Genomic DNA, 105774 nt, shown 5'->3' with positions numbered 1-105774 from the left:
TGTCCTACACTACTTATGATTTTAACACTTATCCTGTAAATATTTTCATACTTAACTTATTCACTTGTAATATAAATACACTTTATAAAAACATTTTCCTTCCTTAACACTTAATATACTTATATAATTCCGATCGAATATCAAAACCAACCACTTATTCTTAGATTAAAGCAATATAATACTTCACGTGGGTCTTTTGTTGAGCTTCCACCAGCTCAACCAAATTCGAATTATACTTGTGGGAATAGAGGGTTAAGCATTCTAAATAAACGAACCGACGATGAGAATGTCTATGTGTATTGCAGTAAAAGTAGGTTTTTAGTAGTACTCATAGAAGAGCGGTCTCCATACCTAAATTTGGACAAACGCCCCATTCGCACTCACAGTAACAACTACCTCCAAGGGAAAAATGTGATTATCCTTCCCTTAAAAAAATTTGAATAAGTATTTTCCCCAAAAAGTTTGTACTATGTTTGAGCCCTTTGTAATTTGATTTAAATCAGATAAATTTTGACATTAATGTTTTTTTCCCAAACCCCCTACCACCAGAATTTAGGGTTATGCTTACCCCTTACTAAAATGTCAACTTAATTTCTCTCTACCTATTGAATCTTGACCATTTATAATTAACAACATTTGTTTAGGTTGAATATACAAGTATTAACTATAACCTTCACAGTGAACAAATAAGAAAATCCATTGTACATTTTATTTTAAGGTATTAATATATGATTTTTTAAGATACCCTTTAATATTTTGTGAATTAACGTCATTACGCGACATAGTCAATTTAGATTCCATTTTGCAAAACAACATCTAGTTTTCAAAAAAATATATTTATTTCTTTCTCAGAACAATGTTTGTTCTTATAATTTCTTGATGCTTATTATGAAATAAACTAATATAAGATAGCTTCCTACTTTGATTTCATATTTTATGTGCAAAGCAAATCTACAATATTCTTTTTTGTCAGACTGTAATATTTGGATTGTTTGAATATGACCAATTGACATATATATAATTAAAAACCTATTCATGTAATAATCTATAATACAAAGTAGAATGATGTATGTCCGTCCGTCTGAAGCTTAAGATCTCAGTAACCACTAAACAGATTGGATTCTACTCTTCAGGGTATATACCTATTGGTCCTGTGGTGGTTTTAAGCTATTTTCTTGGGGGTTGGGACAGTCCCTACCCCCCCAAAAATTTTAATGTTTTTTTATGTTTTTATATATTTTTATAAATTTTTATATTTTTTTATACTTTTTTATATTTTCTTTATATTTGAATTATTTTTCTTCTTTTTATATTTCTTTTCTTCTTTTAAACTTTGTTTTATCAAATTCAAAAAGAGTGTGAAAACTTCGTTCTCCTGTAGGGGCGAAGCCCCAAATAGGCTAATGGCAAAGAAAGTTTAAAAAACAGTAAAAAAAAGAAAAAATCCAAAGGTTTTAAATAGTATAAATCAATATAAATAAATATAAAAAGTTATAAAATGTTATAAAGAGTTATAAAATGATATCAAGAGTTATAAAATGTTATAAAATACAGAAAATATCTTTAAAAAATGTAAAAAAAAATTTTAAATTCTCCCCTGAACCTTTAGAAAAAAAGCCCCTAGAGGCTAGGGGCGAAGCCGCTAGTGAATAATAAACAATAATTTGCCGCCAAAATTTTTATTTAAATAGGTAACATCACAACCCTTTAACAAAAATAATTGCTTGTCCAGTTTCTGATTAAACGTGGGAGGAATCCGCGTTAAGCATCATTATTAAGTAAATGGACGGAGATTTTGTACAGTTTTATTAATAAACAAGAGTTAAATATTGTTTATATTTTAGGTTGATAATTGAATCAACGTCAGTCAGCAACTAACATTCACAATGAACGGAGAGAAATCTGCAGAGGAATTTTGATTGTGGAATAAACTCATGAAAGGTGCTTTAATTTATTTTCATATTTTATGTGTGGAGCAAATCTATAATATTGTTGGCTGTTGTATTGGTCTATAGGTACACAATCAGATTACATTTGTTCTGTTTTAGCCTCTATAATCCCTATACTAAAGTAACAGGATGTCTGTGTGTTTGTACCAAAGGATCTCGCTAACCGCTGAACCGATCGGGTTCTCCTTAACAGGGTAGCTTCTAATAGGTCCCGGGAAGGTTTATAACTACCCTCCCAAGAGAAATCGCCCATAGAAAAAAATTACCCCTCCCGAAAAAGAGACTTGAACAAAACATAAACCAATTATTTCTCTAATAAGATATTTTAAATAAAAAAACATTCAAAGTGCCAATAGAGGCCTCTAGGGGCGTAGCCGCTAGTACATAAATATAATAACATAACATAACATATTTACATTTAAAAACCTACTTATGTAATAATGAATAATAAACAATAATTTGCCGCCAGAATTTTTGTTTAAATAATATCATCACCCTTTAACAAAAGTATTTAATTGTCCAGTTTCTAAATAAAAGTGGGAGGAGACCAAGTTTAGCATCATTTTTAAGCAAATGGGCGGAGATTTTGTGCAGTTTTATTTTAATAAACAAGAGTTAAATATTGTTTATATTTTAGGTTGATAATTGAATCATTGTCAGTCAGTAACTAACTTACACAGTGAACAGAGAGAAATCCACTATACAGATCTATTTTATATTATAAGGTATTTTTATATTATTTATGCCTTATGGCATTTCTCCAGACTCATTCTCTAATGCTATTCAATGCTGATGTTTAAAAGCGAAGCTTTTCTAAAAAAAAGGTCGGTCCGTCCGTACCTCTGTCCGGAATAATAAGCTCTTTTCATTATTTTAATCATGTTAGAATTGTTCTTTCAATATCAAACTTGGTATGATGATTCCTGTAGTAGTTAGGTACGATTCAGAAAGCGTAGCAGCTATATAATCATTTTTAAAAAATTATGTTTCATCATAATCCTATTCATTGGATTTTTTGGAATACTGATTCCTGTTACAACTAAGTACAATGTTAGAAGAAAGCATCTCTATAATCAAGTTCTTATCTTGTAATTAAGCAGCTTTGCAACAAATTTAGACATATACATTTATATTCTGATTATACAGTTCTGACACTTGTTTTAATGTTTGTTTGTCCTACCATTTTAGAGTTATGCGGTTATGGATGTTGTCATTCTTGTTTTGTATATAATTTGCACCTACTCTATATCACATGATGCGTTGGTCTGTCTGTACTGTTCTGTTTCAAATTTTTATAAGAAATATGCCCCCAAAGTTTCACAATAAAGTTTTCTTAATCGTTTGCTTAACAACTTTGGGGACACTAGTGAAGTTTGATTGGTTGATTCATTAAGTTGAGTGTTCAATCGTTTCAACCAAAAATTTTAATTTACAGAAGGGGTAATTTTGTGCATCATCATAGGGAATGTACATCAATTTATTGGCCACTGTCCCTTTAGAAACCTGGATTTTTCTGCTAGTCTGGTTTATTTGAGCTTGGCTTTTATAGATGTTGTCATCAATGTTTTTCTTCTATGATAACAATTTATTTACAGTTCTATATGAATTCATTTTTTTATATTTACTCCCCTGTCTCAAATATTAAATTCTAACTCCGCCCATTTATCATTGATCTAAGACAATTATTGTAGGAGGAGTTGCTAAATATTATAAACAATGATTATAAAAACTAAATCTGGGGAAAAGGTGGGCGGGGGTGGTTGGGTTATAAAACCATATTAACCTCTGTACACAAATATAAATGCTGTCATTCCATGTTTATTATCTTTGCTTTTATTAATGTTGTCATCCTTGTTTATTACTTTCTTTCTACAAATTTTAATAGCGAAGCTTTTTCACATTTGTCTGTATATACGTATATAACACTAGCTCTTAGCGTAAATTTAGGCATATCAAATGATTCCTTTAACAATAAGTAAAGGATCTGTAAAATTGTTGCTAGAAAGGTTGTTTGTTCTTCTAATTATTTAGCTTTATTGACAACAACTTGGATATGGAATTCAAAATTCTTTATTGTTTTTGGGCCGTCGGCGTCTGTTTTTTCTTGCTTTGCTTCTATGGAAGTTGTTATCCTTGTTTCAGTTTTTACCTGAATGTTGTGTTTATTTGAAAACAATATTTTGTGTTTTTATTAATAAAACTAATATTTTAGGGGATTGAGAGAGGATATACCAGCATGAATACCTGTCATATTTGTAATAAGAATTTTAAACATAAATCTCACTTGGTGGTTCATAAGAGGGTTCATACAGGAGAGAAACCATACTCATGTGATCAATGTGGAAAGACATTTTCTCAAACTAGCCATTTGACTCAGCACAAAAGGGCCCATTCGGGTGAGAAGCCATACTCATGTGATCAATGTAAAAAGACATTTTCTCATAAAAGTGATTTGACTAAACATAAAAGAATCCATACGGGGGAAAAATTATTCACATGTGATCAATGTGAAAAGACATTTTCTCGTAATGAAAGTTTGACTGTCCATAAAAGAGTTCATACAGGTGAGAAGCCTTACTCATGTAAACTTTGTGACAAACATTATATCTCTAGTTCAGAGTTATCAAGACATGAAAAATCCCCTGGACATTTAGAAAAGATAAAAACCTGTAATAATACAGTTCCAACTTCTATATCTATTAGTTTAATTAAATGTGAAGAAGTTTATATCAAGGAAGAAATTAAAGAAGAAGAAATATTTGAAGAGGAACCTCTCTCTATCCAGATGAGAGCTGACAATGTTGATCCTCTCTCTATTTGAATGTAAATGAATGAGAGTGTTGTAAATAATTTAATCGGAGAATTATAAATACCTATTATTTTACTTTCTGATATAAAAATCCAATACAACATAATTTATTATCTAATTTTTAAAATATCCGTAACATTTCTACTTTATAATATTACTAAATGCATCGCCCCTTGCCTATAAGGATTTTAAGAATTTTTTCTTCTTAGTTTAATACCAAACTTCTTAAATTAGTGAACAGTTTGTCCAGCCGTTTATAAGATAGTATTGACCATGAATACATACATACAGAAATACATCCTATAAGTGTATATAATAAGCTATTTGTATTTAAACTTAGAATTAATTTATTGATAATGACAAATATTTTGTTTTAATTTTGAAAAAAATAAATAATGTAAAATTAATGAAACCTTATTTTTATGTTTTTTTGGTATGAAAACGTATTGTTGATTTGTTTATTTATCTTGCAGTGTAAATGAAATAATTGTTTAATGTAAATATATTATTTTCAGATTAATTAATAACAAAATAAAAATGCACAGAGTATAGATATCAATAAGAAAGAAGTTTTTTGCTAATTTTGTTTACAAACACACAGGTTATTCACTTTATTATTACTAAAGGTTTTACCCCGCGAGGAAATAAAGAGGGTCATATCTACTAGGTAGAGTGACAACTTCCTTAATGGTGTTATTTTCTAGTTTGTGGCCAATGATAAACTTTACTGATTTGTGTAGCTGTTTGCGAGATCTTTTAGTATATTTATATTTATTAGGAAAGAGCTGTAAATCTTCGCCAATAATAAAAAGTGATATGCTTGTCAAGGAGCTCCAAGCCTTTTTTTTTTTGGGGGGGGGGGGTATTTTTTTATTATTTGGTTAAATGACGCATCAAAAAGTTTTACCCCTCGAGTTTAGTTTGGGGAGGGAGAATAAATCTAATTCCAAATTTTATAGAGTGCTTCTTGGGGTTGGCTGGGCGGAGTTTTACTCCTTAACAAACTTACCTATAATATCCATTAAATTTAGATTTACAATATTTCATGACACTTTTAATAATTAAAATCTTTTCTTGAACCTATTCAAGTTTCTCATTTATCTAAACAATAATTTGCCGCTAGAATCTTTTTTTAAAATAACTCCACACCCTGTATAAAAAAAAAGATTTGTTTGTCCAATTTATTTTTTGGTTTAAATAGGAGGAGTTCGCGCTGAGCATCATATTTAAGTAAATGGGAGGAGATTTTGTTTGGCTTTAATCATAAACTATTGTTTATATTTTAGGTTGATAATCGAATCGAAGTCAGTCAGTAACTAACATTCAAAGTGAACAGAGAGAAATCTGCAGAGGAATTTTGATTGTGAAATAAACTCATGGAAGGTACTTTAATTTCTTGGTTTGTATTGGTTTTCACATTAAGTTTACATTCACCTGGTTTAGATGCTACATTATAATATTAATAGGATCTTGGACAAAGTAGCTTCGGACAAAGTAGCTTCGGACAAAGTAGCTTCAGACAAAGTAGCTTCAGGACAAAGTAGCCTAATAAGTAAAGTAGCCACCACTGTTATAAACCAGGCCTCCAAGAAAACTATACCTGGAGGCCGCATCAAAGATATTGTTCCTGAGATTCCAACATCAACTACTAACAAAATGAAAGAAAGAGATGAACTTAGATCCACTAATCCTGATTCTCCAGATATTCAAAATTTAAATAGAGAGATCCTCCAAGAAATTAATCAACATCAAAAATCAAAATGGAGAGAGAAAATCAGTGAGATCACAAGTGGCTGTTCTTCCAAGCTATTCAAGCTGATTAAAAACCTTAATGGCAAGAATTCCAGTAGCAATAACCAAGCCATTAAATTTAAAGGTCGCTACTTAACATCCTCACTTGAAATAGCTAATGGTTTCAACAAACAATATTCTTCAGTTGTTCGACACCAGAGTTCTAAAACATCCAGGAAAATAACAAAGAATATTAAAAAGAATAGCCTCGAAAATCCCATTTCTTTCACTGCCAAACAGACTGCAGAAGCTATTAAAGCTTGTAAAGCCTCCAAAGCTGCTGGACCAGATAATATCTCGAACCTGCACCTAAAACACCTTGGACCTAAAGGATTAGAATATCTAACAAAGATATTTAATCTCTCAATGGCAACAAGCATCATACCTGATATCTGGAAAACTTCGGTCATTATCCCTCTTTTAAAACCCAACAAAGATCCTCAAGAATCCAACTCCTACAGACCTGTATCCTTACTTTGTCCTGCAATAAAAATCCTGGAACGCCTCATTCTACCCACCCTCACTGAAACCTTGGACATTCCTGTTTTCCAACATGGATTCCGCAAGAACCACTCTACAGTCTCTGCCTTAAACGACTTCAATGACCAAGTTGCTAACGGTTTCAATAAACACAGACCTCCAGATAGAACAGTTTTGCTACAGATTGATCTTAGCAAAGCTTTTGATATGGTATCCCACGATAAGCTTCTTCAAGACCTGGGACAATCTGCACTTCCTGAATTTCTAAAAAGATGGTTCTGCTGCTATTTAAAAGGGCGACAATCTAAAGTTAACTTCAGGAATGTAACATCAAAATGCAGAAATGTAAGAGCTGGAGTACCCCAAGGCGCTGTAACATCACCTATTTTATTTAATTTCTATCTCCGGAACCTGCCTAAACCTCCAAATGATGTTCAAATAATACAGTATGCTGATGATATCTCTATCTATGCTACTGGCTTGGACATAGATGCTCTTACCAAATCAATCAACAACTATGTTCCCAGAGTCACTGAATTTCTCAATGAGCGAGAGCTAGTAGTATCACCTGAAAAATCCACAGTGACACTTTTCACTCCTGATACCAAAGAGTTCAAAATCCATCCACAAGTTATGATTGATGACATACTTGTCCCTCTAGAACATCACCCCAAACTCTTAGGTGTCACACATGATACTATGTACACTTTTTCCACCCATATACAAAACTCCACTAACTCTGCCAACACAAAAATAAACATCATGAAGTCACTCTGTGGCTCCGACTGGGGCCAGGACAAGGAAACCATGACAATGACCTACAAGGCCATTGCCAGAAGTGTGTTGGAGTATGCTTGTCCTATATGGAGTCCTGTTATATCAGAAAACAGCTGGAAAAAGCTACAAAGATCTCAGAATCAAGCTCTAAAACTCATCACTGGCAATCTTAAAATGGCGTCAGAACAACACATTCATCAAGAAACTAAGATTCTACCAGTTAAAGAACACTGCCTGATGAAATGTAAACAATATCTACTGACCTGCCATCAACCCGACCATCCAGGTGTTAAAAACATTCATAGACCACTGCCAGCAAGAAATCACCTGAAACCGACAATACAGAAATACAGAAAATGCATTAAAAAATACCTTCCCATTAATGCAGAAAACAGGAAGACTAAAATCAAGGCCATACACACATCTGAAGTAAAAACTGCTCTTGAAAATCTTCCTCCTAACAGAGTCCTTGGAATTAAACCACCGGACATTAATAAAGAAGAACAAACTCTTTCTAGACATGTCAGATCTCAACTCTCTCAATTGAGATCTGGCTTCAGCCGCAGACTAAACAGTTATTTACACAAAATTGACGAAAATATTGATGACAAATGCCCTAGCTGTAAAAACTCACCACATGACACAAGACACCTGTTTAACTGCCCAGACAACCCGACTAATTTAGATGTTTTATCACTTTGGACAAAGCCAAGATTGGCAGCAGATTTTCTTAAACTTGACGAGGGTTCTACCTGGCCTGATTAAATTTGCAATGAAATATATGAAGCTAATACATGTGCGTTAGCAGATACATGTGACCGTCCTCTGGAGGCTAACCAACCAACCAATAAAGGTCATGGTCGCAGCGCTCGGCCCCCTGGCCTGCCTAGCCGCGAGCGCTCAGCCCCCTCTAATTTTAAATTTTAAAACATTATCAAAAATTGTAAAAACAATATTAAAAATTGTAAAAATCTATCAACCACTTTTTGCAAAATCCACAAAATTCTAAACCACCTAGGTGTTATCAGTTGATGATATTTTTCTTAAATAAATGTTCTGAGGCTAACATAGGTTTGGTTAGGTTAGGTTATAGGCTAGGGGGCCGAGCGCCCGCGGCTAGACAGGCCAGAGGGCCGAGCGCTGCGGCCATGACCGTTATTACTTTTAGAGACTATTTTTCTTAGGAAGCTACTTTTCTTAAGTAAATGTCCTGAAGTTACTTTGTCATGGGGTAGGTATAATATGTATTTTGAAAAATTGCGACCAAACCGCCACTCCTGCCGAAAACAGCTAAATTTTGAATGATAGCTAAACTTGATTAGAAAATTTTGTTTTTAATAATTAAAATTTGTGTAATTTAGCGAAAAAAGGCCAAAAAATGGCGGGATTTACCGGTTTTTGGCGACAGCGGCGGTTTTACCTCCGTTCTATATTGTACCATATTAGAGCAACTGTAATGAAAAAGTTTTGAGTTCTACTCCTGTCTTAAACAAAAAACTTATCCCCTTTGTCCTGTTAATTAACAATTTGATATTTATACATTATGAAAATTTACATAATGTAATAATCAATTATAAATAATAATTTGCCATCAGAATCTTTTTTATCTAAATAACATCACAACCCTTTAACAAAAGTATTTTCTAGTCCAGTTTCTGATTAAAAGTGGGAGGAGTCCGCGCATAGAGCATCATGTTTAAGTAAATGGGCGGGGTTTTATTTTATATAAGACAAGAGTTAAATATTGTTTACTTTTTAGGTTGATAATTGTATTATTGTCAGTCAGCAACTAACATTCACAGTGAACAGAGAGAAATTCATTATACAGATCTACTTTATATTATAAGGTATTTTTATATTTTTTTGTGCTTTATGTCTTTACTCCAGACTCATTCTCTTATGCTATTCAATGCTGCTGTTTAAGGTCGGTCCGTCCTCGCCTTTTATCAAAGATAGATTGCAGATTTTTCTCAGAGGTCCCCAAAGTTTTATAAGAACGTTTTCTTATTCGTTTGCTTAACAACTTTGGGGACAACAGCGAATTCTGATTGGTTGATTCATTAAGCTGAGTGTTTAATCTTTTCAACCACTAATTTTAATCTACAAAAGGGGTAATTATGTGCATCATCATAGAGAATGTACATCAATTTATTGGCCATTAGATACATGGATATTTCTGCTAGCCTGTTTTTTTGAGCTTGCCTTTTATAGATGTTGTCATGAATGTTTTCCTTGTATAAACAATTTATTTCCAGTTAATTCTATGGGAATGTATTATTTATATTTACCGCCCTATATCATATACGTCCTGGGATGGGGGTAAAGGGATGCTTACCCCAAACTTTGAAACCCCTCATTTTACTCCCCTGCCTCATAAATTAAATTCTTACTCTTACAATTTTTATTGCTTGTTTGGCCGTCTATTTTTTCTCATTTTGCTTCTATGGAAGTTGTTGTCCTTGTTTCAGTTTTTACCTGAATGTTGTGTATATTTAAAAATCTTGGAAAAATGAAATTTTGTGTTTTAATTAGTAAAAATAATACTTCAGGAGATTGAGAGACGATATACCAGCATGAATAACTGTGACATTTGTAATAAGAATTTTAAACATAAATCTAAATTGGTTGTTCATATGAGGGTTCATACGGGAGAGAAACCGTACTCATGTGGTCAATGTGGAAAGTCTTTCTCTGAGAATGGTGTTTTGAATAAACACAAACGAACCCACACTGGCGAGAAACCTTATTCATGTGATCAATGTGAGAAGGCATTTGCACGGAAAGATAAATTGACTCTTCATAAGAGGATCCATACTGGAGAGAAACCCTACTCATGTGATCAATGTGAAAAGTCATTCTCTAATATTAGTACATTGACTGTTCATAAAAGGATCCATACAGGTGAGAAGCCATACTCATGTGATCAATGTGAAAAGTCATTCTCTAATATTAGTACATTGACTGTTCATAAAAGGATCCATACAGGTGAAAAGCCATACTCATGTGATCAATGTGAAAAGTTTTTCTCTAAGAATAGTAATTTGAATGACCATAAAAGAATCCATACAGGAGAGAAGCCTTTCTCATGTGATCAATGTGAAAAAACATTTACAACTAGTAGTAATCTGACTTATCACAAAATAGTTCATACTGGTGAGAAGCCATACTCATGTAAACTTTGTGACAAACATTATGCCTCTAGTTCAGCGCTAGCACATCATAATAAATCCCCTGGACATTTAGTAATGATGAAAAGCTGTAATAATACAGTTCCACCTTCTGTATCTATTAGTTTCATTGAATGTGGAGAAGTTTATATCAAGGAAGAAATTAAAGAAGAAGAAATATTTGAAGAGGATCCTCTCTCTATCCAGATGAGAGCTGACAATATTGAAGAAAATATGAAACAAGAAATAGAAGATCATCTTTCTTGTGAACAGAATTATGATGAAGATAGAATTGATGATATTGATATTGCTCATCATAAAATATAAATATAAAGATTTAATTGTCATAGGATACAAATGTTTATTTAAAGAGACAGGATTAATGCCAATTACTCAGTTTAAATAAAAATCTAAATATCATTTTAATTGTTAAAAAGCAATTTTATTTGTAAAAAATTTTTACTTTTTAACAATGATTTATTTTACTTTAATTTTCTGTGAATAATATTGATGTTGTTAAGCATAATGACAATCATTAATTTATTGGTTTCTGTGTGAATAGATTATTTATAAAATGTAAATATATTTTTTTCAGATAAATATTTATAATATATAAAAATGCACCGAGTATAGATAGCAATGTTACAAAGAAAACAAGTTTCCTATTAATATGGTTTCTAAAAGCACAGGTTATCAATTATTCATACTATAGGCTCCACCTTATAGGTTTTAAATGGCTGGTTCTAGTAATATGATAAATGTATATTAGTATCCATGTACATAATCTGACAATCTTTTATAATATTCTTTCTTTTATTATAAATATCATATAACAAGGCTGAAAACATCCATAAAAATAAAGTTCTAAAATCAGATAATTGTACAAATTAACATTAACACTTGTAAGAACTTAATAAGCAGAATGTTTTGTATTGTTTGTATTTATTGCAAAATTGATAAAGTATGCTGTTGCCGCAAAAGACCTAATCCTACAAAAGGCCTAACTTAAATATAGAATAAATTCAAGTATAACAGCATTTCATAAATTGGGGACCTAACCCTGCGGGGCTACTTAACATTACCTAACCCAACTTAAGAATGTAGGTAGGATAGATTAGGTATTTATTTATTCTATATTTTTTTTCATAAAGATAAACAATAATTTCCCGCCAGAATAAGTTTCTGATTGGGTATAAGTAGGAGGTGTCCGCGTTGGGCATCATATTTAAGTAAATGGGCGGAGATTTTGTGAGGTTTTAATGTTAAACAAGAGTACAAAGTATTTTTTTGTGCAAAGCCTTTTTCCAATTTTGACTGTCTGTCTGTATCAATTCATATTTATTCTGTTTTAGCCGCTACATTACATTGATTTTATATGTTGATTTTACATTGATTTTATATTTTAAAAATCTATATCATCAAAAATGAAAGATGAATAATAATTTGTCGCCATAATCTTTATTCATTATAACATAACATTACAACCTTTTAACAAAATAATTGCTTGACCAATTTATAAATAAAAGTGGTAAGGGTCCGCCTTGAGTATCATATTTATATAAATGGGCGGAGATTTTGTGCAGTTTTATTTTAATAAAACAAGAGCTAACTATTGTTTATGTCTTAGGCTTATAATAGAATCAACGTCAGTCAGCAACTAACATTCACAGTGAACAGAGAGAAATCTATTACACAGATCTACTTTAAATTATAAGGTATTTCAATTGTTTTGTGCTTTAAGTTTCTACAGAAGAAGTTAGACTAGAAACATTTTATTTTAGTAAATATTTTGCTGACCATTTCCGAATTTTGCACCTACTCTAGATATTACTTGATGAATGGCCTGTCAAATTTTTTAAAGAAAAATGCATTTACTTAGCATTCATCAAAGATAGAAAGCTGAATTTTTTTATTTTGCTGACAGTCTTTGCTTTTCTAGATGTTGTAATCAATGCTTTTTTCTAAAGCCACATAAGCCTCTATGCAGTCACTCTTTGTTTGTCAGTGTAAGATTGTCAATCTGATTTGTCAGGCTTCGCTTTGCGCCCCTTCATATGTCAATTTTTTTTTATGTTTGGCCCAAATGACTTGTCAATTGTATCCATAAGTACGTCTAATAGCACGTCCTCCGCTACTTTTTTTAATCAGCATGAAAACTGCACATATTTGTAACACTACTTATGTTTATAAACTTATTTTATAAAGTCAATTTTACAAAAAAAATATTAATAATTACTTAAAATTAGGCCTAGAAGAAAAAAACTTATAACATTTGTTATTTTTTGTGTTTTAATACATCTTTTTTGAAAAGTATATTTTTCCATTTTACAGATTGGGCGACAATTCGCACCTTCGTTGATCGGCCCCTATTATCCCACCCACCCCCCTATATCTCGGCTCCTGTTACAGACAAAAAAATTTGAAGCTAAGATTACCAAATTTCTAGTCATATTTGTCAGATTGCTCTTTATATATATATATAGAGAGAGAATTTTAGGTATGAACGGCCTATCTTATTCACGGAAGTTTCTTATTGCTCATAGATTCACTAAAAAAAATAAGTGTAAAAGAATCTACGATATTCATGATATATGTCTATAGTCTTATCTATAATACAAAGTAGAATGATGTCTGTCTGTCTGTCCGTCCCTTAAGATCTCGGCAACCATTGAACCAATCGGATTCTACTCTTCAGGGAATATACCTACTAGTCCTGTGTTGGTTTTAGGCTATTTGGGGGGTGGGACACCCCTAACCCCACCAAAAAAAAATCCCCCTCCATTTTTTTCCTGATGATTTCCTTGGTCCTTTTTTTGCTGAAGATTTCCTTGGTCCTTTTACAAATTTCAGCAAAAAAAAAATTTTATCACCTCTCAGGGCAAAACCCCTAGAGGCTAGGGGCGAAGCCGCTTGTATATATATAGAGATAGATAATTTCAGGCATAAAATAGAAAATCGGTCTAGAAGCGGTCAAACGGCCATGACCTATCTTATTCACGGAAGTTCCTTATTGCTCAAGGATTCACCAAAAAAAATTAGGTCTCTAGCTGTAATAGAAGCCACAATATTCATGGTATATGTCTATAGTAAAAGTTGGACAAAAGACCGGTCATAAAATCGTTCAGGGATCGGTCAAACGGTCATTATACCACTTTTCTCAGGTGTTCATTGATATCTAAGTATCCACCAAAAAAAAACAGATATCCTTATAATTACTAAATTTTAAAAGTCACGAAGTCACAGTTCTCTATCTTACCTACAAAAAAATGTCATTGAAAAAACTAGAGTGGGGGGGGGGGTGTATTTTGCTCCGATCTGTAAGGGTTAACACATTATCTTTAGAGTTCAAAGTAAAAATTAATAAAACTTGAATGTTTTTTCATAAATAATAAGTCGAAAATTTCATGAAACATGCCTTTTAGGTGATAAAAAGGGAAAAGTAGGTTGCGGGTAAAATCCATAAAAGTGTGTGTTTTAAAGCTTAAAAATAGTAGTAGAACGATAATATTCACTAAATATGTGTATTTCATATTGAAAAGAACTTTAGACAACAATTTTTTTTTGAAGTTAACATAAATTTTTATTGTTCTACTACTGTTTTTAACTTAAAACCTTTACGGATTTTACCTGCAACCTACTTTTCCCTTTAAAAACATAATTTTTGCTTCTATGGAAGTTGTTTAAGCTTTTTTCCCAGGACTTTGTGTAAATAGTTCATCTAGAAATTATACATGATAAAATTTTTTTTGTTGCAATACTAATTCATAATGATTGCAGAAGTTTGATGGAGGATATACCAACATGAATACCTGTGATATTTGTAACAAGAATTTTACAAAGAAATCTAACTTGGTTGATCATATGAGGGTCCATACGGGAGAAAAGCCATTCTCATGTGGTCAATGTGAAAAGACATTTTCTCAAATTGCTAATTTGACTAAGCACAAAAGAATTCATACTGGTAAAAAACCATTCTCATGTGATCAATGTGAAAAGTCATTTACGACTAGCAGTCACTTGAACAGACATAAAAGAATTCATACTAGTGAGAAGCCATACTCATGTGATCAATGTGAAAAGACCTTTGCAACTAGTGGTAACTTGACTGAACATAAAAGGATTCATACGGGAGATAAACCATACTCATGTGATCAATGTGGAAAGTCTTTCTCTGATAATAGTAATTTGACTAAACACAAAAGGATCCATACTGGTGAGAAGCCATACTCTTGTGATCAATGTGAAAAGACATTCAGACAAAGTAGTGAATTAACTGTTCACAAAAGGATCCATACTGGTGATAAGCCATACTCATGTGATCAATGTGAAAAGACATTTTCTCAAAGTGCTAATTTGACTCAGCACAAAGGGATTCATACAGGTGAGAAGCCATTCTCATGTGATCAATGTGAAAAGACATTTAAATCTGGTTGGGAATTGGCTGTCCATGAAAGGATCCATAGAGGTGAGAAGCCATACTCATGTAAACTTTGTAACAAACATTATATCTCTGGTTTAGAGTTATCAAGACATGAAAAATCCCCTGGACATTTAGAAATGGTGAAAACCTGTAATAATACAGGTCAACCTTCTGTATCTATAAGTTTAATTAAATGTGAAGAAGTTGATGTTAAAGAAGAAATTAAAGAAGAAGAAATATTTGATGAAGATCCTCTCTCTATCCAGACGAGAGCTGACGATATTGAAGAAAATATTAAACAAGAAGATCCTCTTTCTTGTGAACAAAATTATGATGAAGATATAATTGATACTATTGATATTGTTCATCATAAAATAGAAATATAAAAATTAATTTGTCATAGATTACCTACCGATATTTATTTAGAGAGAAAAGAATAATGCTAAATTCAAATAAAAATCTAAATCTTATTTTTTCACATTAAAAATCTGCATTTCAATTTATTTGTTGCAATTTTTCATTCATTTATAAATAGCTATTGTGTTTATTTCAATTAATATGCGAAATTGTGAATATTAAATTTTTCTATGGTGTTTCTAAATTATAAATATATTTACTTTACACTTGGTTTTACAGGATCTCCACATTTATCCTATCTTCATTTTATTTGAATTAGAACTTTAAGTTTATAAATGATTCTTTACATGAATGATTTTTTTGTGTTCCAGTATACCTATGGACTTATTAATTTGTTTATTCATCTTGTTGTATAAATAAAATAATTGTCTAATGTAAATATATTATTTTCAGATTAATCTATAACAAACACAAAAATGCACAGCGTATAGATATCAATAAGAAACAAGTTTTCTACTATTTTTGTTTACAAAAACACATTTTATTCATTTTATTACTAAATATTTCTATAATTAGGGTCGGTCAGCCTGTACCTCCGTCCGTCCGTCTGTATATATGTCCGTAATGTCTGAATTGTTCTTTTTAACTTTGCTGGATGATTTCTATAAAGGTTAGGTAAGATTCAGGAATCGTAGAAACTCTATAATCGTTACAAGAAAGTCCCTGCATACCATGAAAAATTTCAGATTTTTTATTTTTTTCTGTAAAAATGTTTGTATGTTATTTTGATGTATATCCTGGAACAATGATTTCTAGGACAACAAATCACATTATTGTAAGCAAGGCATCTTTATAATCAAATCCAAAAAAAATTAGTTTGTCCTTTCTTTTGAATTTAGAGCTTTGATTTTATGGATGTTATCATCCTTATTTTATTGCTAAAGGTTGTATCCAAATATAGATGGTCTCTTGGGTGGAGTAACAACTCCTTTTACCTTCAATCCTAATAGCTAAACAGCGATTTTTTGGTTAATTCTAAACTTCCCCAATTATTGTAGCTGTTTACGAGATCTTTGTCTATATTATTATTTAGCCAAGTAAGGGTCTGTAAACCCTTGCAGATTTAAATGCTTGTCAAGGACATCCAAGCTTTTTTTAAGAGGGGTAATTTAAAATTGGTTGGGGTAAATAGCGCATAAATAAGTTTTATACCTGGGGTAAACTATGGGGGGGGGGGGGGGATGATTACCTTCTAATTGTTTTGACGGGTCACAACCCGAATTTTAAAAGGGAAATTGTTCCTACTATAATATAATTCCAAACATTATAGAGTGCTTTTTTTAGATGATAATTTTTCATAATTTTTATTAATCCAAATCTTTTCTTAAACCTATTTAAATTTCTCATTTATCTTAACAATAATTTGCCGCCAGAATTTTCTTTAAATTAACTCCACGCCCTTTATAAAAAAAAAACATTGGCTTGTCCAGATTCTGATTGAAAAGGGGAGGAGACCGCGTTAAGCATCTTGATTAAGTAAATGGGCGGAGATTTGGTTAAGCTTTATTTTAAAAAACAAGGAGTTATATAGTATTTGTATTTTAGGTCAGTCAGCAACTAATATTCACAGTGAACAGAGTGAATTACAATATACAGTACTTTTTATTATAAGGTATTTATATTTTTTTTGCGCTCCACGTCATTCCTTCAGATATGTTATTTGATCAATTAACTATTTTAAAATTACCTTGACTCCCCTCTGGAACGTTTTAGAGGGTGTATAGGGTATCCCCCACCTAAAATTTTGCCATTACCCCCAACCCTCTTTTAGCCCCCTTCTGCACGCCTCTAAATTAGTAATTTATATGCTCATTACTCCTGATAGAAGTTAATCATTAATATCTTTTCTTCCATGGCTCGAGGAGTTTTAAGAAAAAAAAATTTCACAGTTGTGAACAATTTAACCCTTGGATGGGTATACCTATGTATTTCTAAAGTCTTTGATTTTTAGTATGCAAAGTTTTCTAACGTCTTTTTGTCCATCTGTCTGTGTGAAATTTTCCCTAAATATTACTGTATAACTATTTACCATTATTTTTGTTTGATGTCTGGTACATTTGTATTTTACAACCTTTTAACAATAACTTATATTTCCATCTTAGTTTTACAAAATTATTTACATTATTTGGTAGAACTTATCTAACAAATGTACAAATCTATAATATGATAATAATTCCCGCCAGAATTTATTTTTATAATCCCCCTTCACAGAAACATTTCCTAACTCAGCTTCTAATTATAAGTAGGAGGAGTCTAGGTTGAGCTTTATAATTAAGTAAATAGGCGGAGATTTAGTTTTGCTTTATTTCTATAAAACGAGAGCTAACTATTGATTATTTCTTAGGTTTATAATAGAATCAACGTCAGTCATCAACTAAAATTTACAGAGAAAAGAACAGAGAGAAATCTATTACACAGATCTACTTTAAATTATAAGGTATTTATATTTTTTTTGCTTTAAGTTATTTCTACAGAAGGAGTTAGATGTGTTATCTGATCTATATGAAATTCAACACTGTTTAAACTATGTATAAACCAGTAGCGTGCACAGAGTTTAGACACCCCTCTTACGATTTTTAAGACCTTTATTAAGCCAAAATCGAGGGGTGGTGTGAGCCTTAACTAAGAGCCCCCACCCCCTCTAGTTTTTTCAACGTCATTTTTTTTGTAGGTAAGATAGAGAGTTGTGACTTCATGACTTTTTAAGTTTAGTAATTATACGTCAGCAAGAGTTGATTTTATAAGAATATCTGGTCTGTGTCGGTCGTGGTGTCCGGTCAAAGTCGGTTAGGTAGCACCAAAATTAGAAAAAATTCTAAATAAATCTTAATTTCTACATTATGACTTTTGTGTATAAGGTTATGATCGTTTGACCGCTCCCTGACTTATTTTATGACCGATTTTTTGTCCGTCTTATACTCTAGACAATGACATATAATATGAATATTGTGGCTTCTATTACAGTTAGAGACCTTTAAACTTTTTTTGGTAAATCCTTGGGCAATAATGAACTTCCGTGAATAGTAAGGTCATGACCGTTCGACCACTCCTTGACCGATTTTCTATTTTGTACCTGTAGTATTGCCGTTTTTAAGTTGCTAGTTGCCGAATTTTAAAACAGCTCTATACCAGCCAAATTTTGAATGTAGTCTTTTATTGTGATCATAAATAGATCATTAATAGATAAAAATATTGATTGGCGTCGCCAACCGCCGTATCCGCCGAAAATAGCAGTTTCCGTTATTTGCCATTTTTCAGAGATGGTCAGAAAAAGTATTTTTTTTTGGTTTTTAAAAAATAAAAGTTCCACCTAAAATTTTGTTATACTAGCTTTAAAATTGGCTGCTCTACAGCTGTTTTAATATTTAGCGACTGGCCGCTAAAAAGCGGCTAAGGAGCGGTCTCTAAAAATGCATATGAACCACCAGAAAAAAAATTACGTCTCTATATGTATTTTAAGGTGGGAATTGGGGTCCGATCTGTAAGGATTAAGGGTTTTAATACAGACTTCAAGAGGGGTCTTTTTCCTTTATAATCATAATACTAAGAATTTTTAAAAATCTTTCTTTGACAGATAAAGTGATGCATGAAACAAATTTTTTCTTACCTTCTTTAATTTAGGATAATTTACCAATCTGCACTGTATAGGGTATTCACCACCCTTTATTTTGCAATACTTCCATTCCCCAAAAAACCTCCTTCTGCACTCCTCTTAATCAGAAATATACATATATGATCAATGTGAAAAGACATCAAAAGTTAAGTGTAACTGAAGATTGCTTAATGCATGAAACATAATGTTTTACAAATAAACTTTTGTTTTTATTCTATGTGGACTACATATATGCTCATAGAAATTAATCAGTCTGTTTAAAAGAAAGGTAGTGGGGTAAATGTGAACATACAAGTTGATATTTAAGATAGACTGCTGATTTTTTGTTTGTAAAGATTCTATGGAAGTTTTATGTTTACCTTTTTAAAAAAATTTAATCTGGAAATATTTTGTGTTGTAATAATAATCCATAAAAAATAATTTCAGGAGAGAGGATACACCAACATGAATACCTGTGATATTTGTGACAAGAATTTTAAACAGAAATCTCACTTTATTGTTCATAGGAGGGTACATACTGGTGAGAGACCATACTCATGTGATCAATGTGAAAAAAACATTTTCTCAAAATAGTCATTTGACTGTACACAAAAGGATCCATACAGGTGAGAAGCCATATTCATGTGATCAATGTAAAAAGACATTTAAATCTGGTTTTGATTTGACTGTCCATGAAAGGGTTCATACAGGTGAGAAACCATATTCTTGTGATTTATGTGAAAAAGCTTTTACGGATAGAAGTCATTTGACTAGACACAAAAGGATCCATACAGGTGAGAAGCCATTTTCATGTGATCAATGTAAAAAGACATTTAAATCTGCAGCGTGGCCACATTTTTTAGTATACTGAAAATATTCAGTATTCTTCAGTATTTGGAAATTGGGGGTTCAGTATTTTCAGTAAATACTGAATATTCAGTATTTGAAAATTTTATTCAGTATTTTTCAGTTTTTGGAAATTTTCATGATTCAGTATTTTCATTATTTCTTAAATTCCAAAAAAATTTGCATAAATAAGATTTTTTTTCAAGTAGTTGATGTCATATTTTTTCCGCGCTTAGCGCCTCACTTTACTTTCCTTTAAATTACCCTATAACTTTTTACATTAATTTTGTTTTTTTTATGGTTCACCGCCATTTTCAGCCGCCGCAAAAAAATAAAAAAATTATTGCATTTCTCGCCGAATTAGGCAATTTGGAATCATTTGAGACCATGTTATTTTTTTTCAAAAATTTTCCCCCTTATAACCAACCCTGCGGGGGACTTTTTCATTTTCAAATTCTCGTTTATCAAGATATATCTTAAATTCAGTACTTCTCCTGTGCTTTTAAAGATATTGAAACAAAATCTTTTGAGGTAGATCAGTAAAAAATATTTGAATAAAAAATGGCAGCGGTACCGCCACTTCCGCAGTCTACCGCCGTTTTCCGCCGCCGCAGGATATCTTAAATTCAGTACTTCTCCTGTGCTTTTAAATATATTGAAAGGTCAGTAAAAAATCAGGAATAAGGTATAACCAACAAGCAAAATAAATCTAAAAAAAAATTTGGGGGGCAAATGGAGAGGTCGTCAATTTTACAATGTGTTGCCCCCCAACGACAGCTGAAAAACACGTATAGGTTTCGTGATTTTCTTCTGAATTAATTTCGTTATTGGTATGAGCTGGTAAAAAATACTTGAATAAAAAATGGCGGCGGTACCGCCGCTCCCGCCTTCTACCGCCGTTTTCGCCGCCGCAAAATAAAATTTTTTTATTGCATTTCTCGCCGAATTAGACAATTTGGAATCATTTGAGACCATGTAATTTTTTTATAAAAAATTTCCCCTTACAAGCCATCCTGCGGTGGCGGAAAACGGCGGTAGTCACCCGCAGGGTTGTTTATAAGGGGAAATTTAAAAAAAAAAAAAACATGGTCTCAAATGATTCCAAATTGCCTAATTGGGCGAGAAATGCAATAAAAAATTTTTTGGCGGCGGCGGCGGAAAATGGCGTTGGACGGCGAGAGCGGCGGTATCGCCGCCATTTTTTATTCAAATATTTGTTACTGCAAGAAAATCTAAGAGGCAAAATTAAAAGATCTTTGAAATATCCCCCTAATTATAAAGCTATGATATATGAAATTTTGAAATGAGGAATCATATAAAAAAATACTTATTCAGTATTTGTATTTTTTTGTTCAGTATTTTAGTATTTTTTCTTATTTTAGGATTCAGTATTTTCATTATTTCCTTTTCTTTTCTTCAGTATCAGTATTTTTTTGGTTGTGGCCACACTGAATCTGGTTGGGATTTGACTGTCCATGAAAGGGTTCATGAAAGGGTGAGAAACCATATTCTTGTGATTTATGTGAAAAAGCTTTTAAGGATAGAAGTAATTTGACTAGACACAAAAGGATCCATACAGGTGAGAAGCCATTTTCATGTGATCAATGTAAAAAGACATTTAAATCTGGTTGGGATTTGACTGTCCATGAAAGGGTTCATACAGGTGAGAAACCATATTCTTGTGATTTATGTGAAAAAGCTTTTAAGGATAGAAGTCATTTGACTGTACACAAAAGGATCCATACAGGTGAGAAGCCATACTCATGTAAACATTGTGACAAACATTTCACCTCTAGTTCAGAATTATCAAAACATAAAAAATCTGTTAAACATTTAGAAATGATGAATAGCTGTAATGATACAGTTCCACCTTCTGTATCTATTAGTTTAATTAAATGTGAAGAAGTTTATATCAAGGAAGAAATTAAAGAAGAAGAAATATTTGAAGAAGATCCTCTCTCTATCCAGATGAGAGCTGACAATATTGATGAAAATATTAAAGAAGAAATAGACGATCCTCTTTCTTGTCAACAGAATTATGATGAAGATAGAATTTATAATATTGATATTGTTCATCATAAAATAGAAATATAAGCATTAAATTGTCATAGGATACAAATGTTTATTTAGAGAGACAGGATTAATGGTAATTGCTCAGTTCAAAAAAAATTAATTTTCATTTTAACTATTAAAATGTTGTTTAATCCTATCTTTATTTTGCTTACAACTTACTTTTTAATAATGATTCATTTTACTTTAATTTTCTGTGAATAATTTGATGTTTTTAAGCATAATGACAATCATTAATTTATTGGTTTCTGTGTGAATAGAATATTTATCAAATGTAAATATATTATTTTCAGATAAAAATTTATGATACATAAAAATGCACCAAGTATAGATAGCAATGTTATAAAGAAAACAAGTTTCCTATTAATATTGTTTCTAAATGCACAGGTTATTAATTATTCATACTGAAGGCTCCACCTTATAGGATTTAAATGGCTGGTTCTAGTAATATGATAAATGGATATTAGTATCCATGTGTAGCAGATCGGACGTAATAGATAGCTTTTTAAAAACTATTAAAGCCCGCCTCGAGCGGTGTGGCGGCACTTCACGTTGGAATGGTAACGTTGTGGCTGAAGCGATCCAAGAGCGAAGCAACTCGTTCCCTTCGTTTGTACGTCTCCGCTAAGTTAAATAACGAATACTACACGCAAGTACCCACAGGGGATTTTATATGTTTCTGGATAATTAATTGCAGCTATGATTAGCTGCCCACAAATTGGAGTTGATACTCTACTAACAACTGTTTGTGCGGAACTGATGTATTTTCAATAGACAAGTATAGTTTACACAAAATTAATGAATACATATTATATCAATATACATATAGGAAAATTACAGAGAGTATTGAAGTATTGAGGGGGCGTTTCTGATCATACAGGGATGGCAAGGGATACACGTAGGTCTGCGTAGGATATATCGGCAGGCCGGAGTGTATGTTGAGTTTCCCGTTTAGTCACGTTCAGTTGTGCATGGAAAACCTCCGTGATGCATTGAGGATGCCAAATCCCTGGATAACTGGAGCTCTCTTCTACAAAAGTACATAAGTTAAATATCGCCTAAAACCTACACGCGTAGATGATAGAAAGGTCAAATATACATATAAATGCGGAGCATTATATGTATATCGATTTCTTGGAAAAATATGGCCTCATATGAGATATCACAAGATTATCAAGATTTTAACAGAATATAATAAGTACAAATGTTTCATAATTAAAACTCGAGATCCGTCATTTGTGGGCTTAAAAATTCAAATAAAAGAAAAATCAATAGGGAAAAATTAACGCTTTAAAATGGTACTAATTTCATAAAAATCTGTCCACTCGTTTAGGATCACGAAAATGCCATTCTGCTTATTTTACAAGTATCTCAAGTAAGACCCACTACATTTTCTCCCCTTTTTATCTGGCGAACAGACGTGCCAGATAACATAACGCTCAAATTGGCAAAGACAATAGACTGGTCGGCCAATATTACCTATTACGATGTCATGGTATTAAGGTTGATAGCCTAGATGTTTTAGTCGCAGTGTTGTATGATGGCAAGGATGCAGGGTCTAACATGATGGGCTGTATCTCTGTCATCTGGATCTTCGGGGTTGACGTCGTTGGTAATAGCGACGTTGTCTCTGCGGTTGTCGTAGGTTCTCGCCTCTCAGGTCTGGTGTCGGCCTTCTTCTTTCTCATAAGCTTCTGGTAGGAATGCTTGTTATAAAGGTAAAGGTGAGCAATTAAGGCGATGGCGGCTCCAGGTCCTACACGTAGAAATGTGAGGATAATGCATATCAGATCAGTAATAAATTTTAGCCCTAGGATGACCAGGCATGCGAATGCCATTAGGTCGCCATATTCATGGAGCCAGCTCTTGACGCTGCTCCACAAATCAAGTTTGCGTTCCATGTCCGGCACTAGGTTCTCAAGGGTATACAGGGGTAGGTTGTTGGTGGAAAGCTGGTTACAATTTCCATCTCCGATGCAGAGTCCGTAGGTGATCTCCTTCAGGCTTGCCTCGGTGTAGGAAGGGAAGGTGAGGGTGTGTAACCATTCAGCTCTCTCTCTTTCCGTGTAGATTCCTCCATGGCTGAAATCCGTCCAGTTAACTAGAGGGGTGTCGATGGTCATTTCCATGGGGGCCTGAGTCTTGATGATGGCGGGAGTCAGCTGAATCCAGCCTTCTTTAGACTTGACAGTTAGGGGGAAAGTTGCTGAACACGTTACCCTTGTAGAATGCAACTTATAATGTTTAGTTGCAGCATCTGCATAACCATCAGGATCCAAAGGTATATCTTGATAGCAATTGATGTCGTCCTTGATCTTCTGAGTCCTCTTGGTGCATTGGAAGGTCATCAACAGGTCTCCCTTCAAGAGTCCGTAAGTCTGCTCATGCAGCAGCACTGGTTGGTCTGACTTTCCATGATAATGGGTTTCGCATATGGTCTTCCGTAGTGTTACATCTAGTTGGCTGAAGGTCTGGCGCATACTGTAGGCTAAATAATTTAAATGTACTGCAGCTTGAAGATTTACATCTATTTGTCCGGGGTCGATGGTGGCGAGTCTGCTGAGTTCGCTGGTCTTGCCCAGGTAGATGCCGTCGTGGTCCGTAGTGATGACATTAAAGGGGCAATGCATTAATTTCATTGCGCCTGTAGTGTTGAGTAAAACTTGCTGCTGGTGGTCCACTAGGTAGGTGTCCATGGTGGTGAGGGGGTTGATGGTGTTGACCATTTGTAGAGTGCAGGAACTGTCGTTGATATTCCAGACGAATGTCGCGGCGCCAGTGATGCACTCCCCTTTATGATATGGACATGGTAGAGATAGATGATCCGTTTCACTCTCTACCTTGTTGTTGCTAACCAGAAAAGTTTCTTCTTTAAGGAGAATCTGGTACTCAGCTAACTTCAGGGTGTTGTAGTGGATGGTGTCGCCCATGCGGATGGTCTGCCCAATGCAGGTGATCTTGTCGTCTTCCATCTTCAGGGATCCGGCCAGGGTTGCCGAAACGTAGGTTGGGCGGTTAAGTTTCACTTTGATAGGGTCACCGTAGCCAGAAATTTGATATTCCTGCAACAGTGACATGCGGCGGCAATTTTCTGCAGTAATTTCTTCGTGCCTCATAGTTTGGGGTACCTGTTGTAACTTGAGGTGGCCCCAAACTCCGCACTTGAAATGGTACAGGGATACCCTCACTTCGCAGGAGTATCCGTGTACCTTCGTCAGTGTTGGCCTCTGTAGGATTGTGTAGCGCTCCTTCACTGGAACTTCTTGTGTAGGTTCCTCTGCTCTGCATATTGTTTCCTTGTTGAATTTCTTGATGGTGGAAGGGTTGGTGCAAGCTACTATATCTATTGAATATGCCTTACTGGTTGGTGCTACCGAAGCCGTTAGCACCGCGATCAGTGGTAGGAAGATTATCGACATGATAAAATTCCACCTCGCGAGTCTCTAGGATCACCGCTTGACACACTCGTTGATTCTTGTTGAACTCCACTGCTTCGGTACTCAAGTTCCAGAAGACTGCTTGTATCTCGCCGGTGTAGTCGCTGTCCACTAATCCTGCCAGTAAAATTACTCCCTCCCGTTCTATGCTCGAACGGCCAAAGAGTTTCAGAAAATATCCGGGGGGTACACGGGTGTGTAGCTTGAGAGGGACGCAAGTCTGTTGCCCAGGGGGAAGGATTGTGTGGGCGGGGCAGTATATGTCATGGCCCGCACTCTCTTTCGTACCCTTGTACGGCAGCTTTGCTCCGCGTTTGACGGGGATTCTGATTGTCCGCGCAAGTGTAGCCACTGCAGGCGGGTCCATATCCTCGTCCGAGCTGTCTAGCACCTCTTTGCTCTCTTCCACTTGCTGTTGCCAAAGTGTCCCACTCCTCTGCTTCTTTCCTCCGGATTTAACCCTCTCCCCTTTTTCGGGTGAGTCCGTGGACGGCTCTTCATTGTCGCTCAGAGCGCGCTTCTCTACCCGGGGTGCGGAAGGGTATGTGTACGTAGCTCGCTCGCGCTCTCTATCTCGGCGCGGTGTCTGCGGGGGCGAGCTTCTTCTCGGGCTTCTCTCTCTATCGGGGGTTCGCTTGGCATCTCTCCGTTGAGTGCCCGAACCGGACGGTTCGCAAGATTGATCTCTCTCCCTCCCTTTCTTCTCACTCTGCTCTCTGCGCGGTGTGCGCTGCATCGTTGGTGATCTGGGCGGTGGTGTATCCGGTAGGGGAAGGTTGAGGGGGTCAATGTTGGGCGGTGGTGGTGGTGCTCCTCCCGGTCTATTGGGGGGTCCTCCCTCATCATCGCTGTCATCCCCATTTGAGAAATCAACTCTTGGATTAGGCGGCTTCGCCTGCCTTTCTGGATTCAGGGGAATTTGCTCCCCTGCCTCATCTCCGTCTTCTTCAAATGGTTCTGGGGGAGAAGTTGGGTCTCCATCTGTCATTGCTGGGGGGTAATATGGTTTTAACCGACCAACATGTACAACCAAGTCCTCCTTTTCTCCCGCTGGTATTGTCTGAATCTTGTATAAAACGTCGGCACACTTCTCGGTAATTAAGTATGGTCCACTCCAATGTTTGGTCATCTTCTTCTTTGCTTTACCATGGTTGGGTGCCAGATAGAAAACTTTGTCGCCTACTCGAAATTCGCGACTGTCGTGATACTGCAAAGCATTTCTTCGAATGGTGCTTGCTTGACTCTTCGCCATGGCTTCATACATGGTCGTATATCTGTCCAATAGATTTCTCACGGCTGTGGGAATATCCTTGTCATCGTCAGGGTTGGGCAACCGCAAAATCAAATCCGCGGGTAGAGTAGCCTCTCTACCCTGGAAGGCAAGAAAGGGGGTCACGCCGGTGCTGCTGTGGATCCTCGTGTTGTACGCCAGGACAACTCCAGGTAAGTATTCTGGCCATAGAGTCTCCCGTCCTTGGATCACAGTTCTCAGCGTCTCTTCCATGGTCCGGTGCCACCTCTCTATAAGGTTGCTCTGGGGGTTCGCCACGGGGCCTAGCTCGTGCTTAACACCGAGCTTCTGCAAGAGTTTCTTCATGATGGTGTTGCAGAACTCCTTTCCCTGATCACTGTGGAATGCCTGTGGGCATCCAAAGGTACAAATGAACTTGTCCATAATCGTCGTGGCGACCTCGTCGGCGGTCTTCTGTCTCAAGGGGTACGCCTGAACGAAGCGTGACCATCCGTCCTGTAATGTCAGGATAAAATTGTATCCTTCTGTAGTTGTGTCGAACTTGCCCACCACATCCATATAAACTGTCTGGAGCGGGTACCCGTTTTGGATGGGTACGTGCGCTCCTATCTTGATGTTGGCCTTGATGTTCTTCTGGACGCAGTCATGACAGACGGCGATCCTCAGGCGGATGTCCGCTTGATGTCCCACATAATAAAAATTCCTCAAAAACTTCGATATGGTGGAGTGCATGCCAAAATGCGCTCCTGTGGTAGTTCTGTGGCAGTGAGTGAACACCTCTTCTCTCAGGGACAAGGGGACCATGATTCTGCGTCGCTTCCCTGTGAAAGTGTTGATCTCCTGCTCAATGACTCCATCTTCTGCAATGCGCAGAGTGTCGAAGATCTCAGCCAGCCGGTGCACGTCCCTACTCTCTCCACGTAGGGTTGCCTTGTCTGGTGCACGCCGGTCAACGCCTATCCATCTACGAACCTTTTCCAAAATAGGGTCGTCTAACTGATGCCGGTACACTCTGTCTCTGTACCGTTCTCGGCGGTCAGGAAGCTCGTCAGCAGGATCATCCACAGCTCCGACGTACTCTTCCTGTTCAGCCTCTTCCTCGGCTGTGGGGTCTGGCATGTCAGCATCGGTACGCCGGCTTAACGCGTCGGCGTTAGTATTGAGTCTCCCCGGCCGATGAACCACACGGAATTCGTAACCAGCCAGCTCCTCAGTCCACCTGGCCATCATGCCAGTGTTCTTCTTCAGTGACTTCAACTGCTTGAGGGCGCTGTTATCCGTATTAATTTGGAACGGCTTGAAGCTCAGGATTGTCCGAAACTTTCTGATGCCATAAATAACTGCGGAGGCTTCTCCTTTCCATGAGGGATATCTCTGCTCCGCGCCAGTCGTCTTACGTCCCATGGCGGCGATCAACCTTTCGGCGCCATTCTGAACCTGACTCAGGATCGCACTGATTGCTCTTCCGGAGTAGTCGGTGGTCAGTTGAAATGGGGTATCCGCTTCAAAATCGGGCACAGCGCGGATGGGGGCATTCTGGAACTTGTCCTTCAACTGCTGGAACTGCTCATCCATCCCTGGGGTCCACTCTAGCTTCGTGGCTTTCTTCTGTGCATTCATCTCACACGTCAAGTCGGCGTACTCCGGTATGAAGGTCCGGTAGTACCCGTAAAAACCAAGGACACTATTCAACTCGGCGACAGTTGAGGGCGGCGGCCAGTTCTTGATACGCTCCACATACTCTGGCACCATACCGATACCCTCGTGACTTAGCATGTGGCCAAGATACTGGATCTTCTTCTGGAACAGCTTGCTCTTCTTAGCTTTCAGCTTGATTCCAGCCTTGCGGTGGGCCTCAAAAACCTGTCGCATCTGTGGTACATGATCCGCAACTCTCAGGTTGTATGATATTACGTCACCGAGGTAGCATTGAGCTACCTCGCTCCCCAGCGGGTTCATTGCGGTGCTGATGAATCTGCTGTATACCGCTGGTGCTGTGCTGATGCCGAAGGGCATGCGGCGGAATTGCCACAAACCCGTTGGCGTGGCAAAAGCCGTCAGCTCCCTGGATGCTGGATCGATGGAGATGTTGAAGTAGGCGGCTGTGGCATCTAACGTTGAATAAACACGATGTCCTCCTGCGCGGTCCAATAGCGTCTGTATCCTCGGCAGCGGGTAACTATCTTGCTCTAAGCAACTGTTTAACCTGCGGAAGTCCACTGCCCATCTGATCTTTCCATCCTTCTTGCGCACGGGAACAAGGGGGCTCGCCCATGGCGATGAACTCGGCTCGATCACTCCTTGGTTGAGCCAGTCGGCCATCTGTGCCTCCAGATCCTTCAACATCTTAGGGTTCAACTCCCTGTATCTCTGCCTGATGGGCTCCGTCCCTGGCTTGAGCTTCAACTTCATGGTTACCAGGTCTGTGTGCCCAGGGGCCTCTCGACTGAATATGTCTCTGTATTCGTAAATGAGCTCCTTGACTTGCTTCTTGACATCGGGGTGCTCGTTCAGTAGCTCGTTGTCCTCCATCTCCAGGTCCTCCCAAACTTCCTTGAACGTGGGGTTCTCCATCTGCTCCTTCGTCATGGGCTTGGCGGCGTCGCTCGTCTCGTTCTCGGACATGGACTGAATAACTTCATGGGGCTCTCTCAACACCAAGCTTTCGGTGTTGATCACCATACTGCTGTCCTCACAAATCTCGGCGGTGAACACACACCCGGCCGATGCAATGCACGGCGCCTCCTGCAAGTTGACGACAGGGATGCGGACTATCCCATTTTGCTGGGCTCTGTATACTCCTTCCAACACACGCACTGGACTATCATCTAAAACGGTCTCTTCTACCATGACAATCGCTTGCGGTCGGAGTTCTCGGCTAGGAAGAAAATTCACGACAGACACTGACTCTGGCGCGAGAATCCTAGTCGCTTGGACGGACAAACGGACAGGACGCGGCCGCTTACCTACTGCGACGGTTTTCAAACGAACGGCCGGCCCTTGGGAATTACGAAGCGGTCCCTTGACATTACGTGTCCAAACGTTTTTGCGCTCAAAATCTGCTTTTGCTTTGTGCTTAAAAGAAAGTTGCGCAACATATGATTCGACGGAATCCGGTTTAAGTGCTAAAAACTCACGTGAATGGTGCACATTACCATTCGCAAAATTATCTTCTGCTTTACATAAATCTTTAAAAGTGGGCGTACAAACATTTACAGCATTACTATAGCTACTTATTTCTGCATTCAGCTCCTCGAAGGCTCGTAATGAAACACTTATCTGAGGGTCGGGGGGCGAGTGCTCCCCCGGCGGTTTTCCAGACCGCTCTTCGTCTTCTGAGGTACTTGGAACCTCGTAGTCGATGGACTGCACAAGCGGGACTCTCGTCTGCTTCACGACCAACGCCGCCTGCACCGGTGATGAGTAATCTAGAACTCCACAAATCTCCTCGACCCACTTGCACCCAAGATTGATGGGGGTGCGAAGCTCAGGTATAACCAAGGCCTCTCGAATGTAGCTAGGACAGTCGTCTCCCAAGATAACGCTGATGTTGTAAACGCGGCCGATGACGTCCATATCGCCGCCATTCGCCGCTGTTCCCACTGATAACTCGCAAGGAACGATCGGCAACTGTAGTTTCCGGGCTAACTCCTCATTTACGGCGACTCCTTCGTGCAACTTGTTACCGGTATCGATGAGACCATAGGTCCGCACAGTCGGTCCATTCGCACGCAGGCTGATCTTAACCATGGCCCGGGCGCCTCTCCGTCCTTGCATCTGATTGAGGGTGGTAGGGTCTACAGCTGCTGAGGGACTCCGACCTACCGACGGGAGCCCTCTCTCACATTTTTTGAAGTCTTGCTTCTGTGGCCAACTGCTTCCAGACAGTTGACATCTCCGTAGAACTGCGCCTGGTCATCGTCTCCTACGCCACTGTCCGCGTCTCCAGGTTCGTTGGTACGCATCTCTCGCACGGCGTGCCGGCCACGATCTTGATATTGTCGGCCGCGTCCGCCGCTGTTGGCGTTCTTCTCCTGGTTCCTCTTGCGCACGTTCGCCAGCTTGTCCTCAGGTATAGTACACGTCTTCTGCCAATGGCCAGGCGTGCCACACCTCCGACAGTTGCCTTTCGGTTTGTCTTTGGTGGCACCGCCCGTACCCTTACTCGCTTGCTGTTTCTTCTTAGGGCAATTACGCGAATAATGGCCTGTCTGGTTACAATTGTAGCACTTGACGCTACTAGTTCCATCTCCGACAGCGTTGACCTCCATATCCTCGGTGCCGTCGTTGCGATAGATGACACGGTTGGACGTGGCGAGGCCATCCATGGAGGTATCTTCAGCATCTCCATGGTGAATAAGTTGGCGCTGTGTGGCAATCTCGTTCATAATAACGTTCCGTAGGACACCCATGCTGGTAATACTAGGTAGCTGACAGAAAACTCTTTTCCGTACCTCTCGATGGCGTAAACCAAGGGTTACCTCTTTCCGGAATTGGCCTGGATCACGGTTGTCTGGGGAGTAGGCCTTCAACCACATCTGCTCTTTCTTGGCAAGATACGTCTGCGGAATCTCGTTCTTGCCCTGCGACAACTGCTTATACGCGTCCTTGTTGATGTCTGAATCTGATGGTGCTAGGAATATGGCATCCAGCCTATCCATTACCTGCTCAAGGGTGAGCGCATCTTGGTTGTCAGCGACTTCTCGGGCCATCTGGAACGCTTCTCCGTCGAGACTCATGATGTATTGGCCTTTCCTGCCCTCTTGATCCGATGGGTGATGACGGGCAATTCTAAACGCGTTGGCCATCTTGGTCTTGTGGCCATCCCAATCTTCTCCGGCACGGTTGCAAAACCGGGGAAAATTCTGCTTGTTAAGCTTCCGGCGCTGGTTCTCCAACCAGGTATTGCCTAGCGCAATGAGCTGAGCGTTCTCATTCGGCGCTCCTTCTGCCTGTGCCTCTTGAATAGCACGCTGCAAATTCAACTGCTCTAGATCAGCGGCCTGTTGAGCTTGCGCCATCCTCGAAACTTAACGAAATTTCTTCAAAATTTAAGGAAAATTTTACCAAGTTGATGTCCCAGACGTCAGAATGGTCCCACACTGGTCTCCAAACACAGGGGTTTTCGTCCTTTCTGATCTCAATTCTCATAAAAACTCGTCTGGATGTACACAATCGTCCGATATTACCGTAGTTCCTCTGGGTAATTTCCTCGTAAATCTCCTGTTGAGCACTGCGGTTTATCCAAGCACAGCTGTCACCAGTTTGACTGTAGCAGATCGGACGTAATAGATAGCTTTTTAAAAACTATTAAAGCCCGCCTCGAGCGGTGTGGCGGCACTTCACGTTGGAATGGTAACGTTGTGGCTGAAGCGATCCAAGAGCGAAGCAACTCGTTCCCTTCGTTTGTACGTCTCCGCTAAGTTAAATAACGAATACTACACGCAAGTACCCACAGGGGATTTTATATGTTTCTGGATAATTAATTGCAGCTATGATTAGCTGCCCACAAATTGGAGTTGATACTCTACTAACAACTGTTTGTGCGGAACTGATGTATTTTCAATAGACAAGTATAGTTTACACAAAATTAATGAATACATATTATATCAATATACATATAGGAAAATTACAGAGAGTATTGAAGTATTGAGGGGGCGTTTCTGATCATACAGGGATGGCAAGGGATACACGTAGGTCTGCGTAGGATATATCGGCAGGCCGGAGTGTATGTTGAGTTTCCCGTTTAGTCACGTTCAGTTGTGCATGGAAAACCTCCGTGATGCATTGAGGATGCCAAATCCCTGGATAACTGGAGCTCTCTTCTACAAAAGTACATAAGTTAAATATCGCCTAAAACCTACACGCGTAGATGATAGAAAGGTCAAATATACATATAAATGCGGAGCATTATATGTATATCGATTTCTTGGAAAAATATGGCCTCATATGAGATATCACAAGATTATCAAGATTTTAACAGAATATAATAAGTACAAATGTTTCATAATTAAAACTCGAGATCCGTCATTTGTGGGCTTAAAAATTCAAATAAAAGAAAAATCAATAGGGAAAAATTAACGCTTTAAAATGGTACTAATTTCATAAAAATCTGTCCACTCGTTTAGGATCACGAAAATGCCATTCTGCTTATTTTACAAGTATCTCAAGTAAGACCCACTACACCATGGTATCCATGTACATAATGTGACAATCTTTTATAATATTCTTTTTATTGTAAATATCGTATAACAGGGCTGAACACATCCATAAAACAAAGTTCTAAAATCAGATAAATGGACAAATGAACATAACTCTTGTTAGAACTTAATAAGCAGAATATTAGTAGTATAAGTGTAAATAAAATTGTATATGTTGCAAAGTTGCTAAAATGTGGTGTGGCTACAAAAGACCTAAAGACAACATCTATATATCGGGGGACCTAACCCTGTGGGGCTACTTAACATTACCTAACCTAACTTAAGTAAGTTGGGTTAGTGCTTAAGAGCACGAGTTGAGTATCTTGATTAAGTAAATGAGCGGAGATTTATTGTTTATGATTAGGTTTATAATTGAATGAATGTAAGTCAGCAACTAACATTTCCAGAAAACAGAGTGAAATCCACAGAGGAATTTTGATTCTGGGAATAAGCTCATGAAAGGTACTTTAATTCCCCCCCCCCCCTTCTTTAATAAAAGGAGGGGGGGGGGGGAGTTATGACACTTTCACTTACTCCGTCATTATTAGAGTTGATATTAATGTTAGACTATAGGTTATTTGGGATAAAACTTTACTTTTTGGTTATATTGTCAAACATTAATACCAAACCTAATAATCACGGAGAAAGTGAAAGTGGTATAAACCCTTACTATATATATTATGTTTCTACTTTTGAGGTTATTTAAGATTATTTGGTTTGAATATTTTTTCTATGCAAATTAAAATTATTTTTGGAACTTTGGATTTTTTTCAGATAACGGATAACAATGAAATAAAAGTATAATTCTTGCAGCCCTCATTTGAATAAATAGCTAAGATAAATTTTTAATTTTCCCCTTACAACTAACCCCAGCGAGGCAAGCTAAATCTTAATTTTATTAGTGAGCTACTCACTTCATTTTAAGATATTTGAACAAAATATTTCTTTTTGCTTACTCAGTTTTTCTCTTTTTTGCAGTGCAACTATCTTTATAAGCTACAGCGTCTGTCTCACAGTTGCCAAAGAGTTCCAACAGGATTTAGTTACAAGGAGAAAAATTATTAAGAAAAAATCAAATTTTCAAATCATTAAAAATTCTTTAGTTATATTAACAAGAAATGATGAGAAAGAAATTGCACGATGTTTGTGTGAAAGATTCTTATTACAAAGTTAAATACTTACTCAACAAATTTTTTAATCTTGAAATAAAATGTCAACATCCTCTGGTTTCTACTCTAACCAACTAAAATTACCAAAGCCATAACGTCCATTCTTATCTCAAATACTTAATGAATTGTTACTTTATGAGAATAGGTACTTAATCTTTTTTTTCACAATATATTGAGCAAAGCCAAACCAATTTAAAAATATTTTATTTTTATTTTTCAAATCAAAACTTGTTTTTTGTTACATTGCAATGTACATATATATATATATTTTTTTATGAAATTTATGCACCTACTATTTTTTTTGTAAAATTGAATAGTTTAAGTTGAAGTTGAAATTGATGAAAAAACTTTATGAATCCATTCCACTCATAAATTGTGACAAATAATTTTTATTTTAGGTGCGAGTACAATAAACAATCCATCATGTTGCCGTGTGATATTTGCCACAAGGAATTCTCCTTCCAATGGGAATTAACAAGACATATGAGAATCCATTCAGGAGATAGCCTATTCAGATGTGATTCATGTGAAAAAGCTTTCTCACAACAAGGTGCTTTAACTATGCATAGTAGGATCCATTCAGGAGAGAAGCAATACTCTTGTGATACATGTGAGAAAAAATTCCGTACAAATGGTGAGTTAAATTTCCATAAGAGGATACATACAAGAGAGAAACCATACTCTTGTGATACATGTGAAAAAGCTTTCAGACAACAAAGTGAATTAACTGTCCATAATAGGATTCATACAGGAGAGAAGCCATACTCTTGTGATACGAGTGATAAGACTTTCTCACGACAATACAATTTAACTGTGCATAAGATGACCCACACTGGTGAGAAGCCATTCTCATGTGAATTATGTCAGAAATATTTTTCGAATAGAACAAATCTGAAAATACATTATAAATCAACTAAACATCTGAAAAAGTTAGAATCTACTAAGAACACAGTTCCACCTTCTGCTTCTACCAGTTTTGTTGATTGTGGTGAAGCTAATATTAAATTAGAGATAAAAGAAGAAGAAACTCTTGATGAGGATCCTCTCTCTATCACCATGGAGGCTGAGAATGATGAAGAAACTATTAAACAGGAAATGGAAGAAAAAGAAATTGAGGATAAAGATTGTATTGATATCGTAGAACATAAAATTGAAATATGATGAACAGTTGGCTTTCTTATATAAAATACCAAATTTTGTAAATATTGTATTATTTTTAATGTAAATATTAAAGGGATGGTGGGTTGGGGGTTTGCCTTTTTCGCCTACTCCTTCATTATTAATTTATTAGACTTGATATTAATGTCAGGCCATAGGTTGTTTGAGATAAAACTTTATTTTTAGGTTATATTGTCAAACGTAGCCTGATAATCATGGTGTAAGTTAAAGTGGCAAAACTCTCCCCCCTCCCCCTCTTAACGTTAACACTCACTTTATCTTTATAAAATCTGTAAATATTATTTATCTACTTTTGCTGGTTATTTAAGATTATTTGGATTAAAATATTTTTTTCTATTTTGTAAATCAAAACTTTTCATTTTTTGTACCTTTTAATTTTTTCAGATAATGGATAACAATGAAATGAAAGTAGAATTCTTCCAGCCTTCATTTGAATAAATAGCTAAGATAAATCAGGTAAATGTGATTACTTTCATTAACCCTTAACAGTCGGGCCCCTTGCCGCTTTTTTATCGGTAAGGGGGGGAGGTTGGTTGTACCCTCCTTCAAATTTGCTATTAACCCCTCCATGACCTATGACAAGCTACCCTGTAGAGGAGAATTACATCGGTTCAGCAATTAGCGAGATCCATTGGAACAGACAGACATCCTGTTACTTTATTAGAATGATGTTTTTATAAATTCATGTAACGGTATTTGTTTTAATTTCATATAATATTTTAGCAAATCTACAATACTGTTATCTGTCAGTTTATACACATCAAATAACCTCTGAATAGTGTTCCATTCAAAACAGCCTATCCTATTTTATAAAGTAGTAAGATTTTTCAGTCTGTAGCGAAGTATCTTGCTAACCGCTGAACCGATACGGTTCTCCCTTCAAATGTCCCTAGATACTAGGTACGCAGCCGCTATTTTCATTTAAAATTAAGAATAATTTCCCTATTTTAAAGTTAATTTAGTATGTTTTTCTTCCTAATTTCCCGCAGGGATATAAAGGGATAAGACAATTGCAGATAATTTGATGTACATCCCTAATGTTAATACACAGAATTACCCCTTCTGTAGATATAAAGTTTTGGTTGAAACGTTTGGACACTCAACCTAATATACCTTCCAATCAGAATGTATTTATAGTCCCCAAAGTTGTTGGTCAAACGAATAAGAAAACTTAATTATAAAACCTTGGGGACTAGTGTAATAATCATCTCAATGTCTCCTCCTTCCCTGAATTTCCTGCCATTACCTTTATTTAAAATAACACCATATCATATTTGCTTATTCAGTTTCTGATAAAAAATGGGAGGAGTTCGCCTTGAGTATCATATTTAAGTAAATGGGCGGAGACTTAGTTTAGCTTTTATAAACAAGACTTAACCATTGTTTATGATTTAGGTTGACAGTATCATTGTCAGTCAGCAACTAACATCCACAGAGAGAAATCCATTATACAGATCTACTTTCTATCATAAGGTATCTTATATTATTTATGCTTTATGTCATTACTCCAGACTCATTCTCTTATGATATTCAATGCTGCTGTTTAAAAGCGAAGCTTTTCTATAATTAAGGGGTATCCGTCTGTATCTCTGTCTGGAATGGTAAGTTAATTAAGTCATATTTGAATTGTCCTATTGATTTCAAACTTGGTATGTTTATTCCTTTAGTAGCTAGGTTTACCTTTTTGACAACAAATTTTTATATAATATAATTATCCTATTCATTTGATTTTTGGAATACTGATTCCTGTTTCAACTAAGTACAGTGTTTTAAGGAATCATCTCTATAATCAAGTTCTAAAATTGTAAGTATGTCCTTTAAGCAGTATGCTGTAATTTAGCAGTTTTGCAACAAATTTACTTATATTTTTCCTTAGACATAAACATTTATGTTTTAGTTATTCAGTTCGTTTGTCCTACTGTTCCAGAGCTTCCCTTTTATGAATGTTGTCATTCATATTTTGTAAATAATTTGCCGACCATTTCCGAATATCAAAACTACTCTATATGTCACTTGATGTGTTGGTCTGTCTGTACTGCTCTCAAATTTTATAAGAATTATGCAGGGATAAGACAATGGCCAATAAATTGATGTACATCCCCAATAATGAATCATAAAATTACACCTCTTTTCGATTAAAATTAGTGGTTGAAACTTTTAAACACTCTTCTTAATAAACCAATCAAAATTCAGTAAAAGTCCCAAAAGTTGTTAAGCCAACGAATAATAAAACGTTATTTTGAAACCCTTTGAAATTATTTTAAAAATATTACTCCGCCCATTTTACCTAAAAAATTGCTGGTATGTCGTGTTACGAGTCACCACATTCCCCCCCCCCTTTTCTTTCATGATGAATTTAAAAATTGTGGCTTTATAAACAAGTTTTTTCCTTAAAATTAACTTTCGCCGTAAAATCTCTATTCCTTTATATTTTCAATAGTTTTACACATTGTGTTTATTTGAAAATATCATTTTAACAATATTTTGTATTTTAATTAATAAAAATGATTTCAGGATATTGAGAGAGGATATACCAGCATGAATACCTGTGATATTTGTAACAAGAATTTTACACAGAAATCTCACTTGGTTGTTCATAGGAGGGTTCATACGGGAGAGAAGCCATTCTCATGTGATTTATGTGAAAAGACCTTTACAACTAATAGTAACTTGATTGTCCATAAAAGATTCCATAATGGTGAGACACCATACTTATGTGATCAATGTGAAAAGACATTCAAACAAAGTGGTAAATTGACTCAGCACAAAAGAATACATACAGGTGAAAAACCATTCTCATGTGATCAATGTGAAAAGACATTTACAATTAGTAGTGACTTGACTCGACATAAAAGAATCCATACAGGTGAGAAACCATACTCATGTGATCAATGTGGAAAGACATTTTCTCAAACTAGCCATTTGACTCAGCACAAAAGGACACATTCGGGTGAGAAGTCATACTCTTGTGATCAATGTAAAAAGACTTTCTCTGATAAAAGTACATTGACTGTCCATAAAAGACTTCATACCTGTAAGAAGCCATACTCATGTAAACTTTGTGATAAACATTATATCTCTAGTTCAGAGTTAGCAAGGCATAAAAAATCCCCTGGACATTTAGAAATGATGAAAACTTGTAATGATACAGTTCCACCTTCTGTATCTATTAGTTTCATTAGATGTGAAGAAGTTGATGTCAAGGAACAAATTAAAGAAGAAGAAATATTTGATGAAGATCCTCTCTCTATTAAACAAGAAATAGAAGATCCTCTTTCTTGTCAACAGAATTATGATGAAGATAGGATTGATGATATTGATATTGTTCATCATAAAATAGAATTGTAAAAAATAAAAATCATATTTGTTAAAATATAAAAAGCGTATTTTTAAAGAGACAGGATTAATGATTAATTCATATAAAAATCTAAATTTTCTTTTTCACCTTAAAAATCTAAATTTTATCTTTATGTGTTGTAATATTGTATTCAGTTTTCAACATCAATAGCTATTTTGTTTATATTAATTGATATGTGAATATTAAATCTTTTTATGGTGTGTCTAAATTATAAATATACTTACTTTACACTTGGTTTTACAGGATCTCCACATTAAATCTGTCTCCATTTTATTTCACTTACAACTTGCTGTTTAAATGTTTTTTTACATAAGTAATTTTATTGTTTTCCAGTATAAAGAAAATCAATAATTTGTTTATTTATCTTGTAGTGTATATAAAATAATTGTCTACTGTAAATATTTTATTTTCAGATTAATTTATAACAAAATAAAAATGCACAGAGTATAGATATCATTAAGAAACAAGTTTTCTACTAATTTTGTTTACAAGCACACAGGTTATTGACTTTTTATTACTAAAAGTTTTACCCCGAGAGGAAATAAAGAGGGTCATATCTCTTAGGTAGAGTGACAACTCCCTTAATGGTGTTATTTTCTTATTTGTGGCCAATTCTAAACTATCCTAATTATTGTTTGCAAGATCTTTGAGTATATTTATATATCTACATGTATAAGGAAAGGTCTGTAAATCTTCGCAGATAATAAAAAGGAGCTCAAAGCCTTTTTTTGGGGGGTGGAGGGTGGTATTTTATCATTATCATTAATGACGCATCTAAAAGTTTTACCCCTCGGGTAAGCTGTACCTTATTTGTAAAAACCATGGGCTTTTAACCATAGTGAGAAGAGCACATTTTTTTAGGGGTAATAAAGGGTTTAGTTATTAACTGAGGAGGGATAAAATCTAATTCCAAATATAATAGTGTGCTTCTTGGGGTTGGGTGGGCGGAGTTTTACTCCTTAACAAACTTACCTATAATATCCATTCAATTTAGATGACAATTTTTCATGACACTTTTATTAATTCAAATCTTTTCTTGAACCTATTCAAGTTTCTCATTTATCTAAACAATAATTTGCCGCCAGAATCTTCTTTTAAAATAACTCCACGCCCTTTATAAAAAAAAACATTTGCTTGTCCAGTTTCTAATTGGAGTAGTAGTAGTAGTAGCCCGTTCCAACTATCCATTGTCATCTGATGGTAGATGGTAGGTCCAAGAATCTGGCTGCTTCAACAGGGTCAGTCCATAGTGATTTTACTGTCAAGCTTGTTGGTTTTGCTGGACATGAGAACAAATGTTGTGTAGTATGTGGGGAACCCCCACAATCTGGGCATTTGTCTTTTATATTGGGATCTATTCTGGATAGGTAGCTGTTGAGTTTACAACTGTAACTTGACCTGAGTTGAGCAAGGGTGGATCTTGCTCGTTTTGGGAGTGTTTTTTTCAGATTCATTGACTTCTGGTGGTTTAGCATTCAGGACCTGATTTACTTTTCTGTTTTTGATGGTTTTCTTAACAGATGAAGTATGTATCTTTTTCAGGTCTGCTTTATACTTTACAGAGTCAATTTTTCTCCCTTTGGTCATGTTCTTGATCTCCTTGCCAAATTTGGTCTTTAGTGTTCTTTTCATAAGCCTGGGAGGTGGAGAAGATGACAAGTTTACTGGTGAAGGATGGTTTCTAACTTGTGTAGCTAAAAGATATTGTTTTGCAAGCATCTCACAATGATCGCGTACAGGCATGATTTTGGACTCTTCATGCAGGTGGTCTTCCTTGGTCATAAGATGGCAGCCAAGAGCTGTTCTCAGAGCTGTGTTCTGGGCAACCTGCAGTTAATCCCAAGCACTATTTGATATTGCTGGAGTCCAGATTGGACAGCCATAATTGATCAGTGACTGTCCAATTGCCTTGTACGTTGAAAGAATTGTTTCTTTTTCTTTCCCCCAGTCTGTACCTGTGAGAGCTTTCAGAACATTGTTCTTGGTATTCAGTTTATTACGTAAGTAAGATGTATGTTGACGAAAATTATGAAGGTTATCAAAGGTGATACCAAGAAATTTTGGCTTCTTAACAGTGGGAACTAGTTCACCGCCAATTTGAATGGGTAGTTCTTCGTTTACCTCATTTGTTGCTGTTGTAAATACAGTTGCTGTAGATTTTGATGGTGATATAAGGAGATTTCTGCTTCTGAACCACTCGTCAAGGATGTTCAGGTAAACATTAATATCACTGCAAATTGGGTCAATCTTTGTTCCTGAGCCTAAAATGTTCGAGTCATCTGCATATGTCACTAATTTGATGTTTGATGGTGGTAGAGGCATCTTGGACATATAGAGATTAAATAGTACAGGAGACAAAACTCCTCCTTGTGGTACACCTTGATTCATCTGGCGAAATTTAGATCTTGAGCCTCGGAATTCCACATATGTTTGTCTTCCATTTAGGTATGCGTTAAGAAACCTTTTGATGTGTTCATTTAGCTGCAGTTCATAGATGTCTTTCAACAGCTGGCCATGGTCAACAGTGTCGAATGCTGTAGACAAGTCTATGGCAACAGACACTGTTCTGTTGACAGGTTTCTTTACGTTTAAACCAGTAGTAATGTGCTCTGAGATAGTATGTAATGCTGTTATAGTAGATCTACCTTTTCTAAATCCATGCTGATGGTCTGCAAGAGGGATTGCCTCATTTATGTAAGGTAGGAGCAAGGCTTCAAGGGTCTTGGCTGGTGGGCAAAGTAGTGAAACTGGCCGGAGGCTGGTTCCTTCCTCTGGTGGTTTCCCAGGTTTCAGTAAAGGTATTATTCTTCCTGTTTTCCATATTGATGGTATCATTGAGTTATTAACACTGAAATTGTAGATGTTTGTAAGAAATTCAATACCTTTAGGGCCAAGATTTTTAAGCATTACTGGTGATATTCCGTCAGGTCCTAAAGCTTTAGAATTTTTAGATTTTCTAATAGCTTCTCGAGTTTCGGCAGGTGTAAATATTATATCTGGATCTGATGTTTTCTTTTTCAGATTTTTGCCTATCCTACGTGTTTCTTGTACAGGTTTAGATGGATTTCCAGGTGTGTATTGTTGATTAAGTTTATTTGCAATAACTTTTGGATCATTGTATGTTTTTCCATTGAAACTGATGCCTTGGTTTGTGGGTTGTTTCTGGGGGCAATTAAGGTTTTTGATTGTCTTCCACAGTTTCTTTGATCCTCTATCACATTTCTCTAATGTCTTGGTTAAGCTCTTGAATTCTATTAGAGTTGTGATTTGAGTTATTGTTTATATCTTCTTCTCTTAATCTATCTCTTTCATCAATAAGAGCAGCTGTTTCGGTAGGTATAGCATTATAGTTCTTGGGTATCCTTTTTCAGTCATGTCAGTGAACTTCTCCCAGTTAGCTTTTTCAAAGTTTATGAAAGTTCTATTTTCAGCTTTCTGTTTTCTAACATCAGCTGCCAGAGATACAACAATTGGAAGGTGGTCAGATCCAAGTTTTTTCTCAACTTTCCAGTCAGATGATGGTAATAAGCCGGATGAAACAATGCTTATATCTGGAGATGTTTTAGTGAGATTCATAACTCTGGTGGGGGAATCCTCATTAAGGATGCCAAAATTGTTGTTATTTATGGCATCATTAATCAGCCTACCTCTGGCGTCTTCATTGGCTTCAGAGAACCAAGTAGGGTGGTGTGCATTGAAGTCACCAAGAATCATTGATGTATCATTAAGATCATCAAAGAGGTGATCTATTGCAGGGCTGTAGTTTTCTTCACAGCTACCTACAGGTGGAATATAAACATTCCGTATTTTAAGATTATTCCCTTTACAGGGAATAGTGATGGTTAGACTCTCAATGTGTTTATCATCAGTCAGAGCTTGAGGTGTCTTTTCAAGCTGGAATATGATGCTGTTGTGCACAAGGAAGGCAAGTCCTCCTCCCTGTTTTACAATTCTGTCTTTTCGGATAAACGTATAATTTGGAGTACTTTTAGGTTTAGATTTTGATGTTAATTTTGTTTCCTGTATGGCTGCTACAAGGATTTTATCAACTTCTATAAGGTTCAGTAGTTCTTCAGTTTTACTATTGACACCATTGATGTTATATTGTAGAACTTTAAACTCGTTGTCTGTAAAACCATGTTGTTGTTGTGGTAATGATGGATCAGGGCCAGGTAGAGATGGTGGACAACAGGGGCCTATCCATTTTTTGATCTTTAGCCTTTCTTTAGATGATTTAAGACCAGAACATTTGACATGAAGCCAGTTCAAGCAGGATGTACATTGGACAGATGTCGTTGCCAATTTCTTATTGCAGAGTTTGCATAACCAGATCTGAGGACCTGGGTTCTGCTCTATGCCTGCTCTAATTAGTAGGAGCCGGAGCAACTGAGCTAGCAGGGGTTGCTCCTTTGTCAAATTACTTAAAAACTCGAGTTAGCTGAGAGATGGATCTCATTGTCAACACTGATGAAAAACCGGTTGATGCAGTTGGAACAGATGTTGGATGTTGGTTGGGAAATTTGTCGTATTGGATCTTGGCGTCTGCTGTTGCGGCTGGTGTTGTTGCTGCTGGCAGGCGGTGGATGAGCGGCGTAGACGCCTCCAATGTACCATCCGTTTCTAATTGGAAAGGGGAGGAGTCCGCCTTGAGTATCTTAATTAAGTAAATGGGTGGAGATTTTGTGAGGTTTTATTATTAAACAAGAGTTAACTATTGTTTTTATTTTAGATTAATAATTGAATTAATGTCAGTCAGCAATTAACATTCACAGTGAACAGAGAGAAATTCGCTGAGGAATTTTGATTGTTGAATAAACTCATGAAAGGTACTTTAATTTCTTAGGTATTGTATGTGCCCATTTGTTTACATTTGTCCTGTTGTAGATGCTACATTATATTAAAATACATATATAAGGACAAAGTGGGTCTTTTTATCTCTTATTTTCCGTAAAGGAGGGTGTTTTAAGATTTTAGAAAGGAATAAAGGAGTAAAATTTGGCATGGCAGTTGCTTTAATGGGGTATAATATGTATTTTTTTCAAAATTGCGGCCGAACCGCCGCTCCTGCCGAAAACAGCCGAATTTTGAATGATTTGAGACAAATTTTATTTTCCTTTAAAAATCTCCATATATTTTTACCTGGCAGTGCTCGGTTCCTTGCCTGCCTAGCCGTAGCGCTCGGCCCCCTTGCCTGCCTAGTTGGAGCGCTCGGCTCCCTAGCCTATAACCTAACCTAACCTAAAATAGTTGTTCTCTGTCGAGGGGGGGGGGGGGAGACACTCAAATTTTCAAAATTTAAAAATATTTTAAAGTTTGTTTTTAACCCTTTTAGAACGCCAAAATATTTATTTAAAGCTTAGAAATAGTAGTAGAACGAAAATATTCACTAAATATGTGTATTTCTTATTGAAAAGAACTAGGGTCAAGCGGGGCATAGACCGGTATGGGGCATTACCGGTAAATTTTTACCCACCTTCAGAAAATGACATTTTTCTCCATGTTTTAATCAACTGACAGAAAAAATATAAAAGCCTGCATCACCCTATAGACAACAAATTTTTTTAGAAAGTTAACATAAAATTTTATCGTTCTACTGCTGTTTTTAACTTGAAACACACAACCTTTACGGATTTTACCCGCAACCTACTTTTTCCTTTTCTCACAATAGGATTCTTCTGTGGTAATGTTCGTTTGTCCTATCGTTTCAGAGCTTCACTTTTATGGATGTTGTCATTCTTATTATGTAAATATAAATATCACTTGATGTGTTGGTCTGTCTGTACTGCCATGATTCAAATTTGTATAAGAAATATGCCTTCCCTCAGCTTTTACCAAAGATAGATTGCAGATTTTTCTCAGAGGTCCCCAAAGTTTTACAAAAACATTTTCTTATTCGTTTGCTTAACAACTTTGGTGACACTAGGGAATTTTGATTGGTTGATTCATTAAGTTCTGTGTTCAATCGTTTCAACAACTAATTTTAATCTACAGAAGGGGAAATTATAGGCATCATCATAGGGAATGTACATTAATTTATTTGCCATTGTCTTATCCCTTTAGATCCCTGGATTTTTCTGCTAGTCTGGTTTATTTGAGCTTGGCTTTTATAGATGTTGCAATGTTTTTCTTGTATAAACAAATTATTTCCAGTTAATTCTATGGGAATTTATTATTTATATATACCACCCTTACTCATATACGTCCTGGGATGGGGGTAAAGGGGTGCTAACCTCAAACTTTAAAACCACTCATTTTACTCCCCTGCCTCATATATTAAATTCTAACTCCGCCCATTTATCATTAATTTAGAACAGTAGGAGGAGTTGCTAAATATTATAAAAAATAAATATAAAAACTAAATATGGAGAGAAGGGGGGGGGGGGGGTGGTTGGGTTATATAACCCAAAGATGGGGGGGTAATAAAACCGTATCAACCTCTTTTTGTCAGCTTTGCCTTTATAAATGTTAACATCCTTGTTTATTCCTTTCCTTCTACTTTCTTACATATGTCTGTATGTCTATAACAATAGCTCTTATCGTAAATTTAGGCATATCAGAATTATATATGACTTTTACAATTCTTATCGTTCGTTTGGACGTCTGTTTTTTCTTGCTTTGCTTCTATGGAATTATCATTTTTGTTGTAGTTTTTAATTGCTAATTTTTATTGTGTTTTAATATCTTAATTTATTTAGGAGATTGTGAGAGGATATACCAGCATGAATACTTGTGATATTTGCAACAAGAATTTTACACAGAAATTTCACTTGGTTGTTCATAGGAGGGTACATACTGGTGAGACACCATACTCATGTGATCAATGTGAGAAGACCTTTTCTCAGAATATTAGTTTGATGACACATAGAAAAACTCATACAGGAGAGAAACCATACTCATGTCATCAATGTGAAAAGACATTTTCTCAAAATAGTGATTTGACGGTCCATAAAAGGATCCATACGGGAGAGAAGCCATACTCATGTCAACTTTGTAACAAACATTATATCTCTAGTTCAGCGTTATCAAAACATAAAAAATCCCCTGTACATTTAGAAATGATGAAAAGCTATAATAATACAGGTCCACCTTCTGTATCTATTAGTTTCATTAAATGTGAAGAAGTTGATGTTAAAGAAGAAATATTTGATGAAGATCCTCTCTCTATCCAGATGAGAGCTGACAATATTGAAGAAAATATTAAACAAGAAATAGAAGATCCTCTTTCTTATGAACAGAATTATGATAAAGATAGGATTGATACTATTGATATTGTTCATCATAAGATATAAATATAAACATTAAATTGTCATAGGAAACAAGAGACAAGATTAATGCTCAATTTAGATAAAAATCTAAATCTTATTTTTCACATTAAAAATCTACATTTTATCTTAATTTGTTGCAATGTTTTATTCATTTTTCAACATCTAAAGCTATTTTGTTTATTTCAATTGATATGTGAATATTTAATTTTTCTTCGTTGTTTCTAAATTCTAAATATACTTACTTTTCACTTGGTTTTACAGGATCTCCACATTCAATCTGTCTCCATTTTATTTCATTAGCAACTTGTTGTTTAAATGACTTTTTTAACATTAATGGTATTATTTTTAATATAAAGACGCATCATTTATTTGTTTATTTATCTTGTAGTGTAAATAAAATAATGGTCTAATGTAGATATATTATTTTCAGATTAATTTATAACAAATAAAAATGCACGGAGTATAGATATCAATAATAAAGAAGTTTTCTCCTATTTTTGTTTTCAAACACACAGGTTATTTATTCACTTTATTACTAAATATTTCTATAATTAGGGTCGGCCAGTCTGTACCTCAGTCCTTCCGTCCGTAATTGTAAACTCTTTAATTTAGACATGTTAGAATTGTCCTTTTAATTTTGCATGGTGATTCTTTTAACAGCTAGGTAAGATTTAGGAAGCATAGTAACTATATAATTGTTACTAGAAAGTCCCTGGATCCAATGAGAACTTGCTGATTTTTAACTTTTGAAAACAAATTTTTGTATTATGTTTTAATGTATTCTTTTTGGACTAATGATTCCTAGGAAAACAAATTACATTATTGTAAGCATGGCATCTTTATAATCAAATCCAAAAAAATAAAGTATGTCCTCTACCCAGCTAGAAACGTCGTAAGGAAACTCGCATCCGATATGTAGTATATTATCGCCAAAATCTTATTTAAGATTTTATAGCAAAAATCGAAAAAAATCGCTAGGGATTAATTCGATTTTGTAGTAAAAATCGCGGCAACCACGATTTCCCTAAGAAATCGTAAACAATAGCATTTTATGTGTGTCAACACACACTTACAAACAGACACACAACCAACATATAATCAATATCATTCTGTGAGAAATATAGTTTATAAATTGGCCGCTAGAAGTTCACATTATTTTTTTAAAAAATATCGCATTTTTTCTGTTGTCAAACAAAATAAATATAAAACTGATAACTAAAATTGTCATAATGTGTTTATCTTTAATATTACAAATAAAAGTATTTTTAAAAAGTTTTTTTTCTAAATGGCGACATTTTTAAATGTATGTCTTAATATTCCTTAAATCATTGCCATTCAGTATGATAAACATAAAATACTCTATCAAAGTTCACTGAAATCTTTTGAGAGTACACATTAAGTAGAAGGGCACAGAGAATGGTTACTCTTTTCACCATGTCTCTCTCTGTCTCTCACTTTCTCTTTCTCTCTCTGCATGCACAGTATGAAATGGATTCTTTATGCAACCTCTTACTTACAATATTTACAAAAAAAAACTACATAATGTTAAATATTTTTTAAATGTACTTTTTATTCACGATATCGCTTACGAGCCGTACGATATCGCTTACGATTTTGTGGGTGTATCGCGCAGCTCTAAGTACCTTTTCGACCATTTATTGTAACATATCGTCGATGTGCATTGGACGACTATTTAGCGATATCGTAAGAACTTGTGCTTGATTGCTACACGATGTCGTGCGCTATAGTAGCGCGATAGTGACGCTACTTTCTGGCTGGGAGTATCCTGTATTTCGGCAGTATTGCAACAAAATGTTAAATTTTTTTTGTACTTACAAATTAAGTTGTAGCTCGTTTGTCCATTGTTTTGACTTTAGAGCTTTGCTTTTATGAATGTTATCATCTTAGATGTTCAAGCTTTTTTTGGGGGGGGAGGGTAATTCGTATTTAGGGGGGTAAAATGGCGCGCGTGAAGTACGCCGAAATTTTTTTTTACCCCCCCCCAAAATTTTTACCCCTGGGGTAAAATTTGCTTGGGGGGGGGGGGGGTAATTACCCCCCCTGAAATCTGTTGGCAGGGGTAAATTTAGTTTACCCCCGGGGTGGGTAAAATTTTTTTGGGGGGGGTTATTTAAATTTGATTAAACATTTAGTATTAAAAATCTCTAAAAATTTTTTTTTTTTAGAGATTTTTTCTTTTGGGGGGGGTAAATACCCCCTCCTAAATGATTGGAAGTGCTTACGGCACCCCCAAAGTAGTGGTAAATTTTAAATGGGGGGGGGGGTTAATCGCCCCATTACCCCCCCCCCCCCCCTTGGACGTCTATGGTTATCATCCTTATTTTATTACTAAAGGTTGTATGCCAATATAGAGGGTCATATCTCTTAGGTAAGATTAACAACTTCTTTTACCTTCCTAATAACTTAAAAGCGATTTTTTGTCCAATGCTAAATGGGGGGGTCGTGAGGAGGGGGGTGGGTTAATTCAACGTTAGTTGGGTTGAAATATCACATCAAAAAGTTTGATCCCTGGGGTAAACTTGGGAGGGGGTACGGTGGGGTGGGGGTTGATTATCCTATAATTTATTGTGACGGGTTATAACCCGCAGTTTAGGTTTAAAATTGTTCCTTATTTGTAAAAAGTAAGGTTTTTTTTAACCATGGTAAGAAGAGCTAGCAAATTTTCTTGAGGGTCTAGTTGGGGTGGGAGGGTGGATAAAAATCTAATATAAATTCAAACATTATAGAGTGGTTTTTTTTTGGAGGGGGGGAATATCACTCCCTAACAAACTTAAGAAAAAAACAATAAAAGTAAGTTTCCACATTAAAATAGACCAAAAATGCTTAAAAATCCAAGTTCTTCAGGGTTTTCTTACCTATTCTAATTAAATAAAATTCAATAACTTAGATTTTTTTCGATTAGATGTAGTACCTATTGGACTTATTTACCAAGTTTCAAACTCAAGATTCAGTCCATTTTACTCACGATTTACGAGCTCTCGGCACTTAGCCCCCCCCCCCCCCACCCACCCCTTTTATTTGCTGCAAAGTTTCTAAAATACGGTGTTGCTGCATAAGACCTAATTCTACAAAAAAAAAACTAAATTACAATAGATCTACTCGTACAAAAAAAACCTAATGACATCATCCATAAATCTGGAGGCCCTAACCCTGTGGGGCTACTTAACATTACCTAATATAACTTAAGTATGTAGGTAGGATAGATTAGGTATTTATTTATTCTATGTTTTTTTTTTCATAAAGATAAAATTCAAGGAATACAGCATCTATAAATCTGGAGGCCCTAACCCTGCGGGGCTACTTAACATTACCTAACCTAATTTAAGTATGTAGGTAGGATAGATTAGGTATTTATTTATTCTATGTTTTTTTTCATAAAGATAAAAAATAATTTTCCGCCAGAATAAGTTTCTGATTATGTATTACCAGGCGGAGTCCGCGTTGAGTAAATGGGCGGAGATTTTGTTTAGCTAAATATTCAGAAACAAGAGTTAAAATATTGTTTGTATTTTAGGTTGATAATTGTATTAATGTCAGCAACGAACATTTACAGTGAACAAAGAGAAATCTGCAAAGGAATTTTGATTGTGGAATAAACTCATGAAAGGTAATTTAATTTCATTGTTTGCATTGGTTTTCACACTAAGTTTACACTCATCCTGTTGGAGATGATATATTATATTAATATACATTATCATAACAAAGGAGGTCATTATTTTCGCGTATTATCCATTAAGGCGAGTGATTTAAGACTTTAAAATAGGAGTAGAACTCTAAAATTCGGCATGGCAGTTGCTTTAATGGGGTGAAAAAAAACCGCCAAATTTGTTATCATTTGAGACAAGCATCCATATAATATTTTCACCTTACATTTTTTTGGTAGAGTTGTGACATGTTTTTAATATTAAAATCCAAAAAAGTATCCAGAGCAAATAAAAGGTCAACTTTATTGTCTTCTATAATTCAATTTTTTTTTTAAATTTGGCGAGAAAAATCTAAATTGCGTGATATACCGGTTTTCGGAGGCGTCTTCACAGTTCTTTATTGTACAATATTAGAGCAACTGTCATGCCAAAATTTTATAGTTCTACTCCTGTTTTAAAGTCTTAGAGCATACAACTTTACGAAAAATACGCGGAAAACATTGATCCCTTTTTTTATTTTCTGTGGTTTTACTACTATTTTCTGTGAGTTAACTATTGTTTATGTTTTAGGTTAATAATTGAATCATTGTCAGTCAGCAAACAGAGAGAAATCCATTAAACAGATCTACTTTGTATCACAAGGTATCTACAGGGGCGTCCAAGCAAGGGGGGTAATTTTTTTTTTTGGTGGGGGGGGGTAAAATGGCGCAATTTTTTTTATCCCCCCTGGGGGTTAAATTTGCTTGGGGGGGTAATTACCCCACCTGAAATCTGTTGGCAGGGGTAAATTCCCCCCCACCAAAAAAAAAATTATTTACCTCCGGGTTAAAGTTTTTTGGGGGGGGTAATTTAATAATGTAAAAAGGTACCTACCTAATTATGAAAAACTATTAAATATTTAGTAGTAAAAATGCGCGTGAAGCGCGCCAAAATTTTTTTGTTAAAGATTATTTATTTTGGGGGGTGGTATTTACCCCCCCCAAAATTGTTTGGAGGGGGTAAATACCCCCTCCTAAATGGTTGGGGTAAGAAAGGGGTAAATTTTACATGGGGGGGGGGGGGTAAAATAAAAATAATTTTGGGGGTGCCCCCAAAATCGTTTGCGGGGGGTAATCACAACCCCCCCCCCCCCTGGACGTCCTTGGGTGTCTATTTAATTTAAAGCGTTGGAGGTTGTATGTATAAGCCATTTGAACCTCTGTGCACAATATAATTGTAGTCACAATTTTCTCTTTTAAAAGTTTTTTTTCAAAGAGATAGTTGCATGAAGTGCATATGACGAATTTTACTTGGAGTAGTGAACCTTTTTTTTCTCAAATATGTTAAATAGTGGTTAGCCGCAAAGATAAACAAAAAAAAAACCTTTTATTAGGCAGATTTTGTTTTACGTCTAATTTGTGTTCAGAAAATGATTGCTTCATAATTTTGAATTATAATAAATGTCAAACAATTAGGCTAAATTGGTTGTTAAACTGATTTTGTAAAAACAAGACAGGCATATAAGATAAATCAACTTTTACTAACGGTTTTTTGTTTTACATGAAAAAATTACGTGGACAGATTTACAATATGATGATGATTCCCGCCAGAATCTGTATTCAGTATGATCCTCCTTTACAGAAACATTTCCTACCTCATCTTCTGATTATAAGTAGGAGGAGCCTTGATGAGCATCAGATTTAGTTGCGCTTTAATTTTAGTTAATATTACTATTGTTTATGATTTAGGTTTATAATTGAATCATTGTCTTCAGCAACTAACTTTCAAAGTGAACAGAGAGAAATCCATCATACAGATCTACTTCATATTATAAGGTATTTATAGTTTGCTTTACTTCAGAAATATTTAGGCTTAAATCTGTTACTTAACCAATAAATGTATAATTATAGATATAGACCCAGTGGTGGGGACCTTTTTATTCTGATAGCAAATTTCTTTTTCCTCTTTTATAGCGACTTAGCTGTGTTATTATTTCCGATGGTATTGGCTAATATTCAAAGACTTAATTGAAAGTCGCAATAGGGTCCACACCACATGAACGTTGAACATACAGTTATTTAACCCCTTTATTTTACTATTCTGATCTATATGAAACTTTATGGCTATGAGATCCAGATTTTTTCCCTCTTCTTTGGTAGATGCTTTGGATGAAACTACCACTGAGAAAAAGTCTTTTGGTAAATTTCTCCTCCAACAACTAAATTTTCTATACTTTAAAACTAAAATTAATTGTTTGTTGTACACCTCCCTCTCCCCTATTCACCCAACTTAGGGTTACGCCTATATAGAGGTAAAATGTAATTGTTTTCTTTTCAACACAGGTATTTCATTAAAAAATCTATTCCAGGTACAAGGAAAATTCATCATGTTGTCGTGTGATACATGTAACAAGAAATTTTCACACATAGGCCATTTAACAATGCATATGAGGGTTCATACAGGCGAAAAGCTATTCAAATGTGATTTGTGTGATGAAGCTTTTGTTTTTAGAATTCATTTAATACGCCATAAGAAGATCCATACAAGAGAGAAACAACATTCTTGTGATACATGTGAAAAGGCTTTCCATACAAATAAAAAATTAACTGACCACAAGAGGATCCATACGGGTGAAAAGCCATACTCATGTGATCAATGTGAAAAGACCTTTGCAACTAGTGGTAACTTGACTGTCCATAAAAGGATCCATACAGGTGAGAAGCCATACTCATGTAAACTTTGTGACAAACATTATACCTTTAGTTCACAGTTATCAAAACACAAAAAATCTCCTGAACATTTAGAAATGTTTAAAAGCTGTAATAATGCAGTTCCAACTTCTGTATCTATTAGTTTGATTAAATGTGAAGAAGTTTATATCAAGGAAGAAATTAAAGATGAAGAAATATTTGAAGAGGATCCTCTCTCTATCCAGATGAGAGCTGACAATATTGATCCTCTCTCTATTGAAATGTAAATGAATAAGAGTGTTATAAGTAATTTATTTACTATATGCATCGCCCCGTGCCTATTAGGATTTTTAAATAATGTTCACCTTAGTTTAATACCAAACTTACTAAATTAGTAAACTGTTTATCCAGCTGTTTATGAGATAATATTGACCATGTATACATACAAAAAAAATAAGAAAAACTTTATAATATAAGATTTGTATTTAAGCTAAGATTTTTATTTATGGACAATGACTAATATTTTGATTTTATTTTGACAACATGTTTCCATAATGTAGAATAAATAATGTAAAATTAACTAAACATTATTTTAATGTTTTTAGTATAAAGACAAATTATTAATTTATTTATTTATCTTGTAGTGTAAATAAAATAATTATCTAATGTAAATATATTTTTTTCAGATTAATTAATAACAAATAAAAATGCACATCCTGTAGATATCAACAAGAATGAAGTTTTCTACTAACTTTGTTTACAAAAACACAGGTTATTCACTTTATTATTACTAAAGGTTTTACCACAAGAGAAAATAAAGAGGGCCCTATCTCTTAGGTAGAGTGACAACTCCCTTAATGGTGTTATTTTCTTATTTGTGGCCAATTCTAAACTATCCTAATTATTGTAGCTGTTTAAGAGATCTTTGAGTATACTTATATTTATAAGGAAAGGACTGTAATCTTCACAGATAAAAAAAATGTCAGATGCTTGTCAAGGACCTCGAAGCCTTTTTTTGGGAGGGGGGGGGGTATTTTATCATTATTTGGTTAAATGCCGCATCTAAAAGTTTTACCCCCCTCGGGTAAGCTGCACCGTATTTGTAAAAACCAAGGGATTTTAACCCTAGTCAGAAGTTAAGCACATTTTTTTGAGGTTATAAAGGGTTTAGTTTGGGGAGGTTGGATAAAATCTACATAATCAAATAATGCATGATAAATAATAATTTGCCGCCAGAATCTTTATTCCTCTAATAATTGCTTGTCCAGTTTCTGATTAAAAGTGGGAGGAGTCTGCCAAAATGGAGGAGATTTAGTTAAGCTTTTCCTTATAAACAAGAGTTAACCATTGTTTATGATTTAGGTTGACAAAAGTATCATTGTCAGTCAGCAAATAACATTCACAGTGAACAGAGAGAAATCTATTATACAGATCTACTTTATATCATAAGGTAATTATAGTTTTTCGCGCTTTACGTCATTAATTCAGAGATTTTAAGAGGTTAGATCTGTTCTCTGATCTATAAATGTATAAGTAAAGATGTATAACCCAGACAACTATCTGGTTCCAGTGGTGGGGACCTTTTTAGTCTGCTAGCAAATTGCCTTCTCCTCTTTTGTAGCGACTTAGCTGTGTTAATAATTCCGATGCTAGAGGCTGATATTCAAAGACCCACTTGTAAGTCAACACAGGGTTTCCGAACCATGAACATTAAACAATAAACATACATATTTAACTCTTCCCCCTCCCCCCCCCCCTCTTTATTCATTTACTATTCTGATCTATATGAAATTCTGCAATATTTAAACTAATATCAAAAATTGCAAAAAATATATTTTGGTTTTTAACAATTTAACTGTGAAGTTCTCGGCTGCTATTCAAGTTAGACTGTTGATTGTTTGTAAAGATTCCCTATTTCAATGAGCATCAAATATTTAATTTACATGGTCCGTTGGTCTGCCGGTATTGCTCTGGGGTATATTAAATTTATTGTGTCGATAGGGAATCTACAGGGTGTTTCAAGAGAAACGTTATTTTTAAAATCTTGATTATGCATAGAAAATAAAACATGTTCTGGGTCATTTATGTTTAAAATATTAAATATGACTTCTCTACAAATTGTGCCTTAAAAACCAGTTTTCCAAAGACCTTATTTTTTAACATTAATGGATTTGATACTCTATAAATGATTCTAATCTACAAAAGGGGTAATTGTGTGCATAATCATAATCATCATTTCTTTCTACAATTTTAAAGCGAAGCTTTTTTACATTGTCTGAACGTCTGTAACAGTAGCTCTTCATGTCAGAATTGTCCTGACGATTTCTTTTACAATAAGTATAGGATCTGTAAAATTGTCCATTTAAAAATATTTAGCTTTATTAATAACTTTTACAATTTGAATTGCTTCTCTGATCGTCTTGCTTTTTTCTTGCTTTGCTTCTATGGAAGATGTTATCCTTGTTTCAGTTTTTACCTGAATGTTGTGTTTATTTGAAAATATTGGGAACACTATATTTTATGTTTTTATTAATAAAAATAATATTTCAGGTGATTGAGAGAGGATATATCATCATGAATACCTGTGATACATGTAAAAAGAATTTTACACGGAGAGATAACTTGGTAGTTCACATGAGGGTTCATACAGGAGAGAACCCTTTCTCATGTGATCAATGTGAAAAGACATTCAAACATAATAGTACATTGACCGTTCATAGAAGAATTCATAGTGGCTTTAAGCCATACTCATGTGATCAATGTGAAAAGACCTTTTCAAATAGTAGTAATTTGACTGCCCATAAAAGAATTCATAAAGGAGAAAAGCCATACTCATGTGATCAATGTGAAAAGACATTTTTTAGTAATAGCGATTTGACTAAACATAAAAGAGTCCATTCAGGTGAGAAGCCATTCTCATGTGATCAATGCGGAAAGACTTTCTCTGATAAAAGAACTTTGATTAAACACAAAAGGATCCATACAGGTGAGAAGCCATTCTCATGTGATCAATGTGGAAAGACATTTACAACTACTGGTAACTTGACTGTCCATAAAAGAATCCATACTGGTGATAAACCATTCTCATGTGATCAATGTGAAAAGACATTTACAACTAGAAGTCTCTTGATCAGACATAAAAGTATCCATACTAGGGATAAACCATTTTCGTGTGATCGATGTGGAAAGACTTTTGCACGGAAAGATAAATTGGCCCTCCATGAAAAGATCCATACTGGAGAGAAGCCATACTCTTGTAAACTTTGTGACAAACAATATCCCTCTAGTTCAGCGTTAACAAACCATAATAAATCCCCTGGACATTTAGAAATGATGAAAACCTTTAATAATACAGTTCAACCTTCTGTATCTATTAGTTTAGTTGAATGTGGAAAAGTTTATATCAAGGAAGAAATTAAAGAAGAAGAAATATTTGATGAAGATCCTCTCTCTATCCAGATGAGAGCTGACAATATTGAGGAAAATATTAAACAGGAAATAGAAGATCCTCTTTCTTGTCAACCGAATTATGATGAAGATAGAATTGCTACTATTGATATTGTTCATCATAAAATATAAATATTAACATTTAATTGTCATAGGATACAAATACTTATTTAGAGAGACAGGATTCTATATCTATATCTTATTTTCACATTAAAAATCTGCATATTATCTTTATTTGTTGCAATTTTTTATTCATTTAAATTTTAAATATACTTACTTTACACTTGGTTTTATAGGATCTCCACATTAAATCTGTCTCCATTTTATTTCACTTACAACTTGCTGTTTAAATGATTTTTTTACAGTATTGATATTATTGCTTTCCAGTATAAAGACACATCATTATTTTGTTTATTTATCTTGTAGTGGAAATAAAATAATTGTCTAATGTAAATATATTATTTTCAGATTAATTAAAAAAATGTACAGAGATATCAATAACACAGAAGTTTTACACTAATTTTGTTTACAAATACACAAGTTATTCACTTTTTTTTACTAAAGATTTTACCCCGAGAGGAAATAAAGAGGGCCGGGTCATAGTGACAACTCCCTTAATAGTGTTATATTCCTCACCCTCCTAATAGCTGAATATTGTAATTTTCTTATTTGTGGCCAATGCAAAACTTTCCTGATTATTTTAGCTGTTTGCAAGATCTTTGAGTATATTTATATTTATTAGGAAAGGGCTGTAAATATTCGCAGATAATAAAAAATGTCAGATGCTTGTCAAGGGGCTCCAAACCATTTTTTTGGGATGGGGGAGGGTATTTTTTCATTATTTGGTTAAATGACGCATCAAAAACTTTTATCCCTTGGGTAAGCTGTACCTTATTTGTAAAAACCAAGGGCTTTTAGTGAGAAATAAAGCGCTAGCACATTTTTTTAGGGGATAAGGGGTTATTTTGGGGAGGGTGGATAAAATATTATAGATAATATAAAGTGCTTCTTGGGAGAGGGGGCGGAGTTTTACTCCTTAACAAACTTACCTATAATATTTATTCAATTTAGATTACAATTTTTCATGTCACTTTTATTAATCCAGATCTTTTCTTGAACCTATTCAAGTCTCGTATTTATCTAAACAATAATTTGCCGCCAGAATTTTCTTTAAAATAACTCCCCACCCTTTATAAAAAAAAATGCTTGTCCAATTTTTTATTAGGTTTTAGTAGGAGGAGTCCGCGCTGAGCATTATAATTAAGTAAATGGGCGGAGATTTGGTTTAGCTTTATTCTAATAAACAAAGAGTTAAATATTGTTTATATTTTAGGTTGATAATTGAATCAATGTCAGTCAGCAACTAAGTTTCACAGTGAACAGAGAGAATCCATTATACGGATCTACTTTATATCATAAGGTATTTATATTTTCTGCGCTTTACACTATAACTTCAAAAAGAAATAGTGTTACATCTATTATGTGATCTATAAGGAACTCTGTGTTATTAAAACTATATTTCACTATCCCTATATAAATCGTCTATCTGTCTGTTTGTAAGAAAAACGGTGGGGTAAATTTCAACTTTTCTAGCTGTTGATTTTTTATGTGTAAAGATTCCCAATTTCCATGAGTATCAAATATTTAAATTACAAGGATGGCTGGTCTGTCGGTAATGCTCTGAGATATATTAAATTTCTAGAAGATATATTTATGGTGGATTGTAGTAGTTAGGTACGATTTAGAAAGAGTAGCAACTGAATAATTGTTACCAGAATGTCTATGACTATATGTTTACAATTCTAGTTCGAAAAATGTAAGTATGTCCTTAAATAGTCTCCTGTAATTATACAGTTTTGCAAGAAATTTACTTACAATTTTGTTTATACTTTGATTATTTTGATTATTCAGTTTTGACACTCTCTAAGTTTTTGTTTGATATACCGTTTCAGAGCTTCACTTTTATGGATCTTGTCATCCTCGTTTTTTGATTAATTTGATGACCTATCTGAATACGTTACCTACTATATATTACAAATAATGTAACTGTACTGCTCTGATGAAAATAAGAAATATGCATCTTTTCAGCTTTCATCAAAGTGATTTTTTCTGTCTGGTTTTCATCGCTGTATACCCTCTTAAATATTTTTTAAAAATTTAAATTAGAATAAATGTGATAGGAGAAGTTACTAAATTTTCTTTCATGATTAACATAAATGTTGTGGGTCTATAAACAAATATATAAGTTTTTATCTTTATTTTTTATTTATTTTCGCCGTAAAATCCCTAGGTAATTTTCTTTATATTTTCCATAATTTACATATTTTGTGTCAATTTAAAAATATCTTTTTAACCATTAATCATTTTGTATTTTAATTCAAAAAAAAATATATTTCAGGATGTAATAATCGCCGCTAATGATGGTAACAAAATAATTTTCTTCTATATTATATTTCAGTGTAATCTATTTAATGGTTATAATCTAACTCCACAAATACAAATTTTTATAATAATACATCACATTTTACAAGTGTGGTTAATATCTTTTATTTACGTCATAGAGATCATATTTTATTTAATTCAAAACAATTATCTACAATTTCAATACTTAAATTTTATTTTAAATATTACTTTTAATTAAAAAGTGTTACAGTCTGCCCTCAAAAAGCTAAAAATTTCTTTTAATTAGGTAAAAAATTTTAATTAGACTGTTTGATAAAAAAAAAATTTCTGAATAAACTTGAATATTTGAATGTAAATATATAAAAAAATTACTTTTCTAATTGTTTTACTTAAAATTAAAAATTTCAAAATTATACTGTAGTTTTGCTTTATTTAAAGAAAAAAAGGAATTTTAGCTTGTATTTAGAACTCAAAATTGTAGAAATTTAAACACATTCTGGAAATATTTACAAGATTAATAAGGGATTCATCTGGTGGCAGCTGCTGTTTCAGTAATTCTAGTTTGTAGGCACTCCTGGTTGCATATGTGGTTACGGATCATCAGCTCCTGATAATTCCAATTATGTATCCAATGTATACATTTCTCCATATTCCAGGGATAGAAGGATGTGCATGTTGCCTCAGCAGATTGGTGAACTTCTCTGCTTTTGCTTGTCGGACTCGTACCCGGAACGACATTGTTGACTCATCAGTCAGGTATAAGTGATTTCCCTTTAATTTGTATCAATAATAATTCCAAAAGCGATATATATATATAAAAAATTTTTTAAGTTCTAAATTGCTAATCAAAAGATAAAAAAAATTTTAATTTGCTTATTCATAATATTCAAATGATTAGAATGGAAAAAAAAATTTCTTCTTGTAATTTTACTTTTCAACAAAAAAAATCTTAATTTGCTTATTACTTTTCATAAAATTTTTACTGAAACTTCCTGAGGAGACTTTAACATAATTTGTAAAAATTTCTTTAATAATAAAATTTTCTATTTTTTGTAAAAGGGAAATAAACCACTACTTTTACATTTAAACATTTGCAATGAAAAATTAAATAAGAAATCACTTTACTATCTCTTTATCCTTGTTAGTTTTGGCTTCTTTAATTTCAGGTTTTTTGTTGTTACCAGTTTCAACCCAATTTCCTATAATGTTTTAATGATTAGTTTTACAGTAGCCAGTGATCTATACACGTCTACTAGAATTTATCATTTTTACTTTCCAATTTTTTTTTTTTTTTTTAAATTATCTTTTAAACTTTCAATAACTTTGCATGGTTATCATAAATCTTCCAAAAAGTAATATCTTTCTAATACTTTTTATAAATTATAAAATTATCTTTTAAACTTTCAATAACTTTGCATGGTTATCATAAATCTTCCAAGAAAAGTAATATCTTTTTAATATTTTTTATAGATATTTTCTAAATGAACTGTAGTAACACCGTTTACCTTCAGTTTACCAAACTCATGTCTGTGTTTACTGTGGCACAGGCATTTAAATTTCTCGTTAATGAACCGGTCAGCGCCATTTCATTCTTGTCAGGGTCTGTTGACCTATCCTTGGATACCTTAAAAGTAAACAGAATTTTATTTTAATGAATTTTTCAACTATCATTTAATTCGATACACTTTAAAATTTTCTTTAGGCATTTTCTCGCATAATTTTCCTTTAACCATTTTATCTTTCTATTTAAATTATCGTTCTAAAATTATCATTCTAATATTTTTCCCCAAGATTATCATAAAATTATCTTATCTTTTTTATTTTTTATTTAGGATAAAATACAGTACCTTGATGAGATGGATCTTCCCACCATTAATTTCTCTGGCGTTGTACAATGGACATCTTTAATTTTCAGCATCCTGCTAAATTTTTTCTTGTTGTGTCTCGCAGGTATTATCTAAAATTAATTTATATATTAGTTAAGGTGCTGTGGGATTAAACTGATACACCAATTTCTTCAATTGAATTATCACTTGATGATTCTCTATTTTCGCCTCTATATCTTTGTCCTTCAATGAACCTTTTCTTTTCACCATTTGGCCTATCTCTTTGTCCTTGATTATATCTTTTTGTTTAAATTATCTTTTTAAATTTTTCTTCAAATATTTCTTTAAATATTATCGTTTTATAAAATTTCATAAGTTGAAACCTTAAATATTTCACAAATTTACCATTTTAAAGTTTCATTAAATTTGAAACCTTAAATATCTCTTTAATAGCATATAATAAGTATCTTTTTGAGGTTTAAACCTTAAGATATGGATGATATATGGAGGATTTAAGGTTCAAACCTTAAAATTATCGTAGAAAAAACATTAAACTATGGTATGGCATTAATTATCTGACAATTTATGAGTAAAAGGATTTGACGAGTATTTAATAATCACAGGAAATTTGAGTATTTAATATTATCTTGAGCATTTAGTTTCCAATATCACTAAAAATGAGAATTTTAAGTATCATAAACGTAAGAATATATTTGATATAATGTGTGAAATTTATATTTGAAGAAAAATTTTCTTTTAAGGATGGAACCCTGATTACAACTCTGTGCACGCAATTTCTTCGCTACTTGCTTGTCTGTTACTCCATAATAATGGTTTTACTGGTGACTTCATATGAATCCCATACAAAATTACCCCTTTTAAAATGAATTTACCATTTTACTTTCATTTTAAAAGTATTATTACCCTTTACCTCATAAGGGTAATCTTTTTAGAATTACTTTTAACATATAATTCATAATTCTAAAAAGCTTTGAATTAATGGTTACCATAAAATAATTAATTCAAAGAAATTTTGCTATGGTTAATAATGATATTTCTGAACGTTTAACTATACTTTGTCCAATTTGAGGGATATCTTTATTATAGTGTTCTAATAGATTTTACTCAATTCTCTATTCACTAGCCCATAGACTTTTATATTTTTTTCTGTAAGAAGCGTGCCACTGAAAAAAAATCCGTCTGCTCAAGAAGAAATTAGGTAATAATTTGTACCTCATATCTTTATTCCTGTCTCTTTCTCTATCTCTTGCTTGCTCCATTTTCTTCTGAAATTTCACATATATCATTAACTGTATTATAATTTTAATTTATTTCTTATTTTAAATAAATTAAAACCAAGAATTCTTGTTTACTATAACTGAGATCATTAATTATTTTAACTTGAGATTTGTTTCATATAAGAGTATTTCTAACTAACTAATGTCATACCAGCTGCTTTACTTTAGTTTGATAGTTTTTTGTCCAGTTCTAAAAAGATGTTTTATTTAAAAGAACCGTCTTATGTTTGTTTTTCTAAAGTTTTTTTTCCCTTGTTTATTATTTCTATTTAAAACAGATTTTTTATATTTCTTTTGTTATTTTTGATTAATAATTTATTTAATAATTTCTTAACAATATTTATTTCAATTTGATATATTAACAGACCGAGTGTCCCTTTTTTAAAGCATAATTTATAAAAGGACAGTCTCTTTTTTCTTTTGACTTTCTAACTTTATTTTTAACTTTATTTCAACAATTTTTTATAACCTAAGTTATCTTTTATCATATTTCATAAACCACATTATCTTTTACAAGTCTTTCATTTTTATAATTTAATAACCCAAGTTATCTTTTATCATATTTCATAAACCACATTATCTTTTACAAGTCTTTCATTTTTATAATTTAATAACCCAAGTTATCTTTTATCATATTTCATAAACCACATTATCTTTTATGAAGAATAATTTACAAGTCTTTCATTTTTATATTTTTTATCTTATAAATTTTCCTTTGTAAGTGTCCCTTTAAAAAGGTAGTTTATAAAAGGACATTCTTTTATTTAATGTTTTCTTAAATAATCATTTTAATATGTCACCCCTGTTACAATGTATAATTCCGGGGGGGGGGGGGGGTTGTGGTGTTGTGTGTGTAATGTTTGACCCTTTATCTTTATCTTTATATCTTTTTTTCCCAACTTTTATTTTTATTTTAATTCAAAGTAAATCATTTTGCTTTTTAATTTTACTAAAAGAGTGTCCTTTTCTTAAATTGGAGACCCCACTTTATTTTTACCTGACCGTTTTTATTCATAGTGTATAGGACACTCCATTTTTTAAACATGTTTTACATTAAAACTATCTTAATGTTTCTCATGGATAATTTTTCTCATTTCCACTAACATTTTTCTTCACATAAGTGAATATTTAAAATTTTATTTATCTTAATAAAAATTTTCCAATAAAACACACTATGGTTTTTTCCTTTTTAACTAATATTTTTTACTCACAGAAGTAAATATCTAAAATTTTATCTTCTCTAATCTTTTTAAAAGTTAACGATTATCTTTCTTTAATTAACAAATGTTGTTGTATACATTTTGAAAATATACATTTACATTTTAATTTAAACTATCATTAGGTTAGATTTTTTTAATGATCAGCAATTATTTCATGTCTCCTATTTCAAATCTATAATAAGTTACTTTACACATTTAAAATACAATTTTTGTTTATTTAATCATTTTTATGTTTATGAAAGTTTATTTAATCATTTTATTTTTATATGACCTCAAAACTTTTTAAATTTTTATGAATCATATACCTTTTTGAGTGTTTATTTTATCATTTTATTTCTATATGACCTCAAAACTTTTCAAATTTTTATGAATCATATACATTTTCAAGTGTTTTTATTAAACATTTTATTAACTAGTGTACACTTTTTATTTAATTACCCTTAATTAGTGTGATTAGGTCTATTTTACAGGTGTCCTTTTTTACGGTTTTATGGCTATCATTTTTAAGTATCAACACCTAATTATATAGTATATTCAATTTCCTAATTTTTCTTTTTAAATATACATTGATTTTTCAAAAATATCAATAAATAGTACCATTATTCTTTGTTTATCATAGAAATTATCATTTTGAAGCTTTCATTATTTTTTATCATTTTTCCAACCAATGTTAGGCCAGTAAAAATATCAATAAATAGTACCATTATTCTTTGTTTATCAAAGAAATTATCATTTTGAAGATTTCATTATTTTTTATCACTTTTCCAACCAATGTTAGGCCAGTAAACACAGACTTATCATTTTTCCAACCAATGTTAGGCCAGTAAAAATATCAATGAATAGTACCATTATTCTTTGTTTATCAAAGAAATTATCATTTTGAAGCTTTCATTATTTTTTATCATTTTTCCAACCAATGTTAGGCCAGTAAAAATATCAATAAATAGTGCTTAAATTACTTAAATTAATGCCTCCAAACATCTCAGCGATATAATTTGGAAGGTTTAATTCTGCAATTTTTTCAAAATTAATTAATTTTACATCAGCTATATGTCTGGTAATTATTTGATAACTTACTGTAGATTCTAAAAGTAAAACATATTTCTTTGTTTTTATAATTTTATACAGAATAGTTCCAAAAATTGGTCTGTATTTCACCCCATAACCACTGTCATTTAGCTTAATAATGACATAGTCATTTATTTTAAATTTATGATCAAATCTATTCTTGTTTTTCTTTAATATTATCTTTTGTTTTTCTTTATTAATTCTATTTCTACATTCTTTTACCATATTTGAATATTCTTTATGGTAACTTTTTAATTTTTCTTCTAGTTCAGAATTTACCTTAAATTTATAATCAAACAAATATTCGCCTGGCTGTCTTATATTTCCATCCAAGTTTTTTACTGATAAGAACATAATGTTGTATGGTGTTAGCTTACTGTCTCCATATGGAGTATGATTCAGCATGTATGTAATGCCATTTTTTCAGTTTCATTTTCCCGTATGGGAAAAAACCCTTCAAAATCTGTCAATTGACAGTAAATAAAAGCTAAATTCATAAAAGCTTGTACATCATTTGTAATTTGTGTTTTGTAGTTTAAAATTTTTGCTGTTTCAAATAAAGTTTCCACAAAATTATCTTTACATGTTAATGTCGGAATATGAAGGTTTAAATCCCAAGTAATCCAACTATTGGCTGGAAAGATCTTCCTCTCCTTCAAAAAATACATATCTGTTTTTAATTTATCTATCTTTTTTATCATTTCTACATCTTTTACAGAGAAAGTAATGTTACTATAACTCTTTAATTTTCTTTGTATTGAATTCATATCTCTTTCTAAATATTTCCTTATTTGAACAATAACAGTATCTTTAATTTTGTTAGTTTTATTTAGCTTTATATAAAAAACATTATGGTTTATATACCAATTTTTTGATGGTTTAATTATCTTATATTCTTTTTTAACAATTTTCGCTTCTATGCTTTTTGACACATTGCTGCTGGTTATTTTGTTTTTATGCATTGTTACATAATTTCCTACAAAATTGTACTTTTTATTTGTTTGACTAATTTCTTTACTACAAATATTCATATTAAATTTTCCATTGTTTGATTTTGAACATTTATGATTGAAATACACATTTGAATCTATTTTTCTTTTTCTATTTATCGAATTGATACAGGATATCTTATTATTATCTTTTTTGATTATACTTTCATCACAGCTAGGTTCTATTTTTATCCATTTTATTTTTTCCATTGGATAATCATTTATTTTATTCAATACTAATGGATAATTTTTCCCTTGTTTATCATTTTTATCATTTATTAAGTTTAAATATTCTAAAGATTTGAATTTATTTCTATAATTTTTACATTGATAACACCTGTTCTTTAAATTAAAAAGGTTTAAATACCCTATTAATTTACTTAAACACTTGTGCATCGTTTCATTTTTTATCATATTAATATATAATTCATAATTAGCATAATTTTGGCCTAATTTTTTTATAAGTTTCGTCATTTATTTTTCCAACTATAATTTTTCTAAAAAAAAACAACCATTTTTTAGCTCTAACTCATTTTTTGAGTCATTTTTATCATTAATTAGTTTTTCCATCTTTTTATACCATTTTTCATTGAATTTATCTTTTATTGGTTGTTTTTTATTTTCTCTAAAAAATTAACCTTTAGGCATTCTTCTGGGGTATGGTGGTATTCATATTTTTCTGCCGCTTCACACCTTTCGCATGGTTTAGGAACCAATAGTTTCTTAAATATTTCGCAGTTATTATCCTTATGTTGCCCCTTACATTTAAGACAATTCCTAATTTTTAGTTTTTGCTGATTTTTTACCAAATTATATAAATCAGGAACAATTTTCTTGGCAGAGAATATCTTTACTTCAAATTTTGATGAAATCTGAACAGGAACAATGTATTTTTGATGATTTTCCAGATTAATCAGGTAGAGTTATCTTTTTAAATTTTCTTTACCAATTTTCCAGATTTGATGAAATCTGAACAGGAACAATGTAGAGTTATCTTTTAAAATTATCTTTACCAATTTGTCAGATTAACAAGTAGAGTTATCTTTTAAAATTATCTTTAACCTAAAAAAGAAATTTACAATGTTTGTTTGAACCTAATTCTTATAATATTTATAGAACCAAGACTAATTTGACAGCTTCGAATTTTTTCAATCCAATGTTGTCCTCTAATTTCAGTACATAGAATTTTTAATTTCCATAAACCGAAAATATTTAAGCAAAATTTTATCATTTAATCACTTTAACAATAATCTTAGTAAATTTTTATAGTACTAAAATATTTTTATCCAAGTTATATATCTTTTAAATTAATTTTATTAGTTTTATAAATTGAACTATTCTTTTGTGTTCAATATACAAAACTTTTATTTTATCTTTTTTAATTATCTTTATATTTAGTTTTATAATTTGGACTTTTCTTTTGTGTCCAATATACAAAACTATAATTTTATTTTTCTTAACAATTTTTAAAATGTTAGGTAATTAAAAATTTTCCAACTTCCCAACTTTTTAATATCATATAATAAAAGACATATAATTCCAGTGTATGTCCGGTGTACACACTTGTATTGAAATATTTACACTTGTATACAACAATTTTTTTGAAAATTTCAATATTTTTACACTATTTATGACGTATATTTTTAAAACTTTTATTCCGAATCAGAATGATAGATATTATCAATTTGACTATTTCCAACTATTATCGTTCCTCCTAAATATCTTCTAAACTCAGGAAACCTGTCTAAAGTTCTGTTTGTTCCAAAATGACTAAAGGTAAAGGGACCTGCTATTTCTTGATCTACCTCCTCTCTATCATTTAATGAATTATTATTAAGATTTCAGCTGTATCTCTATCTTCTATAGCTGTATTATCTATTCTCAGTAGATTATATCTATCTTGAATTAATCTTTTAACTGCATGGTATAAAATTTTCAAATTTTCCCCAATTTTAAATGAGAAATTTGCTTCATAAACATAAAAATTATCTTTTTGCCTCTATTTTTAGTAGACAAACTTTATTTGTACTATCTTTTTGTCCTTATCAGACAAAATTATCTTTTTTATACTATTTACAGTAACTAAATTTTATCTTTTTGCCTCTATTTTTAGTAGACAAACTTTATTTGTACTATCTTTTTGTCCTTATCAGACAAAATTATCTTTAAAAAAAGGAATTAGATTTTATTCACAAACAATTAAATATCTTTTCACATTTATCTTTATTTGAAATTATAACTTAGATTTACTTTAATTAAAAGTTACCATTTATCCGACTAAAAAAAAATTTTGAAAAAAAACAAAAATTTTCCAAGTCCAAAAAAAAATTTTCCTTGATTCTTGACCGATGGGGTTGCCATTCTGTAATAATCGCCGCTAATGATGGTAACAAAATAATTTTCTTCTATATTATATTTCAGTGTAATCTATTTAATGGTTATAATCTAACTCCACAAATACAAATTTTTATAATAATACATCACATTTTACAAGTGTGGTTAATATCTTTTATTTACGTCATAGAGATCATATTTTATTTAATTCAAAACAATTATCTACAATTTCAATACTTAAATTTTATTTTAAATATTACTTTTAATTAAAAAGTGTTACAAGGAGATTGAGAGAGGGTATACCAGCATGAATACTTGTGATATTTGTAATAAGAATTTTACATGCAAATCTGCTTTGGTTGTTCATATGAGGGTTCACACGGGAGAGAAACCATATTCATGTGATCAATGTGGAAAAGCATTTGCACGGAAATATAAACTGATTATACACAAAAGGATCCACACTGGTGAGAAACCATACTCATGTGATCAATGTGAAAAGTCATTTTCTGATAATAGTGTATTGACTGTCCATAAAAAGATCCATACAGGTGAGAAACCATACTCATGTGATCAATGTAAAAAAACATTTTTTAAAAATAGTGATTTGACTAGACACAAAAGAATCCATACAGGAGAGAAACTATTCTCATGTGATCAATGTGAAAAGACATTCGGGCAAAGTAGTGAATTGACTGTTCACAAAAGAGTTCATACAGGTGAGAAGCCATACTCGTGTGATCAATGTGGAAAGGCATTTGCACAAAAAAATAAATTGACCAGACACAATAAAACCACTGGACATTTGGAATTGATGAAAACCTGTAATAAGACAGTTCAAACTTCTGTATCTATTAGTTTTATTAAATGTGAAGAAGTGGATGTTAAAGAAGAAATTAAAGAAGAAGAAATATTTGATGAAGATCCTCTCTCTATCCAGATGAGAGCTGACAATATTGAGGAAAATATTAAACATGAAATAGAAGATCCTCTTTCTTGTCAACAGAATTATGATGAAGATAGAATTGATACTATTGATATTGTTCATCATAAAATATAAATATTAACATTTAATTGTCATAGGATACAAATGCTTATTTAGAGAGACAGGATTATTGCTCAATTTAAATGAAAATCTAAATCTTATTTTTCACATCAAAAATCTGCATTTTATCTTTATTTGTTGCAATTTTTTATTTATTTAAATTGTAAATATACTTACTTTACACTTGGTTTTATAGGATCTCCACATTAAATCTGTCTCCATTTTATTTCACATACAACTTGCTGTTTAAATGATTTTTTACATGATTGATATTATTGTTTTCCAGTATAAAGAAAATCATTATTTTGTTTATTTATCTTGTAGTGTAAATAAAATAATTGTCTAATGTAAATATATTATTTTCAGATTAATTAAAAAAAATGTACAGAGATATCAATAACACAGAAGTTTTACACTAATTTTGTTTACAAATACACAAGTTATTCACTTTTTTTTACTAAAGATTTTACCCCGAGAGGAAATAAAGAGGGCCGGGTCATATCTCTTAGGTAGAGTGACAACTCCCTTAATGGTGTTTTTTTTCTTATTTGTGGCCAGTGCTAAACTTTTCTGATTATTGTAGCTGTTTGCAAGATCTTTCAGTATAATATCCATTCAATTTAAATGAAAATTTTTCATCTCACTTTTTAAATCTTTTCTTGAACCTATTCAAGTTTCTCATTTATCTAAACAATAATTTGCCGCCAGAATTTCCTTTAAAATAATTCCACACTCTTTATTTTCTTTTTTCAATTTCTGATTGAAAAGGGGAGGAGTCTGCGTTGCGCACCTTGATTAAGTAAATGGGCGGAGATTTTTTGAGGTTCTATTATTAAACAAGAGTTAACAATTGTTTTTATTTTAGATTGATAATTGGATCAATTTCATTAGTAACTAACATTTCCAGAAAACAGAGAGAAATCCACAGAGGAATTTTGGATTGTGGAATAAACTCATGAAAGGTACTTTAATTTCTTATCATATTTTATGTACAAAGCCTTTCTCCAATTTTGACCATCTGTCCGTATTAAGTTCACATTTATTCTGTTTGAGCCGCTAAATTACATTGATTTTATATGTTGACAAAATACTTTATGTACAGTAGGTAAAATGTACATTTTAAAAACCTACAGCATGACCCTCGAAAAAGTTTTTTTAAGCATCTGCAGCCCATATTTCTCAATGAATTATCAAAAAATGTATATGTCCTTGTTCTCTGTAGATTTCCACATAAGTAGATATAAAAATATTTTTTTACATCAATTAACAGCTGAGATTTTTAGAGCCAAAGTTTTGAAAAAGTAGCTGAGGAAAAAGTAACTTTTCAAGAAAAATGTTTTTTTAAAGTGAAATGACGTGTTTTCCTCATAATTTCAATAATTTTTATAAAACTTATATAAAGATGTTTCCAAGAAATTTATTTCATGCTGAAAACACTTTTTTCACTTGCTCTAAAAGGCATTTTTAGATTAGTGTAAATTGCAAAAACACCTCTACAGAAAGAAATCCCATAAAAAATAGTAGCAAATTGAAAGTTTACATAAACAGAAATCAAACAATTTTTATTTTATTTAATAAGTTAAAAAACGAAAAAGTTACAGCTACAAACTTTTATTAAATATTTAACAATTTAAATGATTTTTATGTGTCTTTAAGTAGTTTGTATAAGTGGGTGTTAATTTATTAGGTCAAATTTGCGCTAATCCTTTCCGGTCATAAGGATAAATTGGGGAGGGGTTCATTTAAGGTCATGCTTAGAAGGGGATATTATAAGGTATATGGGTAAATGGTTATTAGAAAAAAATGCATTCAATAAAATTTTAAAAGTATTTTTTTATATGTAAAACTAACATTTTTAATGCAATAAAAAAGGTATCAATTGTAAACTTGCTCTTCTTTCTTATTTGTTTATTAACTGGTTGATAAAAAGTAATATACTAATAAAAAACTAAGAAATATTTAGCAATATCCAGTTTCTCAAGCACCTTTTCCAAACTTTGGCTTTTAAAATCTCGGCTGTTAATTGATATAAAAAAAATATTTTGATATCCTTTGATGTAGAAAATTAATCTTTTAATATTTTATTAAGAAATATAGGCTGCAGATGCTTAAAAAAACTTTTTCGAGGGTCATGCTGTATATCATATAATAATGCATGATAAAAAATAATTTGCCGCCAGAATCTTTATCCCTCTAATAATTGCTTGTCCAGTTTCTGATTAAAAGTGGGAAGAGTCTTCCTTGAGCATCATATTTCAGTAAATGGGCTGAGATTTAGTTTAGCTTTTCTTTATAAACAAGACTTAACCATTGTTTATGATTTAGGTTGACAAAAGTATCATTGTCAGTCAGCAAGTAACAATCACACCGAACAGAGAGATATCCATTATACAGATCTACTTTCTATTATATGTTGACAAAATACTATATGTACAGTACAATGTACATTTTAAAAACCTATATCATGTAATAATGTATGATAAAAAAATAATTTGCCGCCAGAATCTTTATCCCTATAATAATTGCTTGTCCAGTTTCTGATTAAAAATGGGAGGAGTCTGCCTTGAGTTTAGCTTTTTTATAAACAAGAGTTAACTATTGTTTATGATTTAGGTTGATAATAGAATCAACGTCAGTCAGTAACTAACTTCCACAGTAAACATAGAGAAATCCATTTTACAGATCTACTTTTTATCATAAGGTGAATGGGGTATCCTCTACCCAAAATTTTAACATTTCATCCCCCTACAGCTCCCTTCTGCACGCCTCTAAAATAATAAGGGGTGGGGGGGGGGGTAGATATACCACACTTTTCTGGGATCTTGCTGGGTCAAGTATCAACTGTTGGGAATATCAAAGGATGACTCCATGCAAAATTTGAGCCGGATCCGGCCAAAACCGGCCGTGAATTTTATGAAAAACCGTTTTTTTTCCGGTTTTTAGGGGGTATCTGTAAATCGATTCAGCTGGAGCAAAACCGGTTAGAGGTACAAAAAATTTTAATTCACATGAAATTTAGCCAATGCAATTGCCTACAAAAATGTACTTCATCATCAACTTGATTGGACAACTCTTTCCCCTCCTATATGTCCATTAAAACCTCGGAAACGGCAAAAATCGCCAAAAATCACGCCTTCGGCGGCAAATAACGGCTAAACGGTCAGCCGGAGGCGAATGAAACATAAATAAAGAAATGTCTGCCTCAAAAAGTTGTTCAACATCACAGAGATGCTTGAAGTCTCTAAAACGACTCCTTCCCCTCCTTTAAGGGGAAAAACTGAAAAAACGTGATTTTCAAAAGTATGCCCACTTCGTGGGTGTGGGGGGCACTGAACCCGTCACCCCAGGGTCACCAAATATAAAGTCTAGGCGGCCCACAATGCTGAATTTTCACCAAGTGAAAGTCTTGTGTCATTATCTCTTATGAGAAAAAAGTTATTAATTAATTAAAATTTCAAATTGTGATTTTTTGATGGATTTCTTAGATGAAATGACAGGCTGGTCAATTTTTAGGCCATTTTTTGCTGTTTTCGGCCCGCCACGCCCAAACGGTTTGAGATAATCTCACGGGACCTTTTGCCCGACCTAAGCCTGGTTATTTGTAAGGTCTAAAAAAAAAAAAATCCCGGATTTGATGAAGCACGACGTCGCTGCGTGCCGTCAAAAATCGCTGGTCGGCTCATTTTGCCCCCTCAAACCCTCACCTCGTGCCATTTTTCTGTGTAAAGATTATAATTATAATCTTTTGCATAAGTCTGTTTTTTTTTTCCTAGACCTCACAAATAACCAGACTTAGGTTGGGCAAAAGGTCCCGTGAGATTATCTCAAACCGTTTGGGCGTGACGGCCCAAAAACCGCAAAAAATGGCCTAAAAATTGACCAGCCTGTCATTTCATCAAAGAAATCCATCAAAAAATCACAATTTGAAATTTTAATTAATTAATAACTTTTTTCTCACAAGAGATAATGACACAAGACTTTCACTTGGTGAAAATTCAGCATTGTGGGCCGCCTAGACTTTATATTTGGTGACCCTGGGGTGACGGGTTCAGTGCCCCCCACACCCACGAAGTGGGCATACTTTTGAAAATCACGTTTTTTCAGTTTTTCCCCTTAAAGGAGGGGAAGGAGTCGTTTTAGAGACTTCGAGCATCTCTGTGATGTTGAACAACTTTTTGAGGCAGACATTTCTTTATTTATGTTTCATTCGCCTCCGGCTGACCGTTTAGCCGTTATTTGCCGCCGAAGGCGTGATTTTTGGCGATTTTTGCCGTTTCCGAGGTTTTAATGGACATTTAGGAGGGGAAAGAGTTGTCCAATCAAGTTGATGATGAAGTACATTTTTGTAGGCAATTGCATTGGCTAAATTTCATGTGAAGTAAAATTTTTTGTACCTCTAACCGGTTTTGCTCCAGCTGAATCGATTTACAGATACCCCCTAAAAACCGGAAAAAACCGGTTTTTCATAAAATTCACGGCCGGTTTTGGCCGGATCCGGCTCAAATTTTGCATGGAGTCATCCTTTGATATTCCCAACAGTTGATACTTGACCCAGCAAGATCCCAGAAAAGTGTGGTATATCTAGGGGGGGGGGGGTTGTTTAATGCAACCATCTCGTAAACAGTGAGCACTTAGAATTCTAATTTTGATCCGAAATATTGCATGATTAATCCTTAGTAGGTTTATTTTCCCTAAATCGAACAAAAAGTTGGAAAAGTAACGGCTGGCGGCTCAGCCGTTTTGCCATTTTTTGGGCTATCTTCAGAGGTAAATAGTCACGAAACATATCTCCACATAAAACTCTTTGCCACTCCAAAACGTTATCAAACGGTTCTAGCCGGTAACTGTTGGTACTAGAAATTTAAGAAATAGTTATTGCTATCATTTAACATGAATTAAACCAAAAATATGTTTTAAAAAGTTGATTCCTACGTAATGAATGATGAATTTGCCCTGAAAATAGGCAAAAAAACGGCTAAATGCCTGAGCCGCCAGCCGATACGTTTCCAACTTTTTGTTCAATTTAGGGAAAATAGACGTACCAAGGATTACTCATGCAAAATTTCAGATCGAAATTCGAATTCTAAGTGCCATTTGCTCACTGATTACAAGATGGTTGCATTAAACCCCCCCTTCCCTTTATATGCTCATTTTTAAAAATATTGCTCATTAACCCTGAAAGACTGTCTTATTTTCTTCCTTCGCTCGAGAAGTTTTAAGAAGGAAAAACATATGAGTATAGACCCTTTTGCATGCCCTTTTAAAGGCGTTTCGTTATAATTTCTAGCACTGGGGGCCAATTGCCTAACCCTTTGGGGCAATAACCCTACCCAACTTAACCTAACCTAACCCCTATAACCTAGCAAAAGCTACTGTAAAAGACCACAAACGCCCCTCAAGAGGCGTTGCCACGAAAAGGACTATACCCAAAAATATTTGAGTAAGAATGACTAATGTATAGGATTTAGCTGATGTAATGAATTTGGTATGCAGGCTCCATCACATTAAACATTTCATTGACTTCTGCTAAAATGATGCTCGAATCCTGCAATAAAATATACGTGATAAATAAATATAAGATTCCTAACGGTTTCAAACAATTAAACTAGGGTTGGGCCGGATACTTTTTTGGCCGGATACCGGATATCCGGCTGATTTCAAACGCCGGATATCCGGTAACCGGCCGGATATCCGGTTATCCGGCCAAATTACCGGATATCCGGCCGGATAACCGGCCAAATTACCAGATACTAAAGTAGCAAAAAAAAATTTCTTCAAAAATCTTTTATAAATTTACATAAAGTTAAACTTGTTCAGAAAAAATGTTCTTCTAGCTTCAATAATAAGAAAATTATAGCCATTTAAAATTTTAAAAAGCAAAGATTTTTGGTGTAAAGTATAAAAAATTATAGAGCCGGATATCCGGCCGGATAGTTTCAATATCCGGTATCCGGTCGGATATTGAAAATGGCCGGATATCCGGCCGGATATCCGGCCACACCGGATATCCGGCCCAACCCTAATTAAAACCTCTTATCCCAAAATTTTTAAGAATTTGAATTTTAGTACCTATGCAAAGCTTAGAGCATCATAGTTCAAGCAATATGTCTGTTTGAAAGAAAGGTAGTGGGGTAAATGTGGCACCACTTAAAGCTTTTCTACAATTAGCTTCAGTCCGTCCGTAGGTCCAAAACGGATAGCTTTTTTGTTGTTAATTTATGTATGTTTTAATTGTCCTATCGGTTTCAAACTTTGCATGGTGATTCCTGTAGTTGTTAAGTGAGATTTAGAAAGCGTAGCCAAATAATAAGCCAATAATCGTTACCAAAATTCCATACATCAATCTTAAATATGTTGATCTTAAACATTTTTAACAACAAACTGTTATGTGGTATTATCATCTGATTTTTGTATACCTGTTTCTTAGAACAACAAGGTATAATGTTATAATCAAAGTATCTCTATAGTTAAATACCAAAATTGTAAGTATGTCTTTAAACATTATCCTGTATTTAAGCAGTTTTTCAACAAAGGGATAGTTGAAAGAAGTGCATTTAAAAAGTTTGATTGCAAGCATAAGTTACAAGAATACCATCTAACATATATAATTTTGTATTTCATTAAATTGCAATCAATTAGGCACCACCGAAATAGTAATCATACTGTTATTGCCGCCAAATTTACACGATTTTGAAATAATTTTATCCCTTTCTGAACAGTTAAACCCGTAAGGAAAAAGGATAAGAGGATGAATACTCACCCCCTTTTCATGGTAAAATACTACTTCCCCATCCCTAAATTTAGAAGCAGACGAAAATCAAAAGCCGCCCAGGGCTTTTTGTAAGTCAATCATAGATAATAATGTGAATAAAAAGAAAAGCGATATTTAGCAAACAGCCGTGGGCGGTCAGAATCAGCTGAATGTTCATTATGAAAAAAATTTCCCCCTTTTTAGAAATAGAAGGATTTATCTTTCATATACAAATTTTTTAAAATAAAAATAAAATTCTATGTAATTTTTAATTAAAACATTAAAACAAAAATATCTAATCTAATATTCTTGCCCTAAATATGGAAATAGTAAAAAGTAAAAAAATATTTTTTTAAATAATTTTTAATCCTTCCATTTGAAAAGTAGTGGAATAGTAATAAATTTTAGCGCGGCAACAGCGCTGAGTAGGCATCTAGGCCACCTGCCTATTTTCGTCTTCTAGTTGCTTCGATTCCTCTCTTTTATTTTTTTCTCTATGGTTAAACCCTATATATTGTAGTGGGAGGAGTCGCACAACTTTGGACCTCTAGGCTCATAGAATGGGTGGAGATTATATAAATATTTTGTTCAGATAAAGAATTTCAAAACATAATATAAGTTTTTTTTTAGGATTGTTTTACAGTCATCTTCAGTCAGATAAGGTTCACGTGGTGCTAAGCAGAGAGAAATAATTGATTAAAACTTCTTATCTTACATAGGTAGCTAATTTTTATATGTTTTTAAAAGTGAAGCTTGTCTATAATCAGGGTTGGTCCGTCCGTCTGTTATGGTTAGCTTTTTTTGTTAATTTAGACATTTTATAATTGTTCTATCGATTTCAAACTTTACATGTTGATTTCTATAACAATTAGGTACAATAAGCGTTACCAGAGAGTCCATACGTTTATTCAAAACATGTTGATTTTTAACCTTTTTACAACAATTTTTTATGTGCTATAACTATTCTATTAATCTGGTTTTTCACCCAAGAAAATAGCTTACAATCACTCCAGCTTCTTAAAGGTCCCGGGAGGGTTTTAACAGCCTCCCAAGAGAAATCTTTTTAGGATTTTTGAATTCAGTTCATCTAATAATCAAAAAAAATTTAATGATCTCCTCATTTCTATGGCATTGGAGTCCCCAAAATATAAATACCCAAAATGTTTGTAGGAGTGTTAGTGTTCGTCACGCGGCAAACGATACAATATGTACTACATAAGTAGATATCAAATTTCTAAATCAGTCATGCAATACGAATTTATAATTTCATTGTAAAAAATATGAACTTTTGTAAAATATTTTATATAGAATTTATTAACTAATGCAATACATTTAAATATTAAATATACATAATCATATTAAAATTACAAAGCAAGGAGTAATTAAATTTTTGGGGAGGCCATCTAGATATTATACACTCTATTGTGTGAGATTTCGTAATGGTTTCTGAGCTTAGCTTTTATAGGTGTTGTCATCAATGTGTTTCTTCCATGAAAAAAGTTATTGCAAGTTCTGTGTAAAAGTTGTAAATGTTTCATCGTATCCAAAATTTTTAATAAAATTTACCTAAACAAGGATGACAACATCCATAAAAGCGAAGCTCTGAAACGGTAGGACAAACGAACATTAACACTTGTAGAGTGTCAGAACTTGAACAATTAAAATATAAATGTAAAAAAAATTTAAACAAAATTGTAAGTAAATTTGTTGAAAAACTACTTACATGCAGAATAATTTTTAAGGACATACCCACATTTTTAGGACTTGGTTATAGTAATTATATAGATGATTCGCTTATAACATTGTATCAATAAGATCAATCGGATAATTATAATGCATACAAGTTTGTTGTTAAAAATGTTATAAATGTTTGAAATGGACGTTTGGACATTCTGGTGGCGATTATAGACATTCAATGCTTTTTAAATCGAACCTTAGTAAACGAAAAGAGCTAACCATTACGGACGGACCCTAATTATAGAAAAGCTTCGTTTTAAAAAATGATTGAAAAATCCTTTATGTTTGTCATTGTAAGTTTGTTTGTTAGATTTGTTAAGCTTCGCTTTTATAAATGTTGTCTTCCTTGTTTATAACTTTCATCCTACAATTTCCGTCAGAACTTAGGTAAAGGATAGGTCTTATTGTTAATTTAGGCATGTCAGGATTATTTTAATGATTTTGATGATTCCTTCAACAGTTAGGTATAAATGAGAAAGCATCGGATCTATATGATTATTACTAGGAAACCGTTTGTCCCTTTTAAACATGATGATTATTTAGCTTCAGCTTGACTTTTTAAACATTTTGAATAAACAGTTGAAAAATAAAATCTTTATGTATTGTATGTTGTCATCCTTGTTTTAGTTGCTTACCTAATAATATCTGAATAGAAATATATCTTGTTCTTATTCTAAGTCACATAAATAATTTCAGGAGATTGAGGGAGGATATACCATCATGAATACCTGTGATATTTGTAACAAGTATTTTACACAGAAATCTCACTTGGTTGTTCATAGGAGGGTACATACTGGCGAGAAACCATATTCCTGTGATCAATGTGAAAAGACCTTTGCAACTAGTGGTAGCTTGAATGTTCATAAAATTTTTCATACTGATGAGAAGCCATTCTCATGTGATCAATGTGAAAAGACTTTCTCTAATCATAGTAATTTGAATAAACACAAAAGAATTCATACAGGAGAAAAGCCATACTCATGTGATGAATGTGAAAAGACATTTACAACTAGTAGTAATTTGACTAACCACAAAAGAATTCATACCGGCGAGAAGCCATATTCTTGTGATCAATGTGAAAAGACATTTACATCTAGTAGTAATTTGACTCGACACAAAAGATTCCATACAGGAGAGAAACCATACTCATGTGATCAATGTGAAAAAACTTTCTCTGATAAAAGTACTTTGGTTCAACACAAAAGGATCCATACTGGTGAGAAACCATACTCATGTGATCAATGTGAAAAAACTTTCTCTGATAAAAGTACTTTGGTTCAACACAAAAGGATCCATACTGGTGAGAAGCCATACTCATGTGATCAATGTAAAAAGACATTTTCTCACAATGGTGATTTGACTAAACACAAACGGATCCATACTGATAAGAAACCATTCTCATGTAAACTTTGTGACAAACATTACAACTTTAATTCCTTGTTATCAACCCATAAAAAATCCCCTGGACATTTGAAAATGATAAAAAGCTGTAGTAATACAGTTCCACATTTTGTAACTATTAGTTTGATTAAATGTGAAGAAGTTTATATCAGGGAAGAAATTAAAGAAGAAGAAATATTTGAAGAAAATCCTCTCTCTCTCTATCCAGATGAGAGCTGACAATATTGATCCCCTCTCTATTCAAATGTAAATGAATGAGAGTGTTGTAAATAATTTCATCAGAGAATTATAAATATTATTTTACTTTCTGATATAAAAATCTAAACATACAACATAATTTACTAGCCAATTAAAAAAAATTAAAATCTCTACTTTATCATATTACTAAAAGCATCGCCCCTTGCTTATAAGGAATTTTTTTCTCAGTTTAATACCATCCTTCTAAATTAGTAAAAAGTTTGTCCAGCTGTATAAGAGAAGTAATGACCATGCATACATACGTATAGCAAGACATCTTATTAGTTTATAAATAAGTTTGTATTTAAGCTTAGAATTTAATATATTGATAATGATAAATATTTTGTTTTTTATTTTGACAACATATTTTCATATTAACGTAGAATAAATATTGTAATATAACTAAACAGTAGTTTTATGTTTTTTAGTATAAAGATAATTGTCTAATGTAAATATTTATTTTCAGATTAATTTATAAACAAATAAAAATGCACAGATTATAGATATCAATAAGAAAGAAGTTTTCTACTAATTTTGTTTACAAAAACACAGGTTATTAAATTTTTTATTACTAAAGGTTTTACCCTGAGAGAAAATAATGATGGACATAACTCTCAGGTAGAGTAACTACTCACTCTCGGGAACATTAAAAAGGTTGATTACCCTTCCCCGAAAACAATTAGGAAATTTATTCTATTTTATCTTGCAGATGCACTCCCAAAATTTTGAAATTTAACACCTATGAGTAAGTTTTAACACCCCTCCGCTTCCAGCAAAATTTAGGAGCGTAATTCATCATCATCATGCCTATGTCATATAAATAAAAAACAATGTCCCGCCATTATTTAGAATAGCACATTTTGCTGGTTCAGTTTCTGATAAAAAGTAGGAGGAATCTGCCTTGAGCATCATATTTAAGTAAATGGCGGAGGTTTCGTTAAGCTTATTCACATCCTTGCCCAAATTCTTAGCAATGATTATTTTGTGCTTTTATACTCATGGATGTTGTCATCCATTTTTCTTAATGGATAAGTTTTTGTGACTTTGAACTTTTTCAATGTCTTTGTGATAATTATTATTTGATTCAATAACTTTCATGGTTTCATGTTGAGATTATTATTTTAAAAGATTCAGAGTTTTTGGATTTATTGACATAAAAACATTTTAATACCCTTAAAGATAAAGAATAATTTCCCGCCAGAATATTTATTTAGCAAAAAAACGTTTATCTATCTATGTTCTGATTAAAGTAGGAGGGGCCCGATAGCATTGAGTAAATGGGCGGAGATTTTGTTTAGCGTTATTTATGTACATGAGTAATTTTTTTTTTTTAGGTTAATAATTGGATCATTGTCAGTCAGTAACTAACATTCACAGAGAACTAAGCAATATTCATTATTATACAGATCTACTTTATATCACAAGGTATCTATTTAATTAAAACGTTGGACGTTATTAAATCCATTTGAACCTCTGTGCACAATATTATTGCAGTCACAATATTCTCTTTTTAAAAGGTTTGTTTTAAAGAGATAATTGCATGAATTGCATATGCCGAATTTGGGTACTTGGAGTAGTGAACCTTTACTGTTTTTATTTCAAATATGTTAAATAGTGTTTAGCCGCGAAGATAAACAGAAAAAATTAACTTTTATCAGGCAGATTTTGTTTTACATCTAATTTGTGTTCAGAAAATGATTGCAAGCATAATTTTGAATTATAATAAATATCAAACAATTAGGCTGAATTGGTCGTTAAACTGTTTTTTTTGAAAACAAGACAGGCATATAAGATAAATTAACTTTTACTATTGGAGTTTTTTTACTTGAAAAAACTATGTGGACATATTTACAATATGATAATAATTCCGATCCCGCCAGAATCTTCATTTATTATAATCCACCTTTACAGAAACATTTCCTAACTCAGCTTCTGCCTATAAGTAGGAGGAGTCTAGGTTGAGCATCATAATTAGGTAAATAGGCGGAGATTTTGTTGCACTTTAATTTTAATAAATATAACTATTGTTTATGATTTAGGTTGATAATTGTATCATTGTCAGTCAGTAACTAACATCCATTGTGAACAGAGAGAAATCCATTATACAGATCTACTTTATATTATAAGGTATTTATATATTTTTGTGCTTTACTTAATTACTCCAGACCCATTCTCTTGTGCTATTCAATGCTGATGGTTTAAAGCGAACTTTTCTATAATTAAGGTCGGTCCGTCCATACCTCTGTCCGGAATAGTAAACTCTTTCATTTAATTTAGTCATGTTAGAATTGTTCTTTCAATTTCAAACTTGGTATGGTGATTCATGTAGTAGTTAGGTACAATGTGCTATCTCCTAAACTAGGGGGTACCTGACATCACTAATAAGTATTATTATTATTATTTTCCTGTAATTAAGCAGTTTGGCAACAAATTTACTACAATTTTGTTAAAACTTATACATTTATATTTCTACTGTTGTTGTTGTTGTTGTTTGTAGCCAGGTCTTCTTCCGTTTTATGTGTCTGATGGTCTGACGGAATTGTTTTGGTGGTCTTTTGGGTGTTGATGGTGAGTATTGTTGATTGAGGAGGTTTACAATCTTCCCATTTGCTGAGATGATCCTACCATTGAATTTGATGGCAGTGTTGGTAGGCGTTTTTTGAGGTTGACAGATGCCTTTTATTGTTTTGCAGTATTTCTGAGATCCTGCTTCACATTTTTCGAGATGTTCTTGCCATTGTGATTTGCGGTGGTCGTTGATCTCATTTCTTATTTCCTTGTTGAGAAGTTGGTAACGTTCACTGTCAGGTTGTTGCACCCGGAGCCTGTCTCATTCATTGATTTTGTTGAATGTGCTTGAGGGGATGTTGTGGTGAACGTTAACAATACGACCTTTTGGAATGAACTTTTGGGCCGCAGCATTCATGATTTTCCTGAATGCCTTCTCTCCCCTGATGGATGAGGTGGGGGTTGGGAGTCTGGAAAACTTTTTCTCAGCAAAAGAGGTGAAACCAGTCCTTTCAGCTTTGGCAAAGTTAATGTAAACTTTGTCGGTAGACTTGGTGGTGTTTATGTCTGCCTTTAGCTTGATTATTATAGGTAGATGGTCAGAGTTTAGACTGGATTTCACTGTCCAGGATGTATATGGCAGTATTGATGGTGTTGCCAGTGTGATGTCAGGGGAGCTTTGATTCTGGCTGGTGACTCTTGTGTCTAGATCTTCGTTCAGAATACTTAGGTCTGAGTCTGAGATCTCGTCAGCCAGTTTTCTTCCTCTGGCATCCTCCTCTCCTTTAGAGAACCAGTTGGCATGGTGGGCGTTGAAGTCGCCGCCTGTGATATTGTGTTCTTGCTCTTGATGCCGTTGATGTTGATTTGACATAGGTTCAGTTCAAGTTCGTTGTTGGTGTGTTGTTGCTGTTGTGTTTGAGGAGGTGGGGTAGGAGAATTAGGGGGGGGGGGTTTGGATGGGAGTGCAACTGGAGCCTTCCCATTGCTGGCGGGCCTTCCTCTCGCGTAAGGCTTTGAAGGGGGAGCATTTAAGGTGAAACCAGGAGGTGCATTTGGAACATTGAACTGAGTAGTGAGCCCGGGTGATATTTTTAGAACACTTGGGGCAGATCCATGGTTCAGGGTTCTGCACGGTTCCGGCAATGAATAGCAATAGCAGAAGCAGCTTCCTGCTAGCATACTTCCTTGTCGAGTGAATTAAAAAGATGGCAGATCTCTGGCATTGAACTGTAATTCATCTGCTCCTTCTGGAGCTTTGGTTCGGCAGGCGCTGATCCCATGGGTGTAGGGGTAGATGTGGGACGGACACCCCCCTGCCATGACATCCTATATTTCTACTGTTTCTTAGCTTCGCTTTTTTGATTGGTTTCATCCTTGTTTTATAAATAATTTGGTGACCATTTCCTAATTTGTTCTTTCTGTACTGCTCTGTTTCAAATTTTTTTAAGAAATATGCAATCAAAGATAGATCGTAGATTTTTCTCAGAGGTACCCAAAGTTTTATAATAACGTTTTATTATTCGTTTGCTTAACAACTTAAGGGACAATAGTGAATTTTGATTGGTTGGTTCATTAAGTTGTGTGTTCAATCGTTTCAACCAATAATTTTAATCTACAGAAAGAGTAATTATGTGCATCATTAAAGGGAATGTACATCAACTCAATATCCATTGTCTTATCCCTTTAGATCCCTGGATTTTTCTGCTAGACTGGTTTATTTGAGCTTGGATTTTATGGATATTGTTTTTCTTTTATGATAACAATTTATTTCCAGTTCTTTGTGTATGTATTTATTTATATTTACCGCCTTAAATCATAGAAGTCCTAGGTTGGGGATAAAGGGGTGCTTACCCCAAACTTTGAAACCCCTCATTTGACTCCCCTGCCTCAAATATTAAATTCTAACTCCGCCCATTTATCATTAATTTAGAACAGTAGGAGGAGTTGCTAAATATTATAAAAAATAAATATAAAAACTAAATATGGAGAGAAGGGGGGGGGGGGGGTGGTTGGGTTATATAACCCAAAGATGGGGGGGTAATAAAACCGTATCAACCTCTGTTTGTCAGCTTTGCTTTTATAAATGTTAACATCCTTGTTTATTCCTTTCCTTCTACTTTCTTACATATGTCTGTATGTCTATAACAATAGCTCTTATCGTAAATTTAGGCATATCAGAATTAGATATGACTTTTACAATTCTTATTGTTTGTTTGGACGTCTGTTTTTTCTTGCTTTGCTTCTATGGAATTATCATCTTTGTTGTAGTTTTTAGTTGCTAATTTTTTTTGTGTTTTAATATCTTAATTTATTTAGGAGATTGTGAGAGGATATACCAGCATGAATACTTGTGATATTTGCAACAAGAATTTTACACAGATATCTCACTTGGTTGTTCATAGGAGGGTACATACTGGTGAGAGACCATTCTCATGTGATCAATGTGAGAAGACCTTTTCTCAGAATATTAGTTTGATGACACATAGAAAAATTCATACAGAAGAGAAACCATACTCATGTCATCAATGTGAAAAGATATTTTCTCAAAATAGGGATTTGACTAGACACAAAAGGATCCATACGGGTGAGAAACCATTTTCATGTAATCAATGTGAAAAAAGATTTCTGAAAAATAGTGATTTGACGGTCCATAAAAGGATCCGTACTGGCGAGAAGCAATACTCATGTGATCAATGTAAAAAGACATTCAAACAAAGTAGTGATTTGACTAGACATAAAAGAATCCATACTGGCGAGAAACCATACTCATGTGATCAATGTGAAAAGACCTTTGCAAGGAGTAGTCACTTGAATAGACATAAAATAATTCATACGGGCATTAAACCATTCTCATGTGATCAATGTGAAAAGACATTTAAATCTGGTTGGGATTTGGCTGTCCATGAAAGGATCAATAGAGGTGAGAAGCCATACTCATGTGAACTTTGTGACAAACATTATATCTCTGGTTTAGAGTTATCAAGACATGAAAAATCCCCTGGACATTTAATAATGATTAAAAGCTGTAGTAATACAGTTCCACCATCTGTATCTTTTAGTTTCATTAATTGTGAAGAAGTTTATATCAAGGAAGAAATTAAAGAAGAAGAAATATTTGAAGAAGATCCTCTCTCTATCCAGATGAGAGCTGGCAATATTGATCCTCTCTCTATTTAAATGTAAATGAATGAGAGTTTTGTAAATTATTTCATCAGAGATTTATAAATATTATTTTACTTTCTGATATAAAATTCTAAAAATACAATATAATTTTTTATTCAATTTTAATTAATATCCCTAAAATCTATAATTTATCATATAACTAAATACATCGCCTCTTGCTTAAAGACTTTTTTTCTCAGTTTAATACCAAACTTCTAAAATTAGTGAATTTTTATCCAACCGTTTATGAGATAGAATGACATCCTTTTAGTGTATAGTGTATACAATATAATATTTGTGTTTAGAATGATAATTATTTTGTTTATATTTTGACAACATGTTTCTATAATAAACAATAAATATTGTAAAATTAAATAAACATTGTTTTTTTTTATCAAAGTTTTTTATAACTAGGTTCTGTACGTCCGTACGCACGTCACGGTTAGCTCTTTTCATTATTTAGGCATGTTAGAATTGTCCTGTCAAAATTTGGGTAATGAATCCTGTTACAGTTAGGTACGACTTCAAAGCATAGCAACTCTAAAAACATTACAAGAAAAGTCCGTAAGTCCTTTTTAACCATGCTGATTTAAACTTTTTCTGAAACAACTTTCTTTTTATTCAACAAGGTAAATAAAATTTAAGCAAAGAATCTCTATAATCAAGTCATAATTTAAGTATGTTTTAAAACAGAATATACGCAGTTTTTCATCAAGTTTAGATACTAACTTAGCGGCTATGCCGTACTAGAAGTCTCTAGGGAGATTATATTTAAATAATAATTTTTGGTGGGTGAAGGGTTTTACTGAAACTATAAAGGAGAGCCATATCGTTCCAACAGTTCTTGAGATCTTCAAATACAAAACTACTTTTTTAAAAATCATAATGACCTTCCTGTATTTTTTTTTGGGGGGGGGGGGTAAGTTTGGTAGATGGATTTGTTTCCTGGGGCTATTTCTTGTCGGTTGGTAATGTACCATCCTCCAAATTGGTTATAAACCTTTCCTTGACTTATGAGAAGCTTCGTGGCTCAACGCGTAGCTCATCCGCTCGTCGTCGGGAAGGTGATAGGTTCTAATCTCAGTCTGACACCGCGTCATAACTACAGACGTAAAAATGGTTCCTACTGCTGCTATGTAAGGTGCAGAACATGAATATTTAGAGTAGGGGGAATGCCTTGGCCCCAAAAACAGGCGCAACTCACTACCATGTACAGTTAAGACTTCTCAGACAAAGGTCGTGCAATCAAAGGGTTGGTTCTCTGATGGGCAAATGGACGTTTTACACCGCAATCATAAGGCTTAGGGCTGACAACCCTATCCCATATCCATAAAAAAAGCCACATTGTTACAGAAACACTGACAAATTGTCAGCGGCATATGCTACCCCTGTGGAGTGAAAACGGCTTGTTACTGTTACTATTAAACAGTAAATAACAAAATCTATCTGTGCCCTTCCCAAGGACCTAGTGCAGTCTTCTAATCGGGTCTTTAAATCAATGCATGGCATCGGGATCGATTATTAACACAGCCAAGAACAGAAAGCAATTTGCTAGCAGACAAAAATGGTCCTTATCAGGATCCTAGTAGTTGTCTGGTTATACATCTATACTATGATTTAAAGAACTAATCAGTTAGCTAAGAATTTTTTTTCTTCAGTACGAAAACTCTGTTATGTTTGGGTTTTAAACTAATTTATCTAAATATTTTCATTATTTTTCTATTCACTGTCTTTTAACAAATTCATTTTGAAGTAAATATTATCATAATGTTTATAAAAATATCTTTACTTAAATAATTTTCAGAAGCTCTACTTACTAAGTTATAGAGACTGTAGAATGAATTTAATAGTTATTTATTGCATTATATTATAGACAGATTTCCACACATGTTGAATAAGATTTAAACTATTTTTTAAGGGGTATTAATTTTATTATTCTCATTTAATATTTGATTAAAATTTTCTCTTATTGAATTCTTTTCTTATCTATTTATTACTAAAATTATTATTTAAATTATATAATTTGTATCATTTTATATGTTTTATTATCGTTAATTATTTTAAATTATTACATCATATGTTTGTAATACTGCTATTTGTCAGACACATATCAGTTATTTTAGAAATAAAGATGACTACATCTTTTGGTAGCAAAGCGCAAAAAAATCGTGGATGGGAATACGTAGAAGTAGATTTTTAGAGTATTTGTTGAAATCAAGATGCTTCTTAATGATGGGAATGTTGTCAAAAAGTCTCAGCCTTCTATATGTTATAAGAACCGAAAAAATCACATTTCTCCCAATTCATTACTTACGGACAGACATTTGGAATTATAGAGTAGCTTTGCTACTAAAAACAGGAAGTGTTTTGTTTTATAACCAATCATAACAAATAAATATTTTCTGTATCAAATGTATTTTCAAAAAAGCACAGAAAAATATAATTCATTTAACTACATCATATTCTGCAAATTGAAGGTAATTTGTTCTCACAGGGATATTCACCCCATTCACCATCACTACTACCCCGAATCTACAAAATGTATTTGTAATATGAAAACCTTAATGAACTCCCATACTGTTTTTTTTTATCGTAACATAAGCGTGATATTGCAATATAATTATTAGAATAGCAGAAGTGCAGCTTCTCATAGGTCCTGGGAAGGTTTTTAGCTATTTGTGGATGGTATTGAAATGTATTAGTTATATATGATATTAATATACTCAACAGGAACTATTGATATCATAGGTATGAAGAAAAATAAAGGACTATTTCTAATGGATTTATTTGGATTTTTATCCCTAATTAGTTGGGAGCAGGGAGGGGGGTTGAACATGCCCACCATATCTTTTAGGGTTAATATAATAAGTAATAAACTTACTACACAAGCACAGTTTCCATCTTTCCCATGATCTGGTTCATTAGATCTCCATTGTGTGAACTTTACTAAAGTAAATAGCAAGGATAATTACAATAAATAATGACAGAGCTCTTTTAATAGACATGTCACATATGAAAAGATTTACATTTAATCCGTAAGTAAAAGAAGCAGAATGCGTTTCTTTGTATCTATCTAAAGAGTGAACAAAAAAAATGTGTACATTATTAAAATTCAAATTGTGCGGCTTGTGTTAATAGTAGAAAAATTTTATGCACACCGTTAGAACTGCTACGAAGTCTATTTTTTGGAAAAATGAAAAAGATTCCTGTGCTATGCATAGGTAAGGAACTAGGCGTTAAAATGTCCCAACTGACGTAAAACTTGACTTGCGAGTATATTACTAAATATAAGAGAGTATGGTGTGGATAAAGAACTGAGTACATTTTAAAATTTTAAATTTCATGGCTTGTGTTAATAATAGGAAAATGTTACGCATACCGTTAGAACCATGAACTTTAATTTTTGGAAATATAAGAACGGTTCCTGTACTACAAATAATCTAGGAGCTAGGTAGAAAATGTCCCAAACTTTCTCGCAAGTCAAGTTTTAAGTAAGTGGGGACATTTTATCAAGTAGCTCCCTAACTATAAGTAGCAGAGGAATCTTTCTTTTATTTCCCAAAAATAGACTTCATTTTTACTTTTTTTACTATTAACACAAACTGCGCAGTTTGAATTTTAAAAATCTACACATTTTTTTGCTCACCCTTCATCTCTGTGGACACTGGGGAGTCTAATGACTCCACTTAGAAGTAAATGTTTTAGAGTGTTTTTTTTACCACAAAAAAATTTTACGGTTTGTTCCTTCCCCCCTTTAATCATTTAGTATCAAAAACATTGTTACTCAATATTTGCTAAGGTTTCTATGTCTTGTGCTATTTGTTAAGATATTTAGATGTTGTCTTTCTTGTCTTTACTTAAATTTATTTATTGTTTTATCATTTATCATCTTATTATGTGTACTAGGGACCTTGCCAATAGCCTAAAGGGGCTTTGTCCCAAGAGGTTATGAACTGGGTTTCTTTGTAGGAAATTAAGTTGCATTTTAAAGAAGTTTTTGTGAACACATTATTAACAAAAAAGATTACCTATGTAAAAAAAAATATATTTCTTGTCACACCCCCAAAGAAAATAGCCTAAAACCATCACAGGACTCTTAAGAGTAGAATCCAATCGGTTCAGTAGTTACCAAGATCTTAAGGGATGGATGGACAGACATCAAGCTACTTTGTATTATAGATAATATGTTTTCTATACATATATGCAAAGTGTAAACTTCACCTGTGCTACCATCAGACCTTACAAAGATATTTTCCTTTTGTTGGTCATTGAAGCCAATCCACGTAAGCATATGTTCTCTTCCAATTATTATGCCTGAATAAAATTCAACAAGGATAACAACATCCATTAAAGCTTAAAGGGTATTACAGATGAACATTAACTCTTGTAGAGTGTCAAAACTGAATATACAAAATATGAATATTCCAGTGTTTATAAAATTTTACATAAATTTGTTGCAATACTTCTTAAATACTGTTTAAGGACATTTTTAGGACTTGAGATGCTTCGCTTATTATATTGTTATAGGAATCAGTACTCTAAAAATCAAAAATCAACTTGTTTAAAATGGACATTCAGGTAACGATTATAGAGTTTCTACGCTTTCTTAAACATACCTAACTACTACTGGAATCATCATGCAAATTTTGAGATCAATAAGACAATTCTAACATGCTATTCTTTACATACGGACGTACAGAGGGATGGACATACAGCCGACCCTATTTATAGAAAAGCTTTGCTTTTAAAAAGAAACTCTAATGGGTTAAGCCTAAATCATCCACAGGCATATATCTGTAATACAATTTGTTTATGTTTATAATTGTATTATTAAATTAACTTACTATGTACAAGATCATTTTCGTGTTGTGAGTGAATGCTGAATAGATCCCCTCCAAGTTGCTGGCATCTCTCCCTGGCTTCATACCATGTCAGCATCTCCTCAATGTACTTGTAGTAAATGCCTTAAGAATAAAAAGAAGCAATACTTAACCAATAAGGTGTAAAACTAAAACTAAATGCTAAACCAAAAATATTCTGTTGAGTGGTTTTATTGGTAGATATTTCGTGTTGTAAACCATACATTCAGCCAAAAAATGCCTTCCTCTTTAGTTTATTCTGTCACATTTTTTTGTGTTTTAAAGACAAAAATCACATACTTTTGAATGGGATAATTGGGCCTAAGAGGGAATTCAAATTAATTATATATTTACATTCTGACTAGAATCTGCAAGATGTGTTGTGACTACAGCTTTGTTTTAGATGCATGGATTACCAATGCCTCACATAAGACCCTGCGTCTAAGGGTGAGGCTCTATAGGTGGCTTAAAGGGACTGAAAGGAAAAATTTTTTTCATTTTTTACGAATGCCTAACATTTCTATTTATATTAACTCCAAAAGAGAGCAATACAGGCTCGAATTTTCATAAAAGCCAGGACTGGAATAAATTTTTCTGTTTTATAATGGTCTTTTTCCATTTTATTCTTAAAAACCCTCAAAATCATGTCATCAATTCTCAATATATTTGTCAATAGGTTTTTTTGTGGATCAGTATAGCTAAAAGAGATCGAAAATCTATGTGTTGCTATCCAGGTTTTAAATACTTAACAATGAGGCTTTCGAGGTGGCTTAAAAAGCCACACTGCATACAGGTGAATGTGGCTAAATAATTCTGTAGGCCATAAGGGTGAAGCTGGTTTGTTCTTATTGAGCCTATGAGTTAAGACTCTAGGGGGCTTGGTGTCCCTTCAGGTACTAGTCCTGTCTCCACACAACTTACATACACATAATCCACTTATGATTGTGGTGTGAAGCGTCCTTTTGCCCATCAGACAACCAACTCCATGAGATGCACTACCTTTGTCTAAGAAGTCCCAACTTTGCATGGTAATGAGTTGCATTTTTAGGGCCAAAGCATTCCCCCCACTCTAACTATTTTCATTACACTTCTGTCATAGCAGCAGTGGAAACCATTTTTAATGGCTTTAGTTATGACGCGGTGTTGGACCAAGATTCGAACCTATCACCTTCCCAACGACAAGCAGATGTGTTGAGCCACAGTTGTGAATCATCTTATTGAGCCTAGCTTAAAATGTATTGTTTATTATTGTTTTATTAACCACTAGCGGCTATGCCCCTAGTGGCATCTAGGGAAGCTTGAGAAAAGGGAGTTCAATTCCAACGCCCAATTTAAAAGGAAATGTTTTTAAAAATTGTGTGATTTCTATGTGGCATTCAAGTCTCTACGAATATTTAAATTTTTTATATTTTTTGTGATTTCTCTTGGGAGGGTGGTAGTAGCTTCCCCCAAAATAGTTATAAACCTTCCACGGACGTAAATGAAGCTACCCTGTTAAGGAGTACCTGATCGGTTCAGCAGTTAGTGATATCCCTCTGTATAGACACACATTCTGTTACTTTTTAGGGATATGAAAACTTAATCTTAATTTTTATTTTACATGATTTTGCGTTCTTCTAGATTCAACACTTTTACAGGAATAAGTGAACAAAGTTTAACAAGGAAATGAAGTTTTACCTGTCCTTGTATCATAATCCATTTTATGCAAGGTACAAAAAGCCTTGAAAAGGAGAAAATTATTAAGATTGACATTGATGATCCTTAATGAAATTTGAGTTTAAAAGAAAAGAATATTTATGTGGAATTAAATAAGATAATTCTAAATTAAATTTAATGAAAAGTTTTACCTTTCTTAGACTTTCCATTCCAACTACCTTTTTCTCAAGTTCATCCAGTTTTGACTAAAAGTAGTTAATATCTTAAAAGTTGTAATATTTTTATCTTTATTTATCAAATTCTAATTACTGAGCATTTAAGGTATGACACAAAATTTAAAAATAAGAAATAAGATATGAGAAAAAAATAGACTTGCCTGTAAAGCATCATTTTTATCTTTCATATCAGCAAAAGTTTTATCATACTCATTTAGTTTTTCCTGAATTAAAGAAATAATAATCAAAATATTTCATAGTGAAATTAGCTAGAGACTCTGAGAAGACACATTTACTTAAAAATGTTTGAATGAATTAACTTCTGAAGCAAAGTTTGGAAAGCTATATATTTAGATACAAATATTTTGATAAAAATAAAAGAAATCAGATATGAAAAATAATAAGGACCTTCAATGCAACATTTTCATCTTGCATATCAATAAAAGTTTTGTCATGATCATTCAGTTTCTCCTGATATATTAAAAAAATATTATTTAAACATTTCATAGAATTTTATTACAATTTTTCCCTGGTTCAAATATCCAACAAATATTGAATGCAAAAGATTCAACTACAAATCCTGTTTTGAATCTTTATATTCTTACTTTTTGAAATATATACAATAGATAACTTTAATTTTAACATTGTTTTAAATGGAGTTGTAAAGTTATGAGAGTGCAAATTATATTATTATCATTATTATTATAAAAAAATATCTGTAATTGTCCTTGTGTTCGGTCTTCATCTTTTCAAAAACATCTTTGGAAGAGTTTGCTTCCGCCTGATTACAATGAATACTTATTATTATATGATTTTAGAATGTTTGGATATTGTCAGTTTTGTGTCATTGCCTTTTAAGGGGTGTTAAGTCGTATTTTCACAGAAGCTTTTAGGTAAAAGTTAATGATTAGACTGTAGGGTTAGGCAATAAGCCCTGCAGGGTTAGAGCCCTCCACAGGGGCTAGAAATAGGAGAAAAGGTAATGTGAAACTACAATGAAACACCCCTTAAAAGGGAATGTCACAAAACTAGCAATACATGTTTTCTAAGACATTTGATTTAATTTAAATACATCTTATTTTGTCACCACATTATTTTAGATTGTAAAAGCCATAACTTATATTTAAATTAGTTAATAATTGAATTATTAACCTCTAGAATGTGAACACTTTTACATAGACTTGCAAACGTATTGCAATCGTCTAGTCTCGTCAAGTAGGCACGACTGTAAAAAAAATATGATTTTTCAAAAGGGGCAGGAATAAAATTTAAATTTTTGTAAAAGTAATAATAGAATATTAGTATTAGTGGCAGTTAATTTTATCATGAAGAAAGGCCCTATTGTGAAAACCAATATTATCTTCATCTTAGTTTTTAGAATTTTTTTAAAATTTGTTTTCCTACTTTTTTCAGATTAAGAAAAAGAAAAACATATTTCTTTATTTTAATTTAGTAAAGCTATCTGAGGCTAGGTGAAAGTGTAATTTAGAATGATAAGAAGTGGTTCTTTGGTACTTACTAGAAAATATAATCTGTAGATATGTTGTAACAGAAAGTAGGCAAACTTATGTAATAAGTGACACAAGGTTCCTAATAGGAAAAAAATATTTAAAATACAGGATAATACTTTAGAATATAAAAATAATTAAAACATTTTTTTTCTTTTTTTATTTTCCTTAAAAAATAACATATTATCAGCAAAATTGATATCTTATTCAACTCAGCTTAGAATACCTTACAAGGAATTTCTTTTTCCAAATTTCCAATGTCAGGGTAGAAGTGGTAGATGGAACACTTCTTTGATTTAAACTAAAGTTAGAATATTACAATAGGCATGATTAACTGGTAAATTAATTTAAATTCTGGAAATGCCCAGCTACAAGTCTTGTTATTGTCATGTGATGCTGTTATTACACTGCAGCTTGAGTCAGCCCTTTTCATATTATTGGTATCTAATTCAACTTATTTTTCAAATACAAGGATAACAAGCATTGAAACATATATATATTTAGATGGTGAAAGTCAATTTTTCTTTTACTTAGTTATATCTTTACTGATTTCTAATTGCTTTGATTAATGTTATGATAAATAGAGATAATCTAGAGACACAATCTTTTAATCAGATAATAGCAAATCAGTGGAGGAACAAATCGGTCATACTGTTGGTTAAAAAGTGTACAGATTTTGGTTACATTTTTTCAATTCATACGCATAATGAGTCATTGATATATAGTCATATTGCTCAGAATAAAAATTTTGTAAGCTAAATTAAATTGTAGAAAAACATGTATTATTAGTCAGCTATGAAAACTTGAATTTCTTAGAATAGAGCTAGCTTTTTGAAATTATATCCTGAACAAAATTTTGTTGATGGTATTGTTAGAAAGAATTGTGTGTAACAAACATAAATCAAGGCATTTATCTGCTAGAATTTCCTTTTCTAGTTTGACAAATTTTGGGGTCAGATGGATCATCTAGACACATTATGTCTATTTTATGACACAACCTCATAAGTGTATGCCATACACTTGGTCATCTGTACACAGATGTCCTGACACTCTTCTACTGTCTCAGTGTTATACAGAGGTCCAACTGTTCCCTCCATGAAGGCAAAAGTCCTGGCAGCATGGGTCATTTTTAACAGTTTGGCAAATTTTTTTCTTTGTATTCATTCCAAACCTTAATTCTAAACCAGTGGATTAGAACTAGTTCTCATCTATACAAAGAAACTATGTCTAGCATCGTATTATATCCAGTTTTCTATGAATATAAAAATGTACGATCTTAAGATTAAAACCATTTTTTTTAGACGGTGCCTTCAGCACCTTAAAAGGCTATTTAGAATACGATGTGAGAAATAATCATTCTTCTACCCTCTGCCTTAAATTTAGTTCTGAACTAAATCTGCCTAATATCTAATCAGATTCTGTCTTTTTAATGCAATCCTAACACACACTCACTTAAATATTTATCAGCAGTTATACCCCTTGAATGATCACCATGCAAAGTTTGAAATCAATAGGACAATTCTAACATGTCAAAATTAACAAAAAACTATCTGTTCCAGACAAACGGTTGGACTGACCCTAATTATAGAAAGCTTTGCTTTCAAAAATATTGCTAATGTAAAGTGTTCATGAACAATAAAACTTCTAAGAAGCTCTCTCTATTATTTCTTTTTATAAATATTTTGTTAAAAATTGCCTATTCTCCATCTTTACAAAACATGGTCCAACTTTGACAGCAGATGCAGAGCTGCTCAACAGAAATGTACCAAACAATAATAACACCCCTCTCATCTTTGGGGGGGAAAATATCTGAAAATGCCAAATATATGATTATTTATTCTCATTTGTTTTAGGACACTTTTACCAAGCTTATTTATCAACTTTAAGTAGAGAAAACTGCACTTTTATTAAATGTTTCAATGAAATAAAATAATGTTGAAAATTGTCTATTATTCATCTTTATAAAACACTTCAGGCTACGCCCCTAGAGGCACTTGAGGAGGAGTTGAATCCCAAAAAGCCCTCTCATCTTTGTTAATAAAAATAACAATAAAGTCAATACTTAATTAATATAACTGGTTGAAACGTTCGAACAATCGAACCAACCAAACAAAATTTAATAAAAGTGATCCCCAAAGTTGTTAAGCCAATTATTAAGAAACTGTTATTATAAAACTTTTGAGACTAAGATGATAATGTTAATACACATACAGGTAGGGAGGGGACATTGGGCTGTTTATTACACAGGTCCCCAAAGTTTTCCAATAATGTTTTCTTATTCGTTGGCTTAACAACTTTAAGGACTTCTATTAAATTTTGATTTATTGGTTTATTGGGGACATTTATTGGTACAGATAGAGTAATTTTGTGAAGCATTATTGGGGATGTACATCAATTTATCTGCCATCATCTTATCGCTTTAGATCCCTGTGATACTTAGCTATGCACTAACTTTCTTGCAAAAAAATATTTATACCTAACCCTAAGTAAGCCTTTATACATGACTATCAGCTACGCCCCTATAGGCCTCTAGGGGCCCTTAGGATGGGGCAAGAAAGTGTACCCCCCCCGCTACTTTCAATTATTGTTTTAAGAGATAAAGTTGTTTTTAAAAATATTTTTGGGGGGTTATATTTTACTAGAGACAATTTCTCTTGAAAAGGTGGTGTACCCTTCCCAAAAAAAAACAGTTTAAAACCTTCCCAGGACTTATGAGAAGCTACCCTGAGCTGGATATTTAAATCATTTTAGTGGTTAGCCAGATCAGAGTGCGCCGATTTTCAGCCAATCACAGCGCGGCATTTCATAAAATGCTGTACTCTCATGATTAAAATGATTTAAAGATCCAGCTCTGTAAAGCAGAACCTGATCGGCAAGATCCTTCGGTACAAACAAACAAACACTCAAAACAAAGACAGATAGACGGACACCCTGTTACTTTTATATAAGGATTACAAAAAATATTGTATTATACTTATCTTTAATGTGTATATATTGCTGTATAGTTTGATATAAACTAATTGATAAGTAAAATAATTTAAGTACTTCAGCCTTAATCAACTTTGATAAATATTAACACTTCCTTTAGCAATTAATATATTAATGGATGTAGAATATACAAGGATGTTATAACAGGAGAAAAATTGTCGTCAATTTAGGTTGCAATTTCCCCCCGCATTTATTGGTCGAGCATTGCATCAAGTAGGAGGAAAGAGAATGAAGTAAAAGGGGGGGGGGGCATGGGGGATATTGTCATTTTAGCCCGCTACAGCGTTCACTTTAGTATAGCACATGAAATCTGGTGTAGGATCCATGTAATATTACATCAATTTATATTATTACTTGTATGTTGCACCAGGTGTTCATGAACTCTAACAAAGTGATACTCGCAGCTGGCTAAAATAACGATGCTTCCCACCCAACCCATCTCCTCCCCTCCTACTGAATTAAAGAACTGACCAATGAATGAGAATCATTGTTGCAACATAGATTGATGAAAAATTTTCTCCTGTCAATATATCAACGCGTATTCTATATCCTTTAGCCAAGCAGTCAAGAATATCCAAGGTGGTTATTGGGGCTAACCCCCCCCCCCCCCAAAAAAAGAATATTAGGGTTCAGCACCAACAAAAGTTTATGAAAATATTATAGATTTAACTCCCCCCAATAAAAACTACAAATTCATTTCCTAGGCTCCCACAAAATTTTTATGGTGGGATAATACACATACCTCCTCACCCCCTAAAAAAAAAATTTACAACAATCTAAAATAAATTTAGACAGATAGATAGATAGATAGATAGATGGACAGATAGATAGATAGATAGATAGATAGATAGATAGATAGATAGATAGATAGATAGATAGATAGATAGATAGATAGATAGATAGATAGATAGATAGATAGATAGACAGATAGATAGATAGATAGATAGATAGATAGATAGATAGATAGATAGATAGATAGATAGATAGATAGATAGATAGATAGATAGATAGATAGATAGATAGATAGATAGATAGATAGATAGATAGATAGATAGACAGATAGATAGATAGACAGATAGATAGAAAGATAGACAGATAGATAGATAGATAGATAGATAGATAGATAGATAGATAGATAGATAGATAGATAGATAGATAGATAGATAGATAGACAGATAGATGGATAGATAGATAGATAGATAGATAGATAGATAGACAGATAGATGGATAGATAGATAGATAGATAGATAGATAGATAGATAGATAGATAGATAGATAGATAGATAGATAGATAGATAGATAGATAGATAGATAGATAGATAGATAGATAGATAGAAAGATAGATACATATTTTGAAAGAAGAAAATAAGAATATGCGAGGCTATCTAGTACCCAATATAACCTAACCTAAAAACTCAATACTTTATTATACAGGATTATGATAGCTGTATTGAAAACAGGAAATGTGAAAGAATTGATAACAGTGAAACAAATTATGCTCAAATAATTCTAGTATGATTTATAATTAAAAGCGAGGCTTTTCTATAATTAGGGTCGGTCCGTCCGTTCGTACGTCTGGATTGGATAGCTTTTTTTTTAAACTTAGGCATGTTAGAATTGTCCTATCAATTTCAAACTTTGCATGGTGATTCCTGCAGTAGGTAGGTACGATTTAGAAAGCGTAGCAACTCTGCAACTCTATAATCGTTACCAGAATTCCGTACGTCCATTTTAATCATGTTGTTTTTTAAACTTTTAACAACAAATTATCCGATTTTTCTGATTTTTGGCATACTGATTCTTATGACTACAAAGTACAATTTTATATGCGGAGCATCTCTATAATCAAGTCCTAAAAACGTAAGTATGTCCTTAAACATTATCCTGTATTTAAGCACTATTTCAACAAATTTAATTAAAATTTTTATTCCACATTTATGTTCTATTTTTTCACCCCTGACACACTTCAAGTATTACTGTTCGTTTGTCCTACCATTTCAGAGCTTCGCTTTCATAGATGTTGTTATCCTTGTTATGTGTATGATTCACATAGTTTAAAATGTATTAGCGGTCTTTAAAAAAAACACACAAATTACCCATTTTATTAATTTAAAATTTTGATAAAATTTATAAAGCATAAGGAAGCTTTAAATGTTGATAACAAAAATTATGAATTATTAAAACTATCTAATAACTTACTAAGTAACAAGATGTCTGTATGTCTGTCTTGCTTTGTGTACGTTCACTAAGATCTCGAAAGCGGTTGAATTGCTCAGACCACTATGTTCAGAGAGGTAAAATATTGGCCATGGGCAGGTTTTTAGCTATTTTGGAAAGGGTTGTAGACCCTCCTCCCCCCTTCCTTAGTAGGATTAAATGCGCCCCCCCCTCCCTAATTTTTTTAGATTTAAACATAAATGTGATTATTTGGGGTACCCCCTAAACCACTCTAGGGGCTAGGTATATTGTATACAAAAATAATAGGGTATTTATTTTTACACTAGCGACTACGCCCCTAGACACCTCTATGAGCACTTGAGGGGGGGGGGGAGAGTTGATTCTTGGGTAGAGATTTTTTTTTCTAGGGGGCTATTTCTCTTGGGATGGGCATGGTACCCTTTCCCAAAGTAGTTATAAACCTTCAAAGTACATGAAAAGTACATAATAAAAAAGGAGAACCATATTGGTTCAGCAGTTAGCGAGATCGTTCGGTACATACATACACACACACACAGATCTTTGCAAAGCAAAAATATAGTTAAAACAAGGCTGACATCATTCATAAAAGCGAAGCTCTGAAACGGCAGGACAAACGAACATTAATACTTGTAGTGTGTCAGAACTGTAAAATCAGAACATAAATGTATAAATGTCGAATCAAAATTTTAATTAAATTTGTTACTAAATTGCTTAAATACAGGATAATGTTTAAGGACATACTTACGTTTTGAGGACTTGATTATAGAAATGCTTCGCTTTTAACATTGTACTTTGTTGTCCTAGGAATCAGTATTCCAAAAATCAATTGAATCGGATAATTTTATCATATACAAATATGTTGTTAAAAAGTTAAAAATCAACATGTATAAAATGGACGTAAGGACAGTCTGGTAACGATTATACAGTTGCTACGCTTTCTAAACCGTACCTAACTACTAAAAGAACCACCATGCAAAGTTGAAATAGAACAATTCTAAAATGCCTAAATTAACGAAAAAAGCTACCCGTACCAGACGTAATTTTTTTTTTTTTAAGGTCTATTTGTATGAAGCTTAAGATTTCAATAAACACTGAACCGATTGTCCGAGTTCTTCTCTTTTGTGAAGCCCGACATATGGCTATAGGCTATTTTTTTGTAGGTTTTTGACTTTGAGTGTTTGGAGTAGCAGCTAGTAACTAGATAAAGAATTAATGATAAACTTCAAAAAGAATCAATATATAATTACTTAACGAATAACGAACTTACCAATAAATGAGGTCCATATTAACAACCCAAATAGACGAAAAATTTTCCCCGGTCAATATATCCACGTTTTTTAAATCCATTATTATTGAATCATATGTGCTAGATCTTCGTTTTTAAATTGAACGGATTATTTAGAAAGACCATCTATGGTATTATATCTATTGCTTGAATTGAATATTTTGGAATGTGTGTGAAAATGTTTATCTAAAATGGTATCTAAGACATACTGATAAATATGTATAGCATCGTATTACAGACAAATTTCCACGAATATTAAAAAAAATTACCCGATTTTTTAGCCCGGATCATCGGTGCCTCGAGGCTGACAAAACTATTTTTAATTTTAATATTATATTTAATTTTCTACGAATAATAAATAAAAATCATAACATTAATTTTTATTTTGCTAACCGCAGAAAGCTGTCTTTAGTACAACCTTCAGTACAACCTGAAGGGGTAATTTAATGTATCATCATTGGAGATGTACATCAATTTATGGGCCATTGTCTTATCCCTTCAGATCCCTGGTGTGTGTGAAACTGTTTATCTATATAAAATGGTTTATTTTTATCAATGTTTCTACACCATTGAGTTTAACATCCAGGGATTTTAAGGGATAAGACAATGGACGATAAATTAATACATACTTCCCAAAGATAATAAATAATAAGAACCCTTCTGTATATTATTGGTCAAAAAGTTTGGGTACTACCAACAAATTAAAATTCGTAGCTAGACAAAGTATCTCAAATCAGCCATGTGACGTCATAAAATGAGGAAGATGAGAGGAGAAGTGGGAAAGATACCCCTAAAAAAGAAATGGATAATCCCTCTTTTTTATGACGTCACAAGGCTGATTTTTTGAGACATTTACAGTCCAATGTCCCCTCCCACCCTGGATTACATGACATTGGGTTCTCTGTCAGGGATTTAAAGGGATAAGACAATGGTCAATATATTGATGTACATATTCAATGATGACAAACAAAATTACTCCTTCTGTAGATTTGAATTATTGGTTGAAAAGTTGGGGTACTACCAACAAATGAAAAAGTACCCAAAGTTTTAAAACCAACAAATAAAATAACACGGTTACAAAACTTTGGGTACAAGTGTGATTTACAGCCCAATGTCCCCTCCCTCCCAGGGCAACATGACACTGATTTCCGATCAGGGAAGGAGGAAAATTTGGGCAGTTATTACACTGGTCCCCAAAGTTTTATAATAACATTTTTTATTCATAGGCTTTAAAACTTTTGGGACTTTTAATGATTTTGATTGGTTGGGTTCATTAAGTTTAGCTTCTAGTCCCCAAAGTTTCATAAAAATATTTTCTCATTTATTAGCTCAACAACTTTGGGGAGTTTTATTGAATTTTAATGACGAACCCCAATCTGTCCTACTTTGAGAAAGACGATTCCAGTGACGTCATATACTTTTCGGGAATGGAAAAGGGAAGGGGGAAGAAAATCTCTTTAAAAGAGATGGGAGCAAAGGGAAGAGATTTTCTTCCCCCCTTCCATAAACGTATATGACGTCACTGGAATCTTCTTTCTCAAAGTAGGACAGATTGGGATTCGTCATTTTAATTAGTTGGTTATTTAAGATGAGTTTCCATGCGTTTCATCCACTAATTGTAATCTACATAAGAGGTAATTTTGTGAATCATGATTGGGGATGTACATCAATTTATCATAATCGGCAATTCTAAAATTTGATAAGCTGATTTTTTTTAGTTTAGCTTGATCTTTTGGACAGCTTTGCTTTTTAGATTTTTTGTTGGATTTTAAAATTTTACTTAATAATCATATACAGTTAAATAAATTGATTTGTATTTAGATAATTTGAAAATATTTTTATAAAATAAATCAAGTTTCTGGGGAAAATATGTCTTAGTAAATTTTGACCAAACTATTTTTAAAAGACGACATTTAGTAAAAAGCAAATAGTGCGGCATTTGTACAAAGTAAATAAACAGAGCATTTTTCAAAAAAATTCAAATAACAAAATAGTTATCTGCTGAATATGGCCTAAGTTTAATAACTAATCAATCACAAATTATGATTATAGGCATATGTCAAGACTGAATACTTTATTATAAATATTTTATAGAATTCTTTAATATATCATCATAATTTTTAATTTAATATTTAAAGAGAAGCAAGACTTACAGAGACAATGGAAATGAAATATTAGAGAAAGAAATGTATTTTTTTATGGCATTGAACCATTGATAATGTCAAAAAACGCTGCTAATTATTAATAAATGATCTTAACAAGGCTGATATACAGCCAGGGACAAGGGACTGTGATTCTGACAAACATTTCTGTGTAAAAATAACTCCACAACGCACTTCCTTCTCCAATGAAGAGGCGTTAAATGGCTAAAATGATTATTGGAAAGTGTGAGTCATATGGGTGGTAAACAGACATATAGGTGATTATTTAGATTAATGGGAGATTCTCAAGGGTTATATTTTGATAACTTCAAAACCATATGTAGAATAGCCCTTATTCTGTTATGCTAGAATTAAGGTACACAGTAATATTGGCAAGCATTTCACAGATGTTACATGCTAAGTTTCTGACTTACTCAAAATTCTTGTGGAAGCAACTAAATTATTACATCACCCTAAACTTATTGAGTATGGCAGGTGTTCCATTTTGAATATCACGCTCATAGGAATGACAAGAAGAGTTGAGGAAAATCCTGATTTACTTCGTTCTCTTTGTAGAATTTTAAACTTCCTACAAACCTCAATATTTAAAAAGCTTGCAAGAAACTATTATTGACAAATTATAAATGAACTAGCGGCTTCGCCCCTAGCCTCTAGGGGCTTTGCCCCAAGAGGTAATTAAAGAAAAAAATAATTACCTCTGGAGATGCCCCCACAAATTTTAAATTATTTTTTTTTTAAATTATTTTAAAAAATTTAGGGGGGATTTTTTTTCATTTTTTGGGGGGTTGGGGGTGTCCCACGCTCCAAGAAAATAGCCTAAAACCACCACAGGACCAGTAGGTATATTCCCTGAAGAGTAGAATCCGATCGGTTCAGTGGTTACCAAGATCTTAAGGGACGGACAGACAGACAGACAGACGGACAGACATCATTCTACTTTGTATTATAGATATGTCATTCATGTTCATTGTCTGTGAGGAGAATTGAACTCAAATTGAACAAAACAGCGGGTTTTCCGACTACACCATGGCACACCTTGCAAACCTCCTCAAAACATTCTCAAAAGTATTATTAGCTAGGTACCCCTTTTTGTATTTAACCTCTTAAACCACATTCTTAAGGTATTAATGGTGATGTACCTCTATATATATAGAAACCCCCAAAAAATGAATTCTCAATGTATTGATGGCTAGACTTCTATATTTGTATAGACACTTCTCAAACCTCTCAAAATTATAATTAGCTACCTATGTACCCCTAAGTTTTGTTTGTAGACTATAATTTTCATTATGTTTAGTCACTTTGGGCTTTTTTGTTTAAGCACATTATTTTTGATATGTTGTCATACGGGTGCTCCTTTTAATACCTTATCTTTGCTGAGTATGGCAGGTGTCCCAAATTAAAGCACTGTAATGAATTTTGCTTTCTGCTTAGAAGCTTAGGTTAAGAGTTGTTCTGATGTTATGTACAATTTACAATGTACATGCCTCTTGAGTATTAAAACTACTCAATTATCAACACGGGTATTAAAGCCTAGTTGAGGCTTTAATAAGCCAGGATGGTGTATTTTAGTCAGTCCCTGGAGTGGCTAGCCTTAAAGACACGTATGAGGTTTAAAGCCATTCTAATGTGGTTTATGTGAAAAGGCTAAAAAAAGTCTTCAATACAAAGTATAATAATGTTTGTCTGTCTGTCTGTCTAAAGCTTCTGTTCTTTCAAACCTATGTTAATAAAATATTGTTTTCCCCCGTAAAATGATGATCCATCTCTCAATCTTGGTATGTAATTGTAAATATCCATTTATCATAAATATTGTGTTAATTTTATTTATTTCAGACCTAATGTAAAATGAAATAAAACTCAAGATTATAAAACTGAAGTCAGTAGAAACATACCTAGAAAACACAAGTTATTTGAGTTAAGCAAATAAAAGTAAGTTAGTTTTAAAAAAAAATAAAACCAAGTTTGAAAACATCCATAAAAGCATTGCTTTAAGATCAGATTGTTGGACAAACTAACAATCAGAGAGTCAAAACTTAATAAGCAGAATGTAAATTTATACATCTAAAGAAAATTGTATAACTGTTGAACCGATTTATCTTTGCTTTATAGGATATGTACCTACTTAAGATATATGCTAACTTATTGAGGGGTTGGGACCACTCCCCATCCCCTGGAAAATAAGAATAACAGAATAGCAATTTTAGTGTTCTTTTAGACATACTAATTTTGTGTCCTAGGGCTGGATATTTTCTGGAAACAGGAAAAAAACAAAAGTATTGGCCCAACCATATATTTGCTTATGTTTTGGCGAAGCTTTTTTAAATTTGTCTGTTAGTCTATAAACTATAAACTGACCCTTTGTTTCCTAGTTTTGCATCCATGGAAGTTGTCATCCTTGTCTTAGCTTTTTTATCTGGATTTTGTGTAAAAAAATTTTTGTCTAGAAATATCTGTATAACAATATTTTATGTTCTAATACTAATCAATAAAAATAATTTCAGGAGATTGAGAAAGGATATATCAGTATGAATACCTGTAATATTTGTAACAAGAATTTTAAACAGAAATCTAACTTGGTAGTTCATATGAGAGTCCATACTGGAGAGAAACCATACTCATGTGATCAATGTAAAAAGACATTTTCTCGTAATGAAAGTTTGACTGTCCATAAAAGAATTCATACTGATGAGAAACCTTACTCATGTGATCAATGTGAAAAGACCTTTGCAACTAGTAGTCACTTGACTTACCACAGAAGAATGCATGCTGGTGAGAAACCATACTCATGTGTCTATTGTGAAAAGTCTTTCTCTGATAAAAGTACATTCACTGTCCATAAAAGAATTACATCTAAATGGCAAAAAAATCCAAATTTTTTTATCTTAAGGTTAGGTTAGGTAAGAAAAACCCTGCGGAAATGGGGTTTTTAGGCCTTTTTTTAGTCTATTTTGATGTGGAAACTTACCTTAAATTATTTTTTCTTAGGGTTTTAACTTAAATACACTGTGTCTATTCATATGGACATTAGTTAAGATGATTCAGCAAGTCTTGGACTGACCCCAGCGGGCTAGGTGGGTGGCCCGCAGGGGTTAAGTGCATTTTTCCCGATAAATATGTTGTGATACATCAAATTATAAGTTTTTTAGGTCCGTAACTCAAATTCAGAGCTAGAATTAGCATAAGATTAATCTGAAGCTAGCCCCAGCGGGCTAGGTCGGTGGCCCGCAGGGGTTAAATGCATTATTTTCCAATATATACCTTGTTATATATCAAAATATAGGTTTTTAAGGTCAAGAAACTCAAATTCAGAGCTAAAATTGGCTTAAGACTTACCTGAAGCTACCCCCCGCGGGCTAGGTAGATTTTCCGCAGGGCTTATGTGCATTTTACCTAACCTAACCTAGAAACTTACTTATTAGAGGATGTCGAGGAAGAGCCTGTACGAGGTGCATCTACCTGGAGAGAAACAACACCAGCAACCCAGCAAAGTCTTCTACCCTACTCCTCTCAGAGGACATCAAGTCAGTCACTTTATGAATTTTTCTGCTAACTGACCAGCCAATGCCGGCAGGACTGGTCAGACTCTTATTGCTAATGGCCGGAATTGAACCCAACCCAGGACCAAGACCAACCTGGATATGCCCAGTATGCAATGCCAAAGTTTTGGCAAATGCAATATCGGTAGAATGCACCATCTGTCACCAATGGGTACATTGCCGCAAATTAAATAACTGCAGCAAACTTAAATCTTACAAAGATTATGACCAGACATCATACACATGCTCCAGCTGTATACCCAACCTTCCTCCCAGCCCAATGCCTACAACTACACCTCCTTCCTCAACATCAACAACAACTTCTTCCACAACCTCAACTTCTTCTACAACTACAACTTATTCTACATCTTCATCCCTTCCTACTCGACCTATCCTTCAAATACACAACAGCATTGCATATGAGTTACTAATCCTCCAATGGAACTGTAACGGAATAAAGAACAAACTAACTGAACTTACCCAATACCTCCACGAACATCAACTGAAAATAGCCGTCATACAAGAATCTAAGCTCAACTGCAACTCTTCTCCACCTAACATACCTAACTTCACCACTGTCAGGAAAGACAGACTCTCTGACAAAGGGGGAGGATTAATCATCTATATACATAAAACATTGCAGTTTCAAATGCTTCCAGATTTTCCATTTGACGGCCACACAGAATCACTAGGTATCCTAGTGGGAGACACCAACATCATTAACATATACATACCTCCCACAAGCAGCTGTACTACAGGCTTCAAACCTAAAATCCAAGATTTTCTACCAGCAGGAGACTCTCTGGTCCTAGGCGATTTCAACGCCCACGACCCACTCTGGTATTCAAGTATTCAGGATATCAGAGGATCTGAACTTGCTGACACCATAGGAAACTCTTCCTATGGAGTGTTAAACGAAAACATGCCCACCAGACTTCCATCTAATGGCACAGCAACATCTCCAGACATATCTCTGGCTTCGACATCCCTTATGAATGCTACAGAATGGAGCACCTCCACTAGCCTTGGATCTGACCACCTTCCCATCATAATAAAAATCAGTACTAAAATAAATCCAATCAAAAGTGATTTCAGAAATTTCATAAATTTTGAAAAAGCTGATTGGAACAAATTTACATCTATGACTGAAGAAGCGTTTGAAAACATACCTGATATCGATCCCAACACAGATACAGTACACACAGCTGAAATAAAGTTCAGAAAAATCATCAATAAAGCAGCCAAGAAAACCATCCCTGGTGGAAGAATAAAAGACATCATACCTGAAATTCCATCATCAACAGCTGCCAAGATGAAACAAAGAGATACGATAAGAACTAATGATCCCCATTCACCTGAAATAGCCAGTCTCAATAGAGAAATCTATACAGAGATAAGTGAACACCGGAAAACAAAATGGCG

General features: G+C 33.4%; 2 protein-coding genes and 1 long non-coding RNA gene across 7 annotated transcripts; 2 read left to right on the top strand and 1 right to left on the bottom strand.

The window, feature by feature from the left end:
• The first annotated feature begins 5271 nt into the window (after positions 1-5271).
• On the top strand, positions 5272-77354 carry LOC145330301 (uncharacterized). 5 transcript variants are annotated; one of them, XR_013883357.1, is made up of 5 exons: positions 5272-5359; positions 6045-6141; positions 9566-9653; positions 75524-75612; positions 77327-77354. XR_013883357.1 is itself a non-coding variant. In XM_080174944.1 (4 exons), exon 4 carries the CDS (start codon positions 10380-10382, stop codon positions 11298-11300), a length of 921 nt encoding a protein of 306 aa, XP_080031070.1. In that variant the 5' UTR covers positions 5272-5359; positions 6045-6141; positions 9566-9653; positions 10356-10379; the 3' UTR covers positions 11301-11346. The 5 variants fall into 5 exon arrangements, 2 of the variants coding, with proteins under 2 accessions (XP_080031070.1, XP_080031069.1); XM_080174944.1 differs by lacking the exons at positions 75524-75612; positions 77327-77354 and adding an exon at positions 10356-11346; XR_013883359.1 differs by lacking the exons at positions 5272-5359; positions 6045-6141; positions 9566-9653; positions 77327-77354 and adding exons at positions 68507-68581; positions 69008-69104; positions 70756-70843 and having other exon boundaries at positions 75524-75613.
• Positions 77355-78732: 1378 nt separating this feature from the next.
• On the top strand, positions 78733-84269 carry LOC145330296 (uncharacterized). The gene is made up of 4 exons (XR_013883355.1): positions 78733-78820; positions 79603-79693; positions 80308-80395; positions 83096-84269. It is a non-coding gene; the product is annotated as an uncharacterized LOC145330296 (long non-coding RNA).
• Positions 84270-86393: 2124 nt separating this feature from the next.
• On the bottom strand, positions 86394-94364 carry LOC145330859 (uncharacterized). The gene is made up of 14 exons (XM_080175522.1): positions 93876-94364; positions 93178-93289; positions 92406-92480; positions 92191-92261; positions 91824-91896; positions 91401-91452; positions 91080-91144; positions 90833-90895; positions 90648-90701; positions 90478-90520; positions 88786-88905; positions 88163-88255; positions 86823-86887; positions 86394-86405 (listed from the first exon to the last, which is right to left on the bottom strand). The coding sequence occupies exons 1-14, from the start codon at positions 93968-93970 to the stop codon at positions 86394-86396; spliced, it is 993 nt and encodes a 330-aa protein (XP_080031648.1). The 5' UTR covers positions 93971-94364.
• Between the last annotated feature and the right edge of the window lie 11410 nt (positions 94365-105774).

The sequence above is a fragment of the Acartia tonsa genome, chromosome 10, assembly GCF_053477335.1.
Source record: "Acartia tonsa isolate MP-2025a chromosome 10, ASM5347733v1, whole genome shotgun sequence".
Lineage (NCBI taxonomy): Eukaryota > Metazoa > Arthropoda > Copepoda > Calanoida > Acartiidae > Acartia > Acartia tonsa.
Note: the sequence above shows the minus strand (reverse complement) of the source record. Positions and strands in the feature narration are given on the sequence as shown.

Excerpts from the sequence above, each read along its gene's own strand:
- LOC145330859 (XM_080175522.1), bottom strand. The coding sequence starts at position 93,970 with ATGAGAGGGGTGTTATTATTGTTTGGTACATTTCTGTTGAGCAGCTCT. Across the intron at positions 91,897-92,190 it reads TCTACAGATTATATTTTCTA|TCGTGCCTACTTGACGAGAC; the intron begins GTAAGTACCAAA and ends TTTTTTTTACAG. Across the intron at positions 91,453-91,823 it reads AAAGTGTTCACATTCTAGAG|GCGGAAGCAAACTCTTCCAA; the intron begins GTTAATAATTCA and ends CATTGTAATCAG.
- LOC145330301 (XM_080174943.1), top strand. The coding sequence starts at position 14,775 with ATGAATACCTGTGATATTTGTAACAAGAATTTTACAAAGAAATCTAAC.